The 134,549-nt window shown below is 43.5% G+C and overlaps 3 protein-coding genes and 3 pseudogenes across 10 annotated transcripts; 3 read left to right on the forward strand and 3 right to left on the reverse strand.

The window, feature by feature from the left end:
* Nucleotides 1–15,920: 15,920 nt before the first annotated feature.
* LOC141568100 (large ribosomal subunit protein eL15 pseudogene) lies at nucleotides 15,921–16,804 on the forward strand (annotated as a pseudogene).
* A 6,203-nt stretch (nucleotides 16,805–23,007) lies between these two features.
* Nucleotides 23,008–33,376, reverse strand: TMEM230 (transmembrane protein 230). Of its 6 annotated transcripts, none has more exons than XM_074317424.2 (5): nucleotides 33,240–33,376; nucleotides 30,993–31,110; nucleotides 30,544–30,622; nucleotides 29,035–29,157; nucleotides 23,008–24,102 (listed from the first exon to the last, which is right to left on the reverse strand). In XM_074317424.2, exons 2-5 carry the CDS (start codon nucleotides 31,013–31,015, stop codon nucleotides 23,962–23,964), a joined length of 366 nt encoding a protein of 121 aa, XP_074173525.1. In that variant the 5' UTR covers nucleotides 31,016–31,110; nucleotides 33,240–33,376; the 3' UTR covers nucleotides 23,008–23,961. The 6 variants fall into 6 exon arrangements, with proteins under 6 accessions (XP_074173525.1, XP_074173526.1, XP_074173527.1 ...); XM_074317425.2 differs by having other exon boundaries at nucleotides 33,189–33,328; XM_074317426.2 differs by lacking the exon at nucleotides 33,240–33,376 and adding an exon at nucleotides 33,049–33,167.
* A 1,045-nt stretch (nucleotides 33,377–34,421) lies between these two features.
* PCNA (proliferating cell nuclear antigen) lies at nucleotides 34,422–43,563 on the reverse strand. Of its 3 annotated transcripts, none has more exons than XM_019733840.3 (7): nucleotides 43,462–43,563; nucleotides 39,594–39,845; nucleotides 38,708–38,805; nucleotides 38,485–38,552; nucleotides 37,663–37,857; nucleotides 35,553–35,676; nucleotides 34,422–35,468 (listed from the first exon to the last, which is right to left on the reverse strand). In XM_019733840.3, exons 2-7 carry the CDS (start codon nucleotides 39,812–39,814, stop codon nucleotides 35,389–35,391), a joined length of 786 nt encoding a protein of 261 aa, XP_019589399.1. In that variant the 5' UTR covers nucleotides 39,815–39,845; nucleotides 43,462–43,563; the 3' UTR covers nucleotides 34,422–35,388. The 3 variants fall into 3 exon arrangements, with proteins under 3 accessions (XP_019589399.1, XP_019589398.1, XP_019589397.1); XM_019733839.3 differs by having other exon boundaries at nucleotides 43,371–43,551; XM_019733838.3 differs by lacking the exon at nucleotides 43,462–43,563 and having other exon boundaries at nucleotides 39,594–39,995.
* A 122-nt stretch (nucleotides 43,564–43,685) lies between these two features.
* CDS2 (CDP-diacylglycerol synthase 2) lies at nucleotides 43,686–93,576 on the forward strand. The gene is made up of 13 exons (XM_019733760.3): nucleotides 43,686–44,029; nucleotides 72,783–72,919; nucleotides 74,132–74,228; nucleotides 74,961–75,058; nucleotides 76,381–76,520; nucleotides 77,979–78,037; nucleotides 78,716–78,798; nucleotides 82,366–82,453; nucleotides 82,949–83,017; nucleotides 83,966–84,118; nucleotides 85,870–85,989; nucleotides 86,426–86,529; nucleotides 86,791–93,576. The coding sequence occupies exons 1-13, from the start codon at nucleotides 43,973–43,975 to the stop codon at nucleotides 86,918–86,920; spliced, it is 1,335 nt and encodes a 444-aa protein (XP_019589319.1). The 5' UTR covers nucleotides 43,686–43,972; the 3' UTR covers nucleotides 86,921–93,576.
* Nucleotides 93,577–107,181: 13,605 nt separating this feature from the next.
* LOC141568070 (large ribosomal subunit protein eL28 pseudogene) lies at nucleotides 107,182–108,078 on the reverse strand (annotated as a pseudogene).
* Nucleotides 108,079–114,184: 6,106 nt separating this feature from the next.
* LOC109448429 (elongation factor 1-alpha 1 pseudogene) lies at nucleotides 114,185–115,559 on the forward strand (annotated as a pseudogene).
* The last annotated feature ends 18,990 nt before the right edge of the window (nucleotides 115,560–134,549 follow it).

Consider the following 134,549-nt stretch of genomic DNA (forward strand, 5'->3'; position numbering starts at 1 on the left):
TAAAATTTGACCAAGACAAAGAAAAGACTTCATAGATGTATATTTGAAAATAAGGCTTTGGGCAGCATGGCGTACAGTGTCTGTTTCTGGAACATTATCTTTGTGTCCCACAGAAGGGCTGCATTCCAGATCAGTTTGAGACACACCATTATATTTTTTCCCTTATGAAGTCAATTAATGCACTAGAAAATACAGAGGCTCTGAGTATCCATGGCAGTCAGCTCTGTGTTTAATTCAGCGGTTCCCAAACAGAACCCTTCCTGTACATCTCCTATTAATATCTACAGGATTGGTATTCTATGGAGCACCAATAGAAACGCTAGCTTAGGTCTGGGCTATGAACAAGACAAAGCTACCTTTGAAATATGTTAAGAGAAGTACAATCTCCAGGGCAAAAAAAGAGGTGCCCAGCTGCTTGCCATCCAATGAGCACCGTGTTGACTTCATAGGTTTGCTAAGGAGGGACAGAGGTTCAAACATCTCCAGAAATGAACCCCAGGACAGTGAAGTCACACCGGTCCTACCGTGAATGTCTAACTTAGAGCAGATTTGTCTTTCCTGTCTCAATGGAAAGATGAAAAGTCATACAGGGTGTATTCTTTGACCACAGTGCAATAGAATTAAAAATTAACAATAAAAAGAATTTTTTTTAGTTAAAGTTTATTGGGGTGACAATTGTTAGTAAAGTTACATAGATTTCAAGTGAACAATTCTGTATTACATCATTTATAAATCCCATTGTGTGTTCACCAGCCAGAGTCAGTTTTCCTTCCATCACCACATATTTGATCCCCTTTACTCTCATCTACCATCCTCCTCCTCCATTACCCTCTGGTAACCACTAAACTATTGTCTGTGTCTATGAGTTTTTGTTTCTCATTTGTTTGTCTTGTTCTTTTGCTGTTTTTGGCTCATATACCAAATATCAGTGAAATCATATGGTTCTCTACTTTTTCCGTTTGACTTATTTCGCTTAGCATAATAATCTCAAGATCCATCCATATTGTCACAAATGGTCTTATTTCATCTTTTCTTACTGCTGAATAGTATTCCATTGTGTATATATACCACAACTTCTTTATGTATTCATCTATTGAAGGACATTTTGGTTGTTTCCATGTCTTGGCCACCGTAAATAAAGCTGCAATGAACATTGGAGCACATATAACAATAAAAATTTAACCCAAAATTGGTTAACTAGAAAATTTTAATAAAAGATTTCTACATGATTCTTAGTTTCAAAAGGAAATTTAAAAAATTATAAACTATAGCTTTCCAGAAAAGAATAAACTAAAAGAATTTATTACTGCCAAGCCAGTATTGCAGGAAATGTTAAAAGGGCTTCTTTAAGCAGAAGAAGGGTGAAAACAAGCTAACTAACAAACACCAGAAATATAAACAATAAAACGGCAATAACTATGTACCTATCAATAATCACTTTAAATGTGAACGGATTAAATGCTCCAATCAAAAGACATAGGGTAGCTGAGTGGATAAGAAAACAAGATCCATACATATGCTGTTTACAAGAGACCCATCTCAGATCAAAAGACACACACAGACTAAAAGTAAAGGGATGGAATAAGATATTTCATGCAAATGGAAATGAGAAAAAAAGCTAGAGTAGCAATACTTATTTTGGACAAAATAGACTTAAAACGAAGACTATAGGGGCTGGCCCAGTGGCTCAGGCGGTTAGAGCTCCATGCTCCTAACTCTGAAGGCTGCCGGTTCGATTCCCACATGGGCCAGTGGGCTGTCAACCACAAGGTTGCCAGTTCAACTCCTCGATTCCCGCAAGGGATGGTGGGCAGCGCCCCCTGCAACTAGAAAACGGCAACTGGACCTGGAGCTGAGCTGCACCCTCCTGGAGCTGAGCTGCGCCCTCCACAACTAAGACTGAAAGGACAACAATTTGACTTGGGGAAAGAAAAAAGGACTGGAAGTACACACTGTTCCCCAATAAAGTCCTGTTCCCCTTCCCCAATAAAATCTTTAAAAAAAAACCCCACAAAGACTATAATAAAAGACAAAGAAGGGCACTATATAATAATAAAGGGATCGACCCGACAAGAGGACATAGCCCTAGTAAACATCTATGCACCCAACATAGGAGCACCTAAATATATAAAACAGATATTGACTGACATAAAGACAGAGATCAATAGTAACACTATCATAGTGGGGGACTTCAACACATCTCTGACACCAAAGGACAGATCCTCCAGATAGAAAATCAATATGGAAACAGTGGCCTTAAATGACACATTAGAGCAGTTGGGTTTAATCAATATTTTTAGAGCATTTCACCCCAAAACAGCAGAATATACATTCTTCTCAAGTGCACATAAAACATTTTCTTTTTTTTATTTAAAAACAATTTATTCAACTAAAAAGTTTTATTAAAAATTTTAAACAAACATACATTTGAGATATTATTATAATGAACCTCTAGATATCCATCATTGAAATTTAACATAATTCAGTCTTAATTACATAAAGGACATATGATTTTTTGATAAAACATTCAAATATATATATAGTTTAGGTGTACAAAACAATGTAATAGACATTTATCATTTATATCCCTCACACAGTGACAACCCCCCTCCCCCATCCACTACCCCTCTGACATCGCACACAGCCATTACATTTCCACTGTCTCTATTCCTAATGCTGTACTCGCTTCTTGTAACTATATATGTATATAAAATTATAGTTGACATTCATTACTGTTCAGCTTGAGCTTCAGGTGTACAGTGCAGTGATCAGGCATCTACATCATCCCTGAGGTGGTCTCCCTAATGGGACAAGTGTCCTTTGGATACCCTACAAAATCTTTACAACATTATTGATTACATTCCCCAAATTGACTTTTGTATCCCTGTGGCAATCTTGTTTACTGACTGTGCTTTCTAATCCCCTCACCTTCCCCCTTGTCCCCACCCCCCTCCCATCTAGCCACCCTCCGTTTTTCCTGTGTCTGCACATAGAACATTTCCTGAGGTAGACCACATGCTAGGCAACAAAACAAGTCTCAATAAATTTAAGAAGATTGAAATCATGTCAAGCGTCTCCTCTGACCACAGTGCTATGAAACTGGTAATCAATTACAAGAAGAAAACCAGAAAACACATAAACACATGGAGGCTAAATAACATGTTACTTAAAATAATAATAATAATAATAAAAACTATTGAGAAATAATAATTAGAGAGCTACATATCAAAACCTGGGAGATGTGGCTAAAGCAGTACTCAGGAAAATGCATATCCACAGATCCGTTGATAACAAAACTAGAAAGACTGACATAAGGTGAATTAAGTTTTCAGCCTAAGAAGCTAGCAAGTGAATAGCAGAATAAATCCAAAGGAAGTATAAGTAGAAATTACTAAATATAAAAGCAGGGAAAAAAATGAAAACAAATAAAACCCAGTAATAAATTTAATCAGTCAAAGCCAATGCTAATTCATTGAAGGAAAAGCAATGAAATAAACATTTTTGGAAACTGTTATCAAAGAAAAAAAGGAAACAATAAAAATAACATTTGTAATAAGAACAACATATAGATATTTGAACAGGGAGAAAATACTAGGCACAACTTTATAGCAATAAGTAGAAAATTTAGACAAAAATGATGATACTTGTGAATGCAATACAAATTATCTACTACACATATAAAAAGATGGAAAACCAAACAGGGTTGGTTTCATTATGGGGAATAATTTCCTAACAAATTGGGATGGTCCATGAATGCGATGACCTGTGTTAGGAAGGGAGCAGCACAGGCTCAGATGCTGGCTGAGGTTGTCAGGAGCGATGAGGCTGGTGCTTTGGGGGGAACTGGAACAAAGAAGTCTCTGTTTCTTTGATTTTCATGATCCACGTCCCTTAGCTGTTTGTTGTTTTCACCAATGGCCCTTGTTGTTATGGGTACCATAACAGCATGTCTTAGAGACTCGCGGGCAGGGGAGAGGCAGTGCGTATGGCCTGTTTGCCTGGGCCTAGAAGAGGCCAGGAGGCCAGAGCAGAGGCCCCTTCTGGGTTTCCCTAGACACATGTGGGGATGCTTCTGGAATAGAATAACTGGGTCAAAGTCAGGGCTTGTCTAATAACTGGGCTCTAGGACAGGGCTCCCACATGGACAGGAAGTGACCAATCCACAGACTGGATCACATAGCCTGTGACTCACCAGTTGTGTGGGCCGCAGGTCACACCCCTGCCATGCCAGACACTACAACCGTAGGTCAGCTTGCCCATCTCCCAGCATGGGCTGCATCAGAAATCCCTATTCCTGTGGGACTGGAGAAGCAGAGGCCGACCTGAGCAAGGGTGGGGAGGGGCCACCATGTAGTGGAAAGAGCCCACAAAGTTTGCCAGCTTTGGCATTCTGCTTAGGTTCTGCCCTCACCCCCAGCTCTATTCTGCCCACACTTTCGCAACGGCCCAGGGGAAAGCTCACAGCCTTACCCAGGAATGGTCAGGCTAGTCATGGCCAGTAAACACAGTAGGTGACACATCATTGCCACACTGGTAGGCTTCCTTCTGACTGGGCTGGGACTGGCCAGCCAAGTCCCGGGGACTGGCTTTGGGCCATTCTGCTGCCAGTCAGGGTGGAGTCACTCTTCTTGGAAGGACACTGCCTTCCCTGATGAAGGATGTGAAATGCTTCTTTGTCCTCCTAAAGTTCTGGAGCATCCCAGAAAAGGCAAGACTGGGCAGCACAGAAAAGAGCATTTCTTCAAAAACAAAAATGTCAAAACCCCAAACATACCCAAAAAACTCCCTTCCTGTGTTACTCACACCTGTGATTCACATGGTTTACACTCTGAATGTTTCTGGGATCAGCCCGAACATCACTGACCTGGGTCAGCTCTCGCTGCCCCTTGCAGACATGATAATGTTCATCTCCCCACTGATCTCTTTGTGTCCAATCTCCTGCCCTACCTCTAGGGTCCCCAGCTGCCAAACAATACACATCTGAGCCCCTGTTTAAAGCGTTTTGGTGCTCCCATTGACTTCTAGCCGGTCTTACCCTGAGTTCCTATCACAGTCAATTCTGGGTGTGGGTAGTTTAAGTGATTCCAGGAGGAAGTGGGGTATGACGCGGGGAAGAGGAAAATCCAAGGAAGAGAACCCTGAAGAAGTTATCTTGACAATGGCGAGAGCACAGCCCAGCTCACCGACTGCCTGACTCCCATTGCAGGTGAGCCAAGGGCTGTGGCAGGTGACAGGTGGCACTCTTCCACCACAGTGGCTCCACTCATCCAGGTACGTGGAAAGCAGTATTTAATTAGTGAGTGGGGAAAAACTGAACAAATATTTGCATAAAAGAATTTCTGTTCACTCTGGGCAACTAACCTGGCAGGTTTTGTTTGTTTGTTGTTATTATTGTTGGTTGCTCTGGAGCAAGTGTGGCTGAGGACAAAGAAATAGGGTTCTCAGAAGATGAATGGAGCTGTTTGTTTGTGTTTCCTTATTTGCTAGGAGCTGATAATGCCCTGTTGCCCAGTGGATGGCAACGCAGTGCTTGTCAGGAAGGAGGTACTCAAAAGTCAAACGATCACATCCTTAGTTGCCCCAGAAATGAGTGGGAGTGGGAATATATTTGACTCCAGCCATTAGTGAATGTCTCTGCTCAGGAAGTAGGTATCACTGGGCTCTCGGTGTGGCTTTAATACAGGACAGGAGCAAGTCAAGAACACACAAATACAGAGACGAGGCAGAAACAGGAGCAGGTATGTGGAGATGGGGGGGTGGAGAAAGACAGGGATGTGAATATATACATATAAGGACATATAGATGTAATTATAGTGATCCAGTCATATGTATATCAAGATGAATATAGACACTAATAAATGCATTTAGAGAAAGAGATATACAGAAAAATATAAAGATATACACACATGAAGACAGACACACACACACACAAACACACACACACGAAGTCTACCAATTAAGTTTGTGAACTCATCCTAGAAAAAGTGCTACACACCTCATTGCTGAATATCACTATGGTCACCTTCGAAGTTCTCCCCTTGGGAAGCTATGCACTGACGTCAGCACCTAGTCCATCCTTCAAAGCAATTTTGTAACTCTTTTTCTGGAATGGCCATCAGAGCTGTCGATGTATTACCCTTGATGTCCTGAATGTCATCAAAATGTCTTCCTTTCAATATTTCCTTTATCTTCAGGTAAAGAAAGAAGTCATTGGGGGCCAGATCAGGTGAGTAGGGAGGATGTTCCAATACAGTTATTTGTTTACTGGCTAAAAATTCCCTCGCAGACAGTGACATGTAAGTTGGTGCATTATTGAGATGCAAGAGCCATGAATTGTTGGCATAAAGTTCAGGTCGTCTAACTTTTTGACACAGCCTTTTTTATAGCACTTCCAAATAGTAAACGTGGTTAACTATTTGTCCAGTTGGTACAAATTCATAATGAATAATCCCTCTGATATCACAAATGGTTAGCAACATCATTTTGTCTCTGGATTTGGACTGACGGAACTTTTTTGGTTGTGAAGAATTGGCTGACTTCCCTTGTACACTTTGACTCTTTGTTTCAGGGTCGTATTGGTACACCTTTTGTTTCATCACCAGTGATAACACGGCCCAAAACATCATCTTGCCTCTCCAAAACGTCTTGGCAAATGTCGACTCTCCTTTGCTTTTGTTCATCGGTGAGCTCCTTTGGGACCATTTTTGCACACACCTTTCTCATGCCAGGATTTTTAGTTAAGATTTTCCTGTTTCTCTACCGATGTTTACTTGGTCTGCTATGCTTCTCACAGTCAATGACGATTTTGACACACAATTCAACAAATTTTTGCAATGTTTTCATCAGTTCTGCTCGTTACTGGCTGTCCTGGCCTCTCTTCATTAGCGATGCGTTCTCTCCCCTCAGAGAAACGTTTAATCCATTTGTACACAGACGTTTTCTTCATGGCATTAGGGATAAACTTGGACTAACATGACCCTGATTTCACTTCCACTCTTGCCAAGTTTAACAAGAAATTAAATGTTTGTTTATTGCTCTACTTCAAGCTCAGACATTCTCACAACAGCACACAAAAACATGCAACAACAATAATGAACGCCACTCAGCAAGACACCACCAAACAGCAACACGAACACGGCTGTGAGACACTGATACACCAGGGTTATGAAACCTTACTGAGCTGTTAGTACAGTGCTGCCAATGTAAGTGCACGGTGGCAAGTTCATGAACTTAATTGTCAGAACTTGTATATACATATATTTGAGTTTATTTACCCAGGCATGGTGAGGTGGATGTTTTTCCTTTTTGCTTATTGAATATATTCTGCTTTTCCTAAAATGAACTTGCATCATTTGTCCAAAAACAAAATTATTTTCTTAAGAAAAAACTAGAGTTATATAAAAAAGTATAACACAGTTTGCAGAAAAGGCTTTAGACTGGCAAACAGATTCAGTTATCTTCCATCTCGTTAGGGTGTTGAGGCAAATAGAGGGCTTCTAGCATCATGAAAAAGGGGACATTGCATACCCTGGGAACATTTCAAAGCCACACCCATGGTCCCAAACAGCTAATAAAGTATCTTGTTATGTTTCGGCTCTGTGAAATAGTTTACTACTGATGAGAGACAGTCTATGATGCACATCCAGTTTTCAACCAAGCTGTTTCAGTACAGTACGGATTCTTTGTGGGTGTTCCTGATCCAAAAGGCTTTCACGTGCATATTGCTTTCAGAACCTCCTTTAAATAAATGGTAGCACTTGAATAGATCCAAATTAAATGGACTCATTGTAAACAACTTTCGTCCTTCGTAGGAGTATTTGAAACAAGCATCAAAAATTATTGCTAACCATATTTGAGCACTAAGAGAAGTTTAGAAGAGGCATTTATTAGTTGCCTGTTGCGTGTAAGAATTACCATAAACTTAGCAGCGTAACACAATGCCTCTTTGTTATCCTACACTTCTGTAGGTCAGACATCTGGGCAGGCTGGGCTGGGTCTCATGCTCAGGATCTCACAAGGTTGAAATCAAGGTGTGGGCAGGGCTACATTCTTCTCTGGAGGTTCTCCTGGGGGAAGAACCCCCTTCTACTCATAAGCTCCTTCAGATGTCGGCAGATTTCAATTCCTGGCTGTTGTAGGACCAAGGACCTATTCCTCACTGGCTGTTGACCTGGGGCTTCTCTCTCAGTTCCTGAATGCCACCAGGATTCCTTCTCATGTGGCTACCACAATCTGCAAACCAGGGACGGCCTGCCAAGTCATTCTCATGCTATGAATCTCTCTTTTTCTTCTACCTTCTTCTGCTGCTTTGTGAAGGGCTTGTGTGATTAGATCAGGCCTGCCCAGAGAATCTCTGTATTTTAAAGCTTACAGATTGGGAACTTTAATTATAATTGCAAAATTCCTTCATAACAGTACCTACCTAGGTTGGTGTTTGACTAATCGGGGGATAAGAATTTGGGGTGGAGGGAATCCATCTCTAAAATTCTGGCTACCACAGGCATGAACTATCCAGTTCAAGATGGACCAAATGCCCCACTTGAAAAAAAATAACTCAAAGTGTTATTTTTAGCATACAGAGAAAGAGTTAAAACGATGTTAAGTAATATTATATCTTTAATTAATTACAATAATTTTAAGCAATTCATTTGTCTGCTGTTAGTTCCGTTATCCCCCAGGGTTATCCTACCTCCAGGCAAGAGAACTGGACTTTTCGTCTCCCATTCTATCACTCCCACATTCTATGGGCTGCCTGGGAAATGTAAAATCCAGTGTTTACAGAACAGGTCCAGAAACTCCAGGGCAGTCCTCCCATGGAAGTCACAGGCGTGGGAAAGAATGGGAAGCACCCAGGGCTGGGCCCATACCCAGTAAGAGGGCTGCCAGAGGATCTGGACACAGTACTGACAGCAACTACTGCACGGACGGAGGCGGAACCCCCGGATAGAGCCAGCCTGGAGGGACTCAGCTCTTCCTTTCCTGGGCCTTGGCTTTGGTGCCTCAGACTGCAGGTTTCAGGGTGTTGTCAGGGCGCTGCTGGAGGCACAGGTTCAGACTGGGGCCTGGCACCAGTGACTGCCCTGAGGCCTGTGGAGAGAGCAGCTCACAGAGCCTGGGTGAGCAGGCTGCCAGCTCAGAGACGGGCAAGCCCGAGTCTAGTCTGAGGCTTGGGTTGTTGGAGGCTGATACACCAAGATGGGGGAAACTGGGAAAGGGCTTTCTTGTTCTCCTCGCTCTTGCACCAATCCCCTTGATACCACATTTTGCTCTTCTCATTTCCACGACTACATTCTCCCAGGCTCACGGCGGGGTGTTCCTTGTGTCATACCTACAGCATACTCCTTTGTGTGGTACTTCTGGCAGCAGCTCCCCTCAAGGTACAATGCCTGCTCCCTGCCCAGCTCTCATGCCCCCTGGGCCTGCCCATGTGACACCAGTTTTCACAGCAGGTCCTGGTTATGCCCGCCCTGCGGTGGACTCTGTTGTAGGCCCTCTTTTGACCAGCGTTGTGCACACATCTCCTGCCAGCTTTGCTGTGGATGGCTGCCACCAGCAACCTTCAGAAGATTGCCCTTGGGGCGCAGGAGCCTCCAGGACTGCTTGGAGGGCTGGAAGTATGCAGGAGTTTTAAGTTTCTCTTCATCTGGTCAGTAGCCAAAGACTGGTGTAGAGTACAAGAGCACAGTTCCTTTGCCCTGCCTCTTAAAAACAACCTATTCTCTTGTGACTATAGTGCCCATTTATTATATTAAATTTTTATTTTTAAAAATATTTTTTTTAAAGAGGGTGCAACTCACAGGGGTCCATGCGGGGATCGAACCGGCCATCTTGGTGCTACCAGCACCAAACTCTAACCAAATGAGCTAACCGGCCACCCCAAATTTTTATTGATATTTAGGCCTTTTGGGGGGGTAGTCTTTCTGTTTCACTGATTTCTCTTTTGATGCATTGCCATGTTTTAATTTCTGTAGTTTTATAATGCCATTTAATATCAAAAGGGGTAAGTACTCCCTCAAGATTCTCCCTTGAAATGTTTTCTGGCTATTATCATCTCTTTATTTTTGATAAATTTGAGAATCACTTTATCAAGTCTTCCTTACCCCTTCTATGTGATTTTGATTAGAAGGGGATTGCATTTGTAGATAAATTTACATCTCTTTACAATATGAGACTTACTAGTTTAATACAATCTTTTAAGTATCTCAGTAAGGTTTTATGATTTTCTTCACATTTATTCAGTAAATTCCTACTAATTTGATCTCCAAGTATTTTGTTTCATAGTTTTATGAATAAGACCTTTATTTTATGTTTTCTAATCATTATTCTAGTATAGTAGAAGGGCTCTTGATTTTGATATTCTTTGTAACTATCCACCTCACTGAACTCTTAAAAATCTCTTGGTTTTCATAGGTTGCATTCTACTTATTTACAAATTATATTTAGTCTCTCACTCTCTTCCCCTTTTTATAAACCAATTTTATACTTCTCATTTCTACAGCAAGAGTGAAACTTGCTCTGTTAACCAATACAATTTTCATTTCCACTATTTTCTGTGATCTCATGATCACTTTTCTCCAGCCTGGCAGCAGCTAGGATATTCTGTGCCTACTGGCTTAGGGAAGGGATGACACAGAAAAATGCACAGAAAAAGGAAGTCAAGTGCTTGGAATTTTTAGTTTCAAATGTCTTTATCAGAGTTAGAAGAGCAGAGGAGGAGGTGACCAAACCTTTATACCAGGTATTCAGTGTGGCCTCTGGACGACTGCTGAGCCATGAGCATTTTGTCACTGGCCCATGAGTTAAGTACAGATATTGACAGCAAACATTTAGAAACTTATAGTCATTTGATATTGCCCCAATATCCAAATGCATGATTGGCAGACTCACCTCACTGAACACTGTATACACCAAAAATATTAATCCATGACAATCGGAAGTAAAACAAAAGGATCTTCTCCACAAACTGTTTGATCTTTAGATTAACTTCTTTAGTCAATATATTTTAGGTTAACATTTCTTTAGATTAACTACAATCTTCTAGATTCAGAGAAAAAAGGAGAATTAGAAGGAAGCAAGCGGGTTCAAAACATCAATATGTCTGTCCCTGCATCCTGTCCCCTTCCCACAGAAGCCCAAGCATTACCATAAATGGAGGGCGGGGGATGGGAGGGGAGAGCTGCCAGCAGGACAAGAGGAGATATCCTTGACAGACTGGGAAATTGGAATCGGAAGGGACCCACGCCCTTTTTCTAAGTAGAGCCTGGGAAGCAACAAGATCTTATCATTTCTTTGAGAAACAAAAACGCTATGAGCAGAACTGGACAGCTGGATTGGAGACAGCCCACAGAGTTCCCACGCACCCCAGCATGGGACTGGGAGTAGCAGAATAATTTGATGTGTATCCAGAAGGGGCCCAAAGGCAGTAAAGAACCTTGGACACTCCCACTAGGTAGGCACAAAGGGCCACCTCCTGCCCTCATGTGCCCAGATGGGATGCAGAAGGAGCTGAGAGATGGAGACCTTAAGAAAATGTGCCACTGAGAACAGGGGACACCACAGCTACGTGTATGGTTATACACCTGAGGTCTAGACAAGACAAAGTACATCTCAGCAAATGCCAGTGTGGACACACAAGGGCCAGATGCTTCCTCTCCCTGGAGGCCTTGAGACTACTGGACACCCTGTCTCCAACTGATGGTAAATCTGGCAAGAAGAGGAACACTCACTCATGACCAAGAGTAAATTTCAATCATCTGACAGAACGGTGACTCCTTATTGAAGTTCAATGGAATTATTTAGGAAAGCAGAAAAAATTGGAACCTTACTTCTTTCAAACTTGAGTCAGTCTTAACTGAGATTCATGTCTGCTTTGCTTTGTTTAACCAGAAGGACAAATGTTAGTGGGCACCTTTACTTTATTGTTGATTTTAATGGAAATGCATATGGTATTTTACTGTATTCCACTTGCTATTGATTCTTCATATTTTTTTATGACATTAAGGTTTACCTATTTGAAGTTGGCTAGAGAGATTTAGTTCATTTTCTTATTAAATAAAGCATAAATATCAAATTGTATCTAGTGCCTTTTTGGCATCTGTCAAGATGGTCATAAGATTTTCCTCCTTTAACCTATTAAGGTAATTTAGTACACAAAAGCTTTTCTGAATATAACTTTGCCTATTTGTGTTAACCCACAGCTGGGATTTGATCTTATAATTTATTTATAACTTTAAAATTGTCATGTTTGGTGTACTTTTTAAAAACATTCATTTGGACAAGCTTTGATATGGGGGTTATACTAGGCTTATAAAATGAAGTGGTTTCTAAACTTTTCTCATGCTCTAGATTCTAGAATGGAAAAATTATCTAGTTTTTCTTGAAGATTTGCTAGAAATTTTCCACCCTATTATCCATTTGGGTCTGAAAATTTGGGGGAATAAGACCTTTGAGGACCCTTTTCCTATTTTCTAGAGCCAATAGATCTATTCAGGTTTTCCATTTCTTCCTGAGTCAATTTTAGTAATTTATATTTTATTTTTAAAAATATATTTCACTTCCATTTTTAAACTCTCACATAAGTTGTACCTAATAATCTCTTCTCTGAGCATCTGGCCCTGAATCCTGAGTTTCATCTGAAAGCAGTATTCTTAGACCCCCAGGTGTCCTCCTCCAATCTCATCACAAATATAAATCTTCTTTTTGTACAAGTTTCCCGTTACTGGAAGCAAGTCTCCTCTCCTTCTCCTGCTCCATTTTCTTTTGTGTTCCCGAATCTTTTCACAAGCCAAGTGCCTCCTCTCGTCTTTATCCAAAAGGGTCTGTTTTTGCCCAGTGTCAGGAGTTTCATGGGCTTGATCAAAGACTGGGGTTTCCTGTTCTAATCTCCCAGTTTCAGAGAAGAAAAGACATACTTTTTCTGGGCTTATTTACCAGATTTAGAGAATAAGCTGAGTGAAGAGAAGGGCTGGACCCCCAGTGGGGGTAGGGAACAGGAGGCTAGACTCTTTCCCACAGCATAGAGGGTTCTCCAAGATCTCACCTGCCTGCATCCTCTCCTTAGGCCCTACCAGCCATTAAGAAGTCAGGCAGTCCTCAGGCCACATCTGCTTTGTCACCTCTTACCATGCTGACCCTGCTGCTGCATCTGTCCAGGATGCCCATGTTGTGCTTCTAGACTTGGAAGGTGCTGCCTTGAATTTTCACTTTTATGATAATTGTTTAAGCCATATGTTTTGTGTACTTTTCTATAAAGTATTATATTTCACAATGTAAAGGGTTTAAAAAATATATGTGTGTGTGTATGTGTGTGTATATATATATATATACACACACACATATGCTTTAAGATTTTTATTGGGGAAAGGAAACAGGACTTCATTGGGGAACAGTGTGTACTTCCAGGACTTTTTCCAAGTCACGTTGTTATCCTTTCAATCTTAGTTGTGGAGGACGCCGTTCATGCGGGAGTCGAGGAGTCAAACCGGCAACCTTGTGGTTGAGAGCCCACTGGCCCATGTGGGAATCGAACCGGCAGCCTTCTGTGTTAGGAGCACCGAGCTCCAACCGCCTGAGCCACTGAGCCAGCCCTATATTTTTTATGTATGCATTTTTTCTGGAAGAATACAATGTCAAACTGTTAATATAACCTTTTCTTAATACAATTCCATATTTAAATAAATTATTATTTTTCAATGCTTGAAAAATGACCAGGTAGCAGGAAAACCCCAGGCTGAGTCCAGATGACTAGACACACTCTCAGTCTTGGCTGTGTCCAGAGAGATTTCAACATGCAGTTTTCTCCTTCCTGGACCACAGGCAACCTTCTTGCAGACTGTCAAACACAAAGTTTTGAACCTCAGGACCAAATCTCTGCCAGGTCTGGCTCTGCACATTCCAGGGGTTTTCTAAGGATCTCAAAGAGTAATAGGACTTAAAAAACTATTTTTTTTTTTTTTAATTTTTATTGGGAATATTGAGGAACGGCATGTTTCTCCAGGGCCCACCAGCTCCAAGACATTGTCCTTCAATCTAGTTGTGGAGGGTGCAACTCAGCTCTAGGTTCAGTCGCTGTTTTCAATCTTTAGTTGCAGGGGCCGCAGCCCACCATCCCATGCGGGAATTGAACTGGCAACCTTGTTGTTGAGAGCTCGCACTCTAACTGAGCCATCCAGCCACCCCTCCGGCAGCTCAGCGGCAGCTTGTTGTCTTCAATTTAGTTGTGGAGGGCGCAGCTCACTGGCCCATGTGGGAATCGAACCGGCAGCCCTGTTGTTCAGAGATCACACTCTAACCAACTGAGCCATCCAGCTGCCCCAAAAAACTAATTCTTAAAAAGCTTCAAACACAGTTACTTTTTTTTTTTTTTTAAATAAAAAGGATTTTATTAGAAAAGTAATACAAAGACATGACCTGTGAGCGGGACTTTTCGGGATGAGTAAACCGTTCACCAGAGGAGAGGAGGGAGTCACAAAAAAGGCTTCCCGGAGCAAACAGGGAACTTCCGGGCTTCCTGCCCACTCTCTAAGATCTAAGATCCAAGACCTAAACTTCCCACCGCGTAGAGGTCCGGGATTTCGTGGTGGCGGCCCTGCAGTTCCGATTTCCTGGTGTGGGGAAGCGGTGGATCATGGATCAGCGGAAAGTATCGAGACTCAGGTTTGCGGAGCCCGCTGGCAGAGCTGAATCCACAGTTAGTTTTAATTGAATTTCCCTTTGAAAAAAATACAGTATGTTCAATGGAAGATAAAGGTTTGAAAAGGGGGAAGCTAGTCCTGTTTGGTACAGATGCCAACGAGTAAAGGAGTGCTCATGTCTCCTAACTTGGCTAGGTCAACAGAAGTGTGAGCAAAGGCCAAGGGACCAGATCTAGTAACTGAGAGTGGACACTGGTGATAGAAGGTTAAGCAGCAAGCAATGAAGCAAGATGATGACACAGGCTCGTCTACATATGGGTGGTGGGAACTCAGCAGAATGTAGGCCCTGGCAGGGTCGGGGGAGAAGGGAACATGTGTACCCGCAAAGAGCTCGTCCATGCAGGACAGCAGGAAGGAGGTAGAAGAAAATAGGGCCAAACATCAGGACTGGGTGAGGCAAGAGCAACAAGATGAGGGCTCAGTTACCGAAGTCATAACTCATTTTTCCTCCCATTTGTGACACAGAAAGCAAAGAGAAAAAACATTTGTGCATTGCTTTGCTGACATTGGGAGCCGGGGTCCTTTCACCCAGGACGAACGCCGACCATAGGAGAGCAGTTGACCTGCTCAGTGGCAGAGTCTGAGCAAACCTGCCCACTCTGACCATACTCCCATTACCAGAGAACAATGACTCCTGATCACGGGGGGAAAGCAACACTTTATAATACAGAGCCCCCAAAACTCAGGGAACTGGTGATGCCAGGTACCTCTAAAAGTGGGGGTAGAGGTGAACTATACATGAATGGGTTGGCTAAAAGTACTTAAGAATTAGTTTTTGTGTGTTTACTTTATGAAAAGACATCAAGCTTTTGTGTACTTGTCTATATATGTATGCTACACTTCGGTAAGAAGTAAAAGGAATTAAACCCTACCTCTGCTCCCCAACACTGAGCAACAGGGCAAAGGTCACTCCCATACCCTGGCAAAAATCTGTTTATTCTTTGGAGAGGGTTTTGAAATCAGGATTTTGACTTAGAGGTTGGACGATACCATTTACAGTTGAGGTGGGAGCACCATACTGAGAAGAGAGTGGGGGTAAGTAGAAATCTATATACTGAGTATTGAGACTCCCAGCCTTCAACAACCTGGTTCCCAGATGCTGGTGGCCAGTCCTGTCTGAGAAAGATCAGTCCAGGGAAAGAGATAAAGTTACTGACAGTGAGTATTTCCTAATGAATGACCCTGGCAGTGTCTCACAGACAATCCCACAAGGCCCTCTCACGGGCACAGAGCTCCACTGGGTTTTGTTATCTTCACTCTTTAACATGAGCTGACACCCAAGGATCACCTGAAAGAGAGAGACCGAAGCAAAGAAACAGAAAGAGCAACATAGCCTTTCCTTCTGGCTGCAGCCATCAGGTAAGCCAAGATGGGCGCTTACAAGTACATCCAGGAGCTACGGAGGAAGAAGCAGTCGATGTAATGCACTTTGTTCTCAGGGTGCACTGCTTGCAGTACCGCCAGTTCTCTGCACTCCACCGTCCCTGTCCTCCATCCCCCCCCCCCCCAGCCCAATAAAGCACATAGGAGGGGATACAATGACAAACTAGGTTATGTCATGTATTGGATTCATGTGCGCCGTGGTGGCCACAAACGCTGGGTTCCTCAGGGTAGAACCTACATCAAGCCTGTCCATTACGGTGTTAACCAGCTGAAGTTTGCTGGAAGCGTTCAGTCTGCTGCCCAGGAGCGAGCTGGACGCCACAGAGGCTGTGAGTGTCCTGAATTCTTACTGGGTTGGTGAACATTCCACATACAAATCCTTTGAGGTTATCATCATTGAGTCATTCCATAAAGCTGTCAGATGGAATCCTGACACCCAGTGGATCACCACACCAGTCCCCAAGCACCGGGTGATGCGAAGGCTGACATCCTCGGGCCACAAGTTCCACCATACATACCATCGGTGGTTCTCGCCGTGCAGCTTGGAGAAGGCGCGATACTCTTCAGCTCCACCGTCACCGCTAGTATAAGTAATGGTTGTAAAATACTTACCTAATAAACAATTTAGGTGAAAGAAAGAAAGAAAAGAAAAAGCAACATAAAGGCACGAAGGGAGAAGGAAACTTTAAAAATAAATTATGAATATCCTCAAAGAGATTCAGTCACTCATTGTTGCACTCAACAAAGATTATTGGTGCCCCATATGCCAAGCATGGTTCTCAAGTGCTGGGAACATCAGTCTACAAAACAGAGATGTCTGCCCTTATAAACTGATATTCTAACTGGGGTGGGGTGAGGGAGTGGAATGGTACAGAAAACAATGAAGAAAACATAGTAAATAAGTAAAATTAAATAGTGAGTTACAAAGTGACAATTGCTATGAAGGGCAACCATAGTGCTGCTGTTAGAATGGATGACATGGAAGTGTGGGCCGGTTGTAGCATTAAACAGAGGCCAGGGCAGGCCTTACTGAGAAGATGTGATTTGAGCAAAGTCTTGAAGGAGTGAGGGATTCTAGGCAGAAGGAAAAGCTAAAGCCAGGCCCTAAGGTGGGAGTGTGCCCGGGACAGTCAGGGTCCGCGCGGAGGCTGGTGTGCCGGGAGTAGAGAGAATGGAGCTAGAGCAGCTGACAACAGGAAGGTGAGGAGGACGAGACGTCATGATGAGCCCTGCCAGCCCCTGCAGGGTTGTGGGCTTTTACTGTTAGTCACATGTGAAGGCACCATGGGATTCTCACAGGAATGACATGATATGACATATTTTAAACGAATCATTCTGACTGCTATGCTGATTATGTGAATATTTTATGTTGATAAGAGAATATATTGAGATAAGATGTTATGGACACAAAATAAAAATTTATTGCTATAGAAAGAACAGCCAGTACAATCTTTGGGCATTAAAATCATGAGAGCAAAACAAAAACCAAAAGTACAACAGAAGAGTTGGAAGGTAGACTGAGGAAATCTTCCATAAAGATCAAAAAGACAAAATGTGGAAAATAGGAAAGAAAAGATAAGGACTAACACCTACAAAAAAGCAAGTTCAGATGCAGAAAACAGACATTTGAGTGAAGGAAATTATCAGATTAATTTCAGAAAATTCCCTAATACTAAAAGACATTTCCAGACTGAAAGGGCCCAGAACACCTGGCAAAATGGATAATGGGCACTGGATCAAAACAGACCGAGACATGTCATTGTGAAATTTCAGGACACTGGAGACAATCCTACAAACATCTGGAGAAAAATAACAGCAAAATTAAAAATCTAGACTCAGTGGCACCAGACATCTTCACAGATGTCACACGGGAAGCCTAAAAGTCACATCGTCACTGCTGAGGAACAAGGAACAGACAGAGAACAGGACAGCAGGCCCCAGAGTGTTCAAGATGAAATGGATGGACTACTGGGAGACACATACAAATGGCGGCAGCTTGAATTAGCGATAGGTACATAGAAAATCATGTCAACACACAAAAGATTGTTAACTTCAGGGAAAGCAAAGTTGTGCCAGAAGGGAGAAGTAAGTCATAATATATGTCCTGGCTTAGCTGTAAATAGGGTTTATATAAGTTCTTAGTAATGTGAACATTTAACATTGACCCAACTAAAATGACAAAATTATACCAAGAAAATGGAGGGGCTGCAAGTATGTGAGTATGATGGGGACGAGAAGGAACAGAGCGAAATCTACATCTTCCAGTGGATAAAGTCAACTGACTAGGCCTAATACTGAAAATTGTGAAGTGGTGATAGAAATACTTCATGTGGAGGTACCAAAGTCACTACAAAGATTCAGCTGGAAGAATTGGTTGTTATCTCTTGGGGAGCGAGGGCGGAGGGGTTGCAGAGAACTACTGGTTTTCATAACGAGTTTGGCAGAACTATTTGACTTTTTAGAAGTATGTGCGTTGATAATTTTGAGAAAAATACAACACAATTTTTAAAACTACTTAAGTTCCTCATTTCTTAGTTGGTGACAGCCTAGAACTGTCACCTAGGCAACCTTAATCCCCACCTGTCTCAAGGCCCAGCCCAGGGGCCCCAGACCACAGCACTCATTACCAGTTTGGGGCCAGTCCAAGTTGCCTGCCACCAGCCCTTGGTCTAGCTTGAGCCCTGTCTCAGCCAGACCTTTCCATAGCTTCTTGAGCCTCTTTTCCTCTCCAATCCACTCAGCAGAGCAGTCATTTTCTAAATTACTTATTTATTAGTATTACTTATTACATCTGTTTAACTAGTTCGGATATAGATCTTTCTCCTAAATAAGTTGCAAACTTCTGAAGTGGAAGATTCTGTTTTGATGTCTAGTGAAGTGTTAATGTCTACAGTAGTTGCCCTAAAAATGTTTCATGGATGAACTTAAAAGTAGAATGCAAGGTGAATAGGCAAATTAAGTCTGGAGAGACCAAGGTTAGATTAAAACTGAGACTGATAACAGTTAATACATGTGGAGGACCTAATTGTATCAAGATCTGCTTTTCAAAGCTCAGTGGTCGACTTTTTTGGTTAATGTTTAAGTTGACTTGCTTATTTAATAGAGATATTTTGACCCCACAGTACTCTCAAGTATCAAGTTTCAATGACCTTGTTCTTGGTCAGTAAACGTGGGTCCACCCTGCCAACACCCTACGTGACTTTACAGACTTTGTGCCTGCCTTATTTTTCTAGATTGCAAAATCCTAACCTCTGTGCCTTGACCGATTAACTTCTCTTACTGTCAGTGGATAAGACCAGAGGAGAAAGAAGACTCCCTGGTCCTTGGCAGAGGCGGGATGCGAACACCTGGGAGAGCAACACAGTGGAAGATCATCCCGAGTCAATGTTCAGAATGAGCAGGAGGCCTTCCTCTTGCGCCAGCATCATTCCATGGCTCTTTGGGTCTGTGGTTTCACTCTCCATTACAGGGGGGAAACACCTGGTATTTTTTGACATCCCAAGGGGATAGGAATTTAATGAGCAAGGTAACTAAGGTGGCTTGATTTGGTTTATGACCCTTGGGAGGTCAGCAGAAAGTCAAGGCTGTGATTGCTCCTCTACCAACTTCCCTCACCGCATCAGTAACAGGAGGTTCTTCTGTGCCAGCTAGCAGGGGCTTTGCGTGACCAAGGAGGGGATTTGCAGGTGGTTGTGAGGTGGGGCTCACTGACCTGAGCAGACGGTACCAGGCATAGACTTGACTGGGTAGCACCAATTCTGGAGTAGCTGGCCTTCCAGGCAGCTTATGGAGAATCATTTTGGAAAGTCTGAATCAAATGGTACCAGCCCATCTGTCCATAGCCCAAAGGAACAGTGTCCTGGGATGGAAATGCACTATTGGCTTTGGATCTTCATTCAATAAACCTAAGTGACCACACGCACTGTGCTAGACTTCGAGGGACCACCAGACACTCTTGGCCCTTAACGAAGAAAATAAGCAGGTAGAGTACAAAAATAACCAAGCAGTGGTGGGGACTGCAATGAACTGGAGAATTCTGCTCAGTTAAAGCTGCTTCACTATCTTGCTCCAGATGGTTGTAGCCTCTCAGTAACAAAGAAAAATCTATTCATTTTTCAAGAAAAACCAAAAATCAAGATCATGAGAACCTTTCCATTTGTAAAAACAAAATGCAGGCCAATATGTAGCCACTAGTTTGCAAACTCTGCCCCTTGCTAACCAAACCCTATCTTTTTCTGTTGTACCTTCAGCACCTGACAATTCCTGGCAAAGGAAGCAGTCAATAGGTTTCCGGCACATTAACCAGGTGAAACTCATCCAGAGGCAATGACCTGGAATCATTATCATATGCAAAACAGCTGATGCAACTGGGAGGATTTTTTAGCCTTGGAAATGACTGAGGGGCATAACAGTTGTCACAAATAAAAAACCCTTCTAAAGCTAGGACACATGGTTTGGCCAACACTTCAAGGTTGGGGAAAGAGGTGGGGAGAAGGCTGCTTTTAGGTAAAATACTGTCGTGCGGGAGACCCTGCTCGCTGCGCCATTTGTCGTGCGCGGAGGCCTGCTCGCCGCGCCATTTTTCAGGCGGGGCGGCCTGCGGGGTCTCTGCTCCCGCTCCCCACACAAGAACGCAGGATATGGTGAGGCCAAAAAGGAACACCCACGGAGCCATAGGTAGGGGTCATACCACTATGGTCTCACTGGAGGCTGGGCCCACTGGACGTGCGACCTGCTGTCCGCCTTTCTGCCAACCGACCGACAGACGACTCTCCTCCACTCTCTCGACTCTGTTCCTCTTCTCTTCGGCTCTGCTCAGCTCCTCGGCAGTCCTCAGCAGTCCTCGGCTCTCCTCCGAAGCCGCAGCAGTTATACCAGCGGCCTATCGGCTAACCGGCCACAGCTGACGGCCAATCAGCCACAGCCGAGCCAGCACCTTTCCACGTGAGGCCGAGAGCCTGTATCTCTGGGGCTCTGTCCCCACAAATACACTTTTGGCAACTGACTTTCATCCCCACTACTACTATCCATACCTCTGTCCCGTTTCCGTCAAGCACCTAAAGGCATTTGGCTTTCATACTTAGTAAGGGGAACTCAGGCTTTGCCTAATTTGAGTTGCAAATATCCAATCTATTACCTAAGAATCTTACCCAACTCGGGGTTTTCCCAAGGTTAAAATGAAATAGAATATGTAATGGAAGTGCTTAGCACAACATTGGACAAAGGGTTCAAGAAACATTCATCATTATGGTGGTTTAGACGTTTTCTAAAAAGCACCATAATATACAATTACTGTCAATGCATCATTGCAGGGAATCCAATTTTGGCTTAATAAACAATACTCCTGTAACATTCCAACTTGGAATGAGATTATGGGCCTGAATGTTCAAGTAGAACAGCAAGGGCCATTCCTCACGAGAGGCGATTCTTGCTCTAGGAATCTGACTTTTGTGGTCTCTGCTCTGAGGACCCTATGATTACACACACAGCGCGGAAAGCTACACTTATAATGTACATTAAAAAGAATGTGGGGCCGGCCCGGTGGCTCAGGCAATTAGAGGTCCATGCTCCTAACTCCAAAGGCTGCCGGTTTGATTCCCACATGGGACAGTGGGCTCTCAACCACAAGGTTGCCAGTTCAATTCCTCGAGTCCCGCAAGGGATGGTGGGTAGCGCCCCCTGCAACTAAGATTGAACACGGCACCTTGAGCTGAGCTGCCACTGAGCTCCCGGATGGCTCAGTTGGTTGGAGCGTGTCCTCCCAACCACAAGGTTGCCGGTTCGACATGGTGGGCTGCACCCCCTGCAACTAGCAAGGGCAACTGGACCTGGAGCTGAGCTGCACCCTCCACAACTGAGACTGAAAGGACAACAACATGACTTGGAAAAAAGTCCTGGAAGTACACACTGTTTCCCAATCAAGTCCTGTTCCCCTTCCCCAACAAAATCTTTAAAAAAAAGAATGTGGCTGATCTTCGTGGATATGGAATGATATACAAAATAGAGTAAGTGGGGGGAAAATTATAGAAGTATACAATGAAAGCCTAAGTTTTAAAAATATATGTGTATGTACATGTGTATATATACATATGTATGTATGTATATGTGTGTGTATATATGTGTGTATATATGTGCTTAGAACATTTCTGGACCAGTATGTAAGAAACTTAATTAGACAACCTTGGGGACTGGGCTAGGGGAGCCAAATGTTTACTCCCCCCAACCAAATGCTTACTTTTTACTTTATATCCTTGTGTTCCATTTTTTCCCTCTCCTCTTATCAGTAGCATAATCACTGTAAAAAGACCCAAGTAATTTGGTTTGCCCAAAACCTTCTCCCTGAGCTTTGCTTTGCAAACACTGCCCAGGAAAAAGCTTTATATGTGTATATTTCCTCACATCTTCGCTGCCAAGGCCCAAGAACTTTAATTAGACTGCTGGATTTCCCCAGCCCACCCTCCCATTAACAAATGTACGTAACCTTGGAGGATGCTCAGGTCACCCTTTCTTTGTCCCTCATTTCCTGAGACCCAGTGTTTTTTTTTCCATGTGCACACACTCTGTGGGTGATCTCATCCAGCCCCATGGTTCTTAGATATTATCCCAACAATGACTCCCAAATCTCTGCCTCCTGCCTAGACGCCCTTCCAACTCCAAACCTGCACACTGCAATTGCCTAGGCAACAACTCCACTGGGATGTCGAGTAACCATCTAAAACTTAACACATCGAAGTTGAACTCATCTTCTCTAGCAAACTCGTTCTACCCACAGGCCTCCAAATCTCAGCTGATAGCACTTCCAGGAAGTCACCCAAGTCCACAACTTCAGAGGAAAAGAACGGCTGGAAAGCAGTATGACCTACAATGCCAATTATCTAAAAATGAAAGTTGTCCTGGGTACTGGGATCAAAGATACCACATAATCATTAAATGTTTTTTGAGATTTGTTTAAAGTTAACTTAAGTCTAGGATTTAGATTTTGACAATTTAATTTCTTTTGAACATAAGTCACTTGCTGCAAGCTAGGAAACAGAATCAAACTAAGGCAGTCTAGTCCTGCAGGGATCCAAGCCAAATCTGCACTCTTCAGCAGAATAACACAGTACAAGGTGCTAACAACGGGGTTATTACCTCTAAATAACAACCTCTCATCTACATTTTTCCTTAGGAAACAACCAAAAGTCCAGTCCTTAAAGGCATGATGCACAGAACATCTTGACCCAAATTACATGCTGGCCAACTTATTGGTGAACCAGATCAGAGCTGGCCAAGGAGTGGTGAACAGAGAGAGTGTTTACATTTTGAAAACTTGCTCTGAGGTTTAAAAAATTCCTGGTTGCTGTTAATAAGAAAGCAAGTAAAAAATATTACAGATGCACCCACACTGATATTTGATTTTGCCAAGGTGTTCCATTAGAACACAAAGTTAGAGATGAGTATGGGGATAAGATATTTTCAAAATAAATTATTTAGTAATAAGGAATTTCACATACTGCATTCTTCCATTTGCCACAAGAACTGACACTGAAGCCTATATAAAGGAAACACTCATCTCTAAAAAGGGTGGTGATAACAACCCTTCCCACTACAGAATAACCTCCCACTTTTCCATACAATTAACATTACTATTCTTCCATGGTAGAGGTTCATGTGGAAAAACTTGTCAGGAGTTTTGCCAAGGCCAGGAGGTGAAAAATAAAACCTGCTCTAATTAGCTAATTGTAAGCTCAGTTAATAGCTGTAAGACCGGACTCATAAAACCTGGCCATTGTTTTGCTAAACATATGCAAGTTGCAGAATTCCTTAGCCCTTAACCACAGTTTCTGAGCAATGTCTTAAAGCTGGGCTTGGTTCCATCTGACTCCTCTTAGGGGTGCGGTGGGTGCTAGTCATCAAAGTCTGGAATGTCATCATAGGAGTAACCCCGGTAGCCTTTGGATGCGTAGTAGGCGATGCGCAGGTGGTAAAACCCTGGCAGGAACACCAGGATTCCAATGATCAGGACAGGAACGGCCCGGTCTGCCCCCTGGTGGCAGAAAGAGGCAAACACATTAGTACCATACAAGTTACAATTTTTAAAATAAAGCCATGGATCCAATCCATAGATCAAGTATCTTATACTTTTCAGAGTATTCTCTTTGGGTAGTACACTACCTAGGGAAAAGGCTTATATCTATTTTCCTACTGATTATCAATTGTAGAAAAACTGCAAAGTACTACAAATTATAAAGAAAGTAAATTATCCACGTTCATCCATATTTTGGCTTATCTCCTTCTGCTCCTTCAACGTTTTTAGTTGTGAACACATTCTGTGCCTTGTTTTTGTCTCTTATTATAACAAGCTATTGCCAAATTATCACTGAAAGCTTTCACTGAGGGGTAGGGGGGTGGGAGAAATGGGTGAAGGTCAAACGGTACAAAATTCCAGTTAAAAAATAAGTCCTGGGGATGTAATATGCAGTACGGTGATAGTTAATGCTGTACTGTATATTTGAAAGCTGAGGAGAGATCTTAAAAGTTCTCATCACACACACAAAAAATGTCTAACTATGTGTGGTGATGGATGCTAGACTTACTGTGATCATTTTGAAATTATATACGAATATTGAATCATTATGTTGTACACCTGTATGTGAATGCCACTGTAGTGTCATGCCACTATAATGGACGTACCACAATTTTACTTAACCACCCCTTTGTCCCTGACTGTTGGATACTTTGGTTGTCTCACTTTTTTGACTGTAGAGAATACCACAATAAATTTCAATGTTTTTCTTGGCCTTTCAGATTATTTCCTTAGTGTATATTTCCATGAACACGATTCATAGGTCAAAGAGGGAGTAATGGTGTTTAGTCTCTTTATCAGTAGGGCTTTGATTTTGGGGGGAATTCCTTCAGGGCAGGGATTTTGTTCATCTATTTCCAGCTGTGCCCAACATATAACAGAGGCTTGATACAGGTGAATGAATGAATTCACCTTTACAAAATTTCTTTATCTTGGTTTTTTAGGTGCAGTTTTAAATGTTTACACAGTTAAATTTATCCTCCTTTTCTTTTGATTTTTCCCACTGTTTTTAAGCTTAGGAAGATTTCCCTCATCCAAAGATTTAAACCCAATCTAAAAATCTCCTTTTCCCTCTCATCTCTTAGAGGGGTGGAAGGGGACAGGCATGCTTCAGGGGCCTTCCCAGCACAGGAAGAGGCCCCAGACCCAGGGTGTCCCTGGTCAAGGACAGACACAAAGGTGAGGACTGTCATAACCCCCCCATATATGTCCTCTACCCTGGAGGCTGTTAGAATCTGACAGGTGTGCAGATGGTCTGCCTTTGCCCAATAAGCTTGATGAGCAGTCTTTAGTTCCTAATTCATAGGACTGAGAGGCCAACCACCTTTGTCCACCTCTGCCAGCCTATGGCTGCACGGCCAGGTCCTGCCTCATGGCACGGCTACCAGAACTTGGCCAAGGGCTCATGTCATCTTTGGCTCCTTGATGGGCTGGATGCAACTTGTGTTTTCTGGCGGCCTCTTAAGGAGCCCAGGTGTTATAAGGAATGAACTGGTCACTGCATACTGCATCCTGTATTCATTATGGTTCCAAGATGTGTGTGTGTGTGTGTGTGTGTGTGTGTGTGTGTGTATTCATTTTAACAGGGCTAGTTATACAATGTATATTGATGGGTTGTCTCATTTTGGCTGCTTCATTCACAAACAGGAACAGAAGTATTTATCTCTTACGGTTATAATGAAAACTAAATGATGTAATACATGTAAAGCAAGTGGCTCGTGCTGGCACACAATGACTCAATGAACATGAGCTTAAACCCAAGGAAAGAGAACCTGAAGGAACTCTTTCAGGCCAAAGATGAACTATTTAACATCAAAAAAAAAATGGAGTCTCACAATCGGACATACTTGGTGCTATTTCTGTTACCTTATTTTACATTTTCTACTTCTTTTACCTTTTGCAGGATTTTGACTATACATACATAATGGGATATATCCTAAGGATTTAAAAAATTGCAAAGAAAACATCCAGTGTATCCAGCCTTCCTATACTTAGCTTCAAAATAACAGTAGTAGTATTAATGCTATTATATGTATAAAATAGAATAAGGCAAGTAAATTATACCAATATCACTAGGATAGACATACATACACAAAATCAAAGAAATTAAGTTCAAACTCTAATGTTAAATTTGCATTGGAGGGGGTGGGGGTGAGAGATGAGGGTAAGGGGGATCAAATATATGGTGATGGAAAGAGAACTGACTCTGGGTGGTGAACACACAATGGGATTTATAGATGATGTAATACAGAATTGTACACCTGAAATCTATGTAATTTTACTAACAATTGTCACCCCAATACATTTAAAAAATTAAAAAAAGAAAAAAAATTTGCATTGGAAATATCTAGAGTATATAATATCTCTTTCTATACTTATATATACAGAGGGTGCCAAAAAAATGTATACACGTTTTAAGAAAGGAAAAAAACTATTAAAATTGTAATACTCAATATATACCAATAACAAAGATGAAAACAAGTCACGTCTGACGTCTGCAATTACAAGAGGTGTTCAAAGTGGTTACCATCAGCGTCCAGACACTTCTGATTACGGCGAACTACTGCTTGAGCAACGTTGACGTAAGTGTCCACTTGTGTACATTTTTTTGGCACCCCCGGTATATAATTTTCCCTCGTTTTCTCAAAGATACCTATTTCCTGATTCTGTCACTGAAAAGACCTAGAAACGATGAAAACCAATAGCAATGAGCACCAGTAATGCCCAGTTTATGGTCTCTAAGTCTACTTCCCATAAAGAAACCAGGGCTCCTTAGAGATATGGTTGTTGACAAATTGGGGGGCAGGAAATGTGTAACTAGGATAACTTGCACCAGAAAGATATCAACGGTTTCCTGGGTCAGGTTTAAAAGACACAGGAGGAAAGTCACAAAATTTGAGACAATTTAATATGTTAAAAAGCACAGACTATAACTAATTGACACACAGATATGTAAAAATTAAGAGTTTCTAATGATACTAATAATTCTCCGGTCATCTATTGAGGTTGCGAGGTGTACTTTTACACCTAATAATAAGAGAAACAATCAAATATTTTCCCTACCTTCACTATACACACTATATTTCAGGGTAACCAAATAGCAGATTTGAGAAAGTTCTTTATAGATGAATTTCAGCTAATAAATACAGAAAATGATAAAACTGGATTGCTAAGGGCAAACGGTGATGGAGAAGTTTATAATAAATGAATAAGGCTGAAGACACTTGAACCCAGTAATCAATCTTAACATCGACTAAAACTTAGGACAACTATCATATGCCTCTTACTGTAATGCGATAGCAATGTTCTCAAAATGTGGTCCTTGTGACCACCAGCACTACCTGCAAACTTGTTAGAAATGCAAATTCTCATGCCCCACCCTAGACCTAGGAATTGGAATCTCTGGGAGTGGGGCCCAGGAATCTGTGTTAACAAGTCTACCAGGCAATTTTGATTGACATTCAAGTTTGAGAAGCAATGTGTTATAGCAAATACGTAGCAACCTTAGGAAATATTCTTTCTAAAATAAAACTAAACTAATCCAAATCTAAGCAAGTGCCTAAATCTAACCGTTTGCAAGAAATATGTGGAATAGAACAAGGTGAGTGATACTGAGCTAGCACCCCTAGATTTATGCAAAAACTGTTAGAGATCATACTGAAGATGCACACTTAACAATTTACCAGTAAAATGTAAATCTGGTATTTGCTTTAATACACGGGAAAGCAAGTTGGGGGATATGAAACAAAATGTTTATAACTGTCGATGCTGGACACATGGGCATTCTTTAAATTATTCCATTTACTTCTGTTTTGTTTGAAATGTCTGTAATAAAAAGTGAAAAAACCCCAAACCACAAAACAAACCTACTAGTGATTTTCTTAATTAACATCTTTATCCTCATTTATAGTCTTATAAAACACACAAGGTGAAGGACATTTGTTGCATGTGGATCTCACTTCCACTCCCAATTTTCTTATCATTAACAGACTCCTTTCCATACCTCTCAGATTTATAGCGCATTCTGCAATGGAAGTTCACCGAAGGCACAGTCCTTAAGCTAGGTGTTCAGTATTAGACTGCACACCAAGTAAGCGTCCGATGGCTACGTAATAGCTTTAAATAGCTAAGGACCTAAGGTAAATTAGATACACTCCTTATAAGCTGTCTGTATGATTTTATTTGACGTGCTACTGGTACTACCGCCAATTCCAATGATAACGCCCCCAGTTTCAGTTCCTGGCTGGTCCTTCCGCAAAGCAACAGGACCATCATCCCTCGGCCTTGTGTGTGTTGAAGAATGGACATGAGTTATGGTCCATACTAGCTCAAAACAACTTAGACACTGTGTGTAAATGTCTGTATTCAGCCCAAGAACCACTAAACACCACTTTAGGTTTCTAAGGTATCTTTTTGAACCTTAGTAGGAACTGCAACCAAACCCAATATAAAAAGGATCTGATTCATGAGCCAGAAGTCCAGTCTTGGTCAGTGACTCCAAAACTTCACAAGCCTCACTGCTTCTCCCCAAACACTGACAATAACAACACTGTACTCCAGTTACAGCCTTTAGCAGTCAGCAGTCTTGGATGCCAGGCTCAGCTTTGTTGTTCCAAATGATGACAGTGGGAAAACTCTCTACCATCTCAGAGGGAAAATTTGACGCCCTGCCAGCACCCACCTCAGAGGAACTGGGAGAGAAGTTTGTTGTTGCTCAAAGGAAGAAACCATATCTTTTGATATCAAAAAACAAAATCTTAAAAAAAACTAAAAACAAACAAACCCTTTTCTCCATGTTGGAATCTGCTGTACTAGATGTGAATATAAAACAATAGAGCCCTCGCTCACATTTTAAAGACCTCATGGCACATTCCCACAGACCCTTGAGCTTACCCCTTTGCTGATATAGCCCGCCAGCAGGAGGGAGCCTATGACAATGAGAAAGGCGCCAATCAAGAACAGCACTGTAGCAAGCGTAATGGCCTTGTACGGGATCTTAGGAGGACTTTTCTTAAACTGGAAGAGAAACAAACAAAAAAAGACAAGGAAGAGCATTATGAAAATATCAGGGCTCAGACACTTTAAAGCAGGGAGGATAATAAGAACCAATCTGAATGCTTCATGTGGCTTGAACTACCATATTTTGCCGTGTATAATTCGCTCCAGTGTTTAATGCGCACTACGTTTTTGGCCCAAACTTTCAGGGGAAAAAAAATCTTTTGTTTTAATTTTCCAAGGGATTTTCCAATAATTTTTGTAAAAATATCAGATAGATTGCTAGGTCCCGCCTAATGTGTACAAAGAGAAATGTCACGCTATTCACCCTGTGGTAAGAAAGTCGGCATCGCCTGTCTTATCAAGGCAGAGTCACTTACTCTGTGGACAACAACATGTGGCATTTTGTTTTATTTAGTTGAATCATTGGCCAAAATTACTTTCATTGCAAGTCTGTCATAAGTTCAACAAAACCAATTATTGTATTCCAGGGTATTATTTTGCATACAGATATCATTGTTGATTTTTAGAGTTACACTTTTAACTCAGAAGCATAAATAAAAGAATTAAAAACATTCATATTAATACGGAATTAGTACCCATGTATAATGCACATCCTCATTTTTCCCTCACAAATTTGGGCAAAAGTGTGCATCATACATGGCAAAATATGGTAAGTCTTACAACCCAGGGCAGCCCTGGGAGAGAAAGGAAAGAGACAGGCAGGAGATGAAGCTCTAGGTATTGCTATGCCAGTCACTCAAAGGAGTCCCTGCAGAATGTTAATTCTTTCTAGTTCTAGTCTCATTCCACAGCCCATAAGAAGCTATTTTCTTAAAAGATAAAAGACACTTTATGGTCATTCATTGCTTAGATGTATACTTATTAAATGCCTGGTATATGGAAGGCTATACTAATCTACAGGGATTCAAGAGTGAACATTATGCTCTGGAGAAGTAAAGTAAGTAAGTGATTTTTGGCTTTCAAAGTTAAGTCAGCATGTAGTCAAAGATTTTGGAAACAGCTTTTTCTAAAGTATTAGTTGCCTGATCCACGGAGCAAGTAACCTCCCTTATTAAGAAGCTCAATATTCAGAGAGAAAGTTTTGTAGGTTAAGCTCAAGGTTGTACCTGACCTAACTGGCTGGAAAGTTCTCAGAGGTACGTAAAAAAAAAATCTCTCTCCTTCAAGTGCAGGTCCAAAATGTACAAAGAATAATTGATTTGTTTATATTTAAAGGATGGCTTCCTGTTACATCTTTCTTGGCCCTGGTTTCACCTATTCTATTCTAAGGAAACGTGGGCAAAAGGAGATGCTACGCCATTAAGTATTTTATAAAAAATGATCAGGCTAGGATACAAACTTAATAAATATTCTGTTTTACTTACTGTTTGCCACAAAGAATACCTTTAATAAATTGGATCTCATGACATCAGGAAAGAAGGAAGATTTCCACAAGCTGCTGGCTTTAGCAGTAAGTTTCTCCCTTAAAAGATGAACTGGCTTTGACTAAAGTGTAAACAAACCGATGACACAGTCCTTAAAAAAATTCTACTTAACAAAACACAATCTGATTATTTTCCAGATAAACTAAATAAAGCTTGCAAGTACTGGGCTCTCGCATTACAACAAAAAATTCTTAGAAAAGGACAATATTTATATTGGCTAAAAACTGCTCCGCCAAGGTCCCTCCTTCTGCACGCGATGGCTGAAGGGGTCTTAGAGCTGAGTTCTTTGTTGCTGCTCCCTCTAATACCCAGGGACAGTTAGTTAGCAAAACCTCTACCTGGAAGGTCTTCCTGCTAACTCATCAGAAATAGAGCCAGACAGTCTCATCAGCTCCCTTCCGCATTTACCTGAAGGTCAATGTAGCCATCATCTGTGGAGAGCCTTGAATATTTCACTTTACTACTGGGGATTCCAGTAGCCAGGTTGGTACGAGATGGCATCATAACACACTGACACAGCTACAGTCTAAAAACAAAGAAAACTATTATTGTCTGCAAGCAACACGGTGTTTTTTAGCCAGTGAATTCAGGCCTCTCAGATGCAACGTATTAGAGTTTTGGGCTGTGATGATATGCTAGAAAATGGCAATGTATGCTCCACTGCTCTTAGAACCTGATATTCTTTTGACAACGTGAAAATATTCTCATTATATATACACTCTGGTTTGTCCTGGTAGAATGAAAGTCAAGACATGGGCCAAGAACCAGAACTCACGCTGATCTTACCAACAACGTTCCTGTTTCCTAACTTTTCCAAAGTCACACAGGGTGGGAGAATGGTGACTTAAATCCCATTCCCAGACATCAAAGTCCACATTTTCAACCATTCTGCTATATTATGTTTTGCTTCCTGTCCCTGCTTCAGGAAAAAACAAGAGGAGCATATACTCATATGATTCTCTTAGATGCCATTGCCAGGGAGGGAGAAGGTAGAGGGTGGGGAATAGGATACACTCAATCAACATTTTGGCTATTTCCCTCTGATGAACATCATTCTTTTAGTGCAAAGATTTGCAAAGCTTCTTGTAAATTCGGATAAGGTACTGGCTATCAGCACTGTACCAGTGCCTTCTGATTTGCCTGCCTCTCTGCCCCACCCCAGCAGTGAAAGAAATGATTTCATTTCCACATTACTTATATAACTACATTAAAAAAAAAAATCACCAGTTTACCACGTTTAAGAGTAGATAAGATTAAAAAATGATATTTAAATAAAAAAAACGTGTACTTTTCCTCCACAAAATCAGTTACATAAATAGAAGAAGTAAAATCTATTTTGATCGTGAAGATTTTTGATTTCTAAAAGTGAAACATATCTTTTAAAAGAGAAAATTAAGTATTTCAATAAGGGCAACATAAATAAAACATAAAGACTGGCCTTCCTCTGGTATGATATTTTATAAATAATCATCATTATAATAACAGCAGTTAATAATTACCTAGTGTTGGTTAGGTGCTAGGTGCTTTATATGTACTTAATCCTGAATATCAATGAGTTATTTTTAAGTGGCCTGCATTCAAACCAAAATAACTAGCGTCATAAATGAATTGGTCCTAAATGCTCATGTTCTTTTTTGGTAATTTCATACTGGTGCAGAAATCAAGTATTGAAAAAAACGCATATGCTAACTTACATGCTTTCCTAAAAAGTGTTAAAGAATAAAATTCAACCAAGTAAATCTGAAGATCTAATTGGCTTTATTATGCAATTCATGAAACAGGCCTAGGAAGCATCTCACCTAACAGCTAAAAGGCAGCTCTGTTAAGTTGTAGGAAGATTTTACAGGCAGAAAAGGGAGCAGAAACTGCAATTAGGTTAGTTATTAAGTTCTGGTTTGGAGACATGGCTTAGGAAAAGTGACTCCATTTTGGCCTGTTGTTTCTTCTTTTAACAAAGGTGAGATCAAACAGCATCAAATACTAGGTTTATAAGTGTTGCGATCACAATTACGTGATAACCTAAATTTAATTCTATGAAACTTAACTACCTATATGTGGGGGTTTTGAGGGCATTTAATTACCTCTGATTTGTATTAGTCTTTTTTAAGTTTACTGTACTCTGCCATTAATTATTCACACACCCGCATAAGATAAAAAAGGCGCAGGGTGTAAGGAAGAGGGGGAGACGAACGCTTATTGGTAGCAAAGAGTAAGAATTCCGAGAGGGAAAAGGAAAAACGTACATCCATGTTTTCAAAGTACCAGTCCAAGTTCCCAACAGGCTCTACTGCAAGCTCCCAATTCCCTCAGCATCTGAATGTTGCAAAACATTTTAAAGCATCAGCATCACTTAGCACAGTGCCTGACACTAAGCGCCTGCACACACACTACTTTCCTGCTGGTCAGACCTCACCAGGAAGAGAAATAAGAACCCACGCGAATTTAGACGGAAAAAAACCCAAACCCGTTTCTGCAAAGAGGCCAGCCATGCCGGGGCGGGCGAACGCTCCACACCGAGGACCCCGGGCTTGATTTTGGCGGGGAGCCCGCTCCCCACCACGCCGTAAGTCTGGGGCGCTTCTGCACCCGCCCCGCCGTACGCACTTGTTACCGACGCGCCGCGCGAGGCCGCCCGCGCACCGACGGCTCGCTCACCGTTGGCCGCAGACTCCCGAGCCTTCAAAGCACCGCGCACCCAACTGCCACCCCGCCCCGACCAGCTCAACGCCGGAAATGGCTTATCGGAGGCGGGGCACCGGAAGTGGCGTCACGGGAGCGACGTTGTCTCGTCCAGCTCTCCCGAAACTCCTTTTCTGCTCTAAGCTACTGTGGACGGCCTTCGGGAGAAATCGGAGCGGTTGGGAGGTGGCGATGGAGCGGCGACCCGTGGGGTTTCCGGAGGCGCCAGGGCCGGGGCTTGCTGCCGGCACCTCCACCGGGGCGGGCGCGTCTCTAAGGTGCCCGCCCGCCTAGGTCAGCCAGCCCAGGGAAAGCCGGCTGCGTTTCTTTCCGAGGTCCCTCAGGAGTGTAGGCATCTCAGTGGCGCCCGCAGGCGGAAACCGAACCCGAAGCCGTTGGAGCTCCCGGAAGACCGGAGCTGCCACGTCTGTTGCCCTGGGCAGCCAGCATCTCACCGGTACGCGCCCCGGTCTCTGCTGGTTATTACTCAACCGCCACTCTTCAGTAGTCCCGCATTCTTGTGATTGTTTCCCTCTCCTTGTAATTAGGCCTTGCCCAGGTAAGAGGCCCGCCCACAAAGGACATTTTGCCACACGTGCTTTTGAAAATGAGATTGAGGTAATTTACAAAGTACAATTGAGTTTTGACAAATGCATAATCTTGGAACCATCACTAATCTAGGTAAAATATTTTCATTGCCCCAAAAAGTTCTGTCAGGTCCCTTTGCTGCCAATCTCTTCCCACCCCCAGGCACACAGAAGGTAATAAATAATTACTAACGGATACAATGAGTTCTCAAGTCCAATAACTAGAACTCAGTCCAGGTACTACAACAAAGAAACCCAAACAAAATACCCTGGTAAAAGGGACTATAATAAAGCAATTCTAACTACTAGCATCCCAGTTTGTGACCTTATAGCACAATTACTGGAATAGTTTACAAGAGTTTTGTTTCACAACTGCGGGGCCTTTTCACTTTCTTGGTTGAATCCAATCCAACATCCATGGAGTTTAAGTCATCTTCAGGCTTTAAGAGAGTTAAGTCTCAAATAAGAGTACTCATACTGGAGAAATTATTTTTGCACAAACCACACGGGCTCTACCACAGATATAAAACTTCCAAGATTCTTGTGTTGACTGAATAATATCGACCAGGTATTTCATCACCAGAAAGGTTTATTCGGAGGAGAAAAGGCTGCAACTCAGTACCAGCACATGCAGACCCAGTATGTGCACATTCTGGCTAAGATGGAGGGTATTTACAACAGGGAAACAGAAGTTAACACCATAGTTTTATGAAAAGGAAGTTAGGACCATAGAGTTTGACTCGGTGTTCTCACTTGTACAAGGTTCTCTAGGCTAAAGAAACACTGCCCTTTAACAATGCTAGTCTTACAAAACCCACAAAACTTTGAGCACATTAAAAGCTTCTAAAAAAAGTTAGTTTTTGCTAACAAAAATGACAAAAGAATGAAATACGTAGGATTTGTTCTCCCCTGTTCATTTATTGAGCTCAAGTTAGAATACCAAATTAAGTTTGGCAAATGAATCCCCCAAAGCATTTCATCACCTGTATCTGTAGTTACTTTTTATGGCTGTATCTAATGTATTTATATCTGACTGCTCTAGACTAAAAAAGTAAACATTTACACGTAAAGGTAGCACTAGCTGTGAATTCCCTATAATACTTGCAACAATCATGGTCCAAATGAAGGCACTGTCCTATGATGTTTAAAATTCAAATAACTTTTATTTAAATTGAAAACAATTCTTAAAACTGCATTAATAGTCAAAACTCTTTGTTATATAAAAATCCTAAGGATTATTTCTATATAAGACAGAAGTAATTCTAGGTTAACAAGACCAGATTTGACTTAGGACTTTATCCTTTTAACAAACTGTCAAGAATGGACCAAAAAAAAAGATTATTTACAGAAAACATTATCTACACATGTACTCAAAGAAGTACAGATATGGTGACAGAAGAGACTTAAGGACATACTGGAATTATCTACATATGTACGCAGAGGTACAAATTTGGTGACAGGAGACTTAAGGACATGTTGGAATCTCTGAAGCAGTTCTCAAAGAGCTTAGTTTTATTTTCTTGGATTTTTAAGACCGCCTAAGATCCTTCTTCATCCTCGATCTTGGGAGCCAGATAGTACTTTAAATGTCCCATATCAGCAATTTTATATTCTACAACTGAAAGACAGGAACATAGTTAATTACTGAGAAGTATCACATATACTACCTACAAAACAAAATGCTATGAATTTATTATCTTACCAAGGGGTACATCTGCAGACATACTGAGTGTTACTGTAGGAGAGAGTGGAGTGGCTTTTGTAAAGAAGTTCAGGTATCTCAGTGCAAAAGTTAGCTGAACTGGCTCATTCATCTCTATGGTAACCTAAGGGAGAAAACAAAAGATTCATCATATTGAAAAACATCAAGAGAATTGCAACCCATTGGTTCATAATATAAATTTAAAAAACAAAACAAAAAATCCTTTACTTTGGAGGGTGCTATGAAACTAACTTTCTGAAGACAGGTTAGTAAAACAAAAGAATCAAGCCTTTAGCCAGCCTTTCCCTATATGAACTGAATCCCAGATAACCAAATTATATGGTAAGAGAGCTTCTCTTTATGGAAATATTTCTAATAAACCAGCTAATAAATGAAGGAGAAATGAAATATATTACAACTCTGCAAACCCTAATGACTTAATGAATCTAGACGATGATTACTATGGGTGCTAAAATCACAAAAAGGCATCCAGACATCTCATCACTCCTACTAGAAGTACACACCACCATCTAGTAAGTATTCTTGCTTTCCCACCCAAAAAACAAAACCCACTGAGTATCATCAAACCTCTTGAGCTGTAACTACCAGTTTATAGGAAACACAGGGTAAAGGAACATATTAATCGATGTAAGCAATACAATTTGCAAATTACAGACTCCGGGAAAGTCAACGACACATGACCTAGTTTCTTCAACAAGTTATAATGGAGGGGCAATCAAGAAACTGGAAAGAGAACCAATGGATTGAAAGAAATTTTAAGGTATATCAACCAACTGCAATGCAATGGATAGACCTTCTTAAAATTTTGATTCAAACAGTTCTGAAGTGACCAAGGAAATAGGAACACCGAAAAATTCCTTAATATTGAATAATTTTCTTTGCTGTGATAAAGTTTAATGTTTATATGAATGAGGTTTTTTTAAAAATCAAAGTTGGAAAGGGGAGTGAAATATAATTTAGGAGACAGATAAAAGTTAGAATTCGCCCCTAGGCTTTTGTTGTTAATATCATTTTTTAAGTCTTTATTTAAATGGACTTTTACTTTCATTTAAACTGAAAGTTGACTACTCATGCAAGGGACAAGAAAATATCTACTATTTACTGTAAACTTACAATATGCCAGATACTGTGTTAGGCACTTTGAGTGTTACCATATTTAATCCTAATCACCATGTGAGATTAGGCCCTTTAATTGTCCTTGTTTTAGTGTTCACAGGCTAGTAAGTGAAGTTTTATTTTAGTACAATTACCAAATATTAGTTTGTACTCAGGATCTCAAAAGAACACTTGATTAAGGAAAACCTTAATTTAAGGAGGGTTCTCTAGGCCCTCTTAGAGGCCTACCACACAGAAAAGTTAATATGAGGATTATATAAAAGCTCATAACAGCTGGATTTTTACCAGCTATTGAGTTGCTATCCTATGTTCAATTATTTAGTAAAAGCAAATACCTCCAGAAAGCTAAAGGTTAGCCACCTAGCTTGGGTTTGATACACAAACTTATTGTTCTGTGGTTTATAAAGGAAGCACTGAATTTGCATTCCCTTCTCACAAATTGGAAAGTAGATGGCACTTATAAATCACTTGCAGATTTCAACAGTATCTTTCACTTCTCACAAATTTCTTGGAAATGCCATTTTGTCTATTATTCTTTAGAGTTTTCTTTAATTTTAGCAATTACCTTGCTATAGACTGCATGTTTGTGTTGTCGTGTCTCCCCCACCATTCCTGTTAAAACCAAATCCCCAATGTGATCGCATTTGGAGGTGGAGCCTTTGGGAGGTGCTTAGGGTCATGAGAATAGAGCCTTCATGAATAGGATTAGTGTCCTTATAAAGGAGACCCCAAAGAGCTCCCTTGCCCCTTCTACCAGGTGACAAGGCTGCTGTCTATGAACTAAGAAGTAGGTCCTCACTAGACACAGAATCTGCCAGCTTCCCAGCCTCCAGAACTATGAAATAAATTCCCATTGCTTATAAGCCACTCGTCTAAGGCATTTTGTTATAGCAGCCCAAACAGACTAAGACAACCTAATATTAAGCAGTATTACAATTCTCGTCAAAGTATTTTCTACTTAAGAATTACTTACAGCTTCCTCTTCTTTATCGACATTACTTGTTTGTGACAACTTAATATTTCCATTTCCAAGTTCCCCACTTGCAGAAAATTTCACTCCATCCTTTGCACAGGAAATTACAATAGCATCTCCAATATGACTGAGATCTCGGCATATACGTGCAAATTCACCAGAAGGCATCTTTACTACACAGCTATATTCTTGTTCCTAGAAAACAAACAAACAAAAACACTTACAGGTCAATTTCTGGAAATGAAAGAATTGGCAATCTCACTTTCTGAAGAATCAGCACCTAATCAAGAACTCAGAATTTAAGATTTTTTTGATTACGTTGAAATGTCACTCATTGTGTGTTTCTTAACACACTCCAACTACTCCAAGCCCCTCTGAATCACCCTCCAGGGCTAAATCAAGAGGGCATAGGAATGATGATGGTGCAAGAAGGCCCATCTGCTTTCCAAAAAAAAGAGAATATGGTACTAGGGATTATAAACAATCCAACACTTCTTTAATGTTTCTAAACCTAACCTTAATAAATGTCTGCCACCATAGTTTAAAATCTACTCTTAAATAAAAATCAAGCATTCTAGGAATAAAAAGATGCATGGAGGTGAATAAAAATACAAATATGCACTTGGCAACAATGAATTCAACCAATGATCTATTTTAGAGTACTCTAGTTTAATAAAAGACAAATATGTCAGTCGAAACACTAAAACCCCACTCTACACCATGCACCAGCAGATATATAATTGTTAGGAAGCAGGCTTTAAATTAATGATCTTAACATATGTAACTCATGTACACTATACTCAATCAGAAACTGATACTCACTGGAATCCCAAGTTGTTCAACATCTAAATCCATTAACTTCATTTCATAGTCTGAAACCTTTTCTTGATCTACCAAAAGAAAGCCAATGTTGAAGGAAAGCATGTAAGTTTATGTCAATTTTACAAGCTCACAAACATTATCTTAAACTTCTCCCAGCTTTGAGAAATACTGACAATGCATTTTAATTTTCTTCAGCCTAACTCAGTAGGAAAATACGACCTACTTGGAGCTTCAAAAACTAGTGCCAACGTGTCCGCATTATCTTCAGCCCTTAGTGTAATGATGTCTTCATTGCCGGCACACTTTAGTATTTTGGACATGCTATAACAGAGAAGACACAGGGTTTAAAATCGACACCATCGTTTCAAGATCGTTATATTTCTAAGCAATTAAAACAAGGAGTTACCATTTTGACCCATTAGGTTGTCTGATGAATTGGCAAGTTAGGTAAACGTACTACAGGAGGTTGTGTAAACCGGTCCAGCCATTTTGGAATGCAATCTGCCAGTATTTATAAACTACAAAGCTACCACCAGCAATTTCACTTCCGGATAGAAATAAAAGGACAGTATTTTCTGAATTCAAATCCGTTTAGTGGGTGAATAAATCATTGGGCCGACGATCATTAAAAACTACCTAAAATTGAAAGCCACTGTCCTGGAGAGATTTTCCAAGTCCAAGAGGGTGCTCACTACTACTTTATAAAAGACTGGAAATAACCTATTGTCCCTAAGTAAGGGGATACAACTAGGGGGCGTTATAAATCGGTTAAAGTCAACCATAATCGGTTTCTCATTCAAGGCCGCCGGCACCTAATGACCAAAGAGCTCTGGAACAGTGTTTTCCTAGCTGGGCAGCGAAATCCGTCATTTTCCCGCCACCGCCCGCTTTGTGACTTTGGCGCGGAAAAAGCCGGTTCGCGCCGCTGTCAGCGCGGGCTTTTGGAACCGCGCGCTCCATGGGCCCCGCCTCCCGTATAGCAGGCCAATGAGAAGGCGCCGATGGCCCACTCCAGCAGCTAGAGGGCCCGGCTCAGAGGCGCTCCCGCCAAGAGCCAGAATTGGGGGTGAGGGGAAGAGTGCACCGCTCCCCACTGCCCCCAAGCTTACCTAGTGAGGTTCACACCCATGGCCAGGTTGCGGTCGCAGCGGTACGTGTCGAAGCCCTCGGAGCGCAGGGTGAGCTGCACTAAGGAGACATGGGACGAGTCCATGCTCTGCAAGTTCACGCCGCTGGAGCTGATGTCCCAGCAAGCTTCGTTGATGAGGTCCTTAAGTGCCTCCAGCACCTTCTTCAGGATGGAGCCCTGGACCAGGCGTGCCTCGAACATGGTGGCGGTGTCGCAACGACGCGGCTACAGGCTAAGGGAAAGAGGAAGGTGTAGCGGGTTTAGGCTTCACGGGATGAGAGCAAGCGGGCGAACACAGCAGCAAGAGCCGGCGACCGAGGAAGTTCACAGCGAGCTCGCTGCGCCAGCAACCGTTTTAATACCGCCGCGTCTGCTAGCGCGCGCTCTCCGTCCCTGCGCCCCGTGGAGACGTCACCACGCTGACCCGCCCGCTGCCTGGGCGGAGAGACTCTACGGCCAATCGTGTGCCTGCTCTGCGCGAAGCCCGCCCCCAAACATCCATTGGAAAATGTAGGGGCGGGGCGGGGCACGGACGCTGCACCTCCTGAGCATGTCAAGACGGAGTGGGGGTAGGACTCCCCGCCTTTTTGCCAGGCTCTAGCGGCTGAACGCTGGACATGCCCGGGCATCAGTGAGGTCCAGGCTGGGAGTCGTCGAGTCCCAGCTTTTTGGTACTTCCTTAACCTCCCGCTTTGAGGATAGAACGTCTCCAGCCGTGGAAGTGAAACACAAGTGCAACCTATGCGGGGGACGGGGGTGGAAAAACCGCCTGTAGCCTGAAGAGAACTGCTGCTTTAAATGTGCACTTCATTTTTGCTGTTATAGAAGTGACGCGCTCCTAAAAGTCCAAAGATGAAGGGTTGTATAGTTACAAAAAATTATCTCAGCTTCCCACCACCAGCTATTAAGACCCACTCCCACACACGCAAGGCTCACATCACTCAATAGTTTCCTCTACACAGCTTTCTAGCACAAATACACAGTTTGAAAAAAACAAAAACAGGTTCATACCGTTGACACTTTTGCAATATACTTAAAGTACCTGTATATATAATTTCGTGTCACATAAATGTTTTCTAGATAAGTACCTTTCAAAAAGGCATAATATAGGCGTACCTCGGACATATTGCAGGTTTTGTTCCAGACCACCGCGATAGAGCGAGTATAGCAGTAGAGAATCATGGTATTTTTCCCGGTGGAGGGTTTTGCCTTTAATTTGTAACACTTGTGAAGCACAATAAAGCCACAAGCAATAAAACGAGGTATGCCTGTATTTTACGTTTGTAACCTAATTTACCAATTTCTTGTATGTGTTTACAAACACCTTTGGGCACTTAGGTGATTTTGTGAGATCAACACCTTGAAGTATTATTTGCATACACATTAAGTATTTGATTAATGTTACTAAATTGACCTCTAAAGGATTGCAATTTATATTCTAGCCAAGACTATGAGTATGCTCATTTCCCTCAATTTTCCTAATGATAGATATTAGCAATCTTGACTTTAATCTGTGCTCATTTATGTGAAAATTTCATTTTGCATATTGAGTATTACAGATTGAACATCTTTCATATATTTCTTGACCATTGCATTGTTTGTATATTTTTTATTAAACTGTCTTTTTCTTATTGATTAAAATAAGCACTTTATATGTTACAGTAATCATTTCCCTATTACATGTATTCTCTTCCTGCTTTATTTTTCTTTCACTTTGATTACAGCATTTCCCTTTAGTTGCATTTGATATCTTATTATGGTTTGTAGAATTCTTTAGTTTTTCTACCACATATCTGGGTGTGGATTTAGTTTTATTTATTGTGTTCAGGGAATTTTGTGTTCTTTAATCAGAAGGTTCATGTATTTCATCAAGTCTAGAATATTCTCAACCATTATGTCTTCAAATATCGCCTTTCCCTGGCATTTCTCTATGTCATTGGCATTTCTCTATGTCATTGAATTTAAGATACCGTCAATTGTAAGATACGACATTACTTTATGTAGCACAAGAAAGAAAACATTGTCAGACTATCACACAGTGTTTATCATTTAGAATTTCTATTTTGTAATTATTGAAATAACAGATTTTTAAAAATATTTGCATCACATATTACTCTTGTGCATACGTTAAAAAATATATAAAAACAAAATTAACTGGCTAAGGCATTCTTAATATTTCTCCACACTAAGTTTCCCACTTAGTTGCTGGTACTGTTGTTTTTCCATATGATATTATACTCTATTGTATAGGGTGATGATGAATGCTACTTTACTGTCTCTGGAATGTCTTCCAAGTCTCTGCCACCCATTTGTAAACATTTTTATTAAAAATGCTATATTCAATTTATTTAAATTAAAAAAATAAAAAACAAAACAGTACACCTACTTCAGGAATATATTTGGTCTGAGTTTAGTTAGGCTGGCAGAGCCGAATGTAATGGATGAGAAGTTTGTTGAGGCCAAATTGTAGTGTATCTACCCTAGTAAGCATACTGTGCATTCTGAAACTGATCTACATGCACTGGTTTTCCAACCTCTTTTATATTAGGCTGGATTTGAAAGAAACAGCTGAGTGTTTGGAAGGACTGATGTGATGCTTCCTCAGATGTGAACTTCCACAGTTATGTACCCTACAGGTGAGGATCTGAATACTAACACCTCCACCTGTCTCAGAGGATGGCCTTGTGGCTCTCTCTGTGTTGATGTCCTTCTAGGTCCTTTAGATCATAAACTTTGCTTAATTTACCCAAGATGTGTCTGGTCTTTAGATCAAGAAGTGACCACTGACAGTCAAGATGGTTATCACAATAGTCCTTAACAGATTAAAAGAGTTTTTAAATTACCATCAGCATGTTACTTACTTTTATAAATAACATTAAAACAAAACACAAAAGCAAAGTTTTCTTTAAATAAATTATGGCCTGAAGGGAGTGGTCTGTTTCTCAAAACAAAACAAAAATACAAGTATTTGCGCAATGTTAATAGGAAACAAAGCATACTGAGTTGTGTTCCTCCACATCTATTTTACTGTCACTTTGAAGCACTATTACTATAACTTGGGAATACACTCTTATAGAAATCAAGAATTCTCACTAGTTTCCCGAAAACCCACAGTTCAGGTCAAAATTGATTATACGACACTGCAACGCATTATGTGTGCAAGTTTTTCTCCTTGTTAAATTAGAATATGCTTAAGAGAAGGGACCTCATTTCATACTTGTTTTACACCACTTACAAGGCAGCGAATAAGAACAGCTGATGGCAATGCTTGAGAAACAGGTTAGTGTGGACTTTGGTAAGAAACAGATCAGTGTTCCGATTCTTAGTGGGCATTTTCTAGCTGTGAGACCGCGGTTAAATCATTTTCCTTTACGAGAAGATTTAAATCCATTCAAGTACTTAGGATGTGTCAGATACATAGGGGAATCTGGCTGTGAACAAAGTAAGCAGCAGTCCTGTCCAAAAAACAAGGTCTTTCAAGAGTCCAGAAGGAAGAACAGAAATGTGAAAAACCGCGGAAGATCTTATCTATAAAATGAAAATCATATTCACTGCCAAACGTTGTGCAGACTGAATGGCATAAATTAAAGCGATTACTTGGTTCAGTACCTAACACATAATTTACGCTCAGTAAGTACTAGAGACAACTTGGCAAAGCAACGCAGGCTGAAGTTTGGGTTTCACATCCCTTACCACGTGACGACACAGTTGGGCTCCCCAGGCCTTTCCACTCAGGGCCTAACGAGCGTCTACTTACATGCGTGAGGGAAGAGGCCTGGCTATCCACGACACAAAGCACAGACCAGGAAACCAACCACTAACCCAGCCTCCCGGTTGTCTCCTCTCACCTCCAGCAACCCGTTAATTCTAGGATCTTGGTACCAGCGCCGGCCATCCGCGGTCGCCGGAGCTCCTATTGGCTAGTATCCCTCGGAAGCGCACGCCTTTTCCCGCCCCGTCACGTTTCTGTCCAATGAAGGCCTACCCACTCCGCTCCGCCCTGCCCCCACTGCCCCGCCTCCCTGGCGGATTCGCGCCATTGGTGGATCTCCGGGGCCGTGATGGTGACGGTGCGCGTGCGCGTTCGCTCTGGGGCCATCCGGAGAGAAGGAGCTAGCGGGCTGGGGCTGGAGAGGCAGTTGTGCTCCGCCCTAGTGAAAGGGCGGCGACGGTGCTGGGTCGGGCCGAGGTCCAGGGCTGGCCGCCGGGCTGCGGTGGGGCCCGTGAGCCGCTGCGGAGCTGTGAGCTGCTCAGGCGGGGCGGGGCCGGCCGAGTAGAGTCCGCGCGCGCCCGCGCTGAGCTGCCCGCTCCGGCGGCTGCGCTGCTCGCCCGCGGGGACATCGCGCCAGAGTCTCCAGCATGAACGAGCTGAGGCTTAGGGCGGTCCGCGAACCGGACGCACCTCCTGAGTACAAGGTAGCGGCGGCATCGGGGTGGGCGCGGTCAGGGCAGCGGCGCCCCCCGGAGATTCGCGGGGTCACACGCAGAGGGGTCGTCTGGCTCTTTGACCCTTTGTCGCGGCCGACGGCGGCACCGGGCCTGGACAGCTTGGAGGGTCCTCGGGTGCAGGGCCCCCGCGGAGGGCGCGTCAGGGGTCAGCAAGAGGGAACCCCGGGGACACGACTCTGGGGTCCGGGTGGAGGTGGTATCTCCGCGGCGCAGAAAGGAGCGCGCGGGGGGTTACGCACGCTGCCTGCCTCGCAGTGCTAGTCGGGGGTCCCCCTCCTGTCCCTCACCTCCCGAGGGAGGCCTTCCTGGGTGTGAAGACGTCGAGACCTGAAAGCCTTCTCTGGCCGGTGACTCCTCTGAGCCGGACTTAGACTCTCCGCACACCTCTAAAATGTTGTTGTTGTTGTTGTTGTTGTTGTTGTTTTTTCGGGGGCGGGGAGGTTATCTAGACAAGGCCCCGGGATTTGCCTCCTAGGACATTTAAATCCCTTCTGGAAAATGAAATCCGTTGGCTTTCAGCAGAGACGTCTCTAGGCTCACGCAGTCAGCAAGTGTTGGAAGGTATACTCCCAGTGGATGGGCTTGTTTCTTGCTTCAAGTGTGGGCATTGATGGGGTAAAAACAGAGGCCATCTTGGCGGGGATGCGGCTGGTTGGAGGGTGAGGGATGAGGGGCAGTAGACTCCTTTCGTTGAAGTGAAAGGCTTGTGTGGGAAAGTTGAGGAAGATGGAGAGTGGTTGTGATACTGTGGACTTTGAACGACAGCATAGTTATTTGTGTGTGTGTGTGTACTTTTGTTTTTACCAATAAGTACGTCTAGTCATTACAAATAGTTTGCTTTTCAAAAATACAGCTGACTAGCTATCATGCCCTTTTTCTCCCTCTTCTCAAACCTTTTAGGCCCACAAAGTTTCATTAACATCAAGTCTGACCTGTCACCTTAAACAGGACTACGTAGCCTCTAGACCTTTGAATACGCACCGACTAGTGTATATAAGGCAGGGACAGTTCTTTCAGGCCCAACCAGGGTATTTAATGGGAAGATGAGAGATTTCAAAAATACCTTGCCTCTGCAGGCAACTCCTAAACTTGAGCTAAATCCCTAAATTTTCTCCAAAATTTATTCTAAAAATCAATATGGAGAGTTCTACTTGAATGATCCACTGTCAATAGCAACACCAAAAGCGTTGTTCAAAACCCCATTATCAATCACCCAAAACATTCCTCCTAGTGTAACAAAGTTGCTCCCCTACCCACCCACTTCTTGGATCCATCTCCCAGAGAAAAAAATGCCAGCTGACTCTTAAATACTTTCTCATCCTGTTTTAGGTAGGGAGGACGTGAGGAGCTGTCCAGCTGAAGATGCCTTAATTTTTTATTACAACTGCGCTTAAACCACTTATACAATGACAATGCCTGGGGTGTGAGGTTCACTAAGTGCATGTCACTCCCTGAATCACAGCAGCTACTGTATTCTGTTAAAAGCCCGATGTAGTCCATTAGCCTAGAACAAGGCAATCAGCTCCCTCACTCTGTATTTCTGAATTACCATGTATGGGACTTTTACTAATAAAGATATATTTTAAGAACTGTGGAAGTGCTTTATTTGCCTTTGGTGAATGTATATATAGTAGAGTTTTTAAAAATCTTGATTCTATGCCATACTTTGAAAAACCTACTTCTGTGATTCTGGCTTTGCCAAATATTCTTGTTAGAACTTAAGAAAATCAGGAACAATAAAACAAGGATATCTTTTTAGGGAAATGAATTGTGAAATGGGAATTTTCTTCTTTCATAGTAGAAGAATTCAGAAAACAATATCAGATCAATTCATTAAAAGCACGAATGAATTTGAAAGAGTCTTTAAAGTGTTACAGTTGCTTAACTGCTGTGGCAAAATTGTCTTGTAAATAAGCAGACAATCATTAGTTTCAAGATAATCTGGAGAATGTGTTTATTATAAAAGTCAGAAGGTATTTTGTTATATTTAGCATCCTAGAATGGAATTTTCAAAGCCAGTTTCTAATAAAGGAAATGTTTTCCTCTGCGAGCCGTGCTTATAATTTTAAAGTCCCCAAAGCATAGTATTGTTGCCAAACTAAAACACTTGGAATTTAAGCTTTGGGAATGATCCTCTTCCTGCCCAACCATGTTTTTACAATGTAGTTTAGGAAAAAGAAGATGAAGCATGGGCCAAAAGATTGGCATCTTAAAATTTATGATTGGGTTGGCTGAATCAGGGGGCTCTGTTTTGGAGGTTAGAGTGAAGGATCTTGGGTTTTCTGCTGTACTTAGATGCTGGAGTGCTATTTAAATTAGAGTTTTACTCCTTCCAAGACTTCCTTTCTAGATTGATGAAAGCAGTATTGAGAGGAAATTGTGACATTTAGAAAGGGGAGTTTAAATTTTAACCAAAGACAATGGTTACCAGCACAGGTTTAAGAGTCAGCTGGATTCATCTTGAGCCTGGGCTCTGTCTCTTGAGTTGTGTAACTGAGCAAATCACAACTTGTATAAAAGCTTCAGTTTGTCCATCTCTAAAATTGGGGTGGTAAAATAGTATATGCATCAGAGTATATTCATGTGGATTAAATGAGTATGCATGTTACACAAGTAGTGCAGATGTTGTAACAATGTGTTATTGTTTCTGGTTGAAATATAATGTTACAGGAAAAAAAATTTAATATTCACCTTCCGCTCTTGGAAGATGATTAAATCTTCAAGTTATAAGTGTTTGGAGTACTCTTTTCCTATTTTAAAGAAAGTGTATGGACAGGGCTTGGCCTTCTGTGATCTATCTTTTCAGTTCATTTTCTTGCTGAACTTTTCAGAGCTCAGAATCACAGTGAAGCTTTCACCATAGAAGAAGCATCGCTGTATACACGAGTATCTTCCCTTCCTGGCACTAGCTAGCTGGAATATATTTCAGGACAGTGGTGAATAATTAAAAACTGGTTTTTCTGATAGAATTTTAAGAGTGAACTACTGAAACAAAATCTTATTTTAAGATCTCTAAGTACTTCAGATGTAGAAGAAATGCTTTATGCCTGTCAAAAACAGTTTTTTACATTGAGAAGTACTTTGGATATTGAAAAATTAGTGAGCCTGAACTATGGTTCTTAGACTTAGAGAGAGAATGTGAAAGATTGATTTGTCATACGATAACCCACCATTTTAAGTTTCTTATTTATGTTGATCAAACAAGTAAACTTTTATTTTAAAAACTCAGTTACTCCCCAATTTATGAGTAAAGTTAATCCCCCCACCTTCTTCTGCCTCCTCCTCCCATCTCTGGTTCAGGCCGTTGTTTCTCAGTCTAGTTGTGTAGGACACAGCTCCCTGGCCCATGCTGGTATTAGGAGCCTTGCGCTCCCCCCGGCTGAGGCAGTCGGTTGCCAGTTGTTAGTCAGCTGCTCACAGCAGCTCTCGCCAGCTGCCGGCCACTCACGCTGCCCACCGGCCACTCATGGCAGCACACAGCAGCCCACAGCAGCACTCAGCAGCCCCTGGCAGCCCACGGCTCCAGGGACAGCCGTTGTTCACAATCTTAGCTGTAGAGGCGCAGCTCACTGGCCCATGTGGGAATCGACAGCACTCCAACCACCTGGGCGATCAGGCAGTCCCAAAGTTAATTTTTTAAAAAAGCAAATTTTGTTTAGAATGTTTGGTGTTTGCACAAATTTGTGATTTTTAATTAGAAGAATTTGTGTGTGTATATATATATATATATAATATATATATATTATATATATATATGTTTTCCTTTTTAATTAAAGTTTATTGGGTGACGATCGTTAGTAGTTACATAGGTTTCAGGTGTACAATTCTGTAATACATCGTTTATCTATCACATTGTGTGTTCACCACCCAGAGTCAGTTCTCGTTTATCACCATATACAGGATAATTTATATTTTTTAAAAATGTTAAATAGCTCTCATCAGATGTTAGAGGAGGGATCCTAGAGGTCATTATTTTATAGAAGTGGATACCATAGCCCAGAGAGTTTACTTGCTTAAGGTCACAGCTGGTTAGATGCAGAATGGTTAATAGTATGAAGCTTTTCTAATTCTTGTTTTTTTCTCATGTTACATAATGCTGCCTTCAATATACGGAATTAATTTACAGACTTTAAAAGCTTCTGCATTGATTGACTTTGGTAGAAAAATGCCCAAATATCACCTATTTTTCTTATGTGGCTACAAAAATAAATCTTTCAAAATGCCAAATATATAAATAAAAGTAAATTCTTAGGTAGTAAATATGGAGATTCTGAGCCAATTTTTTTTTGGTAGAAAAAGTTGATTAGGTCCAGTTTTCCTGGTTATTGGATGACTGGTGATTATATAGTTTGAAGCCCAGCCCTGGGCGCAGCCACTAGGGAAAGGAACTCCCTGTGCGGTGCAGGCTCCTTGCTCCGAGCTGTTGTGTGAGGCTGCTCAGAATATACTATGCTTTCTGGTTGATGACTCTTCGAATCAGAACTGTTTGTTTTAGCAATACCATGTTTCCCCGAAAATAAGATCGGGTCTTGTATTAATTATTGCTCCAAAAGATACATTAGGGCTTCTGAATAGGGGATGTCCTCCTGAAAAATCATGCTGGGGCTTATTTTCTGGTAGGGTCTTATTTTCGGGGAAACAAACGGTAGTCAGTCATTCAGTGTTACACACCTTCTCCTTAGGACATTCACGGAATCCAGGGTCTGTCGTATACAATCGCTGTTAGTTCTGAGGAAGGAGGGCTGGTGTCTTCTCATTCATGAGGAAAATATCCAGGATTTTATGCCAATTTTGGCTCCAAATCTATTCTTCACTGTTTTGAAGAAATCTTATAGCTGATTGCATCTGGGAACTTACGAAATGACTCGTAACTAATTTCACAGTGCAAATAATTGTCCCTTAAACCATTTGAAAATATGTGTCAATATTTCAGATCTGCACACTCTTCTGCCTTTTCTAGGATCCACACAGGGGGAGTGTATTGAACTTGTTAGCGTTCCAGTCGGTAGGCTTGCAGAGTGACTTGCCTGCACACAGCTTAACCCGTTCCCTGTGCTGTGACAGCCTGCCCGGCCTCCCTCACTGGCACGGGAGGCTGCTGGGGGTGAGAGCACAGCCTTTCGTGTGTCATACTGCCTCTGGTATGGAAAAGGGACAGAGACACCCTGACTCTTGATTATTAATTTTGCCAGGGTCTGTTTGGAAGAATACTAATTCGTTCCTGGCATTGGGCAGAATTCTTGCCTTCCAAACCTTGTCACATGATGGTTGCCTGGTTAGGGTGGTGGTGCGGTGCCTGCGAGGGCAGACCTGGTCCCCATTAGGCAGCTTACCCTGCCAGTCCCTGATCTTTGTTCTTATGCTGTTTCCCCCAACACTGGGGATGGCATAGGGCCCACTAAGTTGAGTGACCTTTTAAAGAAAGTTAAACTTTATTATGTTATTTTGACTAGGTAATGCATGGTTCAGAATCTGACAGGTGCAAAGGGTACCCTGTGAGCGCCTCCTTCCCTCCTATCCAGTTCTCCGGCCCAGACGCAGCCCCTGGTCCAGGTCGTCGTGCTCATGAGCGCTGCTGTCCATGCATAAGGACCTGACTGTTCCTTCCAAATTCAGATGTCCTTTTGATTTGTTGCCCTTTGTATTAGAGTCACCACAGGGCCAGCTGGAGCTTCGCTGAAGATCTGGCTGTTTTTTGGACGAGCCCTTGAGACCTGAGATTTACTGGCAACACTCTGCTCCTGGGTCTCTGATGTTATGAGGACATCTGTCATTGACCCTGGATCCCTCAGTGAGTGACTGTCAGGGCCTCCTCCCCACAGTCTGTGTCCTGCTAGTCCTGTGGCTTCAGGGTCTGCAGGACATTTCTAGGTGCATGTCCCTCAGTCAGCGCACACTTACTTTGTCTCAAGTCTGACTTCTGTCTTTTTAGATATTGACCCTCCCTTCTCCTGTCTCCTCTGCAAGTAGAATCAGATCTCTGAGTTGCTGCTGCAGCTTGAAATCCATTAGTCCCTGTGTCTCTCTGCTCTCACCCAGTCTTGGTCACAGGTTCTAACCAGGTGTTACCTGGATTCTTTACCTTTTGCCTTGTGTATTTTCCATCGTTCAGGAATTGACACCTGCACTGCTGTAAACCCTTCTACTAGAACGCTCTCCCTCCAGGATTTGTTCTCCCGTCCTTCCAGTCCATCTCTCCTTTGTATGTTCTAGCAGCTCTGAAACCACCCTGTGAAGTACGGGTGTGTGTGTGGGGGGAAGCATTCTGACCCTTCCTCAGATCTCTTAAACTTGATTATTTCTAGCCTTCTCAAGCAGCTCCTTCCTCCTGCTTGGGTTTCCCTGTGACATGGATCTCGGCCCTTGCTGGGCCCCAAATGTTCTCTTTCTTTGTCACTCCTCTCCCAGCTCTACCTACTTAAGTCTTATTTTCTCTAAGTCCATTTTAAACCTTCCCCATCTCAACACTTCATCAGGCTAGTATTTATTGTAGAAATCACAGAAATGTGTACATATGAGAATGAAATCCATTTACAGTCCCATCATTCAAAGGAACAACCATTGTTCAAATAGGTATCTCTCCCATGCATATTGCTATATGTGGCTTAATAGTGGCTACCATGAATGATCTGGTAGTTTGATTGGGCAAACGCCTTTTCATGCTGTCAGAAGCATTTCTCCAAACTGTTAAGGTTCATTAAGTTCTTTATAAACATTATTTCAAACTGTTTTTAATTATAAAAGAAACAGATGAAAATAAAAGATACTCATTGTAGAAGCACCAAAAAGGAAAGAAATCACCTTAATCCTGCCACTCAGAGATAACCACTATTAGTGTTTGGTGTGTATTCTTTCTTTTTATACATACTGCACATTCCTGTACTATGTGTACTACTGTTTTAAAACTTTTTTTTTTTTAACTTATGGATATGCCCTAAACATTAAGTAAGATCTTTAAAAATTTTAACCCAGCATCATTTTTAATGGCTGTATGTCATTTTGTTGTGTGGCTGTATCTTATTGAAGTATTTAAGTTTTTTGCTATTGTAAGCAGAGTGCAGGAAATACCCTTGTAAAAAAAAAAAAGGAAAAACTTTCTGTACGAGCATGCTATCCTTAGATAAGTTCTGTGTTTAGAACTGCGGTCTGTAAAAGGGATATACATTTTTCAACTTTTGATACAAATAATATATTTCCTTTCCTCAGTAACTTTGTAGCCACCATAACTGTAAGAGGGTCTATCTGTGTGGTCTCTTCTCCCCCACAAATACTCACTAGTTTCTTGATCTTAGGAGAGGTATTATGGCCTAGTACAGACTTAGAGTTGGACTGCTTGGTTTATAACCTTGCTAATTTGCCTCAGGTTTTTCATTTGAAAAATGGGACTTAGAAGAGGGTTGTCCTGAGGCATTATCATGCCTTTCCTGTACAAACTGTACCTTAGCATTCCCAAATAGTTGATTAGGAGAAGTTTCTCTTTATAGAATAAATGAAAAAGGAGTGATAAAATTATTAATAGAATATTAGTATTTTCAGCCTCCATTGAATTAATAGAACGAGGCAGTAGCCATCAGCGCTGCTGCCGTTAAAGAGACAGCCAGATACTGTGTATCTCTTGATGGACATGTGCGATACTACTGAATCTTGTCCAAAAATCATATCTGAGCCTGATCAAGACTAGTCCTAAATACTAGTTTTCAGAAAATTCAAGGAACAGAAGAACACATTGAAAACCACCACTGGACAAATAACCTGGTTGCTTTAGAAAATAAATGGCAAGGAAATACCAGTCTCCCCGACTTAAAAAAAAAAGATTTTGTGTGTGTGTGTGTGTGTGTGTGTGTGTGTGTGTGTGTGTGTGAAGGGGATGAGAGGGGAGTGGAGGGGATGACATGGAGGATAAAACCTATACAGATTAAAAGACTTAAGGCATATTAATGATTTCTGGGCTTTATTTGGATCCCGATTCAATCAAATTTAGAAAGAAAATTATTGGGTAAATTTGAATACTTAATATAAAAGCATTGTTAACTTTTAAGGTGTGATAATGGTATAGTGATGTTTAGAAGTTCCTATTTTAAAAAGCAGTAACTATAAAGGAAACAATTGATAAACTGAGCTACATTAAAATTAAGACCTTTTATTTCTTAAGCTATTAAGAGCGTGAAAAGGAAGGCCACAGGCAGTGAGAAGATATTGATAAAAAATATATCTGACACAGGACTCATATCCAGAATCTATAAAGAATTCCTACAGAATGAATTTATAAAAAAGACAGCTTTATAGAAAAATAGGTACTTCAGATGGTCAATAAATACGTGAAAATGTGCCCAACAACATTAGTCATCAGGGAAATGCAAATTAAAACCCACAATAAGATATCACCACATCCACCAGAATGACTAAAATTAAAAAGACTGAAAATACTAAGGGTTGACAAATACGTGGAGCAAATGTAGCTTTCACTTACTGCTTGTGGGAGTATAAATTTGGTACAGCACTCTGGAAAACTGCTTGGCAATATTTACTAAAGCTAAAAATACACAAACCTTAGGATCTAATAGTTCCATTCGTAGGTGATTACCCAGTAGTAATCTGTACATGTGTTCACTAAAACACAAGTTCTAGAATATTGAAAACTGTTTTTTGTAGTAGCCCCAAACTGCAAACAACCCAAAGTGTGAATAATGCTGCTATGAACATGGGTGTACAAATATCTGTTGGAATTTCCGTTTTCAATTATTTGGGGCTTATACCCTGAAGTGGAATTGCTGGATCACATGGTAATTCCATGTTTATTTTTTTTTGAGGAACTACTATACTTGTGTATTCTTGTATTTTAGAGATTTCTCAAGTTTTATTTTCTAATAATGGCAAGTATCGATAAATAGAACTTTCGTAAATAAGAATTGAGGTCCTCAGTAAATTAAGAGTGTAAAACGGCCCTGAGATAAAAATTCAAGAACTGCTGCCATAATGAACTGTATTACGCACTAAGGAAGAGAAGGGTTGAAGCAGTCATTGGTAATGGGTGTGGACTCGATGGATGATGAGTAGGGTGACATTTTTGCTCTTTAGTGTCCCAGTTTGGAGGTTACATTATGCAGTCACCCTAATGATGGCGTCCATATCAGGGGGATTGTCAGACTCGGTAACTGAGTCACCTTTGTTTGGGTGGTGATGTAGAGCTTCCTGAGCGGGCAAGGTTTCCTCTGCCTCAGGACCATGGAGGACCATGTTTTAGAATGAAAGAAAACCACTTCATTCTGAATGTAACCAAATGGTTACCTTAAAAAGTTCTTTGTGTGGTGGTATAAGACATCAGGCCATTTTTTTTGTTTAAAGAAAGCTTCTTATATCGTCACAAACTGGATGTTGCCAACATGACTCAAAATACCATCCCTTTGGAGACCATACATCCCTTTGGAAATTTGACCAATGATTTGAAATTTGTTTAATGATTTTGACCTTCTCCCAGTGTTACTTGAAGTGTAACTCAAAAATTTTCCCATGAATTGTTTTAATAAAAATGTGGGATTTTTGAGACGTAAATACACATTTTTTCCTATGTAAACATTGAAAACATGTTGAGGACCCTGTGCACTCTGTGAAGTTCGTGTGTTAACAATCATGTATATGTTCCCAGGGAAACCTTAGCCCAGGAGGGTGTGCAGGGTGTGCTTGCTTAATCCAGTTTCCTCCTCGTCCAGCCGGCAGGATGCATCACGTGCTGCAAGGCAGGCTGCACAAAAGCCCGCCTCGGCCATCACACTGCCTGCAGCTCAGAGTTCCACCTCCCAGTTTGAGGTCCAGGAGTCGCCTCACTGGGTCTGGTGACCTGTCTTCCCTCTCCCCTTCAAGTACAATGGTGGAAGACGGACACAACGAAGGGGGTGGGGGTGGGGGCAAGGTGATCCAAATACACTTTCCCCTTCAGACAGGAAAGAATGGGGGAGACACGCAGCAGTGTCTTGGCTCACCTCTCTCCTGAATGTGCCTACCGTAAACAAAACGTCGACTAGGTATTTCATCAGCAAAAATGATTTTTTTCAGGAAAATTAAAAGGATTGCGATCTGGTACCTGCAGCCATGGTGAGTCATATGCAAGTTCCTCAGACCAAGAGGACGGAAGTTCTTTACAGAGGGAAGAGGAAGTTAAGGGGAGGGGCTGTTATAACCCTAGAGCTGTTAGACCCATAGAGTTCTGTCTATAGGGCTTTCTTGACCAACATAGGGTGTGAGAGCGCCTCCTACCCGTCCTTCCGATTCCTGTCTTGTTCAGGTATCATGCATTTTGACACTGGGGATTAGACTGAGACTTCTGTGTGCTTAGATGAGGTTTGCCTGATAGGTTTGCTCTGTTCCCTGACTGGTTTCATTTTACGTTGAGGTGGGGAGCAGAACCCCTTACATCTCATCTACCATCACATATGTCAGATCTCAGTCCACAGCTTCTCCAGGGTTTCAGAGAGCCGAGGGCTCCTACTTTCCCTGGAGCCTTCCTGAAGTATATACTCTTGGCTGCATTCTCTGTTTTATTTCATCCTTCTTAGTTCAGAACTTTGTCATCCAGGGATTTGTTGAACTCGCCTGTCTGCTAATGGTTCCTGCCCCCTACGATTTCTGTCTAAGGCCATGGTTTCGTTCCTTACTGTACTCATTGACATTCATTTCAGTGGGATATTGAGGTCAAAAGGCATGAGCTCTGTCTGCCATCGTCAACAGGAAGTTTTGAGTTTTGAGAGACGGATCTGGTCTTACAACATTAGAAGCAGGTAGTTGCTACACTTTTGTTGTTTTGTGTGTGTGTGTGGGGCAGATGAAAATGGTTCCTCTTGATTGATAACGTGAATTCTGGGCTTCTGCTCTTGCTGTTAAGAAGGATGAGTTGACGTCAGATCCTGGAAAGTGACTGTGTTTGGTTTGAGTTGGCGGGTGGAGGAGAGGAGAGGGTAGGAGACCAGTGAAAGAGTCAGGAGAATGAGGTGTGCTATCTAAGCCTGAAAGAACATGTTTTTGAGAAGAAAGAAAAGGTCAGTGTCAAATACCACAGAGATGTCAAGTAGAATGAGGAGTAGATGTGGTTTTATCTTGTCCACAAAAACTATTTCATGGAAGGTGATATCTCAGAAGGTGATGAGAACCTAAACTTTTTTTTTTAACAGTAAACTTTTATACATAGATCTGCAATTTTGTGGATTTTGCTAAGCTCTCACTTGTGATATTTTTTAGCCTCTATTACCTCACAGAATAACTAGTGCTGTGTATTTATAATCTATTTCTTTAAATATTGCAGCAAAGTCTCAGGCTACTATACTAAAAAGTAGTCCCCACCCCTTTTAACTGGAAGTGACTGAAATGATAGTTGACTTAAACAAGATGGAAGTATATCTCCCTCACATAAAAGAAGTCTGGAGGTCAGCATTCCAGCAACTTCACAGTGTCACGGCTTTAGGTCCCTTCTATTTTGCCGTTCTGCCACCATCCAGACGTCATCAGACGTCAACTTATCCTTCTTAATGAGTTGAAAGAAGCTACCCTGAGTATGTGATTTCTACCACCAGCACAGGATGGCTGCTGGAATTCCACCCATCATATCCATATTTCAGAAAGCAAGCAGAAGGCAAGGGGAAAGAAGAGGCCTGCTCATTTCCTGTAAAGACACTTCCTAAAAAATGCACTCACCATTTCTGCCTCCATCCCATTGGCCAGAACTCTGCCACATGTCCTCACCTGGCTGCAAGGGATGCTAGGAAATACCCCTTTTAGATGGCCATGTGCTTGGCTAAGCATTGGGGTTACAATGGAGGAAAAGAAGAATGGATGTTGGGGTAACCAGGGGTTTCTGAGCACTTCCAAAAGCCTGAAGAAGCCTATTAGAAATTAGCAGCAGATCTACAAAACAGGAAAAGCTAGATAGAAGAAGATGAAGGCAGAGAATAAAGGAGACCAGTTGTGGTGGTCAAGGGTCTCCTCCAGTGGTGGCAGGTGGCTGATTCACTGCGAGCAAGGCAAAAGGAAAAGGGGGACCCTTCTGCACGATTGGGGATGGGGATTGAACACAAGCAGCTGCCTCCTCAGTCGGAGAACCCTGAAGGACAGGCTTTGAGGATCTTTTGGTGTGTGGTACATAAGTGTTCGGCAAACAAAGAAATAAAATGTAGGAAACTCCCTGCAACCCTGTAGCTATGACTATGTCCAGCGCCACTTTCATAAAAGTAGAGGAAAAACGAGGCCCTCAGCACCATGTCCGTCTTCATCAAATTCATATCTTTTGCTCTCAGTAGGACAGAACAGTAATTGTTACCTAAAATGAGAATCTTGAATTCTTACAAAATCGTGCGGAAATTACGTGTTGAAGATAACCAGAAATGATGCTGCTTTTAATAGGATGACTGGATAAATGCGTTCATTGCACATGTGTCTTCTTCCCACCGATGCAGCAGAAATGTATGTTACCCAGCCGTCGGAGCGGTAACCAGCTGGAGGTGTGGCACAGACACTGGCATGGAACCAGGGGTCCTGCTGCCTGAAGGGCCGAATGAGGATGCCAGGGTTAGGCTCTGACTAGTGCAGCGGGGCAGTTCTCTCTGGAGAAACAAATCAGTTATTAATAAATGCAGTCTTCAAAATAATAGTAGTCTTCAAAACAAGAGGTACTTGGTGGGAAAGTAACTATAGGGTAAGGTTGGGAAATGGCCCCATTATGCAGCATGTGAGAAGAGGCTCAGGGAGGCAGGCTGGCCAGCCGGAGTTCTGATTGCCCTGGGCCAGTATTTTCCACGGGCTCAACTCCCACGGCATAAATGTTCTCTATTCCCTCCACTGTAGGTTTATAGTGTCCCACTCCGCTTTGAGTGTGAGGGTGCTCCCAGGGAGCCCCTTCATTGCTAATCTTTGGCTACTTTTAATAGAATCTCCCACTACAATTGTTGTGTACTGTGTTTGGACTGATGTTTGTTCCCTCCTATAGTTTCGGGAGACCAAGGGCCACGTGAGCTTTGTGTTCTCACAGGAATGTCAGCCAAACCCCCAGTTTTCTCTTGAACAGTTGCCATTGCTATCTCCTCTCTGTTCCACAGAATTCTCTGTACAGAGACTTTTCAATTTGCACGTAGTGGTCTGTTGGAAGGTACCACTGGGGAGTAGCTATTTTGAGAACTTTTAAGCGAGAATCATTTCTTCCGAAGATATCAGCCTCTCCTAGGGACTTATCACCAGACACGTGACATCATTGCGGAGGGTCCCACTTGGGTCCCGGTAGCTGTGGTAGACATCTTATTTCCTAGGTCTCAGGAAGAATTGTCTCGTTATTGGGTTTGGTGTTCTAAAACAGGACGCACCTTTCTCCTTGGTCAGAAAATATCCAAAACACTAGAATGAGCCACCATTTGAAGTTGAGAAAACAAAGACTTTTAGTGTCCAGGGGGGTCAAAAAGGGATGGAAAACTAGGATGATTTGAGATTTTACACAATCCTTTCTTTTCAGGGAAATTTGGCCCAGGATTTCCAGCCTTCATTGACCAATAATCTTAGTTTCAGTGAGTTCAGTACAGGCATATCTTGAAGATATTGTGGGGTCGATGCCAGATCACCACAATAAAGCGAGTATCCTAGTAAAGTGAGTAGCTATCTTTTTGCTGGTGGAGTGGGTCTTGCCTTCAGTTCGTAAAAAACACAACACCTGTGAAGTGCAATAAAGCGAGGTGCAGTAAAATAAGCCAGTACGTATGGGTAATGTGGTTGTGGAAGCTGAACTTGGGGGCTGGTTCTGCTGGCTGCTTTGAAGGATGTCATATTGTCTCATGTATTCATCTGCGTGACTCCAGGGCTCGCTCCTTAGTCCGAGGTATTTAGCACTGCCTGGGCAGGGATGGAGGAAGGGTCTTAGTGGGGGTGGACATTTGAGCTGGAGGAGCAGGAATGTGCCTGGAAAGCTGAATAGAGAATGAGTCAGCAGTGGTCCCAGACTGCAATGGGAAGGCATTGAGGGCAGTGCCAGAGAGCTTCGGGGGAAGCCAGTAAAGGTGTCTGTTTTGTTCTGGGAGGCAGCAAAAGTTATGCTTAGAGACTGACTTGTCTTTGCTATGTAGCAATTTATTTAACATGGGTTCCCTGTGGCAATTACAACAATTTCACAAGCCAGCAGCATACAGGTTATCTCTTAATAAGCAAAATAAAGAAATAACATACTTCAAACAAATGACAGAATAATCACACTGTTGTTCCAGGCAAGGGGAGGTGAGAGGAATAAAGTCCAAATTTAATGTGAGGTGTACCTTTTTATATGAGTTAAAATCTGTAGGAGAGTTGGGGTCCAACCTAGAGCTGATTTTGAACACTTTGCTAGGGAACAAAGATGCCAGTGCTGTTAGGCAGGCTGACCGCTGTCACAGCGCCAGCTGTGGGCTTATCACCGCTGTCTCCTGGGAACCCCTCGCCAAGACCAGTGCCAACACCCCAAGGGTCTTTGGAGAGTTTTTAGGTTAGGGAGAGTCACCTAAAAGCTCAGTGGTGCTCACAAACTCTGAGTATTTACAGTCTAAATATCCCCCTGCCATAGTTGCTTCTCCACACATTCTTATGGATAAGCACGCTCTGGGCTGCTGGGCTGCTGACTGCTTCTCAATGACAATAGATATAGAATGATGACATCCTGACATTCTTATATCAAAACAATTTTACTTCTAAAACAACTTTTCTTTTTATCTTTGTCATTGTCATAAATAAGTGGATTAAAACAACTTCACTTAAGTCATAAACCAGTGTATTTGAAATCATATGAAACCTACCATGTTTCCCCGAAAATAAGACCTAACCAGAAAATAAGCCCTCGATGATTTTTCAGGATGACATCCCCTGAACAGAAGCCATAATGTGTCTTTTGGAACAAAAATTAATATAAGACCCGGTCTTATTTTCGGGGATACATGGGATATACAACAGGATTGGCACAGAGGAGTGAGGGGCTTAGATATATTCATTTTGTACTTTCTTCAATTATGGAAGCAATACTTGTTTTGTGGAAAATGTGGAGGTGACATGAAAGTATAAAAAATTTATCTTAATTTCACTACCCGGAATATAACTGTTGTTAACATTGTCATCATATTCCACTAAATCTTATTCCCAAAGTTTTAAAATGCATTTTGGTATTCCTCCCTATCTTTGTTAAATAGATCATGGCAGAATCTTTTTTTGTTGGACATATAGTTTGTTTCTTCTTATAAATAATGCTAATGAACATCCTCACATAATGTGTTTCTCTACATATTTACTTAGAGCATTTTCTCAACATGGAATGACTAGATCAGAGAAGATGTGAACCATCTTCTTAATGTGTATTTCCAAATGGCCTTTCAGAAAGGTGGTACTAATTTACGTTTCCATGAGTACCCTCCAAGTGTACTGGTGTTCTCCAGGCCCAGTCCACAGTGAATATGCTTTTCATCCACTCATTCAATCTGATGTGAGAAAAATGGTTTCTCATGACCGTTTTATTTTTTATGTCATTGATTATTAGTGAGGTTAAATAAGTACACAGGTTATTTGTATTTGGCAAATTGTCTTTCTCTTTTGCTAGTCTATTGGCATGTTCACAATTTTCTTACTGAGTTTTAAGAGGCTTTTGTTGTTTTTTAATGGTTAAAGAAGTTGAGAGGTCTAAACTATGGTATTGTTCTGAAAGGATTTTTTTAAATGATTATTCATTTTTCACAGACACGTCACTGTGATAGCCTAGAGGGGACTTGGGGCCTGGGGGCTGCTCAGCAGGGCTGTGATGTTATTACAGGGCCTGTCCATGCAGTGACCAGCTGGCCACTCGCGTACATTTCTAGAAGAGGGCTGGCTGGGTTATCAGAAGTATTGGCTCCTATTTATAGGGATGAGGGAAAGGACCTGAAATTCAAGTTAGAATTTGAACTCAGCTGCGCTGATTCTGTGTTCGTGCTCTTTGCCATAGCCATTCCGCCTTCCTGGTCTCCTGGTCTCCCAGTCATTTCTTCTGTGGTTTGGCCAAAGAGCCCTTAACACAGGAGGAACTGTGAGCATCTCGGGGTTAGCCAGCAGGGCCCCGGGGGGTGGGAGAGCCCTTGCCTCATTCTGCACCCGTTCTGGAGACAAGAAGTGGTGACAGGGGCCTCTGAGTTCCTTGGGGCTGCAAGCTGGCAGAAGGGACATCTCAGCGCAGGCCCTGCAGTCTGCCGCGGTGTGAGGCCTGCGAGGCCCAGCTCAGCCCCAGCTCCTCTGTGGAACCCTCTCGACTCCTGCCGCCCGCCACACATTCTTCATCTCTCTCCCTTCTCCAGGTTCTGGGGAAATCGACTGTCCAAATCCTGGTTAGGTCCTGTCTCTTGCTCTTTCCTCAGCAGGTGCAGTCTCTGGAGTCAGGCTCCTTGTCTTGGATTTCTGTAGCTTCTGTGTAATTCCGTACAGGCGTGTTGATCCATCCTGGGGGTTCCTGGCAGAGTGGCAAAACTGACTGTCCCAGGGGCACACAGTAGGCAGATCTCACAGGCACAGCTCTCTTGCTTACTTGGCCGGAGACTCCTGGCCTCTTTCAGTCTTGGCTGTTCCCAGCACGTGAGGTTGTCAGGAGATTGAGTGGTGCTAAGTCATCTGTGAAGATTGGCAACTGGGGGAGCATGAGAACCAGGCCTCTCTGGTTTCAGGAAGAATTTGTTGAGCAGAGTTGTGACCAGAGTTGAGGAGCAAAGAGAAAATATTGGCATGTCAGTGTTTATTTTTAGTATTGAAGTACCATGCTACATTAACATATGATGTGCTTAGACTCAGTCCCAATATTTTGTTTAAAAGTGTTTAGACTGTATGAAATTAACGACAGTAAAACTAAGTGAATCAGATGCACAAATTTTGGACACACTACAGAATGTCAAGTAGAAACTTAAATTCATAAAAATTTAAATGCTAAACATAAAAATTACTATTCCTATGTAGATTTGTAGATAAGTAAAATTTAAATTTTATTCAAAATTAAAACTTACTGAAATGTCCTAAATAAATTACATTTACTGAATTCAAAATTAAAACTTACTGAAATTTAAAATGTAAATATACATCAATAGTGACCTTGATTTCAGCACATTTTTGTTTAACTTACTCCCTGTGCTAAAAATTAACTCCGGGAGTAGGGGAGTGACAAGACCACTGAACTGCAACTCTTTCCTTTCAGTCTTTCATCTCCAAATCCCACCTGTTTGATAACTTTGAGGGAAAACATTTTTTTTGTGTGTGGTGGGGAGCACAGACTATAGTAGCTTTATAATTGCTCATGTGCTGTGGTTTTGGGTTTAAAGACAGCGTTTCTGGTTTGTGTTAGTGTTCTTTAGTTACATCACTAGGTTTGAAATCAGTTTCATCATTTAGTTTCATCATTAGTTTCTTTGGACTGGAGTAAGAATTAGTTTTCAGGCAGAAGTTTTGCTTTATTGGTTGATTTTTTTTTTCCCTCCTCCTGAGGATTATGGAATGAAAAAAGGCTTCTAAATGAGGAAACTAGGTGTGGGTAAGTCTCAAATATAAATAGAATAATGGGAGAAGCACGTCATTTCGAATGCCTTTTGTGCCACACAGGCGCTATGTTTTTATGTTCTAGTTTTTCGTCTGTAAACGGTCAATAATGCCATGTCTCCGCCTTATTCCTGCCGTCTCCCCCCCACCCAACATTTGTATGGTGACTTAGTTTACAACATATTTCTCTGCATTGCCTCAGGCCTTTCAGGCTTTTTTGGTGCACAGGAATAAATGCATTTTACACTGTGTCCCAATACAAGGTTGTATGTATAAATTACTTTGAAACAAAAGTTTCATGAAGCAGTACTTTTACTATCTATGATACATTCAAAAGTTTTCTGTTTTGATTCTTATTCTACCTATTATGTAAACTTTTATTGAAGTGTTACACTTTTATTGAAGTATAACAGAAATGTGTCTATGTCATAATTATACAGTGGGATGTTTCATAAAGTAAGCACATCTCTGCAGCCTGCCCCCAGATTAGACAAAGCATTACCAGTACCTGGGAAGGCTCCCCTGTCATCTCTTCTAATCACTTCCTTCTCTCAGAGGTATCCCCTAACCTGACTTCTGGCACCATGTTTTATTTTAGTTTTTGCCGGTTGTGATCCACTGAAGTGATTTCAAGACCCAGTAGGTCTCGACCCACAGCTTGAACAACAGCCTTACTTTATCTCCCCAATACCCTTGAGATGGGAATTGTTTCTGTTTTATAGATGGAAAAGCCAAGGTCCAGAGGTGACATGGTTTCTTAAACGATCACACAGCTAGTAATGGTTTCCCCTTTCCCCATGCTTTTGGGACACTGTTCTCCCAGAGATAAAGTGACTTGCTTCTTTGGAAAGTCAGTGGCAGCCTTTTTGGTTTTATGTCTAGTTTTTCACTCCCTCTTGTGTTGACAGGATTGATACTCATTATTAAAGTAGCTTTAGCGAATTTCAATAAGACCATTCTTAAGTTCCAAGAATATTTTTTGTTTGTGTTTTGTGAACATGAGTTGTGTACATCTGCTCATTGCTCTGGAGGTTGTATGGTTTGGAGGCTTTCATGGCATTCATCCTCTTCACCCCCTGCCCCCACCCCCAATTAAACTGCAGTGGCATAGATGGCAGGCAGGCATGACAGGTGGCCTGGACTGGGTGTGCACAGCTCCCCTCCCTCGTTGTGCAGCACGGTGCTGTGCTACTTGCATCTTCTTCCCAGCCTGTAGAAGCCTCTGGATAGATTTCTCCCCCCCCCCCCCATGTCCCCCTCAGGCTCCAGAACACCCGCCTGCAGGGCGTAAGTGCTCAGCTGGCTCACCGTCCTCAAGCCTTTCTGGTTGTGAGGTCATTGCTCCCAGCCAGAATGCTCAGGGTAAATGCTGTGAGAACCACTGGGGCTGACGTCCCATGGTCTCTGCCCAGGGTCCCTGATTGGGCACTGGGCCCGAGGACAGTCTCAGGCTGTGAACTTGTGGCCCGTTCTGGCTCTGTCCATTCTTAGCTGAGGCCTCGTTCTAAGAGCCTCGGCCTGCTGAGCTCTCCCTTGACAGGGTTCTCTGGGAGAGAGACAGATGGGAAACGCTCTCAAGGCAGGTATGCCAGTGTCTTGATAGTAAAGGAGGATAAACTCCAAGATTCCAACCTGAGCACTAACGCACAGGGTCTGTATTACTGGGGCAGACAGCCTCCTTAGTCATTAGCTCCTGCACAGGATGAAAAGCAGTGGAGATTCAAGATGTTAACAAGACAACAGGTACAAAATGCATCACTTATACTAAGGCCCACATCACCAAACTGAGACTTGACTTAGAATTTGTGCTCTCCCAGAAGCAAAGTCTTAAGTCAGTCAGGACCACTTGATCAGCAATACTGTGTTTCCCGGAAAATAAGACCTAGCCGGACCATCAGTTCTAATGCGTCTTTTGGAGCAAAAATTAATGTAAGATCTGGTCTTATGTTATACTGTATTATATTATATTATACCGGGTCTTATATTAAAATAATACCGGGTCTTATATTAATTTTTGCTCCAAAAGACACATTAGAGCTGATGGTCCGGCTAGGTCTTATTTTCGGGGAAACACGGTAATTAGGTGATTTGCCCGATAGATCCCGCCATCCCCTAAGGGAAAGTGACCTTGTGATAACCAGAGTAACTTAGTGATTCTTTTTTTTGCCTGATATTAATATAACATATTTGTACCCCTCTGTTCTACCGATTAAAGTCTTTCATTTTGTACAGCTCCTCGGTGCTTCTTTCTGTCTGCTAGATTAGATGCTGCCTGATTCATAAATCATTTCGTAAAGCCAATAAGATCTTTAAAATGTACTCATCTGAATTTTGTTTGTTTGTTTTCTCCCTCCTTCTTCCACCTCCCCCCGCACTCCAGTTCAAGCCGTTGTTTCTCAGTCTAGTTGTGTAGGACACAGCTCCCTGGCCCATGGTGGTATTAGGAGCCTTGCGCTTCCCCTGGCTGAGGCAGTTGGTGGCCGGTTGGTTCACGGCAGCTCTCGCCGGCTGCCGGCTGCTCATGGCAGCACACGGTAGCCCACAGCAGCACACACAGCAGCCCACGGCCACTCACGCTGGCTGCCGGTCACTCACGCCGGCACACGGCAGCTGGGGTCAGCTCACATCAGCTCACGCCAACCTCCAGCTGCTCACAGCAGCCCAGCTCCAGGGAGAGCTGTTGTTCACAATCTAGCTGTAGGGGGCACAGCTAACGGGCCTATGTGGGAATCGCACCAGCGACCTTGGAGATAGGAGCAGGCATTAGTAGAACGGCGCTCCAACCACCTGAGCCACTGGTTGTCCCCCTGAATTTTGTTTTTTAACAAAGGAAATGTAGGACAGTATCCTGTTAAAGTGTCCTTGTTGCAGAGCTGCACAATAATCTTTGGATAGAAGATTTGCTACCCCAGACATTTAAAAGAAGGCTATTTTTCATTGATGAAGCAGCTGAGTTCGGCTTTGTAGAAATTTTAGTATGAGTTAGCAGATTTTTCTTTATTACCCCACAACTGAGTTGTTATAGTTTATTCCGTTCATTGACCTCAATCCTCCACTGAGATGGAGTTGGGTAGAGCCTGTTCACAGTGTGAAGTTTGAGTGGCTGTTACTGTTGCATTTGTTACTAAGTAAGTGAGTAATTTCTCTTTTGGTCTGTGCATCTGGCTGTTTTTGCTTGGATAGAAACCACCTTGGCAGGGAACTCAGCTTGTAGGAGCCCAAGCTGCAGGAGGCAATGCATAGGCACACCTTGCTTTATTGTGGTACTATATTGCGGTGGTTTGGGCCCAAATCTGCACTGTCTCTGAGGTATGCCTGTATTTCCTTTTTGCAAGAACGCTGGGGGTGAGGGGGTGACGGGGAAAGCAGTCAGCAGCTCTTGAGATATTGGAGATCTTCTTTCCATTCTTTTACCCACCTCTATTCTGCATGTTTGATGGCTCATCCTTACGGCTTTCTTAAGACTTTCACATTCCTTCCACTTACGGAACCTACAAATCTGTGTAAACATGGTAAGGTGGATATTTTGTGCAAAGTGGCTGGCTATTGTGTGATAGTTATGCCTACAATTTTAATCTAAGTGGAGGCTCCAAAGTGGAGCATTCCTTAGTTATTCCTTAACCTGGCATCTTCTCTCCCTTTCCTCCCTTTGTGGAGAAACATTTATTGAGGACCTCCTATGTGCCAGGCAGTGGTGTAGGCCATGGGGACATAGCAGTGAAAAGTAAAAGTCCCTCCCTCTTGGAGTTTATGTTCCAGTGGGGGAGACGGACAAACGCGTCGTGTAATAATTTTAGGTAATAGTGATGGTAGGAAGAAGAACACAGGTGTTTCTTAGTATGAGTGCAGCGTGAAGTGTTAGCGTGAAGGGGCCGTGCTGTGTGCAGTCTGATCGGCTCCAAGGACAGAGGTGTTCTGACTGCCTGGAGCATCTCCCATTATTCAAGGGAAAAGAGTGGCAATGTGCACAGACCTATGCATTTTGTAGGGTAGGACTGAACCATTTAGGGCTCTAAAAGGTTTCACTATGCCTCCTTCCTCATTATTCCTGGCAACACATTAGTTGCTGTCTGGAAATGCGGCTCATCACCACCTTGGGTTTTATGGGTGCCCCCTGGGGGCTGCCCTCCCCTCAATCATTTTTACCTTTGGGAGGGGCTGAAATCAGAGGCTTTTAGTCATTAGTCGCATTTGTATAACTGTAGCTCTGGGGTTGTCTTCCGCTGGCTAATTCTGGCACTCATTGTTCCAGGCCTCGTAGATAAAGTTAATGAATTTCATTAAAATTCAGTGAGTTTGGTAGAACACTCTGAGCTTTTTTACCAGATTCAAGGCAAGATTCAAGGTAAACAAAGATGAATAAGGCAGTCCTTACATTTAATGAGTTTGAAGCCTAAATTAGATTATGGAAAGTGCCTTATTGTCTGGAAGTGAAATGGTTCATAGCCAGAGTTAGGTTTTAAAAAGCCAAATCTGCCACACACGTCATTTCCTGTCCTTTTTCTGGAGCTTTTTGATATAGAGTGCAGTTATCTGTGGAGGTACTTGAAGTGCAGCAGTCCATCTGGGGTAGCTGAACGCATTTTCTGTAGATCACATTATTGGTATGAGCCTGTTGGAGGACCATCACCTGGGGGTGAGTCTAAATAGGAGCAGATTCGGGCTCCTCCTATTTGATGCTTTGTTCTGACAATGGAGCTTGTCAAGTGGAGCTAGCATTAGAAAAAGCTGGAAATAGTTTCTTTGCTCTTCCTAACACCACACACACACACACTCATATACCTATACGTACTTGGCTTTTTCAGTGAGAGGGACACATAGGTCCCTGACACTCTTACTAAGGATGAACCTGCCTCTGGTAATTTCTCTCCCTGGGACATGCCTGTAAGTGGGCGTGAATTGCCCTGGCAGCTGCCACAAGGCTTAAGATGCAAGCAGATATTTAGCAGAAAGGTTAGGCTCTGCCTGATGACTTTCCTCCAGGAAGAGGTTTGTAATTTGCATTTAAAGCAATGCAACCCCCCCCCCCCAAACAGTTTGTATAAGTTACAGCCACTCAGTAAATGAAACTTAGAAATTTGAATGCCATGCCTGTGCAACGGACAGAGTTGTTGGCAGCATCAGCAGCCCGGGCATTGGGTAGAGCCAGTCCTCGGGTAGCGTTGTTTTGTTCAGCGTGGTTTCCTCATGACGGTAATGAGATGCTGTAGGAACTTCACTCTTGTTTATATCAAGTAGCCTGTGGTAACATTGGTTTCGTTATGTGTCACTTCACTGCAGTTCCAAGAACCTATCGATGACGTTAAATGAGGACTTACTGTACTACCTTTTAATGAAGTTGCCTTGAAAAAGAAGAAAAAGCCTAGTGGGTGATACCACTTATTTTCTTTCCCTACTTTTTAGCTCCCTTTAGGCAAACAGGAGCAGACTATCAATATGTTTTCCTTATCAAGGTAGACTACTGAGTTGGCAACTGGTAAAGAAACGGGGTATGGAGTGGGGTCAGTCCCATCTGCCTGCAGCCGCTTGACACAATGCCCAGGGCTCCTGTCCAGCCCGGCCACAGCCACGCTTTTTTGGTCAAGCTGTGACCATGGCCACTTGTGGGTGTCACTGTGGAGTCTTGAGAAATATTGAGGTTGGAGTGTGGGCCCCTGAGACCAACTGGTGACGAAAAGGGAGCCTGAAAGGGACACTGCCCAGCAAGCTTTTGTGAGCCCAAGGCCTTCAGCAGAGCCTGAGAATTGGGAGGGCTGGGAAGAGGTAGGGTTTCCACCTCGAGAATGACAGTAAAAATGAGTTCTCCAAACGCTTGCTTTTCCGGACTGAGCCAGGCCGCTCCCCAGGCCAGGAAAAGCCAGACCTTGACCCCAAGGAACTTCCCCTCCCTCCCCCTGTTGCCTCTGGCCCTCCCTGGCTGCCTTCTCTTGCCTCTGTTGAAGGAAGGCTTCTGTGCTGTTGTAAAAGCCAGGTCGGTGCTGGTGTTGGCTTCTGGGCAGCTGTGGCGGGGCGAGGGGTCCTGGAAGGTGGTGGTGGGGCCTTTGGAGCATGAGTTTCTCCTGAGCCTTGGTACCCCGGAGATTCCATGTATCCGTCACCCTCAGTCCTTCTGCCTTTTCTCTGAAGGGTCTAAGTGAACCAAAAGGAAGGAGGCCTCTGAGAGAGCTTTTTTCCTTCCATTTAAACCACTACTTTTGCTTCCTGTTTACACCAGCACCACAACCCCCTTGGGAAATGGCTAAAGGAGTGGAGGAGGATGGGTGATGATTGAGACAGAATCTGAGAGACAGGGTGTACTCCACTTGGCCTCTGATCTGGGCCCTTGGGTTGAAAAGGAGGGAAGAAGGGAGGGGCTGCCTGGGAGCTGTGCTGAGACAACTTGATGCAGCCGCTCCCCGCTGTCCTGTGCTGGTCCCAGGGCGACTGAGCTGGGTCCTCAGACCCACTGCACAGCGGGGAGCGGGGCGGGAATGGGTACTGGCCTGGTCCTGCTGCGAGGGCCACCGTGGAGGCTGCTGCATGGGTCCTGGCATGGGAGCTGTAAATCAGAGTGGGTGCCGTCATACTCTCAGTGCGGTCCGGACACTCTGGTCCATGGTAGGTCAAGTAGGATTTCTTGTCTCAGTGGTTCAACAAATCTTTGGGTACCTGCTATGTTCCAGATGCTGCTCAGTGCAATGGGAAACAAGGCACCTATGGCCGCTGACACACCACCGTGTCTGACATGTATGTGATGTTTTTACCCTGTGCCCCAGATTGCACAAATTTCCTAAGTTATATACATGTACCGATCGGCCCATTATAAAGCACACACAGGAAAGAAAATACAAACGAGATAAACAGAAATAAGTTCTAACGTTTCTTTCTACACTTCAGTGGTTTGCGTTGCGCATGTCCCCCTTCAGAGAGCAGTAATCCGTGCTGCCGCTTTTGCGCTTCAGGCCTCCGCCACTATGGTAGCTCTGGGAAGCAGATCAGTTTTGAGTTGGGGCTGCCAGTTGGATGAATGGAAGGTGTGAAAGAGGAGGCAAGGCCGGCAGATGGTGGAGCTCACATAATTGGTTAGCACATGGGCCCCAGCAAGGTCTGATGGCTGCCAGGCTTTCCTTGCTCCTTCGGGGGTGCCCGGGGTGCCTGGGTGAGTGTTGAAGGTTCTTGTGCTCTTGTCCCATGCTCCGTGCTGGCGCTGCAGCCGCTGAGGGATGGGGGGGTGTCTCTTCAGTCCCTGTATAGTGTCCATAGACTTTCATGGATGTTGCATTTGATCATCCCCACAACTGTCTGAGAGGAGGGCTCCTTTCTCCACCGGGAAGACCGGAGAATGGAGGCCTGTGCTGGGTGCAGTGAGCATTAGAGCGGGCCCTGGGCCCTGCTCTCCCTGGTTGGCTGCTGCCTCCTGCAGACAGCCTTCCTTCCCACCTGCCTGTCTTGCCTTCCCCCTGGAGGAGCAAACCAGGGAACATGCTCAGCTCCTCTGACGCTTGGTCCAGCCTGTGACAGATTTTTTCTGGGCAGGGACTTGGGCCCCAGGTCCCTGGAGCCTCCCGGGCCCACACTGGAAGCTGCACCAGCACTCGGAGTCCTTTGCTCAGGCATAAGCGGCCCATGTGCAAGGCCTAAGTGCAAGGCCTGTGCCCATGAGGTCGGGAGGAGCTGGAACCCTGTAGGCCTCCAGGTTCTCTTAAGTTTTTGTTTCCTTGGCCTGCTGTGCTGTGACACCTGGTGGTGGTGGTTGGGGGCGGGGTCAGGAGCCTATAGTGCGGTCTGATTTGCTTCCTCCCTGTCCATGAGTTCCTGGGCTGTGCCCTTCCCTTGAGCAGGGATTTGCGCTTCCATCAGCGGGAGAATGGTTGTCTGTGTAGGTGTTGGTCTCCTGCTCAGAGGGAGTTTCCATCTAAGGGCTGTGGGGACGCTTTTTCAGTGATCTGGGGTGAGGCCCACGACCCTGCTTGTAGGCAGATAAAACCTAGGAAGTTAATCTCCTTCAGGCTTGTGCCTTCAGGGCGTTTACTTAATTTCCTAGTAGTTGTTCATCCCAGGCCCCCTGACCTCTTGGAAATAACAGCAGTCACAGTAGCTTTGTATCAGTTCTCTGTCTCCTGCTGCTTTCTGCCTCAGGAGACCTGTCTGCATTTCACCCATCCTGGCTCAGAAGGAGAGGAGTCACAAATGGTGGTGCTTCAGGAAACAGTGCTGGGCTAATGTGCATAAAAAGGGCCTGGAAGGTCCAGGGGGCTCAGCACAGAGCCAGAGCTCCCTGCCCCTCCCATGCAGGGGCTTTGCCTGGCTCCTTCCTGCCCTCCCTCGCCTTGGGAACTGGCAGCCTTTGTGAGTCTCCTTGACAACAGGATGGATAAGTTAAAAATAACCTTCTGTGTGTGTGTGTTTGTGCACGCATGCACACAGGCACGTGGCCTCGCCTGCTGTGTTCAAGCTCAGTCCCCGTGGCGTCTAGATACTCCCGAGAGCATCTGCCGGGAGGCCTCTGTGGTGCCAGGTCCTTGTGTGTCGAAGGCCCTTGGTTTAGGGGTCAGATCTAGATAATCACGCAGCAGCATCCTTACTTCCCAGTCCAGATGGTTGCCGGTGGGTGTGGGTGTTAGTGTTAACAACGTGAAGGCTGGAAAGCTGTTCGGAATGCCTCAGTCGTCCTGCAGGCTCACCGGAGAGGGATGGTTCTGGAGGCCTTGCTGGGTTTCAGAACTTTTCGGGGTGGTAGAATGGGACACCGCCCTGGGTGGGAGTTTGGTTGTATCTCTTCAGTGACCCCCCCACAGGTAAGGAGGGCCCTTTCTGGGCCCCTTTTATAAGGTGAGGACACTGATGTCACTTACGTGACTTGTCTAGAGCCACCTGGTTCAGTTGTGGCAAAGAGCAGCAACTCCATCATCAGAAGCTGTAGCTCTTTCCCTCAGGTCCTATAGGTCCTTTACCAAAGCCAGCTAGCTGTCCCTTTTGTATCAGCAGTTTCGTGCTACTTAGGCCTTCTGTTTTGCGGTGTCATCACTGTTGTAATTTAATTTAGAAATAGCTGTTTCCACAAGGGCAGGAGCTTGATGTCTCTTTACCATCCCTGGAATTAACTCCTGGCTCCCTCCCGCCATTCTTCCATCCATTAGTATTTTGCCGTGTGCCAGGCTTTGGGATGTCATGAGAACAAGGTGTCTTGGGTCCCGTCTTTAGGGAGCAATAGACAATTACAGACATCTCCCTCTAAGTCCCCATTGTGGCCAGTGCCCAGAGAGAGGAGTCTGAGTGTTAGAGGGAACGAATGACTCGGATGGGAGTGGGGTTAGAGGTGGCTGGGAGGACATATCAGTGACACAAAGTGCTTAAATCTGGAATGTATAAAAAAAAAATCTTACAAATCAATAAAAAGGAAGGCAGAAAACTCAGTAGAAAACTGGCAGTGACTTGACAGACATTTCACAAAAGATAACCAAAGGGCCAATAAACATGAAATGGTGCTCAACTTCATATAAGGGAAATTCAAATTGTTAGTTCAACTTAAAAAAACATGTAATTGTTTCTGTGTTTGCACATGTACCTAACAAAATCTTTGAAGATGCGGTGAAACATCCTTTTGCCATTTCTAGTTTACTTTGTTTTGAATTTTTTTTTTTTTAAGAATTTTTTATTGGGGAAGGGGAACAGGACTTTATTGGGGAACAGTGTGTATTTCCAGGACTTTTTCCAAGTCAAGTTGTTGCCCTTTCAAGCTTAGCTGTGGAGGGCGCAGCTCAGCTCCAGGTCCAGTTGCCGTTGTTAGTTGCCAGGGTCGCAGCCCACCATCCCTTGCGGGAGTCGAAGGGGCAACCTTGTGGTTGAGAGCCCACTGGCCCATGTGGGAATCGAACTGGCAGCCTTCAGAGTTAGGAGCACGGAGCTCCAATCGCCTGAGCCACTGGGCCGGCCCCGTTTTGAATTTCTTACTGAACAATAAAATGCATTCCAAGATGCTTAAATAAAAGAAGACCTACGTTCATAGGAGATTTGGGGCCAGCCATTGAGCTTCTCAGAGCCCCTGTTTCTTCATTTGTAAATAGGGATCTTCCTCTGTTCCTTCCCTTCCTCCCAGAACTGCTCTGAGGTTCACAGATAGGAGAAATGCTCTAAAAACTGTCAAGGTGATACGGTAGATGACAGAAAGGAGGGAGGGAGGGAGGGAGGGAAGAATGAAAGAAAGAATGAAAGAAAGAAAGGAGAAGTTTAGTCCTGGTTTAGAAAGCCCTTTGCTGCAGTTCCTACCTGGGTGGAGACCCCTGGCAGCCGCCCAGCAGGACTCCAGGCTCACACATACCTGTAAATCAAAGAGATACGTTGTTAGAGGAAGGGGGGCACGTCCTGTTTGTCAGGATCACCAGTACTTTACTAGCCCAACAGGATTCCAGGTTTACACATACCTCTAAATCACAGAGAGCCAGAGAAGACTAGGCACCTCGCGGGAGAAAGAGATAAGGGAAGGGAGAGGGGGAGGCGATCCTACTCATAGGAATAAAAGCCTTTATATGATATAAGGCAAAGCTGCTTCCTTCCTTTGGGTCAGCCCACGCCATGTTATTCCATTTTACTAATAAATTTCTGGGCTGTTTTATTCTGCACAAAATTCTGTCTCTTAATTGAATTCTTTCCTTCAACAAGAGAAGAGCCGAGGTTCAATGTCATTTCCCAGTAATACAGTAAAGGGCTATACAAATACTAATTAGTATTGTTACTGTCTAATTCTAAGTGATTTCATTTCTCCTCAACCTCTTCACGCAGCCACTACGCTAAATTCCCCTAAGAAATAAAAGCTCTTGAGTAGTAGGATCAGGAATGAGGCCTGGATGAAGTCCAGTCACAGTCCCCTTTTGCATTCTGTGGATACAAAAAGAGGCGCTTTGTCCCTCTGTGGACTGTCCCTTCCACCCCACTCCCCTCTAAGGCAGGGGGCTTGAGCAGACCTGGCTGTTTCTAATCCTTCCCCCCACAGGTGCCTGCCTCTCCTGCAGCAGAGAGCCAACCACCTTGGCACATGTCAGAACAGTGTCAGGACGCTGTGAGTCCCATCTGTTGTGTCACCTGACTCTGCCAGGTCCTCAGGCCGTGTTCCAGTCTTTTCCCACAGATCTCCTGTGACAGGTGTGTACTTCTCAGTATCCTACTCAGCATTTTTTACCTTTTCCTCTTCTGTTTTTCTGCCGTGTAGGAGTCAGAGCCAGATACAAAGGTAGATGGAGAGACTGCATCGGACAGTGAGAGCCGAGCAGAAGCTGCTCCTCTCGTAACCTCTGCAGACGATACCCCGGAGGTCCTCAACAGGGCCCTTTCCAACTTGTCTTCAAGGTAACTGGGCTTACTGGTGCAGGTGCTTTTGGGGGCCTTGCTCTGTGTCCAAGCGCCCTGGGAGACCCAGGGCCCTCAGAGAGCCCTGGCAAGGTGTGTGGGGCAGGCCCACTGGCATTGGCGACCGTCCCCCTTGCCTCCGCCCAGGGCTCCACTGAGTGTCATCTAGGCTTAATAGCCACTGCGAAAACAGCCTGGAAGGGTCTGGCCCTTGAAGGGTGCTCTGGGCTGGGCTGGGCGAGGCCGTCCAAGGAGGAGGAAAGCGTGGACAGAGGTGGTGGTGGGCAAGACTGACAGCACGTGACGACAAATGGTCCTTAGGGTTTGTGACTGGTGGGTGGGCTGCTTTTCACAGAGGAGCCCAAGCTTCCAGTTCAACATTTAGTTTTCTCTTGCTCACACACCTCCGTTGTGGACATTTTAAAATTATCCCAGAAGAATCGAGAAATATTTCTACTTGGGTGAATCCAGGGTTAAAATTCTGTTCCTGAGACTCTGTTCCCTGTACACCAGCTATGTGGGTAGATTAAAAATACAAACTGTAAGACCCCAAAACATTTTCTAAAAGCGTTCCTATGTGTGGTGGCTCCCACACACGTGTCCCTTTGAAAGGTTGTGTTGTGTAGGAAGGGTTTGGGTTCTGGAGCCAGACTCCCAGGACCCGCATCCCAGCTTCCACTTCACAGCTGTACGGCCTATCCATTTCCTCATCTGGAAAAGCTGGTAACTAGTGTTGAGAGTTGAATGAATTAATGTAAATACGTAAAGTCCTTATAAAAGTGTCAGGTGCATATTTGTGATTGGTATTATTATCCTTCTGTAATATTATCACCATAACGATGCAGGGGCAGGGCAATTAGGATTCCACTGCCTGGAAAATGTTTATAGTTTTTTCTTCAGATAGAGACAGCCATAGAAGCCATCCAAGCAGATACAGAAGTAGAGGGCACTACATTTCCAGTGGGATTTTTGCCCGATTCCTTCGTTAAGATACAAGCTGGGTGTATTTTGCTGTAGGCCTTGGAGCACCCTCTGAGTTTGGTGTGGCTGAGGCCATGGCTCTCGTGGCTCTGCTCCCGCCAGCGTGTGGCTATTGCGTCTGTCAGGGTGAAGGAGGCGCTTCTGGAAAGCACTGACCTCCGGCCCTGTCCTCCAAGGAAGAGCCATTCTGGGCTTTTAACGTGTTTTCTCCTTCCCTCCTCTCTAACTTAGATGGAAGAACTGGTGGGTGAGAGGCATCCTGACTTTGGCCATGATTGCATTTTTCTTCGTCATCATTTACCTGGGACCAATGGTTTTAATGATAATTGTAAGTGCCATTTGCGTGCTATTTGCTGCCTTCAGTTTTTCCTGCAGGGTCACTCGTCTGAAGTGCTACGTGTTGGGTTGGTTCTGGGTATCATTTGGGGTCCAGGCTCTTCAGAACATGCCTTTTTTAGAATATCTGTGACTTCTCACCTTTCACAGCCAACTGGAGGGATGTTAGCATGGGCCATTTGTATGTGGTTAAAGAGCTCTTCATTTTGTGATTTCCACTGATTATGCTGTGACCCCAGCTGTGACTGTGATTCTTGGTTTTGTTTCTTGTTTTCCTGGGTCCTCACTCATAGGCTTAGGCCTTTCATTAAGAAATCATAAACCACAGTGCTTCTCTCTTAGTCTTCTCACTGTCATGGACAGGGTCAGATGACTGACAGCTGACTCTGAGCACAGTAGTTGGGGCTTTTCAAGTATGTCTATTTAAAGGCAAAAGGGGAAGAAATTGATTGAGTCCTGGGAGGTTCTAGAATAAAAAAGTTAACTGAAATTTTAGGAACGTGTATTTATTGTGAGAAATTGGATCTACTCCATGTGACTTAAAGGGCTCCATTCCATGTGGGATGGTATGAGAGAGAAAAGAGGAGGCGAGCCCAATCACTTTTGGACATTTTTCTTAAATACAGTGGTTTTTCTTGAAGTCCCATGACCTGGTAGCTTCTGTTTCCAAAGATTGTAACAACTGGGGCGTTAGCAAGTGTTCTAATTCTTCTGTGTCCTGCAGGTGATGTGTGTTCAGATAAAGTGTTTCCACGAAATTATCACTATTGGATACAATGTCTACCACTCCTATGACCTGCCCTGGTTCAGGACCCTCAGCTGGTAAGCTCTCGGGCCCAATAGGGACTCTTAACACATTTGGATGATAAAGTGTTTTGTGGTGGATACTTACAGTGGCAGTAGGTGGGAGAGCAGTGATGGCCATGCACTTGGTCATGCAGGGACTCTGGTCCTGCTCCCTGCACAAGAACGCAGGATATGGTGATGCCAAAAACTAAGAACGCAGGATATGGTGATGCCAAAAACTAACACCCACAGAGCCATAGATAGGGGAGTCATACCACTATGGTCTTGCTGACGGCTGGGTTGGGGACACAGGAAGCAGGAGCCACACGATCCGTAATCTGCTGTCCGCTTCTCTGCCAACCAACCAACCAACCAACCAACCAACCAACCAACCAACCAACCCCTTGCTAACTGCAATCTGCGCTTGCTAGCTCAGTCACAGCAGTTATATCAGTGGCCAATGGCTAACTGGTTATAGTTGATGGCCATCTACTACCCAAGCCAGCACCTTCCCACGTGAGTCCGAGAGCCTGGAAACTGCTCTCTGGGACTCTGTCCCCACACACTTGCATAGTGCCTTTGAGACCCGAGTATTTCGTAGGCCAGACTGTGTGGCTGGCCTTTGAGGACTCTTTAGTAGTTGCCAGGAATCTGGAATCTTCCTTAGAAGAAAGCAGACTGGGGAGGCAGATAACAGGTTGGGCAAGGTTTTATGAAGGAAATGGTATTTGAGGGGCAGCTGGATGGCTCAGTTGGTTAGAACACGGTGCTCTTAACAGCAAGGTTGCCAGTTCCAACCCCACATGGGCCACTGTGAGCTGCGCCCTCCACAACTAGATTGAAACAACTACTTGACTTGAAGCTGATGGTCCTGGAAAAACACACTTAAAAAAAAAGAAAAGAAAATGGTATTTGAGCAGCGAGTGAAGAAGATGAGTGAAGAGGATGCTCCAGGCAGGGAAAAGACAGGAGCAAAGTGGACGGGTGGCAAAGCCGCAGTGAACCATCTTGATGGACACGCAGAGTTTCTGTTGGGAGAGTGGAGATAAGACTGGGAGGCAGGATGAGGTGTGTTTTGGAGCATTGTTTTACGATTTGAGTGGCTTAGGTTAGGTGTGGACTCACTACAAAAGGGCAAAAACTAAATCCCAAGTTTGTGATAAATGGAAGGTGGCTGAAAGCTGCCACAAGTTTCTAGATAAGCTTCTCATCTATAGTGTCACTAGAGAACAGCGTACCAGTGTACTCAGGATTGGGGGCCTGCTATTTTGGTCTTCTCCTCGGCGTGTTCTGATAGCCTTGCTGTAAAGGACAAGGCCCCTGTGCTCCCTTTGGCAATGACCCGTCTTTATTTACAGGTACTTTCTGCTGTGTGTAAACTACTTCTTCTATGGTGAAACAGTGACGGATTACTTCTTCACGCTGGTCCAGAGAGAGGAGCCTTTGCGGATTCTCAGCAAATACCACCGATTCATTTCCTTTACCCTCTACCTAATAGGTATGCATCGGGGAGCTCATCACTTCTTCTCTGCTGAGTAGGAGTTGGGGAATTTCTTGGTTAATGTAAAGTCTTGATGATGTTCACTCTGCCTGTGCAGGGGTCAGAACTGACGGCCCCACCTGACAGGAGCTGTAGCAACTCTTGACTAAGAGAAGTGAGACAGAGGGGCTTTGTGGGTGTGGGGGCTGCAGTCTATGCCATGTGCTGTGTGTCCCAGCCTCCGTTGGAGGACAGCAGAGCACGATCCTGTCATGATTTGCCAGTTGGCAGAGATCCTGCGGTGTGACTGAAAGAAAACCACCCAGGAACTTACGTATAAAAACAAGTGTCCGTCTCTAGGAGAGACTTCTTAGGAGACTAAGGTTGCAGTGTGGTGGGAACTTTACTGATTTAGGTTTGAAGAGACTGTGACTTCAGAGGGGCTGGGAGCTTAAACTGTGGAGTTACTATGAGGATTAAATCAGACACATTAAAACTTGACACACAATACAGAGTTAGGTCGATCTAAACTCAATTCAGACTGTACACTAGTTCTAAGCAGGCTCGTGTTTTTCCTTGTTGCTTCAAAGCTAGTTTGAGGCGCGTGAGAAATCTGTTCTGACCCAAATCTGTTCAACCTGTGTTTGATCAGCTCTGTGAATGACACCTGGCTATTAACATACACAGTCCATTGCCAGGGGGCCTACTGACATTGAGGCCATTCAGAGGGCGTGACTCAGACCCTGAAAGCAGCCCCCACAGGGAGCTCAGGGGTGTGTGGGACAGCAGCATGCTGTCTTCTGGGCAGGGCTGCTTTTGAGGGGCCCAGCATACTTCTGGGTAAAAGTCCCCTTCCTTCCTGGAGAAGGGGGCGAGGCTGCAGATGCTTTTTGCCACATATGTGTCAGTGTGTGAGACAGGTCAGGGTGGCCTTGAGCCCGTACCTGGTGGATCCGCCCTCCACCTGACCTCTTGGGACAAGGGTCAGCAAACTTCTTCTTAAAGGTCCAGATAATATTTTAGGCTTTGGGGACCCGGGTCTCTGTTGCAACTTCCCAGTTCTGACGTTGTAGCACAAAAGCAACTACAGACAAAATGTAAACAAGTGGGCATAGCTGTGTTCCAATGCCATTTTATTTATAAAAACAAGCAGCTGGCCTGACTTGTTTGCTGGCCCCTGCTCTAGAGCCGGAACATTCTTATCTGGTGAACAGTGGCCTAACTTGAGTGTAGTCTGCCAGATTTAAAGATAGGCCTTCCTTTGATTGTCTTGAAGGAGTAATTTTGTCCTTCTGACTGCTGTCTGAAGAACTCGTTCCCCCCTCCACCCCCTCCCTGGCTTTGGGATTCTGCACTGGTTACCTGCTACCAGGAAATGAGCCAAAGGACCATGTAACACAGATAAAGGAAATCACTAGGACAAAGATAAATGCAGAATGTGATCGTTTTGCCCTTTCTCCTCCCTCCTCAAACCAGGATTCTGCATGTTTGTGCTGAGTCTGGTCAAGAAGCATTATCGCCTGCAGTTCTACATGGTAAGGGAAGTGTGTGTGTGTGTGTGTGTGTGTGTGTGTGTGTGTGTGTGTGTCAGAGAGAGAGAGAGAGAGAGAGAGAGAATTCTTGGCTTAAATGAAGTTTTGCAGAAACTCAACAAGCCTCTCATCCTTTCTGTAGTAAATCAAAACTCTGGAGTGCAGTCTGTTCTGTGTGTATCTAGAACCCAGGGCATGAAGGAAGAGGGCCCGTTTAAGTTTGGCAGCTCTTAGACATCCAGCTAGGCCCAATCACTGTTACCCTAAGTGATCTCTCCACAGGACCTGAAGGTGGGCTCCAGGTAGGGCTCAAGGTGAAGCTTTAGGCATCGTCCACAGATACCCTACCAGCTATATCATTCCTTCAACTTGAACACATCCTCTTTCTGAGTGCCCCAAGCACTCAACGAATACTAAGAAAATGAGAAGTACCCAGGTTTGCGGAGCACAGAAGGACTCAGGACCATGTGATCCCAACTTTTGATGGGGACTCTAGCTGGGGGACAAAGTTTCTTCCAGAGGCCTGTTGCATACCTTTTCACTTCTAATAAGACAAGTGCAGAAGCAGATTATAGTTCCTACCCACGCCTCAGCAATTTTCTATTTTGGTATTTACTGTTATTTGAAGTTCCTTTCAAGGTAAACTGATAGGTAAAGTTGATTCTTTTTCTTCTTTTGCAGTTTGGCTGGACCCATGTAACATTACTGATTGTTGTAACCCAGTCACATCTCATTATCCACAACCTGTTTGAAGGAATGATCTGGTAAGTGAGGGCAGGGTTTCCCCTTTTATTTTGTGAATGTTTCTCATGTAAAAGTGCCTTACCTTCTAAGCCAATGGTTCTCACCTTGAGCTACATCAGAATCCCTTGCCGAGCTTGTTCAACACAGATTGCTGGGCCCCACCCCTGAATTTCTGCTTCAGTGGATCTCGGGGTGGGGGGTGGGGCTGAGAATTTGAATTTCTAGTACATTCCCAGGTGATGCTGATGTTTCTGGTCGGGACCTACTCTTTGAGAACCACAGTTCTAAACTAATAGGTATGGGGATATTTAAAAGAATCAAAGACAATGCAACTGAATGGCCACAAGTCTGAAACCCTAGAGGAAATTTTCATGATTTCCTGGCAAAATGTAAACCACTAAAAGTCATGAAGAACAAAACTTGAATAGATAACAATTATAGAACAGTTTTGAAAATTGCATAAAAATCCACACCTGGATAAAGGATCCGTGATAACAGCTGAGTTTTATCTAACCCTTACTAAAGCTGATAAGCATAGGGAAGGAGAAACAAGAATGATATGCTGATTTATTTTATGATTATAGATAAACCATTTTAAATAAACTTAGCAAATGACATCTGGCAATGTGTTCGAAGAATGTATATAGTCATGTACCACTTAATGTTTCGGTCCATGACAGACCACGTATACTATTGTCATGCGGTGTCTCTGGTCCCTCTCCCAGCATAAGAACGTAGGACATGGTGAGACCAAAAGGAACACCCACGGAGCCATAAATAGGGGAGTCATACCACTATATTCTAGCTGCGGCTGGGTTGCAGACACAGGAAGCAGGAGCCACATTATCCACAATCTGCCGTCCACTTCTCTGCGAACTAACCAACCTCCTTGCTAACAGCAATCCGCTCTTGCTAGCTCAGCCACGGCAGTTACATCAGTGGCCAATGGCTAACTGGTCGCAGCTGATGGCCACCTACTACCCGAACCAGCACCTTTCCATGTGAGGGCGAGAGCCTGGAAACTGCTCCCTGGGACTCTGTCCCCACAACTATGGTCGTCACAATGGAATAGAAAATTCCTATCGCCTGGTGAAGTGGTGGAATGATGCTTTACACAGATACTTAGCATTGTGCTGCAGTTGCCTACAGTATTTAGTGAAGTAGCATGCAGTACAGATTAGTAGCCTAGGAGCTTTAAGGGAACAGAATTTGTCACCCCCAAATAGCTCTATTTGACATAAGGATTATTTTAGGCTGGTTAATTTTAAGAAACAGCAGACATGGGAGAAGCTCTGAAAACCAAGTAGAAGTTACCCTTTGTAAAAGACATTTATGTTTGTAAGGGTGTCTCCCTGCTATACCTGGAAAGAGAGGCATGACCTTATCTCTACAAACTCCTGTAAATGCAGAAGAGAATGGACTTAAATCTCATAACAATCTTACCCTTATTTACTTTGCTTGTCCTGACAGCCTTCCCTAACTGACTCCTTCTACCCCCAACATCTTTTGTCTTCAGCTGAAGATGGTAGTTAAAGTGGTGGCTTCAGCCATTTTGGCCAGTTACTCAGTTTTCTTGGTATACATGTTATTAAACTTTTGTTTGATTTTCTCCTGTTATCTGTTTTTTATTACAGGGATGTCTTGGCCAAAAACCCAGAAGGGTAGAGGGAAAATTATCTTTCCTCCCCCACAGAGCAATAGGCTATTCCATACAGCCTAGATTGTACCATATAGGTTCGTGCAAGTGCCCTCTGTGATGTTCGCACAAGGACGCAACTGCCTAAGAATGTGTTTCTCAGAATGTATCCCTGTAGTTAAGTGGTGCACGACTGTACTGTTACTTAGTAGATTTTATTCCAGAAATGCAATGGTTTCAACAGGAAATCTATCAGCATTGATAGAAATCAGCAATTGGATAGTCTTAGTAAAGAAATGAAGGTGTATCTTAGTGTATATAAGAGAAATATTAAAGTATTGTGGATAGGACCCCAGACTGCACCTCTGTTTCCAGATCTCAGAATGAGGGTACAGTACTGCCCACCTCCTAAGGAATAAATTAGTAAATACATGTAAAGTGCTTAGAACAGAGACTAGCTCATGTAAATGTTAGACTTATGTATTATTGAAATTAAAGAAATTACAATGCAGTGGGGGGCATAGAGTTTCTTCCCTTCTTTCTGAGTTTTTGTTAGATGTTTCTTTTTTTTTTAAAATTAAATTTATTGGGGTGACAATTGTTAGTAAAATTACATAGATTTCAGGTGTACAATTCTGTATTACATCATTTATAAATCCCATTGTGTGTTCATCACCCAGAGTCAGTTCTCCTTCCATCACCATATATTTGATCCCCCTTACCTTCATCTCCCACCCCCCACCCAGATGTTTCTTAACAGTAGCACATGCTACGTCCTCATCTTTAGGGCCAGATATGCCACTTGTGTATACAGTGAGTAATATTAAAATCTCTAGTTACTGGTTTTCAGACTCAACTTACAAGACTTAAAATTATAGTTGTAGAATAGAGAGTATGTCCTAGAAGCCTTGACAAAGTAAATGTTATGTGTGGCTGGTGGGGGGGTAGTGGGAGGATACAGAGGCTGTGAATCCCTCCCTTAACCAGAAGTCAGAAAATTTTGCCTATAGTTGATAGGCCAGGAAATCGAGATTTATGTCTAGTGTGTTACACTGTAATAGAGGAAATAAAAAATAAAAAGTGATTGTCAGAGAGTAGAGAGTGAGGAGAGGCAGGTGATGGTACAAGTATGGAAACTGCCCCCTTTTTCATGGTAGGGATGACTAGACCAGCGGGGGAGGCAGAGAGGAAATCGCTGTGTATAGATGGTGATTTTGCCCTCATGGTAGTCCCAGGGAGAGGTAGGGCTCACCTAGAGCTAGTAATAAACAGTTAAAAAAAAGAAAAAGGTAAGTTATGAACTAGACATAAAATTCAGAGGGTGCTAAAAATATGTATACACATTTTAAGAGAGGAAAACTGTTTTAAAATTGTAATAATATATACTTATAACAAAAGATGAATACAAGTCACGCTTGACTTCTGCAATTACAAGAGGTGCTCAAAGTGGTTACCATCAGCGTCCAGACACTTCTGATTACAGCGAACTACTGCTTGAGCAACATTGACCAAAGTGTCCACTTGCATACATCTTTTTTGGCACCCCTGGTATATTAGAATTATGGAAGCAACTATTAAAAGAAGGAAAATCAGAAATGATTAAAAATGGCTATTTTGGGGAATGGATAGGGGTAGGAAAACTTTAATCTTTTTCTTTGCTTTACTGTTTATATTATCATGTACATAGATTACTTTATAATCAAAAAAGAACAAGTGACGTTTTATAGTCTGCCACCTTTATTTGTTCAGTAGTCATTCAGTCAATATTTGAATTCCTGCTACGTGCCAGGTATTAAGTGCAGCTTATTTAGTATTTCTTTTTTTAAAGTTTATTTCTTAATGGGTAACAAGTACTTTATAGGTTATTTTGGTACTGGAATTTATGAATGGTATGGACTTTTGAGGTATTATCATCATCTTGGTAGAGTTGATCCTTTGGGTTATTTCCTAGGTTCATTGTCCCCATTTCTTGTGTGATCTGTAATGACATCATGGCCTATATGTTTGGATTCTTCTTTGGTCGGACCCCACTCATCAAGGTAAACGGACTGCTCGCACATAAAATATCACCATAAGGGAAGGGTGGTGCTTTCAATACGAGTAGATCCGCTTGGGAGACAGAGGAGATCTAGCTGGTGTGTATGTCTTCAATGTCATCCTGGAGAAAGGCTGGCACTAAATTAGTTTTAAGAGAAAAGCCAAAGGAAAACATTGACAACTACCCACAGGAAGAAAATAGCTAATAAAGAAAATACTTTTATAGATTGTATAGACACATTTTGGGGTTTTTAATTTGAATCTGAGTGTTGCCATTAATTAGCATACTGTTTATAATATAAATACATGATTTGAATGACCAATTAAAACAGAAGGGAAACTGAGGTGAATCAGGCAGAGAACAAGGAAACCAACCAAGCATAGGGGTATTTGGAAGGGAAGGTGGTTAACAGTGAGGTTTTCAAGCAAGTATTCATTGTTCCCAAAGCCAGAGTTATCAAAATGCCCTTTGCTAAGAACTTGCTCTCTGTCCACAGCTGTCCCCAAAGAAGACCTGGGAAGGCTTCATCGGGGGCTTCTTTGCTACCGTGCTGTTTGGCCTTCTGGTAGGTGGTGGCTGCTGGCCGGGCCAGGGAGTGGACAGAGGCCTCACGCCCAGCTTCAAAGCCTGTCCATGGCTAGAGAGCATGTCTTCAAAGGCCAAGGACTCTGTCCTACTGAATGGGGACCTTGCCCTGAAGAGGGGCACCAGCGTGCCACACTCCGTAACTGATACAAGCAGTACCAGCTGTCCCTCATCCACCAGTTTTCAACTGGGGTCTTGGCAGTCAAGGAGCAGGGGCTGTACGCGCCTTGTGCTTCTCTCATGCTGAGGGGTGGCACCACTCAGCGGGTGGCGTTCTTGTCCAGGCATTTCATTTTTCAAGGTCAGGGTGATTCACCCCGGAGAGGAAGGGGTAAGGTGAGATATGCCAAGTGAGGAGACATATGCCACACCCGCCCAGATTTTCTCCTGTGTGTGCCCTGCCCGTACGTGGACCATCCTCCAGCCCTTTCAAGAGCATCACTCCCTGCTCTGACCCTAGGCCATCTCCCCTTCACAGTGTTGTCCAGCTGTCCTTCACGGCTGACTTCCCTGCCGTATTGCTCTTCCGCCTTCTTTCTCCTGGCTGCCTGCTTCTCACTGTACCATTCCCCTACCGCCTGCCTCCAGTTAGCGCAGTTTAGAGATCCTGAGAAAAACGGACTGTGGCTCCCCCCAAGTGGGGAGAAACTTCTTAGAGTTCTTTGCCCACGTTCCTCAGGTCTTTCCTGGATTCCTGTAGGACTGGGTGTTTGGGCAAGTATATGTGAGACCTCTGGGCTGTGAGTCCCGTCCCCCTCCCTCCCCAGTTCAGGGAAAGCACATGTGGTGAAACCTAAACCTGGTTGAGTGTATGGCTTACAGTTAGAGGGAGCTAGGCACTGTGAGGGACATGGCCAAACCAGGTGCCTGCTGCCCAGGAAGCATGGCGGAACCTGTCTCCTTTCCTGCCTCTGTTCTTCGTCCTCAGCTGTCCTATGTGATGTCTGGGTACAGATGCTTTGTCTGCCCTGTGGAGTATAACAATGACACCAACAGCTTCACCGTGGACTGTGAGCCCTCGCACCTGTTTCGCCTGCATGAGTACAACCTTCCTGAGGTCATCCAGTCGGCCATTGGCTGGGTATGTGCCACTCCCACGGGGGGAACTAACTTCAGTGGGGTAGTGACTGCAAAGAGAGAGGCCCCTCTCCACCACTGCTTTCCATCCAAAACACTACCTTCCTCTCTCCCCAAAGCTGTAAGCCCCGGGATGAGGGAGAATTGTTCAAGTGAGTGCAGGGGCGGGGCAGGAGGCGACCTTTCCTCCCACTTCAAATCATTAGGACCAGCGCCTCTCAAAGTGTGCTTTGGAGATCCTTTCAGGGGGTCAATGAGGTCACAACTGTTTTCATAATAATACATTATTTGCCTTTTTCATTGTGTTGATATTTGCTGTGATGGTGCAGAAGCAGTGATGGGTAAACCTGCTGGCACCTTAGCTTGAGTGAGGGCAGTGGCACCAAACTAGACTAAGTCATAGGATTCCTCACACAACACCCTCAGGAAAGATTAGCCAGTTCCTCTAAGAGTGGCTTTGGTGAAATAGTAACATTATTAATTTTAGTAAATCTCGACCCTTGGATATACACCTTTCCTAATACTCTTAGTACCAAAATGGAAAGTCTGCATAAAACACTTCTGCTAAATACTGAAGTACTTGCTTACCTAAGGGAAAAGCATGTGGTTACTTGTTTGACTTATGAACTGAACTAGCTGCTTTTTCATAAAAACATAATTTTTACCTGAAAAGAACTGACAAACTATAGTGTCTTAGACTTGGATATTTGACAGATATCTTTCTTGAAAATGGATAAAGCGAGCCTGTTACTTAAACGGAAGCCACTGACTGTAATTGTAACCAATGATACAATATGACTTTCAAGTGAAAAGTAGAATTTTGTAAAGTTTGTGCCTGCTGTTATGAGCTTCGCAGCTTCCTAATACTTAAAGGATTTGCTGATGAGATCTGTGGTGATTTTAATGTATAATGTTTTGACATTGTATAGCGAAATGTGTCTACATTTGGAAGAGTGATGTTACTCAGGGAACCAGTATTTTCTAAATGGCCAGTGCGTGGTATTACTCAGTCACACATGGGTAAAAGATCCACTCAAAGTGCAAGATAGAACAATGGATTTTAAGAGTGCAAAAATTTCATTGGTGGGATTTCAGATTCTATATTGTACCACATTTTTAAGGAACTACCGCTTATCAAGTTCTGGTATAGTGTCAAAGAATGCCTATAATTATCTGAAAAGATAGTACTAAAATACTCTTCCTTTTTTCAGCTACATGTATGTGTAAGGCTGGATTTTCTTCATGTACTTCAACCAAAACAACATACCATGCTTCCCCCAAAAATAAGACCTAGCTGGACCATCAGCTCTAGTGTGTCTTTTGGAGCGAAAATTAATATAAGACTTGGTCTTATTTTAATATGATGTAAGACTGGGTAATATAATATAATATATAATATAATACCAGGTCTTATATAATATAATATAGTATAATATAAGACTAGGTCTTATATAGTATAGTATAATGTAAGACCGGGTCTTATATTAATTTTTGCTTCAAAAGACGCATTAGAGCTGATGATCTGGCTAGTAGATCTTAGTTTGGGGAAAGCATGGTATCACAAAAAATGGAATGTAGAATATCTTAATGTCTTCTATTAAGCCAGACATTAGTGATTTAAAAAAAAATCATTCTTCTTACTAATTATGTTTTTTTGGGGAAATATAGTCAGTTGCATAAAGAGTTGTTTATGTCAACATGTAGGGAGGCCAGGCCTGCACGCACCTTGACTTTTACTCCATTTATTCTTCTCAGAAAATCGTCCGGATGTACCCCTTCCAGATTCACAGCATTGCCCTGTCCACCTTTGCCTCGCTCATCGGTCCCTTTGGAGGATTCTTTGCAAGTGGATTCAAACGAGCCTTTAAAATCAAAGTAGGAAAACCCTCTTCTCTGTTCCTCATTGTCTCCCAGCCAGGACCCTCTTCACCCACCTTCTGCCTTCCTCCCTCTGCCCCACCCCATCAACCACCACCCCCTGCAAAATACCAGGCTTTTAATGTGTGCTCTTCTTCACCCATGCTCAGAATTTTGGTAGGTTAAGTAAAAAGACAGTGTTTCCAGAACAGTCCAGTAGTTGGATTTTCAGTTTATTTGTTAATCATATCTTACATCTTCCTTCAAAAGTAACATTCTGTAATTTCCTAAGATTGTGTCCTATTACAGCCTCCGCATACGAGTCAATGCCCACTTCTCACTTTCCATTTCCCTCAGCTGCTCAGGACAGTAGCTGGACGTTGAGGTGGGACCGTAGGTCAGGGTTAGATCTTGGCGGAGCCAGGCTCACCAGTCCTTCTCGTGCCTCCAACAGGACTTTGCCAATACCATTCCTGGCCACGGAGGCATCATGGATCGCTTTGACTGCCAGTATCTGATGGCCACCTTTGTCAATGTGTACATCGCCAGTTTTATCAGGTACAGTGCCTTTCTATCTGAACTAAGTTGGCGGATTTTTAAATATGGTGCAATTCTAGAATTTTAGCTCTGTCTCAGTTTCAGTGAAAAGCAATTATGAATGCAGCTTTCCGTTGCTGCTATTTATGGATTCCCTGAGGCCCCTCTGTCCTCCACTAGTGAAGTTAGTAGGGAATCCAGAGGTGGGGGCAGCCACTTGGATAGTCAGGCCCTAGAAGTTGCTGGGTCCCCATCAGTGCTGTTTCTTCCCATTGCCTCCAGGGGCCCGAACCCGAGCAAGCTGATTCAGCAGTTCATGACCTTGCGGCCGGATCAGCAGCTGCACATCTTCAACACGCTCAAGTCTCACCTGACCGACAAGGGGATGCTGACAGGTGCCCCGGAGGACTAGCGGGGCCACGCAGGGCCGGGAGAGCCGGAGCAGGACTGCGCGAGGGGGCAGAGCTCCACGGCAAGCCCAGCTGCTGTGGCTTAGGCAATGGCAAGGCTTCAACTCACTGTCTTTTTGTTTTTTGTAGAGTGTTTTATATCTGTGGGTTTTTAAAAAAGTTGTACATACAGTCTATGTGCTTATGTTTTAGGTTGTGAGTGAACTACAGCTTTGAGTTGGAATGAAGTCATGGGGTAAAAATCTGGGTTTTTTAAATGTTTTAAAAACCTGGAAGCCAGTGTTGCCCAGCTCAGGTGTGGCTGCGTGGCGCTTCTAGCTCCCATCAGCTGAAGGTTTCTGGGCTCCATCAGAGAGAGTGGCTGTTCATCTGTGTCCAACCAGTTCAGGGCCCCCCATATTTGTCTTTGTTTTCCTTCCCCGCCAGCAGGGAAGAGGTGCACGGCTTGGATGCCTTTGCTACTGGAGAGCTTTCACCCAAGCTGCTCTGGAACCCCTGCCTTCGCGCTCCAGGGGGGTTGCCTTCTCTAGGCTGGAGGGACAAAGGCTAACCGATCAGATAAGCATTCTATCCACATGAAATCCTGTGGCACATGAGCTCTGCTTTATGATATGGGTTCACCTTATTTCATCACAGACGGAAAGAAGTTTTCAGTTTTTATTTGCTTCAGTAAGCACGAAAAATTATTTATAATAGTCTGGAAGATGAAACACACTGTAATATTTCAAGTGTATGCAGTAGAATGTACTGTAACTGAGCCCCTTCCCACATGTTTAGGCTCAAGTGGCTCCCGTGGGGCAGCCCAGCTACTGTGTCTTTTCAGGGATGATGGTGTTCATGTTTGTGCTGCAGGCGGGTTGCCGCCGAATGCTTTCTGGGGCCTTCCCATTAGGCAGGGGGCAGCAGGCTTCTCGCTCGTGCACCCTTTGCCTGACCGACCACCCATGTAGCTGCTGTGTTGTATATATAGTACTCTTAAGGCAAGTGTGTATTGTGTATGTGTTTTAAAAAATTACTTTTCTTATAGTGATTTCAATTGTACCATGACTTCTTCACTGAAACCACAAGGTCCTGCTTAAAACTCGGGAAAAGCCAACCCAGTTAGAGGTTTGACCGTTCTGAAGATTAAATGCACACTTTTTCTATAATGTGACCAGTTAAATGTAGTTTGTGTTTTACTGGGGGACCTTTTTTATTTTCCCAAAAAAAACCCAAAAACCAAAACTGTGATTCCCCTCACCCCACCCCCTTCCTAATTAAAGGAGTGAGGTTGACTTTGGGAAGAGGGTACAGGAGAGACAACTCGGTGCCCACATGTGTTCAGTTATTCTGTGCCGCATTGGTTCTCATTGCCAAAGGAGGTGTAATGGCTTGCTTCAGCACCTTGGTCTGGTGCTGGTTTGTTTTGTTTCTCTTTAAAACAGCCTTCCTGCCTCCCTGAAAGCTCACACTGTCCGGATCACGGAAGCGCCCAGCACAGGGCTGACCCCTCTCGACGTTTCAGCTCACAGTGCCTGCATGACCTTCCCCCATGCAGGCAGCACTGAAGCTTCTTTCTTTTGAACTTTTACTTCCGTTTTAGCCCACGGCTTTTCTTTTTCAGGTTCAAGTCCCCCTTAAAAACAAAATGTGGTCTTTTTGCGTGGGGTTTCAGTCTTGGCTGTGTGACCCTAGGCAGGACGCATCACCCTCTGGGTCCTTGTTTTCCGAGCTGCCGTCTAATTCTAGAATTCCACGGTTCTGGCTGAGCAAGTGCATGTCATCAGAGGCTGCCGTGGGTATGGAGTCATGTCCTGGGCACCCAAAAGCAAGTGCTTTCGGGCCTTTTCTAAATGCTTGTCCTTAGGATGAGGCAGTGTATCAGCAACAAGTTAAACAGTGGAGGTGATTAATAATGAGTCCAGTTTTCTCACTGATGAATGAACTTGGTTTCCCAAACCAGAGACAGAGGGCACCTCATTTGTCTCATGCTGCCCCATTGTGGGCATATGGTGGGTCCTTGGTTGCAGGGAGTCTCAGCTGGGACCCAATAGCAGAGAGCCACTCTTTACGGCTGCCTTTGGGGTCAGGGTGCCTGGCACATTCCTTTGTGGAAGTGGTCACTGATGGGGCACCCAGGGGTCCTGGGGTCCTGGGAAGCTGAAGCTCGATGCTCACCAGAGCTGCCAGCAGGAAGGCCAGAGGTGCAGCTTGGGTTTTGCTTTCTTCCGATCTCCCCACACTTTCTGGTGAACAACGGAATTTCCTAGTGGGGGAGTCAGGAGAGCAATGCCACCTTGTGTCTATATAGCACAATTTTTTCTTCCATTTATTGAAGGTATTTCACTTTTCAGGTGAGATTCAAGAGAGTATTTTAACATCTACCTGTGCAGCTCTTAATGGTGTAACTTGCTTCAGATCCATTTTGTGTGTGTGAGAAATAAAATGTGACTGAAACTGTGTGCCCTCCCTTGTGAATTCAGTGTCTCACTTGCACGCAAGGCTTTATGTTTCCCACTTCTTTTTGTATTCATAAATATCGTGCAGGCCTGACTTAGAGATTTTTGTTTTGTTTTCCCGTTTGAATCCTATGCATTCTCACAACAGCCTTCCAAGGCTCCTCGGGTGAGAGTCGTGGGCACCTTGCTGGTGAGGAAGTTGAGGGCCAGACAGGGGGAGCTCGCTTCCCCAGGGTCATGGGGTGAAGTCGAGACGCCATCTTGCTGTCCGCCCACCAGGGCAAGGACCAGATCAGCACTGCCTCCCTGAAGCATAGGAGGCCTGAGCTTTGCAGCAGGTGAGAGCTTAAGTTGCTGTTAGCTCGTAACTAGGGACATAAAGGAAGTGATGAACAGGGCGTTACAGAAACCAGGGAGTGTCTGCAGAGGGCTGAGCCTGGGCGTCCTCCCTGGTGAGTTCTACTTGTCCCTGCTCACAGGACACCTGAATCTTTTCCCTTTGTGTGCGCATGCCACCCCCTTAACCGCTCTCAGCATCACGGAAGTTCAGACTTAGACTTAGTTTTATTCCTGGGAGTGAAACCCTCTGAGGCAGCCTGGACCTTGTTTATGTTTATGTTTATTAGTTTTTGCCTGTTTGATATTCTGAGCATTTTAGTAGCTATAGTTTAACTATATTTTTTAAAAAAATTTATTCTTAGTGTTGTACAATTCTGTAATATATTTTTGAAACTAGTGTATCAGAAGGGGGTGAAATGTAACTTTTAACCTTAACACAGGTGGACTTTTTAAATGGTATTTGTCTTTTCCCACTGGGCTTCTTATCTTATAAGTTGACTTAATTTCTGCAAGAATATTCCAAAAATATATTTTAAGGGACATGAAGCAGACCCTGTGATTTGAGTCTAAGCTAGTTGCTGAGTTGGCTAGAGGCTAATTTGAGTGGATCCTTGAGTTCGGATATTCAGACTGCCAGTGAGTTCCCAGCACGCTCAGGATTTTCCCAGCTGTTGCCAGGGATGGGAGCGGGGAGGATATGAATGACTCAGGGCCAAGAGTATCATTGCTTAGAAAACTACAGCAGTGGCCTGTTCCTTAAGCCCACCCAAGGTCACTTTCCAAGGGAGTCGCTTTTCATTACCAAATGTGATACGTCACTGCTGAAACTTCTTCCTGTGTCACTGATATGTTAGGTACCGTTGCCTTTGCTTTTTTGGAGTAACTCACATCTGTGCCACCCTTGGATTATGTGCGGAGAAAAGGGTGGAGTGGGGAAGGGAATTTCACTTAGACTCAGGGCTCCTGTTCTTCCAAAGTCAGGGTGGGGAGGAAGAGCTGAGAGGAGGATGTCCCGGTGACTGCTGTGGACACATCACGAGACAGTAAACCATGGAAAGACTCTCACCATGCTGTCTGCGCAGGGGCTCTGAAAGAGCAGCTCCCTCAAGGAAGGGGCTGATTCTTGGCAGGGCTTCATATTCTGTCCTTGTCTTAGGGAAAACAAACTTGCTTTTCCCTTGATCACCCTCCACACAGTTGCCCAGCTTCCAATTTTTAAAGAGATGGAACAGCTCCCACTTTTGAGTTGGTTTCCTTTGTTGGGTGGGGGCCTCGTGGCATGACCTACTGCATGGCATGACCGACTGCGTGGCATGACCTTGGCATTTGGACCAAGTGATGATGAAAGCCTAATTTAAAGACCTCTTCTAGGCTCATTTCCTCTTGGTCCTGGACTCTGCTCACCTATGTCTTCTACAGAAGGTGGGTCCCATTCTTGGTGAGTAGCGGGGTCCCAGCTGCTGACTGCCTGTATCGTTTGAAAGTTGCCCCATCTTTCTGTCCCCACCCCTGCCTCAGGTTGACCGGGAGTGACTTTCCTCACCTGGGCTCAGGCAGGTAGAGGCTGTTGATCTTACCTGAGGCTGACTCTTATCTGAGAGTCACCTGTTTGTATGTGGACCATGTTTTCAAAAGCAAAGAAATCTTAGCTGTGAGGGCAGTTTGGGTGGTATGCTTTGGATGCTAGAGTGTTGGTGGTTTTGGAACATGTGGATGAATTATGAGAATAGAGGGCAGAATATGTGATGTCTAAGATTTTTTGGCCAGTGGGTTTCGAGTCCACTGGCTATTTGAAAATCCTGCCCCCTCTCCGACCGTCCTCCACTAAATGCCTATCTACTGAGGCTCCGTTTCTTTTTTTTTCTTCTTGAGCTAGTAAGTTATCAGCAGTGTGTTTATTAATAATAGTTGCAGTAATAGTAATAGTGCTTAATACGTGCCAGGCACAGTGCTAAGGGTTTACCTATATTATCCCTTTTAATCCAGAAATCAACCTTTGATTAGGTATTATTTCCATTTTATAGATGAGGGCACTGAGGCACCATGGCAGGCTGAGTGCTGTGGTTAAGAAGGCAGATGTCGGGCTCAAACAGCCCTAGGTCTGGGCAGGTTACTATGTGCAACTCGGGCCCAACTGGGTGTGATAACAGCACCTCCCTTGTGGGATTGTTCTGAGGATTTTATGAGATAACGCACGTGAGCATTTAGCACAGTGCCTGGTACATAGTAAGTCTTAGTAAATGGTAGTTATTTTTGCTGTACTCAGCTGGTTATTTGAACCCAAGTTGGTGTGATGCCAGAGACTGGGTTCTCAGCCACGACACTGCCACCTGCCCTGCATGCAGCCTGGGTGTGCAAGGTCTGGGCAGCCATTACACTACCCTTCTGCGAGACGCGGTCCAATTGTCACACCCACCTCTAGCGCCTGGGTGCTGCACACTTCATTTAGAAGGCCAGCTTGACCAAAGGAAAGAGGACGTGAGGATATTCTGAAGTTCTCCATACTTAGAAGAGTTTCCCTGAGCTCTTGCCCACTTCCTGCTGCCCCTAATCTGGACCTTCCACATGGAAGGAGGTGCCACCAGTGGTGCCTCAGCTCTTTGGGCAGTGGGGGTCTATCTGTGACTGCCTCCAGACCCCATTTCCCCCTCTGGCCAAGAGCTGTGTTCTGTGCACACAGCTCAGGAACCTGCAGCAGTGCCCTATACAAGTGGACATCTTGGGCCCAGAAGAGTGGGGAAAAGAGAAACCATCTCTGGAGCAGATTTTAATACAGACAAAGACTAAAAGCCCTGCCAACACCCTTACAACGTAACCTGCCAGGGCCTGTGTTTCATGGTTTCTTCAAAGTATTCATGGGATAGAAGCAGGTGACCACTGAGGTTGGATGATATGGGGTATTTCTGTTGGGTTCTCGGTAAGCAAGGGATCATACATGAATGAACGGAGAGCAGGCAGGCACTGAATTGACTGAAAAATATTTGTTTTTTAGATAGAAATGGAGTTGAGAGAGAGAGAGAGATTGTGTTTGTGTTTGTGTGCGTGGTAGACAGTTCTTTACTTTGACAGAGGACCTGTGAAATTCTCAAGGCGATGGAATAATAAGAACTTAGAACTACCGGCTTGCCTTTGGACAGTTTCCTGGGCGTTAGTGGGGAGTGAAGACCAGACCCAAAGGCCCATCGTGTTTACCGATCTCCTTTTCAGTTAATGAAGTTATGATTACGGCCGGAATCTGGAGAACCTGCTTGTAGAGGTGTTTAGTAAACGGCTGTTGTGACGGACTCTTCCTGGACTTGTCCTCTCGTCCTTCTGGACTCATGTTTGCCTGGCCTGACACTTCCTCCCTCATTGCTACATCTAATGGGCCCAGGCAGCTTTTTATCTGTCGAGAAAAAGGCTCCGCTCGGGGCGGGGGTCCCCTGGACATCAGTGCCCCTGCATTGGGGGGGCCCTAGCTCTTTGCAGCTTCCTGAGGCTTTTCCTGTACGTAGCACTCAGAGGGTTTAGCCATCTGGTGAGTCTGTCCCAAGTGAAACTTTGCTAATGGCTTCCACATCTGTCTCTGCCCTCTACTACCGAAACACCTTTCTCACCTCTCTTAGGTTCAAGTCCCGGTTTTGCTGGCTCTGTGCCAAGGAACGCCCGATTAGAAAGATTTTCTAGCTGCTGCGCCTTTCACCCGATGGGCGTTCACCGGATCCATGTGTTCGTGCCACTGCTGAGCTTCCTGTGTGCACTGTGTGATCAGTGTTAGACAATACATGTAGATGTATTTTCGCTGCAGTGTCAGAACATGATGTACTGTACATTGGAAAGTATTTACCTTATTTATGTACCTGAATGTTCCTATTACGCAAATAAACATCTATTAAATTCTAGATCCCGTGTGCTTCCTGATGGGGGACTGCTCGCTGGTGTGAGCTGGGGGCGTGATTGTGTGGAACCAGCGTCACTTCCCAGGTGCTGCCGCCCATCAGAGACTCCCTCTGCCCTTGGCCTTTGCAGCCTCCTCTCCTTGCTTTCCTCTTGCCTCCTGGGCTGCTCCCTCAGCCGCCTTTCTGGGCATCTTCTCTCCCGCCCGGCCGGCCCCTAGATGGTGACATTCTGCTCGAGGCTCTCCCACCACGGAACCCCCTCATGGGTGTTCTCACCCACTCTCACAGCTCCGATTCCCACACTCAGCTGCACGATTCCAGGTCTATGTCCCCAAACTGGATGGCTCTGCAAGGCCTCTTCGAGGGGAGGACCAAACCCAAACCCGGCCCTTTTCCTACACCTGCCCCAGTCGGTGTTCTTAACCCCACCCACACCCCCACCCCCACCCCCACCCCCGCATTGTTACAGAAGCCCATCACTAGGCGCGAGCTCATCAGTAACCAAGGCCTGACCCCGTCCACCTTCATCCTGACTGCAGCCTGGCTCCCAATGCTAATCCACTCCTTACACTGTACAGGTGGGAGAGCTTTCTCTGCTCCATGCCTTCCTATGGCCTTAGGTCGAATTTCAGCCTTGTTAATGAGGTTCCCCAGGCCCGCCCATCTGACCCCGCACTTAGGGTCTGTCCTCTTTCAGCCACTCTGGTCCCTGCCCCTTTGTGCCAGGTGCTCTGGTCTCCTGGCCTTCCCACATGCAGCTGCTTCTGCCGGATTTCCTTCTCCCCCTGCTTCCCCGGCTCCCCTCAGCCTGCCTCACTCCTGCTCAGCTTATGGTCCCCCCAGCAGCAGCACCTGCTCTGGAGGCCCCCACCCCAGGACTCTGCTTTACTGGTCAGAGTGGGCCCTGGTGGGAGGGGAGAGGAGAGGGTGCCCCGAATCTGAAGTCTTCGGAGAGAGCCCTCCAACCCCTCCCCCCTCACACCATCCCACATGTTGTGGGCCAGTGGGACCTCCAGATTGTTTGTCTTTTGGACAGGGGCCTCTGCCTTTCTCACCGGTGGGACTTCTGGAACGAATTGCTTCCCAACACTCAAGGTGCAAAAAACACTGCATTTACTTACTTTCCTAAGTCCAACAAAATCTGACTCCAAGCCATGGGTTTCCAAGGTTGAGAAAACCAACGTTAGTTATTTTCCCTGGCTGCCTTGCGCTCGTGTGTTGCACCAGGAACCAAGGGCTTGTGTGGGGATGGAGAAGTGGTGAGGGCCCCAGTCTCCAGTCCGTCTGCTGGTTCTTGTTCAAGCCTGAGAGGCCCAGCTGCTCTCTCTGAGGAGGCCCCAGTCAGTGGTATCATGGCCCCCTACCCTGGTCACCTGTGCAACCATGTGCATCTGGCTACCTTCCACCCCAGTCCTCGGTGATCTCCGTGCATTCAACAAACCCTTATGGGATTTCTGCTCTCCGCTTGGCCTTGTCTGGAAACTAGAAATGAAGCAACAAAGCCAGCACAGTCCCTGTCATCGTGGAGCTCATTTTAGGAGAGGGTGGCAAACATGTGAAAATGGTGTTAGATGGACAAAGTGTAGGCAGGCGAGGGGAGCAGGGAGTGCTGCTGGGGAGAGGCGACAATTTTAAATAGGGCGATCAGGGAAGGCCTTGCTGCCAAGGTGATGTTTGGGCAAAGGGACACGACCTGCAGGATGTGGGGAAGGGCGTTCCAGGAGGCCCAGAGCGTGTGTGAAGAGACCTGTGTCCGAGGAAGTGCTACGGTGGATGAAGCAGGGTGAGGACCGGGCAGTGAAAAGAGGTCCTGGAGAGAGTGGCTAATTATGCAGGGCTGAGGCCACTGGCTTTTACTCTGAGCAAGATGGGAAGCTATTGGAGAGTTTAGAGCTGATGTTTGTCTTCAAAGACTCACTCTGCTGTGCTAAGAACAGATATTAGAGGGGCCAGGGTAGAAGCAGGGAGACGGGGGGCCGGGGGGTGGATCAGCTCGGGTCATGCGGTGAGAAACAGATCGTATAATTTGCCGAAGGATTCCATATGATGTGGGAGAGAAGAGGACTCAAGGATGGCCAACATGTTGCTGTCCTGGGCAACCGGAAGAAGGACGTCGCCATTTTTCAGAGCAGAAAAGGGCTGTGGGAGGACAGATGTGGGGTGGGAGGTGGAACAGAGAGGGAAGATCAGGAGTTTGGTTTTACACACAGTAGGTCTGACATGCCTGTGAATATCCACGTGGGGATGTCCAGCCCAGGGGTGGTCAGGGTGTGGATATTATTCTGCACCAAGAGCCAGGAGACTGGATGAGATCAGAGATGGAGAAGAGTTGAGGTTCACAGCCAAGCGCTTTCCTCTACGAGGAAGGATACCATTACCTTTTTGGTCTCCTGGAGGTAGGTCAGGGAGGGAAAGAAAGCAAGAGTGACTTCCATATTTGGTTATTCAGAGGATAGATAGGCAGTTGGGATGGAAAGCCCCAGAGAATGGACTGATGGCCTGGCCACGATATCCTAAATAAAAAACCATCATCTCCCCATATTTACCAAATGACATTGCCAGTTCCCAAATCAACCAAAAACCGGAGAACTCTCAAATAGAATAAAACCAGGTGGCCACTTTCCTTGCCGTCTTCTCAGTTTGAACAAGAAACCTCCATCCGATGGAGACTACATTCAGGATAAATTCTAGTCTGCATTTGACCAAGGCCCATCGTGCAGCAAAGATGGGCCCTCTGAGCTTGTTCACAGGGTCCCGATTTCTCTGAGATTCAAAGCTCATTCAAAGGAATGCATTCCAAGCCAGTGATTCTCACCCTTGGGTGCACTTTAGAATCACCTGAGGAACTTAAAAAAATCTCAGTGCCCAGGTAGCACCCGAGACCAATCACATCAGAATCTCTGGGGAAGGAACTCAGGCATCAATGTGTTAAAAAAATTCCCCAGTAATTCCAATGGGCAGCCAAGGTTGAGAATCAGGGGTGGAAACTCCCTCTAGTGAATCCATCCCCTGTCTGATCCCCTCCCCCCACAAGTGGTCCTTGCCGTCTGTGGGAGCGTCCCCAGGCAAAACCTCAGGGGGTCCTGAGTGAGCTTCTGGTACAATCATTGGAATGGTCCACCCCAGGAACCGGTGCAGAACGACGTGTGCTTCCCAGCATCCCACCCAGTGCTCATCTGTCTTCCTGCATCTCACAGACGGTGTCTGTTCTTCTTTGCCCGACAAACAGAATGTTTTTCATGTGCCCCCAGCTAGCTCCTCCCCTCGCCTCCCAGCCTTCTCTTTCCAAGCTCCCCATCTTACTCTCTACACTCTTCCTCACAAGGAATGCTTTCCAGCTCCATCAGTATGCTGGCCAGTGTGTGGACAGACACAACTTTATCCTTTTGGGGGTCCCCTGTCATTGCCCGTTGTTGTGAATATGTGTGTGCTTTGATGGGGGTACACATGGGGTCCAATGGGTACTGCCCAAGAGGTAGCTTCTTCCTTCTGTTGTGTCAAGGGTTTCGCTACTCCCTGTCTACCCTGACTGTCATGATTTCATCAAGAAGAGGAGCCCAGGAGGGGGCCCTGTGGGTAATCAATTTGCAGTCTCCTATGGACTCCATCAGTTACTAGAGAAAGTTCCAGGAGAGCTGTGGTGGGTGGCTTCCTGAAGGTGCAATTTACCTTTTTACTTGGAATAGTTTCAGATTTGTAGAAAAGTTTTAACACAGTATAAAGAATTCCCTACATCACCAAAATTCCCCAAATGTTAACATGTTACATTTGCTTATTATCTCTCTTTCTACACACACACACACACACACACACACACACACACACACACGCACTTTTTCTGAATTGTTTGAAAGTTGTAGAAAATAACGCCCTTTTACTGTTTTGTAACATTATTTAAATTTCACCAGTTATCCCAATGGTGTTCTTCATAGCAAAATAGTATATATGGTTTTGGCTGGTGCAATTTGAGGGGCTCTTCAGCGGCTTTGAGATGAGAACTCCCCCAACTGCCTCCCTCCTCCCACCCCAAGCCCTCACTCAGCAAGGCATGAGCTGGAGACCTAGGTGAAAACATGCTCAGCCCAGCGGGGCAGTGCTGCCATATGCCCAGCAGAGGGCAGCAGTGGGTCACAAGCGAGGTGCAGGTTTTTGGATTGAGACATCTGGGTGAAATCCTGGCCCAGCACTCAACTGGCCTTGTGATCTTAAACAAAGCACTCAACCTCTCAGCCTCCTCTTCTGTGAAATGGAGATAAGTGGGAAAATATGCAAAGCACTGGTCCAGCCCCTAACACCTACTCATCACTTGGTCTGAGAAGTGAACTTCTGGGGGATGCAAGGGAACGAGTTGTGAAGGGGGTGCAAGTGAAGGCAGGGCCAGGGCTGGACACAGAAGCTGGGGAACTGAGAAGGAAGCACCCTTGCGAAGGAAGGAAGGGGAACTGCAGTTATAACTGCAGTTGAGTTTACTTACCATGGGCAGCCCAAGGCCAGCTGGAACTAACATTCACACTGGAATACTGGCTGAGCGTTTGATGGCATTGCCTGGATTCCCACCTGGTGCTGTAACCCCGCTCCACAGCCATCCTTGACAAATCCAAGAAGGAGGGATGGTTTGTCTTCTTTTCCATTTTGGTTGGGAGAGTACCTGAGTTCAACTCCTGACTCTATCGTTTACTGGCTGTGTAACCTGTGGCTTTGGGCAAGTGGTTTAACTTCTCTGGGTTTCAGTGTGCTCATCTGTGAAGTGGGCATAAAATAGTGCCCAACTTGTGGAACTGTTTGAGGATTAAATGAGTTAGTCCTTGTAAAGACCTTCGGTTAGCTTCTGGCACACAGTACATTTTCATAAATACTAGCTATTATTATTTCAGGTGTTCCCCCCTTTTTTTAGTTCCTGATCTGTGTACACTTGGCCTTTTCATATCACCCCCAAGATGGCCCTGTTGGGGTGGGGAGTTCATTTTGGCTCTGGTGCTGTCTGCTTTGGACATATGCATGTGCATAAGTGTCTGCTCACGCTGAACTCTCATGGTCACAGTTAATTGTGGAATTTTCATTTGTCAGACAGTTCTCTACCTGTCCGTTGTCTATTGCTGCAAACATACCAGAGAGCAAGGGAGCTTTAAAAAACAGTCACATCAAAACACCTCAGAGCCAGGAAGAGGCTCCCCAAGATGGGATATTTTACACATATCAGTATGGATAATAACTACAGTTGTTTGCAACATATCAATTATATTTAAATATATGAATTTATAACGATACTTTAAAAACTCAACTGCTCACCTTTGGAGGATGCTAGTGAACCAAATTTATTTCTTAACCTAGTAGACAAAGAGAAAGAATCAAGCATTTATCCTGCCTTTTCTAAATAAACTGCACTATTAGTATTAAACACCGGCTGCATAAAGATGAACCAACTAGCAACCCAGGAAGTAATTTTAAAACTGGTAAATAAAGTGAAAGCATTAAGAGTGGGGAAACACACATGCCATATATGGTCACTTTGATTTACGACAAAGGTAACAGTGCAGTGGGGAAAAGGTGGTCTTTTCAATACATGTGCTGCGTTACTTGGATATCCATGTGAAAAACCTACCTCACATGGTACCCCAAAGATCAATGCCAGATGGATTGTAGGTCTGAATGTGAAGGGTAAAACAATAAAACTTTTGAAGAAAACATAGGAGACCACCTTCATGACGTGGAGGAGGCAAAGATTTCTTGAACAGGACACAAAAGGGTGAAACGAAAATGTTGACAAATTAAACTAAAAGGCTATTGTGTTAGGTACCTTGAGGGTTACAGTGATAGCCAAACCTGGTTCTGGTCCTAATAAAGTTTATAATTAAGCCTGTCTTCTACTGTTTGCCCTTTCTCTCTCTCTCTCTCTCTCTCTCTCTCTCTCTCTCTCTCTCTCTCTCTCTCTCTCCTTTCTTTCTTCTCCCCCTCTGCCTCCCCGTTCTTCTTTTTTTTGAAGAAGAGCTTTCATAGCCGGCTGGCATAGCCGGCTGGCAGGCTCTCCCTCGGTGGTGAGCCTGCTGTGATCTTGCCGAGTGTCCCCAGAGAGCTTGTTTCCCTGCTGAATAACTGATATTTCTCCTTTGCTTTGCCAAGTCAGCCTCTATTTGAAGAGGTGGTTTATTGGTTGAGGAATAAGAATGGGATGGGAGAGGGAAAACCAGGTCTCCTTTGCATCACTGACGGCTGATTTCTGTTGTTAACGTGCTGAGACTGTGAAATTGCCAGTTGGTGATGATTAAGATTCTTTTGGGACCCTGTGGGGACGAGAGGGGTGGTGGCACTTGAGAACATAACCTGAGGCACTTAGAGAAATTGAAAAGTTGCTGTGCAGAGCTTCAGTCTAATCATTCACTGGGCTCAGTGGTATTTCCTTGTTTCTCTTTGCCTTCTTTCCTCCCTTCCTCCTTCCTTTCCCCTTTTTTTATACTATGGGCCTGGGTCTTAAGAATTCAAGGGACGTAGAAAAAACTCAGTAGCCTGGGATTATTCTTTCATTTATTCACCAAAAAATATGCAAAGACAAATAAATCACCCCCTGCCCTTGTTAATAAGAGAGTTAGACATTTAAAGTGAACCATTACAACACTAGGAAGCATTGTCAGTAGCTAATTATCAGTGACATTTATGAAAGCTTTCCATGGACCAAGTACTGTGCCTGACCCATCCCGATGAGCTAAGTATCATTCGAATTATTTCATAGATTCTGAAATTGAGGCTCATAAGGGTTTAGTAATTTGGTCACATGTATTGTCAAGGATCCTAAGACAATCCTCTATACAGGGTCTGGCCCCTCAGCTGAGTGCTGCTTGGCAATAACTCTTTCCTGCTTTGGTATCAAACTGTCTCCCAAATTATTTGAAACTTGAGGCCTTAATAAAAAATCTGCTGATGCCGCTTAGAAGGTGGCAGAATGCTGATGCCATGTTTCTAAGTCAGAGTGTGATTCATTTTTCAGCTATATATTTAAAAAAGATTGATGGTGGCCCCCTATGCCTCAGGGCAGTACCTCCTCGATGCCCAGCTCCAAAGGGGTTAGGGCTATAGCTGGCTGGCCCTGAATAGAGAAAACTCAATGATTATTTTTCTGCAGTGGCCTGAAGCCCAGGATACATGTTCATGCTACAACCATTGCACCTGCTGAGACACACCAGTGGAAGTCCAGTCTTCTCATGACAAGAGATAAAAGGGCCCAGTTGCTTCACAAATGTTCAGGCTGTCAGAACAACTCTGCCTCCTTTCTCTGTGCTCAACATGTACTGTGTCCCGCCTGGAGTGGGGAATAAAAGTCCTAACTTTCTTCTTTACCTCCTCCTTTTTTCCCATTAGTTCGCAGGAGGGTGACAGGTGGCATTAATCTTGCTCAAGCTTAACCTTTCATCTTAGAGTGAGTCTCCCTTAGGTTCTAAGGGAATTTCAGTGTGTGCAGCTTATTGGGAAATGGTCCTTGACAGTTAGAAGGGGATGAGGAAGTTTGAGACAGAGAAGAAACCGAATACAAGGTGTGCTAAACAGTGAGCAAGTTAAGATGTTTATTGTAAATCCTAGAGCAACTGCTAAGAAAATAACTGAAAAATACACTGAAAAAAATTATTAAAGGAATTATGATGTTACTTTAGAAAATACTTACGTAATGTAAAAGAAAGCAGTAAAGGAGCAACAGAGGACAAAAAAGACATGAAACATAGGAAACAAGAAGTAAAATGACACATGTAAGTCCGTCTCTGTTAATGATAACATTAAATGTGGAAGGGCTAGAAAATTGAATTAAAAAGGCAGCAATTGTCACACTGGATAAAGAAATATGGTCCAATGATATGCTGTCTGTAGGAGACAAACTTGAGATTCGAAGATACAAATAGGTTGAAAGTAAAAAAAGGCAAGATATTCAGGTATACCTTGGAGATATTGCAGTTTTGGTCCCAGACCACTGCAATAAAGGAAGTATTGCAACAAAGTGAGTCATAATCTTTTTGCTAGTAGAAACTCTTGCCTTGAATTTGTAAAAAACCGCAACATCTGTGAAACACAATAAAATGAGGAACAATAAAATGATGTATGTCTGTATCATGCAAAAACAACCATAAGAAAGTTGGAGTGGTGATAATACCACTCAAAATTGATTAAAAAAAATTAGATATAGGGGACCATTTTATAATGATAAAAGAGTTAATGCAGGGGCCGGCCTGGTGGCTCAGGCAGTTAGAGCTCTGTGCTCCTAACTACGAAGGCTGCCGGTTCGATTCCCACATGGGCCAGTGGGCTCTCAACCACAAGGTTGCCGGTTCAACTCCTCGAGTCCCGCAAGGGATGGTGGGCTCTGCCCCTTGCAACTCAGATTGAACAAGGCACCTTGAGCTGACCTGCCGCTGAGCTCCCGGATGGCTCAGTTGGTTGGCGCGCATCCTCTCAACCATAAGGTTGCCAGTTCGACTCCCGCAAGGGATGGTGGGCTGTGCCCCTTGCAACTAGAAAATGGCAACTGGACCTGGAGCTGAGCCCTCCACAACTAAGACTGAAAGGACAACTTGGAGCTGAATGGCACCCTCCACAACTAAGATTGAAAGGACAACAACTTGACTTGGAAAAAAGTCCTGGAAGTACACACTGTTCCCCAATAAAGTCCTGTTCCCCTTCCCCAATAAAATCTTTTAAAAAAAAGAATTAATGTATCCGGAAAGTATAACGATTATAATATATATTCACCTAACAACAGAGCCCCAAAATACATGAAGCAAAAACTGACAGAAGGGAGAAATATATAATTAAACAATAATAGTTGGAGACTTCAATATTCTACTTTTACTAATGGATATAACAACTAGGCAGAAGATCAATAAGACAATAGAATACTTGAACAACTCTTAAACCAACAAGACCTAACAGACATCTGTATTCCACCCAGTGATAGCAGAATGCACATTCTTTTCAAGCACACATTGAACATGCTCCAGGACAGACCACAGACTAGGAATAAAACAAACCTCAATAAATTTAAAAGGATTGAAATCATACAAAGTATGTTTTCCAACCACAATATAACAGAAACAAATTTGGGAAGTTCACAAATATGTGTAAATCAAACAACATACTCCTAGGTAACCAATGGATCAGAAAAGAAATCACAGGGAAAATTAGAAAATACTTGGAGGTGAATGAAAATGAAAACATGACATATCAAAATGTATGGGATGAAACTAAAGGAGTGCTTAGAGGAACAATTTATAGCTGTAAATTCCTACATTAAAAAAGAATTCCACCTTAAGATACTAAAAAAAAAACAAAAAAAAACAGCAAACGAAAGCTAAAACAAATAGAAGGAAGGAAATAATAAAGATTAGAGAGGGAATTAATGAAATAGAGAATAGAGGAACAATGGAGAAAACCAACAAACCAAAAGTTTGGTGCTGTGAAAAGATCAACAAAATTAACAAACCTTTAGTTAGACTGACCAAGAAAAAGGAGAGAAGACTTGAATTACCAAAATCAGTAATAAAAGAAGGGACATCACTACCAACCTTACAGAAATAAAAAGGATTGTAAGAGAAAATTATAAATAACCGTATGCTAGCAAATTAAATGAATGAAATGGACAAATTCCTAGAAAGACACAAACTACTGAAACTGACCCCAGAAGCAGACATGGCCAGGTAAGGGGCTGCTGCAGTAATCCGGTGGAGGTGCTGATGGCGGCTTGGGCCAGGGTGGCTGGGCTGGAAAAAGAGGCATGGGGCCCTTGGGATATATTTAATAGGTGGGACCAATGGAGCTCGCTGATATGAATTGGATACAGGATGATGAGAGAAAGAGGAACCAAGAACAAGTCTTAGATGTGAGCCTTGCCCACTAGGTGGATAGGGTGCCATTGTTTCCTTATAAGAATCTCACTACTTAGCATAAGACACAGGCTGTTATGGAAAAGTGGAGAGATTTGAGGGAGTGGTAACAAAATTGGGTGTTTCAGAGGGAAAACATCTGAAACATCTCTCCTTTTCCCTCTCCTCATTTTGGAAATTGAAACTTCTCATAGTAAAAATCTTATTCATCTGGGAGTTGATAATGCTGGCCGGGGCTGGTTGTTTTGCTGCATTTGTTTCTGTTATCTTTGTTTTGACAGTTTCTCTTTTTCTCGCATTTGGTGGGCGTCAGTATAATTAGGTTTGCAGAAATAACAGTAGTTCTTGGTCTGCCCACTGAGTGGGATTGATTTGAATGTTATTTGCATATGTTAAATTGCTCCGTGAAAATTACTTCCAGTCTACATTGGAGTCTGAAGAATTAGACTTGACTTAAAGAAAGAATCCACTTAACCAGTCCTTTAAGCAGCTGCTTTAGGCTTGTCCAGAATCAAACCCTGAGATGAGCTTATTTGGAAGTGAGTTCAGAACAAACTTGCAGTGGTGTGGAGAGATGAAACAGAAAAATGTGTATTAATGTGCAGGTTGCTACTAGGAGCAACTGGGGCTTTATACCCTTGAAGAAACTTGGGAAACTATGAAAAGCACATTCCTCAGATTTGTCACCACCATTTGGAGGAGGTAAAGAAGCTCCTCCAACCTGCTTTGTCACCGGTTAAGGAGAGCTTCTGGGGGCATCAAATCCTCCAGCACATCTTACCCACTGCCCCGGTGGGCTGAGAACATTTCTGCAGCCAGAGGTAGCTGTCAGGTAATGAGTGGCAAGGTATAGGAAGCCAAACCTTGCATGCAGGGGGGCCCAAGGGTATATGGGTGGGGCACTCACATCATCTGCTGCAGCCGCTTTTCGCTTTTCGGGAAGACAGGGGCTGCTGGATCTGAGGCAATGACTGGGAGGGCAGGCAGACGGTCTTTCCAAGCACAACACAAAGGAGGCCATTGTTGCCTGTGGCAATTTCATGGTTTGAGATCCTCTGAACAACTTATGAATAGCCGCGATAAGAATTTCCACGATAATTCCATCTCCAAACTATTTCACTAATTCCTGATATTTTATTCAACTGTTTTGTTTTTTTTTGTTTTGTTTTTTTAAATAGCCAGCTTGTATCTAGCCCATGCAACTCCTGCAGAAAATATGTGCTGGGGACGCAGATCTTTTCCAGGAGATCATACATAAGGTATGGAGATAATAGCCTGACTTTAATTTATTAATAGCTAGGTCATGTGGGCTCAGCTTGCCGGATACTATGGTGCAACTGCATGTTACACAGGATGCTGTGTGATGGGAGCCAAAATGCAAAACAGCTCCACTCACCTAGTCCTACATCTAGCAAAGAGTGGTACTCAGTCTGGATACATCCAGACACAGCGAGTCTACATCCAGCCTAGACAATGCATCTTTTCCTAATTTGCCCTAAGTTGCCATATAAGTTAATGGAAGCACTACGTAGGAAATATGAGTTTAGAAAAAAATTATTAAAAAAAAAATTATTTATATCTGCAGTATGTTGTTATGTCCCATCTATGAAACCTTTCTTCCTTTCACTATTGCTAGGATCCCCTTTAGTCCCACTTCCTCTTCCATAATCTCCACTGTTTTTTTGTCAGCAGCCAACTCCCAAATTATTATGCAGAGTGCTTTAACTGTTCTTTATCCTCACCTCTCTCACCCAAATTATGCCCAGGGAGAGCTTTACCTTCTCTACCAACCACATCTATCAAAGCACTTGGCTACACAAAACGATAGGTCTCACCCTGCACGTTGTACTCACTTCTCTGAGTATGAGCTGTTGCTCAAAGTCCAAGCAGTTTAAAAATGCATTTTCTTCAGGACATCTGACACGATGGGAAAAAGTGGGTTTGAGGTACATTACTAAGGCTTACAGCCACAGCTGGAAAGTGTTGTTCGTTCATAGAGCATTTGGGGTTAGATGCTCTGTTGGCCACAATAATGACGACAAGCAGAGGTACAAACAAATTGTACTAGAAAATAATGTCCTTTATTCCTGGAATTTCTCTAAAAGAGAAAAGATGAGGATTCCAGGTCTTATTTTAAAAAATGGTAGATAGCCTCAAATTGGCAATCAGCCTCAAGTATACACTTGAAGATACCATTTTTCTTGACTATCTAGCATACAAATGTGAGCTCCATGTCCTTAACTAGCCTAGCAGCATGGACAGATTGTGGAACCACTGAAGCAAGGTGGATTTGAAAATAAACAAGGCATTCCAAAGTCTCACTCAGCATCACGCTAGCGGGGTCCTTGAGAGATGCAATGTGCTGCCTTCATGCCGTGCTCCCCCCAGCGTTTCTAATTAACTCAAGGACGGTGGGACCCTTGCAGGGCTGAGGGAAAAGAAGGCAAGGGGAGGGAGCAGAAACTAGAGAGGTTTGGCCTTCCTTCTTAGTCTGCAGCTCCATTTAGCCACCCCAGACCAACTCTTTGCCTCAAAGAGAGGGGAGAAAAACCCCAAAACTTAACTAATTGCAAGTCTGTTCACTTAAACATCCAACCAACCCTGGGACCCAGCGAAATGATCAAGGTGTGACAATATGATGGATTATATCACAGCACTTACAGTCAGGGTCTAAGAATATTGACTTACAGAGGTGAATGCTCACAACAGATTGCAGACGGCAAAGCAGAATGTATAGGAAGTCCTCATTTTCATAATTATATAGGCAGATATAAATTATAAATATATTTGTAAATTACTCCCATACACACAACACATGCTTGTGTTACACATACATGTGAATTACTTACATATAAAAATTATGTGTACAAAAGCACAGGAAGTGTAGATATGACCATATTCATAATGGGTACAATGGAAGGGAGGGTGATTTGGAATTTTGGGAAGAATACTATTTGTGTGTTTTCGCAGTGTTTTACATTGATCATACGTTTCTTGTAAACAGAAAAATATATTAAGAAAAACAATCTTGTCTTTCCTCCTGTTTCCACGAGTATTGACATGGATAGTTAGAGCAAAACAACTCCTTCCAGCTGCCTCTCCTTCAACCTCAGATATGGCTCTATCATTCACACTAAGGCACTTCACCCAAGCTGGGGTGCTGGTCAAAGGCTGGGGTGCTGTTATAAGGTCAGCAGACCTGAGGCTCGGCTCCTCACCCCGAGCCTCCATCTCCATGAAGGCACAGCCCTGTAAGCCCTGTCAGATCACATCACTGGCCGTGGTTGCGGTGGACCTTGCTTCACCACCTGTCCTGTGTATCAGCTTTGGCGGTGGGGGAAGTTGCTTTCAGTTCAGAGATGGCCTCAGCTAACTACTTTTGCTTGTCCTATTTGTCCTGCTCTCCCACAGAGATGGGAACACTTAATGGTCCAAAAAGAGCTCGGCCACATTTTACAACAACCCTGTTACATTCAAAGGTTACTTGGAATCAGAAAAAAATCTGTTTAAGTCCCAGGTTAGAGTCTCAGCCCTGTGTGCTGTGTGACTTTGAGCAAGTTACTTAACCTCTCTGAGCCTCACTTTACCCATCTGTAAAATAGGATCCATGAGAAGGTTGTTGTGAGGATTAAGAAAGTCCATAGCCCAGTGCCTGACATCTGGTTGTCACTCGACACATGATGATCATTATTAACGTCTACTTCTGTCACTTACTTTTTTTTTTTTTTTTTTTTTAACGCTTTATGCTTTATTGCTTTGGGAGGGAGGTGCTCAGGAGTCTTGGTAGGGGGAACCCTCTTCTCTTCAGTGTCATGGGCTTCTGGCTGCGCAGGATGTCGCTGGCTCTGTGGATGGTGGCCATGCGCATGTCCGGACATCACTTGTTCTTGCGGATCCTGTGCCGGACGTTACTGAGGGTGACCCGGGCGTTCTTGTTGATGGTGGTCCACAAGTAGGAAGCGGCCAGCGGTCGCGGGCCCATCTCCGCTTCATGACGACCACCACACCTTTGCCGTCTGCCGCTGGCTCCACGCGCACCGTCTTGCGGTGAATCAGCCCCTGTAGAGGAAGCAGTTGCGGGGCCTTCAGCTTACGGGGCCCCCTGCTGTGTGTCTGCTTGTTCCTTTGGAGCAGGAAGCCCAAGCAGCTGAGCACGACCATCCATTGCACATGCGCCGAAGCAACAGCTCCGCTCGTTGTGGCCACAGACGGAAAGCGCTCACCTACCAGCTTTTAACCTGATTCTACAACTCTATTTTGCTGCGCCTCAAGCGTTGCATTTATAAAGTAAAACCACCACAACAAAAACCAAACTTGCCTGCTTGACCCACCTGGGCTCGGGGTGAAGTTTAAGGAAGGTGAATGGGAGAAACGGTTATAAACCAAACCAATGGGAAGAACCCAGTACGTGTTTGGTCTTGGAGAGGAACCAGGAAGAAGATGAATGAGTCCCTTTCTGCGGATTGATTGCAAGAATGGCCTCGATTCTTCCTCTCCTTGCATACACGCCCCTCGGCAATGGGATTCTGTAGCTCCTCCCATGAAGAGGTGGAGTTTATTTCTCACACCTTGATTCTGTGACTTGCCTTTGCGTTGCAAACGGAGCCTTGAAAAATTCCCAAACGATGAAGCTTTGCCGTTTCATGGTGCTCTGGGAACCCTCTGACCAGCACCGCGTGAATGAACCTCCTGAAGGATGAACAACACATGCTCTGAACTGTATTGTCGCTGCCAACAGCCAGCCATCCGGCAGACATGTGAGGGGGTCGTGGAGCCTGAGCTGACTGCAGTGCAGGAGGCCGCCCAGGCAACACCGTACGGAGCAGCCGTCCCCTAGCCCAACGCTTTTACGCATAGACACACAACATTCTTCCACAGCTGCAAGGAAGATCACTCTTTGAGTTATTGTTCTCATTACTTACCAATCTGCAGTTTAAAACTATCGTTCGTGTTCCATGTGCGTTTGAAAGCAACTGTTATAGTCCCAAGCACAGTGAAGGTGCTTGGTGAGTATTTATAGAGTATTACGGACAGACGCACAGATGGATATTGTAGATCAAGACAGGATAAAAGGCGGGAGCAGGGAGTTCTCATGAAGAATACTTAGAACAGGGTTTCTCAACCTCAGCACTACTGACCTTTTGGTCCAGATACTTCTTTGCTATGTGTGTGTGTGGGGGGGTGCTGCCTGTGCTTTGCAGGATTTTTAGCAGCACCCCTGCCCTCTATACACTGGATACTAGTAGTAAATCACACCTTCCCACAGTGCTGACAACCAGTAATGGCTCTATGCACTGTCAGATATCCCCTGGGAGCAAAAATGTTCCCCAAATTTCCACTGAATTAAGGGAGAAGGTTCCAAGCAGTTGTAGGGAAATACACACAGCTTCTCAGGCAGAGGGCTTCATCCAAGGACCCATGAACAGGACTGAGAGGTCAGGAAGCTCTTCAGCTGATGCTTCTGTGGCCTGAATGCCAGAGTCATTGAGCCACTGGCCCCTGTCAAGTGTGAATCTCAGGCTTAAGGTGAAATGAGAACTGAACGATCTAGTTTGTGGTACACATTTCTCCTTTCTCTCCTGTCTCCTCCGGAGCCTGCCACCTCACCTTGTTCTTGGTATTTCTACCAGTCATTGGACAGAGGACACAAAAACCAAAGAAACTCTGGGGAGCCAACACTTCTATTTGCTTTGCGGGTCTGGGGAAGGGAGAGGAAAGGAATCGAAATGGTCTTTGTGGGGCTTTCAGTCTCCTCAGTCCTTTGTCCCATTATAGAAAAGGTAATTAAGAATTAGCTTTATTTCCATGAACTGTGACATGTACCCAAATTACAGCAGGTCCTTACCACAAAGCAACTCGTTGCCAATTGTTTAGAAGAAGATGGTAAAATCAGAGCGATACATGATTTCCCTCACACAACATAGCAGAAATCAGTAGCTATTTGAGTACTTCTCCAACTCATAATCCAACCATCAATAAATCTCTGAATAAGACTGTGTTGTTACAAAGCCTTTCTCCATCAATGACATTTTAATATCCCCCGACACCATTACAGAGTGAAGATATTCCATAAACAAAAGACAATAAGCGCGCCTTGTCTAATAGCTTTTCTCTCCCACCATCCTAATGCAGGAGCTCTCACATTTATAATTCTTAGCAAAACAAAGTCTGCTTCCTGACTGTATAAACCACCCCCATATGGGTGTGGGAAATACACTAATGAGATGCCTGAATGTAAGCACGTTTCCAAAGATGTGGAGCACTAGATGCGTTTGTTTTTATTGATGACCTCTGGACATTGGGGATAATGAAACACTATGGTCAGGGTTTTCTAGCAGGATGTGATTTCCAGGCTAACCATACATCCTGGCCTATGGAGCGATAATGAATATAGGTGACTGTATTAGTTTGCCATATTAGGCTATTAGTTCGCCATAACAAAGTACTCTAGACTGGGTGGCTTAAACAACAGAAATTTATTTTCTCACAGTTCCAGAGGCTTAGAAGGCCAAGATCAAAGTGTCAGCAGGGTTGGTTTCTTCTGAGGCCTCTCTCCTTGGCTTGCAGATGGCCGTCTTCACATGGCCTTCCCTCTGTGTGTCTGTGTCCTAATATCCTCTTATATGGGAACCAATTGTATTGCATTAAGCCCCACTCAATGACCTCATTTAACCTTAATGATTTCTTTAAGACTCTGTGAAATACAGTCACATTCTGAGAGACTGGGGTTTAGGACTTCAACACAGGGATTTGGGGTGGGTGGAGGTGGGTGGGTGGAAACACATTTCGGTCCACAGCAGTGAGTGTATAGCACACATCCTTTCTCTTCCATACGCACTTCCCCATCTGTGCAGAATGCCAGCTCCCCTTTGAGCATCAGCAAGTGTACCCATCTCTCAACTGCTGTGAGCATTGGCAGCTAATGGCTCAGAGTTGCTCCCTTCTGTGCAGAATTTTCCTTGTCCACGAGCTTCCTTGCTGGAGAAGTTGTGCCCCTCTCCTCTGACAGCTAATGACGGACTGATATGGGGGTACAAAGGGCTAGCCCCTTGCCTTAAGTTGGGACCGAGTCTGTGTTGCAGTTCACGCTTCAGAGCTCCCTGCTAACCAGGCGGACGCTAGACTCCAGCTGAGACCATATCCTTGCTCAGCTCCTTCCCCTGCCTTCTCCTGCTTCTCTCACTCCTCTTCGCCTGACAGTCACCCTCAATAAACCATGTGTACCCAAATCCTGTCTCAGCCTCTGCCTCTGCTTTTAAGGGACTTATCCTGAGAGTGTGAGTTTCAAAGAAATCACTCAAATGCACTTAATAGGAACACTCTCCAGAAGGTAATTTAGTTGTTCGTTGATGATTCAGAAGATACTCCATGACTGTGCAGTGTCTCTGAGCTCTTATTATAAACATCAATTATCTCTACAGGTGGGAAGAAATATCCTCGAACAGAGCACTCCTGTGGTGACAGGATGCAATTACCATTTTGATTTAACAGTAGCCGGAACCCAGTCTGTTTGGATCCAAATGAAGCCAAATCTGATGACACAGCCAGAGGTCAGAATGATACCTCCAGCTGTCATCGTGCACACCGATGGTCACAAGCCAAAGTCACTGTGCTCTTCCATGTGTAGCTTCTTGCTTTGATAGCATTTCACATAGTTCATCTCATTTATAGACAAATAGGATGTCGGTGCCGGAAGGGTCTGTAGTCATTCCTCTAACAGATGCTTAGAGCTCTGTGATAGGTTGAATTGTGTCCCCCAAAAGATACGTTGAAGTTCTAACCCTTGGAACCTAGGAGATGGCTTTGCTTGGAAACAGGGTTGTTGTAGATGTAATTATGATGAGGTCATACTGGAGTGGGTGGGCCCTGATCCAAAATGTTATACTTTTTAATTGTTTTGTTTTTGAAGTCATGGGACACCTGATTCTAGAACTTGACCAAATTTCATTCAAATTGATGATAAATACTTAGAAAGCCTCTTTTGATATTTCCTATTTCAGGGTAAAGAAGAAAAGCTACATGACATTGTGTAAAACGTTGTCTCATTCTATTGAAATAAGAACGACTAAAAGAACATATGGAAAAAAATATGGTAGCAAAATTAAAATGCAGCCCTTGGTCAGAAAATATGTGAAAGATACCTAGAAAATATTTCTTGAGGCTTAGAAGATATTAACATAAATTACACAGGTGGGAAATTTGCAATAGTTTGATAAAAGTTCAGATGTTACTAATGTGTCCCAGCTTACAGTGCTTATTAGGCTCTGTCAGAAATAAAACGTGGGGCTGCCCAGGTGGCTCAGGCAGTTAGAGCTCCATGCTCCTAACTCCGAAGGCTGCTGGTTTGATTCCCACATGGGCCAGTGGGCTCTCAACCACAAGGTTGCTGGTTCAACTCCTCGAGTCCCGCAAGGGATGGTGGGCTGTGCCCCCTGCAACTAGAAACGGCAACTGGACCTGGAGCTGAGCTGTGCCCTCCACAACTAAGACTGAAAGAACAACAACTTGAAGCTGAACAGCACCCTCCACAACTGAGATTGAAAGGACAACAACTTGACTTGGACTTGGAAAAAAAGGCCTGGAAGTACACAGTGTTCCCCAATAAAGTTCTGTTCTCCTTCCCCAATAAAATCTTTAAAAATAAATAAATAAATAAATAAATAAAATGCAAGAGCTATTTTTTAATGAGCCATGGAAGGAAAGATGAACTTGATAAGATAATAGTCTCAACAGTAATGAGTTTTTGAATAAAACCAGTGTTTGATGAAAACAAAAATCAAAAAACCTGTTAGCCATCAAGCATCATCTATTTTGATTTGAGAGGGGAGCAGAAAGGATTTTGGGGTGAAGATATTGAGCATCCCCCAAAAAATGCATGCACCATTGTTTCAGAAGCTAGGTGTTGCAGAAAAAGGTGAAAACCAGAAATGCTCCATTGATGTAGTTCATTGAATAAGGACATTTAAAAGGATGAGCAGGAAAATCATTTGACTACACAGAAGTTCACTGATTGTCTAGTGGCAAAGTTCGTATAAGAGCTTCTAAGTTAAAGATAAATTACACAGTTTACAAGACAAATGTTTCAAATTTGGGAGCCTCTTCTGGAAAGATAAGTGACTATCAGTAGAATTAACAAACAACAGAGGAAGGCTCAGGCTGGCAGAAAGGCAAGAAACAAACATGGATGGGTAAACCAACAAGGTTCACTTATGCATGGGGAGAAAATTTGGCATAGTCAATTCACTGCAAAAAGATTAGAGACATTAATTGAGCCACAAAGAGCTGTAAACTTGTGCACCAAATCTTCTCCCAGAGCTACACAGTGTCAGATGACAACAACTGATTGAGTGAGGATTCTCAGAACTTCTAGAAGCCTAACTGTCTCTCTGGCTCCAGATGTACATAGTAAGTTCTGCATTAGAACCAGAAATACCTCATCAGTCTCAGCTAATTAATGATATGTGCTATTATTACAGGTCTTTGTACTTTCAGCCATGAACACAGCTTTCTGTGTCCCTCCCCTCTGCCTCTCCAGGCTAACACAGCCTTGTCCAGACACATCCCTGAATGTAGCGCTGTCCATCTGCCTTTGGATTAAGAGGGAGTTGAGAGAGCTAATAACCAAATGCAATCAATGTGTTATCCTCGTGTGGATCTTAGCTCATACAGACCAACTGCAAAGGACATTGGTAACAACTGGGCAAATCTGAATATGGATTGGGTACTAGGTGACATAAAGGAGTTATAGTTCATTTTGTTAGGTATAATAATAGTATAATGGTTATGGAGGAGGGTACCTTATTATTAGAGATGCATATGAAAATATATGAGGTAAAATGTCATTGTCTATAATTTATTGTGAATACTTTGGCAAAAAGTTACATGAAGCAAATCTGACAAAATGTTAAGAATGGTTAAGTCTAGGTAATGGGTATGTGGCAGATCATTATATCATTTTTTCCTACTTTTTTGTATGTTTGAAAATGTTCATAAAATTTTTTATAATAAATAAAAAATTACACTAACACAATATGTACCATCAAAGTGAAAATGATGTTTGAGCATTGAGGAAGAAAGCAAATATTTTTTGGAATAAAATATATGCAGAGAATATTTTTAAAGTTTCCATTGTTATATTACTTTACTGATAAAAGAAATACAGTTGGGTCATCTACCAACTTTCTCCCTGCCTTACTTAAAATGAAGATTTGGGAAAACAATGTACTATAAAAATAATACTACGAAAATTTGGGAAAAACAATGAACAATCCAAAAAGGAAATAAAGAAAACATTTTCATTTACAATAGCATTAAAAAGAATGAAATACTTAGGGATAAATCTAACAAAGGAGGTGAAAGACTTGAATGCTAAAAATAACAAAACATTATTGAGAGAAATTAAAGTACACAGAAATAAATGAAGAGATCTTGTATTCATAGATTGGAAAACTTAATATTTTAATATGTTAATACTATCTAAAGCAATCTACAGATTCAGTGCAATGCCGATAAAAGAATCCCAATGGCATTTTTCATAACAATAGAAAAATTTATCTTAAATTCATATAAACTCTCAAAGGACCTCAAATCGCCAAAACAATTTTTAAGTAGAACAAAGTTGGAAGACTCACACTTCTTGATTTCAAAACATTACAAAGCTACAGTAATCACAACAGTGTGGTCTTTTTTTCACAACAAGTTTGCCACCTGAACATAGGTGTAGTGAAAACCACTGCTGACTCGAACCCAAAATGGGAAAGGAAAAGACACACATCGACATCGTTGTCATTGGACACGTAGATTCCGGCAAGTCTACCACTACTGGGCATCTGATCTACAAATGTGGTGCGATCGACTAAAGAACCATCGGAAAATTTGAGAAGGAGGCTGCTGAGATGAGAAAGGGCTCCTTCAAGTCTGCCTGGGTCTTGGATAAAGTGAAAGCTGAACGCGAGCATGGTGTCACCATTGGTACCTTCCTGTGGAAATTTGAGACCATCAAGTATCATGTGACCATCGCTGATGCCCCAGGACACAGAGACTTTATAAAAAACATGATTCCAGGCACATCTCAGGCCAACCACGCTGTCCTGATTGTTGCTGCTGGTGCAGGAATGTGAAGCAGGTCTCTCCAAGAATGGGCAAACCCGTGAGCATGCCCTTCTGGCTTACACACTGGGTGTGAAACAACTAATTGCGGGTGTTAACAAAATGGATTCCACTGAGCCGCCTTACAGCCAGAAGAGATACGAGGACATTGTTAAGGAAGTCAGCACCTACATTAAGAAAATTGGCTCCAACCCTGACACAGTCGCATTTGTGCCAATTTCTGGTTGGAATGGTGACAACATGCTGGAGCCAAGTGCTAACATGCCTTGGTTCAAGGGATGGAAAGTCACCCGTAAAGATGGCAATGCCAGTGGAACCACACTGCTTGAAGCTCTGGATTCCATCCTGCCACCAACTCGTCCAACTGATAAGCCTTTGCATCTGCCCCTTCAGAATGTCTACAAAATTGGTGGTATTGGTACTGTCCCTGTGGGCCGAGTGGAGACTGGTGTTCTCAAACCCGGCATGGTGGTCACCTTTGCTCCAGTCAGTGTTACAACTGAAGTCAAGTCTGGTGAAACGCACCATGAAGCTTTGAGTGATGCTCTTCCAGGGGGCAATGTGGGCTTCAATGTCAGGAATGTGTCTGTCAAAGATGTTCGTCGTGGCAATGTGGCTGGTGACAGGAAACATGACCCACCAATGGAGACAGCTGGCTTCACTGCTCAGGTGCTTATCCTGAACCATCCAGGCCAAATCAGTGCTGGAGAAGCACCTGTGCTAGATTGTCACACAACTCACATTGCTTACAAATTTGCTGAGCTGAAGAAGATTGATCGTTCAGGGAAAAACCTAGAAGATGGTCGGACTTTCCGAAATCTGGTAATGCCGCCATTGTTGACATGGTTCCTGGCAAGCCCACGTGTTGCGAGCTTCTCTGACTACACCCCTCTGAGCCGTTTTGCTGTTCGTGACATGAGACAGACAGTTGCTGTGGGCATCATCAAAGCAGCGGACAAGAAAGCAGCTGGAGCTGGCAAGGTCACCACGTCTGCCCAGAAAAGCTCAGAAGGCTAAATGACTATTATCCCCAATACCTGCCACCCAGGCTTAATCAGTGGTGGAAGAATGGTCTCAGAACTGTTTGTCTCAATTGGCCATTTAAGTGTAATAGTAAAATACTGGTTAATGATTACAATGCATCGTAAAACCTTCAGGAAGAAAGGAGACTGTTTTGTGGACCATTTGTTTTTGTGTGTGGAGGTTTTTAAGTTATTAGTTTTTAAAATCAGTACTTTTTAATGGAAACAACTTGACCAAAAATCTGTCACAGAATTTTGAGACCCATTAAAACAAAGTTTAATGAGAAAGCAAACAAACAAACAAAAACAGAAAACCCAGTGTGATACTGGCATAAAGGCAGACAAATAGATGATGGAATAAAACAGAGAGCCTAGAAATAAACCCTTGTGTATACGATCAAGTGTTGTTTGACAAGGAGGTCAAGACCACTCAATGGGGAAAGAATAATCTCTTCAACAAATGACTTTGGGAAAACTGGGTACCCATATACAAAAGAATGAAGTTGGACCCTTATCTTACACCATATACAAAAATCAACTCAAAACCAATCAAAGATCTAAACTTAAGGCCTAAAAAATAATACTCTTAGAAGAAAATACAATGGAAAATCTCATGACGTTGGACTTGGCAATGATTTCTTGCATATGACACCAAAAGCACAAACAACAAAAGCAAAAATAGACAATTGAAACTACACCACATTAAAAAATTTTGTTCTGCAAAGGACACTCAAAAGAGTAAAAAGGCAATCTATGGAATAAGAGAAAATATCTGAAAATCATACATCTGATAAGGAGTTAATAATATCCAGAATATATAAAGAATTCTTACAACAACAAAAATTCAAATAACCCAATTAAAAAATGGGCAAAGGACTTGAACAAGTATTTTTCTAAAAATTATATAGAAATGGCCAACAAGCATATTAAAAGATGCTCAACATCACTAACCATCAGAGAAATTTAAATCAAAACCACGAGATAACACCTTACACTCATTAGGATGGCTACTATTAAAAAAAATAACAAGAAAATAAGTATTGATGAGGATGTGGAAAAATTAGAACCCCAAAGCACTGTTGGTAGGCTTACAAACTGATGCAACTGCTATGGGAAACAATCCAAAGATTCCTCAAAAAATTAAAAGTAGACTTACTGTATTGTCCAGCAATCACACTTTTGAGTATTTATCCAAAAGAATTGAAATCAGAATCTCAAAGAGATATTTGCACACTCATGTTTGTAGTGGCACTATTCACAATAACTAAGAGAGAGAAGCAACCCAAACATTCAACAATTGAATGCATAAACAAAATGTGGTATGTACATACAATAGAATATTATTCAGCCTTAAAAAGGAAGGATATCCTATCACACGCTACAACATGGATGAAACTTGAAGACCTTATGCTAAATGAATAAGCAAGTCACAAAAAGACAAATAAGATTTGTAATATTCTATTTATATGAAGTATCTAAAGTACAGTTGTCCCTCCTTATCCGCAGGTTTCGCATCCATGAATTCAAAAATATTTTCGCTCTGTGGTTGGGAATTCGTAGATGTGGATGACGGACTGTATGCCTTGTTCTATGCCATTTTCTATAAGGGACTTGAGCATCTGTGGATTTGGGTATCTGTGGGGTGTCCTAGAACTAATCCCCCATGGATACTGAGGGACGACTGTAGTCAAATTCATGGAGACAGAAAGTAGAAAGGTAGTTACCACTGGCAGTGGGGAGGGGGAGAAGAGGATTGTTTGACAGGTATCCATTTTCATATTTTCAAGATGAAAATATTCTGGAGGTCTGTTTACAGCAATGTGAATATAGTTAACATTACTGAACTATACTCTTAAAATTGGTTAAGGTGACAAATTTTATGTTATGCTTGTTTTTACCACAATAAAAAAATGAGGGGGAAAAAACTTGGGAACAGAACTGTCAAACTGCTTAAATCTCCCAAATGAAGTATTTCAGTAGGTTTTGAACTGAAACACTTTGTTAAATATATAAGAACACAACACCCTCTGCTTAGTCTGCAAGAACATCAGGGAACATACTGTGTTTCCCTGAAAATAAGACCGCGTCTTATAATATGGTTTGCTCCAAAAGACATATTAGAGCTTATGTTCAGGAGATGTCATCCTGAAAAATCATGCTAGGGCTTATTTTCTGGTTAGGGCTTATTTTCAGGGAAACACGGTAGTGATTTACCTGCCAAGTGTCAACACGAATTTTTGCATAATTGTGGTAGAAGAGATGGAAAAATGAATATCATGATTTAGGAGAACACCTCCAGTGATGTCCTTACTGCATTTACTTTCTGTGACAAGTCTTTTTCAGTGATGACATTAATCAAAACCAAGTGTTGAAAGAAACAGATCTTCAAATTATATTATCACACAATGTTAAGTCAATTAAAAAAATTGAATTATGTTTAATTCAAAATACTACTAATAAACATATTTTAATGCTATCTTAATGAGAACTATTCATTACAACAAACTATTGACCTGTTAATACAATTATAAAAATATCTATTAAATATTTGCTATTTAATAGATAAATAGCATTCATTCTTTTAAAATGTCTTTGATTGGGCCGGCCCGGTGGCTCAGGCAGTTAGAGCTCCGTGCTCCTAACTCCGAAGGCTGCCGGTTCGATTCCCACATGGGCCAGTGGGCTGAACCACAAGGTTGCCAGTTCAATTCCTCGAGTCCCGCAAGGGATGGTGGGCTCTGCCCCCTGCAACTAGCAACGGCAACTGGACCTGGAGCTGAGCTGCGCCCTCCACAACTAAGACTGAAAGGACAACAACTTGACTTGGAAAAAAGGCCTGGAAGTACACACTGTTCCCCAATAAAGTCCTGTTCCCCTTCCCCAATAAAATCTTTTTAAAAAAATAAATAAAATAAAAGAAAATAAAATGTCTTTGATTGCAGCTCAAGTCTTTTGACTGATGGGCTGCTCGTATGGAACAACTTTGGGGGTCATTGCTGTAACGTTCAGGAGCCTCTTCACACTCAGCAGCCCTGGAGAACCCTGTCTAATCCTTCCAGGAATTCTGGACCAGATGTATGAAAAGGCTGTGACAGAAAGGGAAGAAAGGAAAGGGGAGTACTGGAGTTAGGAAGGAAAGAAGAAAGACCTTTCTTCTAATTTGATTTTCAAATTTTCCCCATTATCAAGAACACTGTACAGTAGAGCTTTCTGTGATGAAGGAAATGGCCTTAATCTGTGCTGTTGGATGTAGTAGCTACTAGCCACTGAACACTTGATATGTGCCTACAGTGGCTGAGGAACTGAATTTTAAATTTTGTTTAATTTAAATTAATTAAAATTTAAATAGGTACATATGACTGATGGCTACTGGCTTGGACAGTGCAGTGCTAGAAAGAAACCACAGCCAAACATGCCTAAAATGTCTAGTGACTGAAGGAAAATATGAAACGTGTGAACATAGTCGTGGAGAACAGCACATGTGTTAAATGAAGAAGTAAATTGGTGCAGGGATGTAGAGATGGCATAATCTGAATGATGTAGGAGTCTGAATTATCCCAAAGTGGTCTTACATTTTCTTTCTTACCTTGATGGAAGATTTATAGTTTCTATTTTGTTGCAGAATGGCAATGCAACTTACGTTTCCCAGTTTACCTCCCTAAAAAAGCTGTATGCAATATTCTTTTTGCCAGTTTAATTATACTTCATAGTTTCAAATTATTTTTCCTTTGGGAAGTTGCAGGCAGGGAGATATGCACCCCTCTTCCTTTATCCTGTACCCTAGGCTTATTCTTTCATCAGTGCAAATGCAGCAACTTCAGTCTTTCTCTCTCCACGGATGTAGATGGCCACTAGATTTCAACTTCTCTTTTCCCCTTTGTTAAGCCTCCTCCTCCAAAAAGTATCTCCTCAAATGCTGACATAAAATTTATTTAAAAGTAAGCAACGTGTTTTGTTCTCCGGTTGTAGATAAAGGCTTGTGATAGAAATACTACCTAACATAACACAAGAAACTCACATATGTTAGGGAAAGAAATCAATTAGTGAACTGGGGAGGCCCTCGGCTCCTTCCCTATGAGGGAGAGGATGATTGAAGAAGGGAAACCACTGGTTCCATTGAAAAAGGGGTGCAGATGGCAAATGTTTTTTGAAAGCATATTGTGGGAATAAAGAAGAACCACATTTTCAGTCATCATCACTCTGCCTTGGGCCAAATGGCAAGAACAAACTGAACTCAGTGGTTGGGATGCTTGAAGCGCTGGGCTGTGGAGTTTAAAATGACTCAGCGATGACGTGGCTGTATAGGGACATTGTAAATTCTAGGAGGACAGGGACCAACTACAATATATTTCCCATCTGTTCCTGGTAGTCTCTAGCACGCTGCCAAGCGCATGGAGTTTAAGTGTCTGTTGGAAAAGTGAAAGACTATAACTCTTGAAAACCTATTTAAATCTTGGAGCACTGCCTAAGCAGTGAGCATTTTCTTTTCCTCTTGAACAAGTGGTTGAGAAAATTAACTAATTAAAAACTTCCTGGGATGATATTACCTCCCAGCCTTTGCTCCTCACTGATGAGACCTTAGATTGAAGAGCTCTTCTTCAAGTCTTGCGGCAACAGGCAATTGCTAATGAAAATCAGTGTTAACTACAGGAGCACTTTGGAAATTAACATAAGAAGGCTTTCCATGTAAACTCAGAATTTTCACTTGTCAGAGCAAGACATTATGAAGAAAAATGATAACATTTTATTGAAAGATATTAATGAATATCTAAATAAATGCAGAGAAGTGCCATGTTTGTGACTGGGGAGATGCAAGGCCATCAAGGTGTCAATTTTCCCAGAATCAAGCTATAAATACAATGTAATTCCAGAAAAAAATTCCAATAAAATTATCCTGAAACCCAACAAGCTGATTTGGACATTTATATGGAAGAGTAAAGAGCCAAGAGTAGCCAAGACACTCTTGACAGAAAAGAACCAGATCATGGTGATATTGCAGTTTGATACTGCCATGAGGAGATAAAACTAGACTGACAAACATAAGAGAAGTCCAGAAACAGAAGCACAGGTCCATGGAAATGTAAGATGTGTTTGGGGGTCATTGCATGAGGAGGCAGTGATGAACTGGTTGATAAATGGCTTCGTGGCCCCATGATAGACTTTATGCTCTATGCTTTCACCTCCACTCACCCATCACTCTGGATGATCATTGCTTTGTTCTCTTTCTGTCTCTTCCACAAACTTGTCAGCATTGAGGGTGTCTTATTCCCCCTCTTTGCATCACCTCACACAATGTCCAGTACATAGTAAGGGCCTCAACAAAACTCAGTTCCATCTTTTATGAAAATTTGGCATCTACTCCATGGGGCTACTGTAAGAATTAAGAGACAGAATTTAAGTAGATCAGTTAGAGCTGTGCTTTGCGTAGATTGAGCACCCTCAAATGGTCATCATAATAGTTAGTTTATTGAGTCCTATTATGTGCCAGGCACTGCACTAAACTCTTCATAAGAATTATGTCAATTTAATTCCTGTAGCAATGCCATGAGCCATTGAGAGACTAGAGACTTTGTCCAAGGCCATATGCTAGTAGGTGGGAATTGAGGCTTCAAACCTAAACTGTATGGTTTCCATCGGCATTCCAATGTAATCATAACCCTCATAGTACACTATGTTTCATACCAGTGCCTTAGTTTTGTGTAGAAGACCACAACAAATATTTGTGGCATTTATAAGCTCATGAGTGATCCTGAGTCCTCTCAAAACGTCTTTGAGATTTCCGTCTTATTGCATCTTGAAGGAGCTCTGGTTAGCTGGAGGGGTAACAAGCATGATACACCTCACCTCCAAGTATATAAGAGAAATAAGGTGTTAAGGAAGGAGAGCACCCCTCAGTCACCAGGAGATAAGACAGGCACCTGCAATTCCTGGCCACTGCGCTGTACGGAGCAGAGTGTATCCCTGGCCTGGCTGGGGGCGTCTGAGTGCTGGGCTGAGAGGGGAGCCTGGCTGGAGCATCAGCTGCCTGAGCCCATGACCGCTTGGGATTCCTACTCCCAAACTGTGCCTAAACCACAATGAGCTATCACCCTGCACCTACAGCTATCAGCATGCTTACAGTAAGTCGTGACAACACCAAATACTGGTGAGGATTCAGAAAAATGAGATCACTCAGACATTGCTGTCAAGAATGTACAGTGGCACAGCCGCTCTGGAAAACAGTTTGGCAGTTTCTTAAAATATAAACAGGCACCTATCATATGACCCAGCAATTGCACTCTTGGGCATTTATCTCCCGAGAAATGAAAACTTGTTCACACAAGAACTTATACACAAGTTCTATTTGTAATAATGCCCTTCAGTGGGTGAATGGGTAGACACGTCCTGGTGCATCCATACCATGGAATACTATGCAGCACTAAAGAGGGATGGCAGTCCATACACTCAACGACCTGCATGAATCTCCAGACCTTTATGCCAAGTGATAAAAACCGCTCCTACAAACTTACATGTTATACAGTTCTATCTACAAACATCCTTGGCAGGACAAAATTACAGAAGTGGAGAATAGATTAATGGTTGCCAGGCGCTCAGAGGGGGGTAAAGATGGGAGGGAGGTGGTGTGGCTGCAGAAGGGAAGCAGGAGGGGTCCCTGTCGTGATGGAATTGCTCTCTATCTTGACTATGTCAGTACCCTGGTGTGATATTGTACCATAGTTATTATTGGGGAAACAGAATGAAGGGCATATCAAACTTCTCTGTATTATTTCCTGCATCTGCATGTGAATCTAGAATGATCTCGGTATAAAAAGATTTAATTAAAAAAGAAAAGCAGTCCCATGATTTCTTTTTAAAATGTTTTTACTTTTGTACTTCTTTAAACCTACATATAATTTTACATAAATGCATAGTGTTTACTTCAAATGCAGTCTTTTTTGTCTTTTCCTTTCTTGCCCCTTCCCTTCTTCCTTCTAAAATCTTTACCCACATCACCCCCCACCTTTAACTGCTGTTAACTGCCTTCTATGGAACAAAGGACCCACAGGTGATGTTAGTAGTTAGACTGGGGAAAATATCAATAATGCAGATGACAGAGTTAATATCGTTAATATTCAAAGAGGTCTTACAAATTCACAAGGAAAAGATCAACCACCCAATGGAAAATAATGGGCAAAGATTTGAAGAGATGATTCAGGGAAGGGCAAATTCAGAGTCAAGCTATAAGTGACAAGAGGCTGAAACTCACCAGCAACCAGGGCAATGCAAATTCAAGTAACAATGAATATCACTGTATACCCATTAAATTGGGGAAAAAAATCACTGCCAGAGATGTTAGGCCCAAAGGCACTTTCACTTGTTGCTGTGGAAATGTGAATTGTAAACAGCAATCTTGGTACATCTATCATAATTTAAAAAACATATGTATTCTTTAAAAATTCTTTGAGACATGCACTTAAGAATTATGTACTTGACTGTATGTAAGTTATGCCTGAGTAAAAAGGAAATTTGTAAAATACATCTACCTATGTCTTAGTAACACTCTTCTGGAAATCTATCCCATGAACTAAAATCACCAGTCTGTACAAGACCACATTGGTCCTGAGATGTTTATTACAATGTTGTTTGTTGTGCCAAAAAAAAACTAGGAATAGAATAAGAAATGCCACATGTGGAGGCATGCTTGAACATGGCATAATCACGCTGTAGAGTATTGTGCAGTCATTAAAGGGAGTATGTCCGAGTTGTGCAGATGACTTGGTGATATTTTCTCAAGTATTGTTGAGTAAGAAAAGCTAGATATAAAAAAGCATGTAAAACGTGACCCTCTTTTTATAAAGTAATTGTCAAGGAACCTTGCATATGTGTCTGTATATACCCATCCATGTATATATCCTTGAGTTGCTTTTTTCCCACTGATTTTTTAAAAATAAATTTTATTGGGGAATAGAGTGTTTCTCCAGGGCCCATAAGTTCCAATTAGTTGTCCTTCAGTCTAGTTGTGGAGGGTGCAGCTCAGCTCCAAGTCCAGTCACCGTTTTCAATCTTTAGTTGCAGGGGGCACAGCCCACCATCTCATGTGGGAATTGAACCAGCAACCTTGCTGTTGAGAGCTTGCGCTCTAACCAGCATGAGCCATCGGGCCGCCCCTCTGGAAACTCAGCAGCAGCTTGTTGTCTTCAATCTAGTTGTGGGGGAGGGGGGAGTGCAGCTCACTGGCCCATGTGGGAATCGAACCGGCAACCCTGTTGTTCAGAGCTCCTGCTCTAACCAGCTGAGCCATCTGGCCGCCCGCACACTCATTATTTTAAATGTTGAGGAGCTTATCAAGTTGAAGGTAATCTGAACCTTCTCCCATTTTCCATACTGTGCATAAACACATCTAACTCCATTTGGGGAGCTGGTAAATTAACCCCACTGACCCCTCACCAACTCTCCAAGTTTTGGGGATTCACAAGCTAGGAAAATTTCCTTGGCAGCACACGAATATCTGTGTTAACTCTGCCCACTTCCTAGTGGATCAAATGCAGCAGTTTTAGTGACTTAATGTCACCCACAAACAGCAGAGCCTTCTGGAATGGAATCCTGTTGCTAAATTGTCTACCCTGCGCTCTCTCCCCATGGCATCTGTTTGCACTGTCTCCTTATGGAGCCATCCCATTTCCCAACGCCACTTAAAATACATTCTATTTAAAGGTGTTTTCAAACATTTAGGAGTGTTCTGGGGGTAATAACATAATCATGGTACCTAACGTCTGTTGAGCCTGGCACATGGTAAGGGTTCTATAAACGTCAGCCTCTGAGTGGCAGTTGGAGGAGGGAAGGATAACGGAGAGGAAGAAGGGGAATGAGGCCAAAGGTGGAGCCAGCAGCTGTGGAAAGAGGGGATGCTTCCAGCCCCTTCCCACAGACCCCTCAGGTTTAAAGTGCCCTTCTTGCATTTAATTCTTATGAAGAGCTCTCAGAATAGAGGCCAACTTTCTTCTTCCCTTAGGGAGAAGATATTTAACCTCAAGAAACATTTTTTAATTAATTTTTTAAATTATTATAAAATTAATCAAAATGCTACTACACACCTATTAGAATGGCTAAAATCTGGAACACTAACACCAAGTGCTGGTGGGGATGTAGAGCAACAGGAACTCTCATTCATTGCTGGTGGGAATGCAAAATGGTGCAGCCACTTTGGAAGACAGTTTGGGGGTTTCTTACAAAACTAAATAGACTTTTACCATATGATCCAGCAATTGTGTTCCTTGGTATTTACCCAAAGGTGTTGAAAACTTATGTCCACAGAAAAATCTGCCCATGGATATTTATAACAGTTCTATAATTATCAAAATTTGAAAACAACCAAGATCTCTTTCAGTAGGTAAATGGATAAATAAATTGTGATACTACATCCAGGCAATGGAATATTATTCAGCCCTAAAAGGAAATGAGCTATCAAGTCATGAAAAACATGGAGAAAGCTTAAACGCATGTTACTACTAAGTGAAAGAAGGCAATCTGAATAGCTACATACTGTATAGTTTCAGATGCATGACATTTTGGAAAAGACAAAACTATGGAGACAATAAAAGGGTCAGTGGTTGCCAGGGGTTGGGGAGAGAGAGAGATGAATAGGCAGAGCACAGAGGATTTTTAGGGCAGTGAAACTATTCTGTATGATACTGTAGTGGTGGACACATGTCATTATACATTTGTTCAAACCCATAGAATATACAACACCGAATGTAAGCTATGGACTTTGGGTAATAATGATGTATCAATATGGGTTCATCAGTTGTAACAAATGCACCACTCTGGTGAAGGATGTTGATAATGGCAGAGGCTGTGCATGTGTGGGAGCAGGGGGTATGTGGAAACTCTCTACATTTTCTGCTTGATTTTGCTGTGACCCTAAAACCATATTTCAAAGCCACAGAACGCAGGAGTGCAAAATTGAAATTTCCTTTGTTTTCTAAAAAGAAACAGTCATCTTGAACCTCTGTAGCAGACACTGTTGATGGCCCTGCGTAGTCCCTCAGCATTCATTGTTCCAGTAGAGGGTAACCCTATAGCTTCTGATTGTACCTCTTTCCCTAGGGGCTTTCTCTGGCCACTCCTGATGGATAGGGCAGGCTGGAAAGACCAGGGAACCAACTTAACCAATGACTGATCCAGCTTCCTTGTTCTCATTGATGGTGGGTGAGGGCTCCAAAGGTGTTTTGCGCAGGCTCCCAGACGTTTCTCAGTTTGAGCTCCCATTGTCCACATCAGTAATCTGCTCATCAACAGTCTTAATGGGCTGCCTTCCTTTTGCATCTCTTTTCCCAACTCCCTTACCAGTCTTTTCAGCGACCACCTCCCAAATAAGCCACTTGCACTTAAATCTTTCCTCAGGGTCTGCCTTTGGGGTAGCCTAAATCAAGAAAGCCCCCTTTCTACCTAAATACATAAAACTTAATACAGTCATGTGCAGGCCATTTCAAATTTAAACTCAGTCTATTTAAGATTCCCTGCCCCACCCCCCCAACCCCACCCACTCCATGTTTTTGCAAATGTGTGTCTCTAGGTTCTTAGGGTTGAAGGGGGTGGGAATGAGGGACTGTTTGGCGGTATCACGGTGCTGTCTGGGGCAGTGAGTGTGGGAGGCCTCCCAGCTGGGCACAGGTAACAGGTACAGTAGGAGAAGCAGGAAAGGGGAGGTTTTGTTTACATCTTGCAATTACTGTCCCACCATACACCATCACAAGGAGTGGCTGTCTTTTATGTAACTAAAGGCTGCACAGAATGAGGCCATGAAAGCATTGTGAACGACCTGGTACAAACAAACATCCTAGGAGTGGAATTTTGGATTAAACCTTTGGAAACAGAGCTGAATTCTATCATGTAAAGTTTCCAGCTGCTCTTTAAACAAGCTGGTTTTAAGCGCTCCCCTCTCTAGCCCTTCCCTGCCTCCCCCACCAATATAACCCCTTTTGTGGTTGAATGGGCTGAGCACCCCAATGCTGGTGAGAGGTTTCCCAAAGCCACTTCAGATGGAAACATGAAGTGCAAAGCCAGACCTTGAAAAGTTCAGAGGAATTCAAAGGTGAATCTTAGAGATGAGATGTGTGTCTCTCTGGGACTTATTTCTCTTAGCCATTATTAATTTTGAGATCTGTCCAGGTTGATATGTACAGCAGAGGTTCAATCATTTTCCTGCTATTTATTCCAAAATCTGAATACAACAAATTTTTTTAAAAAATTTCTGCTATATGGTATTCCATTTTATGAATATTATCACAATTTATTGATCCATTCTTCCATCTATGGACATTTAAGTTGTATCCCTGTTTCAAAATTAGAAACAATTTTGCCTTGAACATTCTATTTATGCCTCCCAGTACACATGTATAGGAGAAATGGAATTGTCATATATATTATATTTATATTATATGCAGAATATAAATATATTACATATTTTATTTATAGCATATACTCGTATTTATATAAAAATACTTTAGTATATAATACAATATTTATATAGTATTATATTTTATTTATTTATTTATTTCTAGCCTCTAAATTACTTTTTTCTAATTATTGTTTTTGTCTCTGTCCACGGCTTTCCTCAGATATTTGGTTGTCTGAGGAACAATCTTGAGGTACAGGTCACTTCAATATGACCTTGAGGTACAGGTCACTAAGATGAATACGAAGCTCTGTGCACTTGGGTGACACATGTTGACCCTTGGGTCTCACCACAGAGTGACTTGGCTGGGCCATTATGTTATGGAAACTCCATGCCAGTATCTTTAGGTCTTTTCTCTTTGGATTGGGTTGATTTCTAGAGGGGGAAAAAACAAGGTTGTCTAGCCCCAAGGAGATGACCCTGGCTACCAAAATTCAGGGGACAAGAGGAAGACGAGGCTTGGCATGTCAACATTCGGTATGTGGACAGATTTTTGCTTATTTTTCAGTCTTCAATATGGTACCTCTTTTTCTCAGCGGTGTCTGGTGTCTCCACTTTGTTCTCTCTGGGGGAAAATCCTTCAGTCTTTGGATGGATAATCTGGGTGTATATTTGCTTGGGACCAGACTTTCAATTGCATTCTGTTGTCAGCCTCACCCTCGTCCTGCCCCCACTAATGCCTGAAACTTTTGGGAGTTCTGCTGAGCAAAGGAAGTTGTTTCTTGGATTTCTCCACTGCTGACTTTAGATTCCACTTTCCTGTGTTTCCTAGTTCAGGTACTTATCCTAGGGCTACCCAGCTTCCAAAATGTGGCTGCCATTTCCTCTCCTGCTATCTTCATTCTAATGGTTTACGTGTTTTACAAAGCCTTTTGTTATTGTTTCTTAGGTAGGTTTAGGAGATAATTTGTGTGTTCAGTCCATTATTTTGAGTTAGGAAAATCTCAACTTACTTCTTCTTACTAAATATTTCTTAAAATAGTCCAGTCTGGGAGTTGTCAATGGCCATAGTATACTTCTCTAGCCCCACGGGGCACTGATTATCAGTCCTGCCTGGCCCTTCAGAATCATCGGTGGAGCTTATTGAAACATACAGGCACCCAGGCCCCACCCCCGAGGTAACTGATTTTCAGACCTAGAGTGGGGTTTAGGAATCTGCATTTTAACATGTGCTTTAGAGGCTGTTTGAGAACCATTGCAGTGGAGAAACTCCCTGTACAACCCCTGACAGATGGTTAACCAGATCTTAGTTCACACTTTCATTGGCAGGATGTGCAAATTATTAGATGGTTCTGAATATTAAGAAGTGATTTAATATGCACAACCCAAATCTGTATTCTGGGGAACTTTCCATCATTGTAGTTGCGTTTCTTGATTATACCTCACGTGCACGGTCACTATTCATATAACTAGCCTTCAAATATTGAAGGCAGTTACTGTTTTCACATCTCCCTTTGGCCTCCTCTTTGTTTTTTAAATTTTTTATTGGGGAATGTTGGGGAACAGTGTGTTTTTCTAGGGCCCATCAGCTCCGAGTCAAGTCATTGTCCTTCATTGGAATTCAGTCTAGTTGTGGAGGACACAGCTCAGCTCTAAGTCCAGTTCCAATTTTCCATCTTTAGTTGCAGGGAGCACAGCCCACCATCCCATGTGGGATTTGAGCTCATGTTAGAGCTCGCACTCTAACCAACTGAGCCATCGGCTGCCCGCAAGGCCTCATCTTTTCTTGGGTGAACTCTTCTCCTTCCTAGAGCATGGTTTCCATACACGTCACCATCCTGTGCAGCTGTTTCTGGCAACCAACTCCAGTTTATCAACATCCTTCATGGAAATGTGATGTTCCAAATAGAACCCAATGCTCTCAGTGTGTGAGCTCCAGAGTGCAAGGTGGATGTTTTGTCCCTAGAGTCAGATTTTACATATATTAATGTGGCCATTGATCACACTGTTTCATTTTTGTTTTTAAAGCCCATTATTACTGATGGTTCAGTTTGGTCTTGGAACCAGATGTCCTCTCCTAGTGAGATCTTCCCTCTAGATTCCTTAAGTTAGGTCTCCCACTGCTACACTCAATAATGGACTCTAACGATATGTTGAATGAATAAATAGATAAATGAGTGAATGAGTGGACTTTAACAGGAAGTTGAAGGGTTTTTCCCTGATGTCACGGAATTTTGGTGGAGCCCTAAAAATGAGGATAGTAGGCGAAAGTTACCCTCATTTCAAAGAGAAGTGCTATACATACCTATACCAGAATTACTAGAAAATATTAGAATAAGTTCAATGGTCATCATTGAAGTCCAGTCTTTATGAGACCATCTATTTGAAATGATTATTGGCGAGTCATTGGGAAAGGAGAGCTCAGTCTTGTGGGAGCTGCTGTGGTATTTCCTCTCCTCTGTCCATGGTTCTTCCACACTCCCCCCACCTGGCCTCTTACACCTGGCTGGTGGCTTGCTGAGATGCAGAATCCTGTAGTCCCATTTTGGTGTAGCCACAGGGAAGGAAGGAGATCCTGGACCTGGGAGATTTAAGTGAAACAGGAACTAGAGCCTACGTCTTATCGGGTCATGCTAAAGATGGAATAAGAGTTGGCACTGACCATGATGGCAGAGCAAGGAGCACTCCCAGCATTTGGGGAAGCGAGGATGAGTGAGTGGATACCATGGAAGGTCACCAGGTTTAAGCAGCTTTGATGGGAGCTTGCCCAAGAGGTGAAGAGACTCCAGCAGGAAGAAGGTTTGGGATGAACTGATGGGGTCAGAATCAGAAAGGAGGAGGCATGTAGTTTCTGCAGAGAATACCTTAATTCAGAGAACTAAACAGGATGGAGGCTTGTGTAGAGATACTTCCACATGACACCCCCCTCCGCCCAAATGCACCTTACCAGGGGCAAGGTTGAGAGCCTGCCATGTACAGAAGAGACATGTAGAGACAGCCAAGAAAGAACCACAAACAGCACTAGCTAAGTTCATTGATGCTCTGCTGTTTTCTCTAATCCTTCCTTCCTTCTCTTGCTTTGCCCCATAGGAAGGAAGACACGAAAGAAGGGGAGAACAGCTCACAGCCCCCTTCCTCAGTGCAAGTCTTCAAGTTACAGTTCATGTAGGAGCTGAAAGGAGAATTGATGCTTGGAATTGCATGAAATTGGAATTTCGACTTGGACTAGACTGGATTTGACTTTATGATAGCTAAACAATGAGTCAGATCAAAGTGAGATTGTTCTTATTATTGAAAGTGGTTGATTAGTCTGAGATGTTTTCTGGGGGTGGGGACCAAGCAGTTTTGAAAGAAAATGGGTAAATGAAGCTCTTTCCTGTTTGGACCTCAACAAGCTCAGCATATTTAATATTGAATAAATGAACGGACTCAGGATTGGTGATAGTGGAATCCTATAATTGTGCACTCCAAATCCCAGAGAGCTGCTAATTTCTGGGACTCCTGAGAGCAGCTCCCTGTGGGCAGATCCATCATTCATTCATTCATTCATCCATTCATTTAACTTTTAACTGTCTTCTTATTTTCTGCCTAACACTGAGCTAGGCCCTAGGGGTCCTAAATGAGTGAACCAGATCCCTGACTCCAGGAGCTTGCCTTGCTCTTAGAAGAGGCAGGGATTCCACTGAGATCAGGCCTGGGAGACAAGAGGGAGTGTCATTCAAGATGGGGGCACTGTCTCTTAGAGGTTGGGTTTCCTGACACCCCACTCTAGCCTCTTACTTCCTGGCTGGTGGCCTGCTGAGATGCAGACTCCTGTAGTCCCATCTGGCCCTGGCTTGCACATTCATTCATTCTTCATTCATTCATGTGTGGCGCATCTACCTACTTTTAGGGTAATCTTCTTGGCATCTTTCTGAGAGGGGAATCCCTGATGGCTGTAGATCTTCCAGTATGATAAGTCTGTTTCTCACTTTCTGAGGAATTCGGACAGCAAAAGGTGGTGTGGTTTTAATGTTTTGGAATCTGTCTTTTCTGATTAATAACTCTCTGACTTTTCCAGTCACTCCCTAGTGCTCTCTTGACTTCAGACTGAATCTAGAAAATAGGATAGATCCATTTTCCAGGAGTCAGAGCACCTGAGAGCCTGAATGCCCCCAGGGAAAGGAGGAAGGATCCCTGGCAGTATGGCATCCCCGCCCCCCATCCAAACCTTGGGAATAGATAGAGTTGCAATATTTGGAATATACTTATTCCAAATTATGTATCTGAAAGTCAAATTTAAGTGGGCATCCTGTATTTTAATTTGTAAATCTGGCAGGACTACCAGGGCAGGGCTCTCCCTGGTCTGAGAAAGACCAGGAGACTCATATTTCAGGTTTTTAGGAGCCTCTTCCCCTACAAGTCTTCTCCTCACTCCTGCAGGCTGGGGCTCGTGGGACCCTACTATTGAATCTCCACCACTATCCCTCACTCTTTCCAGCCCTGGTGTGAGCTTTGTCCAGCCCTTCTCAGTTAGTTATCTCTCTGTCCTGCCAAATGTCCATGATCCTAGAGTGGGGGACAAAGCAGAATTTAATGGGTGCAATGTTCTCTCCTCTTGCAGTCATTTTTGCAGTCATTTTTTTCTAGCTTCCATGCAGATTCTGTGTAGACTTGCCCCTTCTCTTTGCCTTATGTTTCAGAAAGACTGACTGAACGAATAGCCAAGACTGTAGAAAGAGGCCTCCCAGATGGGGTGACCTGAGCCCCAGGCAGGTCCAGGGGGTAACTGGAGTGATGGAGTGTGGGTAGTCCAATGTGAGGACCTTAGATGGAACCAGGAGCACTGGGTTCTAGACCACTGTCTGCCATCAACAGATTCAGTGACCTGGCACAGGGCACTTTGCCTCTGTGGGCCTGATTTCCTTATTTAGGAAATTTCTTAGTTAAGACCCCCTGGGCCTAGCTTAATGTTAGGCACAAAGTGAGAAGCCAATTAAAAGTTGAATGAATAAATGAATGAATGAATGAATGAATGAATGGTAGATCTGACCACAGGGACTCAGGGGTCCAAGAAATGAGCAGCTCTTGGGGATTTGGAGGGCACAATGATAAGAGCATATGGACCATTCAAGCATCACATACGGACTTAGCTGCAGAGTGCAACTGAGGCAGGAGCATTTGGTCCATTTATCTACTCTGTACCCAGTCAGTGTGTGTGTGTGTGTGTGTGTGTGTGTGTGTGTGTGTGTGTTGAGGGATAGATGGCGATCCTAAGCTGCCCTAGATATTGCCAGAAATGGCTTGGGAAGTGCTAACTGCCACGATGTTTTGATTTTGTGGTATGGAAACAACTCCTGTTCTGACAGAGATGGGGGTGGATGAGGAGCAGTCAGAGGCCCTGACCCATTTCTGTCTCAGTTTACCCCTCTCAGAATGACCCCATCCTTACCCCTCCTCTCTCCCTGGAGAAAATAAAAGTTCTTTCTTCTGTTCCTGGCATACAACAGGCTGACAAAAGGGAACAAAGACACGATGGTACACTGTTGAGTTGAGCTTGAAAAGAACCAGTCACGGGAACCCAGTTACTCCCTGAAGCTGCCTGGGGCTCAGGTTGCCCCATCTGGGAGCCCCCCCTCTACATCCCTGGTGATTCATTCATTCAGTTTTGTTCGGAAACATAAGGCAAAGAGAAGGGGCAGGGTCTCTGTACAGAGTTTACAGAGAAGCCAGAAAAATGACTGCAATAAGAGGAGAGAACAGTATATCCATTAAATTCTGCTTTTGTCCCTCACTGTAGGATCACAGACATTTAGCAGGACCAACAGAAAACTGAGAGGCGGTGCACAAAACTCGTGCCAAGGCTGGAAAACAAAGAAGTGCATCCTCAGAGCTGTCTGGAAGTCAGGGTAACAGCCTCAGGAGGGTCGCGTTATCTGTCGCCCTGAAGTAGAACACGATTGGCTCTTGCTTTTAGGAGGGGAGCTGCTGTGTGTTGTGGACACGGTTGTTCCACCCAGCTCTCTGGAGGTCCCTCTGCTCAGCTCTGCGCGTGCATCCCCAGCTGCTGTGTACTTTGCTATGAATGCTGGCATCTGTACTTTCTGGAAGGTTGTCTTTGGTGGTGAAGCCGTCTTGCCCCCAAAAGAGCTAGAGGGGCCTGGGAGTCCCAAGCTGCTCCCTTCTTAGCCAAGGACAGACATGGGAGGACAGATGCTGGGCTCCCCAAGGGAGTTTGAGGTGTAATATATGCCCCAATGCTCCCCATGGAATCAGGCTGAGCCTGGGGCCCCACCTGAAATGCTTGGCTTCTTCCCCTTCCGTATCCTGCTTCCCCCACTCTCATACTGGCTTCTCCTTGACTAATTAATTATCTGATTCATTAAAGAACTTATTATTTCTTAATCGACCACTTAAATACCTGAACTCTGGTCAGAGGGTCAGATTCTGATTTGATTACAATAGTGGGCAACCCAGCGTTTGAACCCAGAAGCACATTCTTATTAATACTCCAGGTTCTCAGGAAGGAAGAGAATCAAGGGAGCTTCAGCTGCAGCCAGCCATGGCCCAGAAGCAGAATTATCATTAGAGGAGGCCCAGACCTCTCCTGGAGGCAGGGGGTAGATGCCAGGAGCAGGGGCATCACAATCTCCCATGTTTGTGTCTTCAGCTGAGGATCTTCGAAGTGATTTATGCAGGAGACTCTTGATTTACTGGGTAAGAGCATGTGTTTCAGACCCAGACAGCTCTGAGTTTATTTGTGTCATCCTATCACTTTTTGTTGTCGCTTAGTCCCAATTTCTTGTTCTTTCCCAACTTTTAGTGACTATTAAAAATATGGTTGCCATAACAACTCTTGTAAAAAATCACAGGCTGACTGCATTATTTAGCAGTTGGCATGTCCCACCTTGAAACAACATCCTGGTAAAACAGAGGGAGTAGGCTTCTATTTTATGTTAACACTAAGTCTCAGGGACCAGAACCAACGCACTCCCCACCAGCAGGCAGGTACATGCATTAGCTCACTTAACCCTTCATTAAAGTCTTCTCTTTTGAACCAGCTGAATTGAATTCATTTCCTACTCAGACCTTGACTGGCACATGGAGAAACAGTAAAGGAACCAAGGATCCTAATGTGGGTGGGACTGGTTTTCTGAGGCAGCAAGGATGCAGGTTGGAGAGGGAAGGAGATATGGGGGCAGGACCCAGGGATCAAGCTCAATAGTACAGCTGGGTCACATGAGTCTAAATTATAGGTCATTGTAACTGGTCTGCACTGGTGCTGAAATCTGGGAGCCATCCTTCTGGTGAGGGGAGGAGGCAGGGGACTTTGGGTAGTGGACATACTCACACTGGAGGCAAAGTTACATCTTCACTCTGGGGAATCCTTCTGTATCTAGTAGGGCTCAGTCCCAATGGGGTGGGGACCCCAGAGCTGGGCATGAGATCACAGCCAGCCAACAGGCTGAGAGTCATGAAAGAGCCAGTTACCACCAGAGGAACTGGAGTAGGTAATAAGAATGAAGGCAGAAAAGTTCAAGTTTCCTCTCATGGTCTTAGAGGAGCCTGAGTAAGGACGAGACCAGGAGCAGGCAGGAATGGACACAAGTCAGCCAGCGATAAATGTAC

This window comes from Rhinolophus sinicus, chromosome 13, assembly GCF_057876585.1.
Source record: "Rhinolophus sinicus isolate RSI-liver-muscle chromosome 13, RSI-T2T, whole genome shotgun sequence".
In the NCBI taxonomy this organism is placed as follows: Eukaryota; Metazoa; Chordata; class Mammalia; order Chiroptera; family Rhinolophidae; genus Rhinolophus; species Rhinolophus sinicus.

Coding starts and splice junctions, on each gene's coding strand:
- TMEM230 (XM_074317424.2), bottom strand. CDS start 31,015: ATGATGGCTACATTGACCTTCAG. Junction 30,623..30,992: donor ATGGCTACATTGACCTTCAG/GTAAATGCGGAA, acceptor TCATCTTTTAAG/GGAGAAACTTACTGCTAAAG. Junction 24,103..29,034: donor CGGGCTATATCAGCAAAGGG/GTAAGCTCAAGG, acceptor TTCTGCCACCAG/GGGGCAGACCGGGCCGTTCC.
- PCNA (XM_019733840.3), bottom strand. CDS start 39,814: ATGTTCGAGGCACGCCTGGTCCAGGGCTCCATCCTGAAGAAGGTGCTG. Junction 38,806..39,593: donor ATGGGTGTGAACCTCACTAG/GTAAGCTTGGGG, acceptor TCTCTGTTATAG/CATGTCCAAAATACTAAAGT. Junction 37,858..38,484: donor TTGAACAACTTGGGATTCCA/GTGAGTATCAGT, acceptor TTTGTTTTCTAG/GAACAAGAATATAGCTGTGT.
- CDS2 (XM_019733760.3), top strand. CDS start 43,973: ATGAACGAGCTGAGGCTTAGGGCGGTCCGCGAACCGGACGCACCTCCT. Junction 44,030..72,782: donor ACGCACCTCCTGAGTACAAG/GTAGCGGCGGCA, acceptor TCTGCCGTGTAG/GAGTCAGAGCCAGATACAAA. Junction 83,018..83,965: donor CCGTGCTGTTTGGCCTTCTG/GTAGGTGGTGGC, acceptor CTTCGTCCTCAG/CTGTCCTATGTGATGTCTGG.